This window comes from Ochotona curzoniae, unplaced genomic scaffold (assembly GCF_017591425.1).
Source record: "Ochotona curzoniae isolate NIBS_2020 unplaced genomic scaffold, NIBS_Ocur_1.0 contig_4501, whole genome shotgun sequence".
Lineage (NCBI taxonomy): Eukaryota > Metazoa > Chordata > Mammalia > Lagomorpha > Ochotonidae > Ochotona > Ochotona curzoniae.
This window is the reverse complement of record NW_024466307.1, coordinates 12,058,167-12,202,345: the sequence shown is the minus strand read 5'-3', so window position 1 is coordinate 12,202,345 and position 144,179 is coordinate 12,058,167. Positions and strand designations below refer to the sequence as shown.

At 42.8% G+C, this 144,179-nt stretch overlaps 1 protein-coding gene across 2 annotated transcripts; it reads left to right on the top strand.

Moving 5' to 3' along the window:
- The first annotated feature begins 74,036 nt into the window (after positions 1 to 74,036).
- Positions 74,037 to 132,129, top strand: CHD1 (chromodomain helicase DNA binding protein 1). 2 transcript variants are annotated; one of them, XM_040986089.1, is made up of 37 exons: positions 74,037 to 74,492; positions 76,547 to 76,739; positions 90,141 to 90,342; positions 91,641 to 91,751; positions 93,075 to 93,139; positions 95,564 to 95,713; positions 95,830 to 96,098; positions 96,749 to 96,974; positions 97,365 to 97,465; positions 97,690 to 97,868; positions 98,562 to 98,689; positions 100,308 to 100,524; positions 101,441 to 101,530; positions 102,506 to 102,696; positions 103,224 to 103,412; positions 105,426 to 105,588; positions 106,470 to 106,622; positions 107,411 to 107,482; positions 108,043 to 108,192; positions 108,505 to 108,653; positions 108,998 to 109,094; positions 109,173 to 109,268; positions 110,616 to 110,792; positions 114,178 to 114,338; positions 115,608 to 115,649; positions 116,778 to 116,908; positions 117,525 to 117,663; positions 117,835 to 117,985; positions 119,504 to 119,623; positions 120,241 to 120,366; positions 120,856 to 121,101; positions 121,350 to 121,490; positions 124,193 to 124,371; positions 125,784 to 125,880; positions 126,659 to 126,710; positions 128,545 to 128,755; positions 129,509 to 132,129. In XM_040986089.1, exons 2-37 carry the CDS (start codon positions 76,687 to 76,689, stop codon positions 129,834 to 129,836), a joined length of 5,352 nt encoding a protein of 1,783 aa, XP_040842023.1. In that variant the 5' UTR covers positions 74,037 to 74,492; positions 76,547 to 76,686; the 3' UTR covers positions 129,837 to 132,129. The 2 variants fall into 2 exon arrangements, with proteins under 2 accessions (XP_040842023.1, XP_040842024.1); XM_040986090.1 differs by lacking the exon at positions 120,856 to 121,101.
- Positions 132,130 to 144,179: the final 12,050 nt, after the last annotated feature.

Below are 144,179 nucleotides of genomic sequence, written 5' to 3'. Positions count from 1 at the left end.
CTAACTCAGGACCTGGAGCCTCCTGGGAGTCTCCCACCTGGGTGCCAAGGAGCAAGTACACAAGCCATCACCTGCTGGCTGCTGGGATGCGTGCCCCAGGAAGGTGGGTCAGAAGCAGAGGCAGGCCCGAGCGCTCTGACAGGATCTGTGACTTAACCACAAGTCAAACACTCCTTTGATTCCATTTTCCACAATTTCTTACAGTCCTTTCATGTAGTCAAGCCATTGCCCAGCATTCCCATAAAGCAAAGGACCTCAGAAATACGACTGTCCCGGAAACATGATGTGCACACATTGCAGTGACACCAAGGATCAGACCCAGCTCTCCTTGTATTTGTAATGTCTGGTGTGGAAGACGGTTACAATGAAATTTGCAGATGAACTTGCCTTTCTATTCTAAAGTACACATCGAACGTACACACAGGGCATATACTTAGCCTAGCAGTTAGCGTTACAGTTCAATGACTGGGACCCACATCGGAACGCCTTGGGTTGATTCCTGGCTCTAGCTGCAGATTCCAGCTTCCTGCTAATGCACAATATAGAAGGCAGCAGTGATGGCTGGAGCAATTAGGTTGCTGCCATACACTTAGGACACCTGAACTGAATTCCTGGCTCTTGACTTTAGCATCCCCTATGGGAGTGCCTGGGTGCACTTCCGGTCCAGATTTGTGAACACAAACCCTAGCAGGCAGCAAGCACAGCTCAGGTAAGTGGATTCCTGCCGTGTCTGTGCCAGATTGGCTTCCAGGCTCCCGGCTTCAGCCTGGTCCTGCTCCAGCTGTTGCAGACATTGAAGAATAAATCAGCTCCCCCCATACCCCCTTCTGGGTGTGTGTGTGTGTTTTCACTAAATGCAATAAATACATCAGAAATTAAAGAAAAGAAAGCTCCCCAAGCTGTGTAACAAGGACCTAGATCTGCTCCTAAATCAAACTAGACTCCGGCTAGGGCAGTGTCCCATTGACAGAGCCGATCAGTGAAGTGCAGGTGTGTTAACCGCTAGACCAAATGCCTGTCCAGTATGGACATCCTGCTGAGTTTATTCTCATCTTGTTTCACTCATGAAGATTTATTGCTATGTAAAATGTACTTTGGGTCTCTTTTTTTAAGCTGTAATATAGGAGTATGGATAAATTTTGGTCAGGCGTAAATCATTAATCACGATTGACAGAGAAGCAGAGCACACTTGTACGGGCGTAGGAGGGCGAGGAGAGAAGAGATTTTAAGGAATTGGCTCCTGCGGTTTGGGAGGCTGGCAAGTCAGCACTGTGCAATGTGAGCTGACAGCCTGGGCACCCAACGGAGAGTAATAGTTCACCCCTGGACAGTCACCCGTGTTGCTCAGAAGGTCTGCGACCCACTCATGCTGCAGACGGCAATCCACGGTACTCAGAGCCTACCGACGGGATTGCTAGCCTCCTCTTGCACGTTCCTTTACCGCGTCACTCAGGCCGGTGTTTGACGTCAAGCCTGGGTCCTGCAGCCTCCCCAGGTTGGCCCGCAGAATTAGCTACCACATCAGTGAACGCAGAGCCAAGGGAGGGAGGCAGAACTGTCACATGTGCTCGATGGATGACACGGGTGTGTGTGTGTCGTCTCCCACTCACCTGAATGTAGGCAACAGAGATTCTATAAGGTCAAATACTGAAATTAATACATAAAGGATTTGAGGCCAATGTTGTGGCACAGTACAATAAGCAACTGCCTGAGATGCCGGCATCCCAGAGTGACATATGTTCAAGCTCCGGCTGCTCTGCTTCCAAACCAGCTCCGTACTACTGTGCCTGAGAAAGCCGTGATCCAAGGAGTGGCTACGGACCAGCACTTTGCTCACCCACAGCAGTCAGCTCCTGATGAAGAACCGCTCAGTAGCAATATCCTCACTCACCCCATTCCTACAGCCAACCTCAAAACCCGAAGTGCCCTGGCTGAGAGCCACAGCGGCAGTGTGGACAGCACGAGGCACGCTCATCTGCCTCGGGTGCTCAGCTCACAGCAGACACGGCGCTGAGCCCCTTACATGGATGGTGTTGGTGACTCCTCAGTTCGGAGTGACCGTGACTCGGCGCTCAACAGCCCAGGTGATCATGGCCGCTGCTGAGGCGCATACAGGGGAGATCCAAACCCGTGCAAAAGGAGCCTTCCTGGCCCCTATTTCTGCTCTTAGACTCCCCCTACAGGGTGCAACCGGAAGCACGGCCTTCCCTTGTCTTTAGCAAACTATGACTCTCCTTTGGAAACAAACAAGGGAACACACACTCGGGTATTTCAGGAATGAATACAGGCACTTTCTTATAACAAGACTGCTTGCATTTTCTTTTTTCTTTTCTCATTGTTATTAACAGCTTTATTGGAGAACACATGATACACAGCAGCTTTCATTTTATGAGAAAAAGTCAGCCTTTTTTGCTCTAGTAAGGATCCAAGTTTCCTGAGCTTTTGCTACAGATCCAGAGCTGTCGCGGGGGTCTCGCCGGTGACCGCAGTGGAATCCTGAGCCCTAAAGGAGGTTCTCTCAGTACAATTTATCCTGTTTTTGTACATCAGGAAATGGAGGCTTACAGGACTGAAGCAACTTGCCAAAGTGATTCAGCTGGAAAGTGGGGGAGAATCCAAATTCAAATCTAAGCAGGCTTCTTCCACTTAGCAGAACTGTCTCCCTGGTTACCCAGCTGTAAATAAAAGGAAACGGTAGGTTTCTGTTTCTGGGCTCTGAAGGGCTTGCAGGAGGCAGAGACGGGGTAGTGTCGCCAGGAGGGTTTGAAGACCATTACCTTGAAAAAATAGAAGAAATGGAAAAACTGTATTCAGACTTCTGGCCAATCAAAATAGCTCGTGCCCTTAGATATTGCCTGCTTCCTTGCACAGGCATGTGTTAGAATATCGACTCTTATAACCCTGCTATTTATAAGTAAGAAGTTTAATAATAATTTGGGGCATTGCTTAATACACTCGGCACAAACGGAAACACCTTCTAAAACAGAAAGAAGGAAATGCTTGATGGGGTAAAGGATGAGGGGGCTCGCTGAGCCCTTAGGGGATTTGTGGGTGTTCCCCGGCAATCATTGTCACGGGGATGCTAGAGACAGCGGAGGTTCCCCCAAGGCAGCCAGAGGCAAAAGCAGGAAACTAATCTACATTGATCACTGCTCTGAGCCCAGCCTGGTTGGGCACGGGTTATGCTCTTACGAACTCATTAAACCTCATTAGCATGTTGGCTCTGTGCTAAGCCCACTCCTGCAACTCAGGCTCAGCTCATCCCATACGCTCTGCAATTGCTCAATTAATTTTACTTGACCTCAGGAACAGAGATTAAGGTGTCGGTGGAGGACAAGCCATTTGGGAAGGAGCAAGGTACACCATCGTGGCGGGAGTGAGAGGGTTTGTGCGTGTGGCATAGAGGAGTGGACATTTCATGCATGACAGGATGACGTCCAGGCATCCAGGCTGTGGTGTTGGGCTCCCACCTGTCCAGCGACCATCGTGGGTCCTGCTCCCAGACCTGGGAGGGAATAGTGATGGTACGTCCCCTTGAATCCTGTTCTAACTAAAGAAAGAAAGGAACAGAGATGAAGCGGTATTCTTGAATTGTCAACACAAGTAAGACCGAACCAATCAAACCATCTAACCAATCAAGGCTTTAATAGGAATTTAATTTGCTTTATCAACAGCTTTAAAAATACATTTCTTCTTTACCTTCACAGGAACGTATCTTCGTTCCTCAATCCTGTAACTGAACAAGAAGTGAGTCACACTGCTTCAGATTTTCTCTAACAAACCACACCTGTGCTGCAGGGGAGTCCAACACCAGGAGCATTTCTCCACAAGGGGGCGCCAGAAGCTGCCATTCCTGAACACAGGGCGGGGAGGTTTCTGAGTTTATGACACAGTTAAGGAAGCTAAATGAGCTAATTGGGCTAAAGAACCCTAGGTGGATGTAAAAAGTTACATACTTGCTTTATGCTAACACTGCGATAATATGAAACTCTCCTTAGTGACACGGGATAGTAAATACAGATAGCATCTGAACGAGAGAGATAGAGGTATCATTCTGAGTTTGCCTCACTGAATACAGTGGCTTTTCTTTTTTAATGAATTAATTTTAGCAGACTCTTCTCGATTTAACAGGGAACTCAGAATGATATTTAGATTAGCAGGATCATTGGCACGTGTCCTTTCCTGCGATTGCCAAATTGTTGCACGGAACAACGGAAAGCATTAGAAAATGCCTACAGTGCTATCACTGGTAGTGTCCTAGCAACGCCCGTTTCAAGGAGCTGGGCATTAAAAGGCAGTTGTTTGGTATATTTGGTTATAAAAAGAGAGAACTGCAAAGTTGACTTTAGAAAGAAAAAGAGATAAAGAAACGAACATAGAAAGAGACTGAAATCAAAGTTTGAACACAAAGGAAAAGGTTAGTGTTACCAAGAGACTCGGAGCCTGATTATTTTCAGCAGGAAAATGTGAAACTGGTGCTTCTCGCAGCAGATGAGAAGAGTTGGACTTTACTCACGTGTTCCCGCTGACATCCGTGTTCAGTCACGCTGGCTGGTGAGCAGTCTCAGGGCTAACGAGTCACGTTCTTCCACCTTTGCTTGCATTTCTCCTTGCTGCACTCAAGATTGCAACCTGGACACCACCCCCTTTTTCAGGGAAGGGTGGGGTGGCATATGCCAGAGTCCTCAACCCATAAGCCAACAGCCCAGCCTAGAGCAACACACTCAACCCTACCGAACTTGCAGGGTGGCAGAAGCGGGCGAAGAATTTCCTCCATGTACCAGTCCTCCATGCATTTGTTTTGTTTTGTTTTTTGCGTCACATAAAACACCTAGTGACTGGGCCCAGCAGCATGGCCTAGCGGCTAAAGTCCTTGCCTTGAACACGCCAGGATCTCATATGAGCACCGGTTCTAATCCCGGCAGCTCCACTTCCCATCCAGCTCCTTTCTTGTGGCCTGGGAAGGCAGTCAAGGACAGCCCAAAGCTTTGGGACCCTGCACCCATGTAGGAGACCCGGAAGAGGTTCTGGCTTCAGGTCAGCATAGCATTGCCGTTGCGATCAGTTGGGGAGTGAATCATTGGACGGAAGATCTTTCTTTCTCTCTCCTCCTCTCTGTATATCTGACTTTGCAATAAAAATAAATAAATCTTAAAACACACACAGTGACTTAAAACAACAAAGATGCATCATCTGTCAGCCATTTCAGGTTAATGATGCTACAGGTGGTGGATGATGCTACAGGGGGTGGACTCACTGACCCTCTGGGGAGGTTGTGGTAGCACCTGAGCCAAGATTGTTATCAAGTGCAAGTCTGAACCAGGCTGCAGGATCCACCTCCAACAGGGCTCCTTGGTGGGGCGCTCAGGGAACCAGCCTAGCCCACCCTGCACCACAGCTTCTCCACGGGGCTGCAGAGCACCCTCACTGGCCACAGTTCCTCCCAAACTGACCCAGCCATGAGGGCAGGTTCAAAGCCACAGGTGCCGGATGGCCTCAGCTCACAAGATAAGCACCAGCATGGCCTCGAGATTCTCCCTGTCCCAGGGGTCAGCCCTCCGGCAATGGAGGAGACCGCTTAGGGGCGTGAGTACCAGGAAGCCAGATTTAAAGGGCCACAGCCAGCTTCCCCAATGATCCAGGCCTTTGTGACAACCGGCCAACCTATATGGAGGCAGAAAAATAGCCTCACCGTCTCTGACCTCTTCCCACACTGTCTACTTGTCTCCTGACTTGCATCCTCTCCCACCAGGGCCCTCCATCCGTCGTCTTGCTGCCTCACTGAGCTTCGTCCTGCTGTATTGTGGAGTTGTTGTTGAGCTGTTCAGCCACCGAGGACAAAAAGGCAAGAGAAACTTTTACCCAAAGTCCATCTTTCTGTTGCCTAACTAAAGCAGCTAGCAGCTGCCTGCCACCCAGACTAACACCCGCTTGAGATGAATTTCCCAAGACACTATTGGCTTGGTCTCCGTATGATCTGGACCTCAGTGGGCCCGGTGGTGGGGAGCAGAGGGCAGCAGGCAGGGACCCAGCCGCTTATCTAATAAAGCGGAAGTGCCACACATGCAGGCCCTGTGGGAGATGTTCCCAGACATCATGGAGATGGTGGGGGGGAGTCTCAGCAATGAATCCAGGAAAGACACAATCACAGGACACCCCTTCACCAGCTCCTGACCGGAGCCCCACAGACCGCAGGGTCTGCATTGCTGAGTGGCAAAAATCTACAGGCTCGTTCATGAAGGGGTTGGCGGGGGAGCTGTGACATCTGCCTCCAGCTGTTCAGAAGCCTCCATGAATGTGTGGGGCCTAAGGCATCTGTAAACAGCCCGGAGGGCCCATAGCAACAGCACAAGGAGCAAGAGCAGCAAGGGAGGGGGCTGCGTGTGCAGCATCTGCTGGGCCTCACGACAACAGCTGTCCCGTTGTCCCGCTGCTGTGTGCTGGGAAACCCAGCTGAATCCCGTGCTTCCACAAGAGCTGGGATAGGGACTCGGACAGGCACCCACCAGCCAGTGTTGCGCAGGTATCGGGGACCCTCAGTGCAGAGCGAGGCTCCTGCAGGTGCAAGAGATGGCACAAAATTGTCCCACCAGGGAACTAACAGGGCACATCCACCAAGGCAAAGAACACCCACCATCCAGGGGAGAAAAAAAAAACACTGCCCACAGGAGAAAAATAAATAAATAATCCCAGGAAGATTATCCAGAAGCGTCTAACAATCATTGTACATGAATTAACCCACACAGGCCCAGTAAGATGTCTCAGTGGCTAAATCCTTGCCTTGCAAATGCCAGGATTCGATACGGGCATCAGTTTGTGTCTTGGTAGCTCCATTTCCCAGCAAGCTCCCTGCTTGTGGCCTGGGAAAGCAATCTAGGACGACCCAAAGCCGTGGGACCCTCACGCGTGTGGGAGATCCAGAAAAAGCTCCTGGCTCTTGGCTTCAGATTGGCTCAGCTCTGGCCATCGCAGCCACTTGGGGAGTGAATCCGCGGGCTAGAGGATCTTTCTCTCTGTCTCTTCCTCTCTGTAAATTTGCCTTTCCAGGAAAAATAAGTAAATCATAAAAAAAGCAAAAATAATAACCCACACAATCCTTACAGCCATGAATCAATGTTGGGACTATATAAGATGACAAAGGAAGATACATGGAGTTTACAACCAAGATTGTAAAGCTAGAGAGGGAGGGGGCTCTAATCGCAGCCTCTGATTCAGGGCCCTCAATCTTTCTGATTCCTGCTTATCCACTTACCCTCCACTAGTCCCCAACCCCAACAATCACATACGCACAGATCCACACCTCTCATCCCTGAAAGAGCCAGCGCTCCCAGGAGAAAGAAAAGGGAAGCGGATTTGGAATACGAGGATTGAAAGAACAAAGAGCATTTGCCCTAACCTGCCCTCATCATTAATCCCTAAAACAGGGTCAGGTCAGAGCCTAGAGATTAGAAAGATGGCTTTGCATGAAGTTCTACCAGATCTGTCTAAAATGCTATCAAATGGTGGGGAAGAAAAGCCCCCACTATGTGACACGTTGTAGTGAGACAAACGAAGCTATTTCTGATTAGGCACTGCTGAAGCCAGACTTCAATCTGTTTGTTCAAAGTTTGATACGAACAGGATTGCACTTAGGGCTGGGCCACACAAGTGTGACCAAGACTAATCTGAAATCATGAAGTCATCGTAGGTCAGAACCAAACCAATGATGGGAAACGGGCGAGCACCGTGCGAGGGAAATCCGGAGAGAAGCCATTGCTGCAGGAGTTAGAGGATCCCTCAGGTTGGATGATGACTTCCAAATACAGCAGGAGGAACAAACAGAATATTTATTGGCATGGTTTTTTTTTGTTTACGTCTCAACCCAAAATTTGCACTTTCAAATATCATGCTTTTTCACTCGCTGGTTCATCTTTCTACTTTTGTGTTGGCAGTAAGATCAAGTCAATGAAATCTGTGTGACTCATGAAAGCTACAACTCTGAGAAGTTTGACTCATACTGTTCTGTATAACATTTACACTACTCGCTCTGGTAGCTCATGATAAAAATCTGTTGCATGGATATTTTCTAACAAGAAACTTTCTTTTTTAAAAAAAAATATTTATTTATTTTTATTGCAAAGTCAGAGAGGAGGAGAGACAGAGAGGAAGATCTTCCGTCCACTGATTCACTCCCCAAGTGACTACAATGGTTAGAGCTGAGCCAGTCTGAAGCCAAGAGCCAGCAGCTTCTTCCACATTCCCCATTCTGATACAAGGTCCCAAGGCTTTGGGCCATCCTCAACTGCTTTCCCAGGCCACAAGCAGGGAACTGGATGAGAAGCAGGGTCGCTGGGATTAGGATTGGCACCCACATGGGATCCTGGCACGTGCAAGGCAAGGACCCCTAGCCACTAGGCTACCGCCCCAGGCCCATTATGATGCTTCTTTAACAATACTATAGTTTTGAAATTTTTCAAAATAAAATATTGGGAAGGCCATTACCTATTCTCCCCTTCTAATATATATGGCAAGAGAAAAATTAAAAGAACTATGATTAATCATCTCTTGCTGAAGAATTGCAATCCAATCAAAGTGACCTCCATGAAAGTTCAAAGGTGACCGGTTCAAGTGAAAGGCATAGTCTCATCAACAGGAAAGCTTTAGCTAATCAATTTTATTGCAACCAACAAAATGTGGGTTGGTCTCATTGCCCAAGGAAGGGCCTAATTGGAGTGGTGGGACTCTCCAGCACTTTCTAGAGGATAGAGCAGTTGGATCAGCAGAGCACTTGTTCCTAATTTGGCAGTTAAACCATCAGTATGGAGACAGGTAAGCCGAGAACCAGCTGTGGCAACACAGGCTTTTAAAATCAGAATTGGAGGATATTCAGCCTTGAGTGAGGATGCTAGCTAAGACGTGCATGTCCTGCATTCCAGGGCCTGGGTTTGATACCCGGTTCCAGACTCCAGCTTCCAATTAATGGAGGTTTTAGGAAGGCAGCAGTGATGGCACAAGCTATTAGGTTTCTGCCACCCACGTGGGAGACGGATTGAGTGCAAGTCTCAGAATCGGCCCGGGATACTCAGCTCCTGCCACTGCAGGCTTGTCGGGAGCGAACCAGCAGCTCAGAGTTCACAATCTTTCTCTCCCTCTCATCCAAAAACAATCTTCCAGAATTATCCGAGTCTCTGCTCATGAAGGGAACTCTAGATTTGGGTGGAGAAAAAGAGACTGAAGGAATATTCTGACCACTAAATACATTCTTTTTGGCAGATGTATCTTTACTGATACTCGGAATGATAAAATGATCTCTAGTTTCAGAAATGTTCAGATGGCTACATAAGTCATAAAGAATAGCAAAAAAAAAAAAAATGTATTTCTGGAGTTTCATACAGCCGAACATTGGCAAGAAAACAAAGACATGATAAACATCAGAATGTTTTCTTCAATTAGTGCCTTTAATTTGCTGCCAAATCTTTCTGAAGTGACCTTGAAGTGTAGTGGTACTAACAGGAGGAAATTAATGTCGCAGGGTGAAACACAGACTATTTTATCTTCAAGAAACACAAAAGAACTTTGCCAACGCTCCTGCAGAAGCAGAACCACGCAGATGCTGGCTCAAGAGAGGAGATTCAACGTGACGGGTTGCTGGCTCTCTTCCCTGTGTTAAGAATCTTTCATTCCCACGGAACTGAGCAAATTGGAATTAATGAATCCAACAAATATTGCTTCAGAGTCTTCAGTTGGGGCTTTGGCATCAGCAAGCACTCTCAGGAAGCTTTTGTTCTATCGTCTGTCATTTATTTTCATTTTTTTCACCCTGGAAGGCAAAGCAGCTTCTTTTCGCAGGATCCCTTGCCCCCTGAAACCACACTGTGTTATTCCATGTGCTACACTGGCCTAACAGGCTTATCAAAGTATTGCAGTTTCCAGGACAAGGCTGGAAGGAGAATAAGGGGACTCCACATGACCATGCAAGACGCTCTCCATTGCAAGCTAGTCTCCAAAGCCTCTCAAGTTGCCTAGAGATGTGGCTCCTGCCAGATGTGCGGCATCACTGCTTTTTGTCCAGTAAAAATTATTGACCACACAACTTGTTTCCAAGACCACCTCCGAGGGAGTGGGAAGTTACAAGCACTGAAATGGGACTAATTCGTGGAAATCATCCCAACATCAAATGATGTTATAAATGGAAGGATCAGGACAGAATAGAAATTGCGGAACTCCGTGGGAATACTCTGGCAGGAGCACATTACAACAAATGAGCCAATTCCATCCTTACAAGGGGATGTAATGAATCGGAGAGGAACGGTGATTGGTGTGTTTCCAGATAATAAGAGGACTTTACATAACAACAAGAAACAAATAAGAAATGCTATACCCCTTGATAATTGTTCCCAGATAGTCATGTTGGCACAAGTACAATGAGAATCGGGGAACAAAAAGACAACAGAGCATGCATCAAAAAGCAGCCATGCTGGGCAGGTCAATTAGACTTCGGGAGACCGATATCTGCTCAGGGAATTATCCCCCAAATTGTAGAGACAAAAGAAAGAATTAACATTTATCCCGCTTTTCCAGGAGGAGCCGTGCTTAAATAGCCGCAATTGAAGAGACTATTCTGTCTATAGGACAGCAGAGAGCTTGCTCACGACTGTATAATGAATCAGAGTTACAAATATAACTGTTTGCAAGCCCTGACAAGGTTATGGATTCAGCCTCCTCTTGAACTATTTGTGAGGAGAAGCATCAGGCAAAGGACTTTGGGGAACCTGGAAATCACACAGTTCCAGCCAAGTAAAAACTTTGCTAGCAAACTGAGAAACCTATCAGACAGTAACTCCTTGTGACTGTGGTCAAATTCAACTTTACCAGGAGGAGGACAGCCGGACACGTGGGAGTCCCTAACGGCATGCAAGGTAATGCCTGTGACTTGAATTTCGACAAGCTGTTTAACTTGAATTGAATAAAACCTTTAGATGTAATTGTTCGGTTATTACAGAGATTGTGGGGTTGTAAAGAAATAATTAAAGCACACCCACCAGAGAGAGAAAAATTAAGGCACTGTCAAAGACGGCTGAAAGGAGTTCACATGTCAGCAGGCCAGACTGTGGTCAGAAAGGGTGCCTTCTTCTTAATTTATTTATTTTTATGGCAAAGTTAGATTTATAGAGAGGAGGAGAGACAGAGAGGAAGATCTTCCACCTGCTGATACACTCCCCAAGTGGCCACAATGGCGACAGCTGAGCCAATCCAAATCCAGGAGTCAGGAGCTTCTTCCAGGTCTCCCGCGTGGGTGCAGGGTGCCAAGGCTTTGGGCCGTCCTTGACTGCTCCCCCAGGCCACAAGCAGGGAGCTGGATGGGAAGCTGATCTGCTGGGATAGGAACCAGCAGCCATATGGGATCCCCTGCACATGCAAGTTAAGGACTTTAGCCACTAGGCTATTATGCCAGGCCCAAAAGTACCTTTAAGGAGTGGAAGAGACTCGTGAGTTTAATAGGATATAGATCACTTGCCAAGGAAAACTAGGAGAAAATTAAATATACATGGTATGTTACAGGATATTAACAAACTGCCTCCCCACCCACCCAAGCATATGCATTTATTTGGAAGTCTGAATTACAGGAAGGGACTGACGGAAGAATAGAGATCGACCCTCCTCTGGTTCAATTCCCAAGTGCCTACAACAGCCAGGGCTGGGCCAGGCTGCAGCCAGGAGCCCGAGACTCCAGCCAGGTCTCCTGTTTGGGTAGCAGGAGCCCAAACAGTTGAGCATCTTCTGCTGCTTTCCCAGGAGCATTATCAGCGAAATGAATTGGAAACAGACAGGATGCCAGCATTGTAAGCAGTGGCTTTTAGCCAACTGTGCCACAACACTGGTCCCAGTAAACTAATAAATGTTTAAAGCTTCATTTATGTAAGGGGTAGAGTTACAGAGAGGTAGACAGAGCAAGAGAGAGAGTTCTTCCATTTATTGGTTCATTAGGCCCCCCTGCCCTGGCAACCAATGGCCCCGATTGCCAGAACCAGGTCAGGCTGAAGCCAGGACCCCCAGGCACTTTATCTGGGTCTCCCACAAGGGTGAAGGGGTCCAAGGACCTGGGCCAACTTCTGCTGCTTTCCCAGGCACATTAGCAGAGAGTTGGATCAAAGTAGAATAGCTGGGACACAAACTCACACATAGCCAATGGGAAGCTGGTACTGCAGGCAATGGCTTACGCTACTACACCACAAGATTGGCCCAATAAACTATTAATTTTAAGGTGCTGTCATTTTATCATAGCTAAACAAACTTAAGGAAGCACGCTAATATAGTGAGATTTAATATTCAGTAATATGTCATCAACTACAATGTATACATATGTACGTACACTTTAGCTCTTATCTGCATGCTATAAGCAAAATACTTAAAGTAAGTATTTGGAACAATGTCCAAAAGCCCTTCAAAAACAGTTGTTTTTAGATCCAATTTCCCTATTTTCCAGTCACCAACATATTTATTAAGCAACCTGCAGAATTCCCTTGCCTTGATGAAATGACTGATACTTGATCTATGTCAATTGACCAGAGCTCCTCGTCAGTGGCCCTGGCCCTGGATTCTGTTGCTATGACAGCATCTCCTCTGCCCTGTGTACTTGGACCAGCCAAGGTGCTTAGTGTGAGTTGGCGTCTGCATGCTGAGAAGTGTCAAATTTCAAAATCCAGGTTGAGGTTCACTTCGTTTCTTCATCCGTTATGTGTCACTTGCTCTGCTTCCCTCTGCCTCCCGGGTGCCCACAGACCCTACCTGTGGAGGGGCAAGGCAGGAAATGCCGCTTGGCAGTCAGCTAGCAGAGGCCTATTCAGGCAGCCAGCGGGTCACTGCTGTGCTGAGTACAGCTCCCTGGGGAGCTCAGGTGGGGAATTATCCTCCAGCTTACCGTGTGTGGCTGATGAAATGCAAGACCCCAAAACCATTTTTCTCTAACTTGGAAAGGAAGCGTCAGAAAATGGTTATCTATGCTTTCATCTAAGTTGGTGTATGAACTTGGCATCTAGATATCTATTTTCCAACCAGAATTTAGTGCATGGTGCAGCTTTTTCAATTCCTTGCCTTCTTTCTCTACAAGAGTATCACACTCCCTAAAACAGATTCTTACTATCCTTTTACAAGAAAAATATGTTTATGCCAGTCCTTTGAGGCTTAAGTAAAACCCATTAAACCTAGAAGTTCCACCAAGGCAAAAAAGCAAAGGCTGCTAGAGGACTGCTTGTTCCGTCTTATTAATTGATCATAAATCAGTGTTTGCCATTTCTATGCTAATTCTGAGAAACGCAAAGAAGAAGAAGAAAAAAACCTCTCGGCTCCTTTGTTCAAACAAGCATTCCTGATTCCTGGTACTGAATCTTGTCAAAGTAGCTCTCAACTTTGGGCAAGCATCAAAAGGAGAAAGAAACTGCTTAATATTAGCTCGCTCAGACACGACACCTTCGCAGTGTCAGCAACTTATTTTAAAAAAAATCAAAGGTCAGGTGTCAAACCTTTCTGACCAGGCTATGACTTCCTTTAAGGTCCCCAAGTCACAATTTGTCAGAGCATCATAGATTTTAGTGTTTTCTACCATTAACCCTTTCTGCGTAAAGGGATTCATCAAGAGTACACGCTTGAACTACAGGGCACTGAAAATACGCATGGGGGCGGGGTTCAGGCAGTGTGGTGTAGATGAAGCTACTTCCTGGGGTGGCCGCATCCCACATCTCAGTCCCTGGGACCAAGCTCCCGTTCCTCTTCAGATCCTTCCTTGTAACATGCCTGGGCAGCAGCAGAAGATGCCCCAATTACGGGTGCCCTATTACACATATGGGAGACCCAGATGGAGATCCCGTTTCCTGGTTTCAGTCTGGCCCAGGCCTGGCAGTTGCAAGCATCTGGGGACCAGACCAGTGGATGAACAATCTCCATCTATTTATTTATCTGTATTTCTCTCTCCCCCTCCCGTCCACCTTGTCACTCTGCCTTTCAAACAAAAATTCTTTATATATATATAGAATATAATATATATAAAGAATATATATATAATGTGAAATTTCTTATGTAACAGGAAAAAATAATTTCTGCTAAGTTGCTGCTTTTAAATATCAACTTTATGTTTGAATTTATATCATATTTTTGGAATTTCTAAATGAGGTGACAACTAGATTTTAAGGCTAATTACTCAAACAAAAGAACTGAAATTTTTAATTTATTAATATTTCCTCAGTAGGGATACGAATCAAGTGTGTAAAAAGACTGTTGTTTTGTTTTGTATCAGACATTTGCAAAATAGGAGTTGATAAGGGCAGCCGAAAGGAAGACTGCCATCGCTGAAAGGAGATGCTTTAAAGACGTGACCGTGACACTGAGCTTTTCCCCAGAACTAAAAAAAAAGCAAAAGCAGCTCACAGGCTGCTCTGTTATTCCTCCTCTACATAGTTTGTTTCCTTACAGAAAGAAAGATTCCCCGTGCAACTGATTTTCTATCAAAGGCCAGCAACATCCAGCGCCGGGTCGGATTGAAGCCAGGAGCTGGGGTGCAGCCACTCTCCCCACTGAGTGGCAGAGCCCCCGCGACCTGTGCCATCACCTGCCACCTTGCAAGGTGCACACCAACAGGAAGCTGGACCAGGGAGCAGAGTGCCTCTGAGGTGAGACGTGTGCATCCCCGGGGCTTCTTGCCAGGCCCCATAATATTCTTAAATATAAAATTCACATGCTTCTGATGGAAAGCAGATGTGTGATCACAAGATGTAAAGAGTAACAAATTGTACTGTTTTATGTAGACATTTTTAATTAATTAATTTTTAATTTTTATAAAGACATATTTTTAATCTATTTCCCCATAAGAATATTATTTTTACATGTGAAAAATATTTTGACTTATGAAGAAGTCATAGTAATAAGGGTGCTTTTGGGTCATTAGACAGTATTCATATTATGTCTATGTTTACGTGTAAGTAAAGCAACAGAAAAAAATCCATAAATCAGAAAGTATATTGAATGTTTTATTCATTTGATATATCAAAGAAATTCTTGCCAAATGCCTACTTGTTTCCATTCACGCTCTGAGGGAAGAAGGGAAATGTTGACTCTTCTTTTTCTCAAGGAGAAAGCAACAGATTGAGAGAAAGAGAGAGAGGCAAAGAGAGGCAAAGAATCTCCCACACGCTGGTTTAGTCCTGAGTACCTCCAAGCTGGATGGGGTTGAAGCCAGAAGCTCAGAACTAAACCTGACTCTCCCACATCCCCACCTGCTTCCTCCCAGGGTCTGAATTAGCAAAAGAATGGGCCAGATACAGAGGGGGCCTCTTAGTCCCAGGCCTGGGCATGCGCAGGAGTAACACCCACCACACACTGAGTTTCCAGAGCGTTTATAGCACAGGCAAGTCAGCCTACGGCCGTCTGTGTACTGAGGACAGTGTTAGAGATAGACCTATCACCGAGGAGCGGGAGAGGGCCGCAGGCAAGAATGAGAGGCCCCTGCAGAAGACACGGGGAAAGAAATGGCAGCATAAATAAAAGGACTACCTAGAAACAGTCAAGCCAGAATATGGAAACCAGTAGAGATGCTGTGCCACTCCAGAAAATTCCAATTCAATAATCTAGGGCCAGGCAAGGAATCTGGACATTGAGTAACGCCCCAGAAAACTCGGGAAAACAAGTTCTAGTCTCCTCCACTAGGACTTGATTGTAGGACAGAGGGTGGAAGGAGGCCACCAGTGAGGTTTTGTGTTCTCAGAGAGCGTGTGGCTTATGCTACCAAGTCACCAAGAGAGAGAAGGGTCTACATCTGCCAGAGTGACATTTTATAGAAATACCCTTTTTAAATGGAAGGAAGGACAGCTGGCTTTGAGAAGTCTAGGGCTGACCATCCAGGAGAGAAGTTAGAAAGGCTCTAATTAATTTTTAAAAATTGGGCATAAGTAAGAGAACCAAGGATCATCTAGACAGTAGGTGCCACAGGGGTGAGTGAGTTGGCACCCAGGTGAGATGAATCAGGCAAGAAAATGCAGCATTCAAGTACAAAAAAAAAAAAAAAAAAAAAAAAGGTTTTTCTCCTAAATATACAATTACAAAGGAAAATTTGGCAGGGGTGCCCCGAGTAGAACCGCAGAGCTCTGAGGACGCGCTGTGGTTTAACACTGGCTTGATGTTTAAAGCAGAAATGTATTTAAAAATAACCTGCAAGGAAGGCAAAGAAAGGGCATCTGTGTGGTGTTTTTGTGTTGTTCTGTGTTTGCTTTTAGAACGAGAATAATGTCACAGAAAAACAGGTGGGGAGGTGGCATTGGGCTCTGGGGAACAGCCCTTTCAGAGAAGGCCAGCAAGGTCAAAACCAAACCCTGCTCACCGACCCACGTCCCACAGCAGGTGGGAGCGACACCAGCACCGGAGCAGCTGCGAGTGGAACCAGCACTCCCGTGTCAAATGCTGCCATCAGGCCACAGCCTAACTCACTGTGCCACAAGGCCAGCCCCTTGCATAAGCTACAATACATTGGGGTTTTGCTTTTTGTTTGTTTTTCTGCTTATAACTAGAGATCCCAAGCTGATACAGGAGCCTTGGCTTTTGTCCTTATTTTTGATAGGAGACGCTATTAGTTTTCTGACGCATAGAAGCAGAGGAGGTGATGGTGATTGATAACAAATAAGCTCACTGAATAGACAGAGGAGATGGAATCCGCAGCAGAATGGAAATTGAGCCATCGTTCATCAGGAAAGGGAAAGCAAAAAACCAGGAAAGAAGCTTCTGCATGCTTTGGATCACTCAGCTTTGGCCATTGCAGCCACTTGGCGAGTAAAACAACAGGTGGAAACAAGCTTCTCTAATTCTCCTTCTCTCTAGATGAATCTACCTTTCAGATAAAAATAAAGCTGAAAAAAAAAAGTGCAGCTTCTATGTAAAGGAAAGACAGGCATGGTTTTCACTTCATCATGCCCTGGGCCTTTCTTGGTGAAACACACAGAATCCGCATCAGCTGAACGTGAGCCAGAGGCAGTGAAAGCCGAATGAAATGTCCAGAGCAGCTGCTGTCGGTTGAGGAGCTGTGCACGGCCCTGGGGCCGCAGCCCGAGCAGGAAAGCGGCAGTTCAGAGGTATCGAGGGATGCAGCCAAGGAATTTTCCTCCAGGAACTCTCAGGCGCTCAGTTCCAGGGGCAGAGACGCAGGCTGGCTGACCTGAGAGCTAACAGCATAATTGAACGCATGATTTAAGTACAGGACACCAAGGCCTGGTGCTGGCCAGGAGAAAATGGTCAGAGACTGATGGATTGGGAGAAGATGGAAGACTCACAACACATGGGGTCATGGGGTCGAAGAGCGAACACAGTTCAAGGGAGGACAAGTAAGGTACTAAACACAGATGGTGGAGAAGGGTGCTTGTCTTCCCTGAACAGGCAGCCTGGAGCTGAATAAGAAGGCGGATTCATTTTGACCCACCTTCTGTCTTCTCGGCTTTCTCCAGATTCCTAACCTGGCTTTGTAGAATTTTTTTTTTCCTTTTAATATTGTGTATGTAGTTACAAAGGATGCACGCCTTTGATTGGGGTGGGGAGGGTCAGGTATGGAGGAAGATGGGTTGGACACATCTTTTAGGGTTTTTTTTTTCCTCCTATCCTGCACTGGAATAGGGTGAGAAGGCCCTTTCTTGCTGTCAAACTACATCAGTGCCCAAGGATGGGTGGTGGTCATTTGATGATGCTTTGGAGACCCCAATGTGGGGAAGAGGACTCCAAGGGTGTTATTTGAGTGGTTTTGATACTTGTGAGAAGTTGTTGATTTCGTTGTTCCAGGGTTGAGAGAATCTAAGCCGTTAGGGCCGAGTGTGTGGTGGGCAGGATCGGGCCGGGCTGCAACGCCCATTGATTTTTGTAGAAGATGGAGCTGGAGGCAGAACTGACTCAGCAATTGCAACCACCAGCATATACATAAGCTGATTGGGATGACAGACTGGGCAGGACCTTGTACTGGCAAGCATACACAAGAATCAGGTCTGGGATCACCTCAGATGAAGTTTCTTTGGGGATCCCTCCCAACTGAATTGCTGGACTCAGAACCCCAATCATGGAGAGAATTGCAGGTTCCATGGTCTGATTGTGAAGTGCATGTGTCAGAGCTGGGTCTCCTCAGTGGCTTAGATGGAGCAGTGGACAGAGGATATGGCAATACATTGGAGTCTGCAGAGGACACCTGGTACCATAACAGAGGATGGAGGACAGAACAAATTGATCAACCACCCCAGCCAAATGTCCGCAGTGTAACTCTGGGCAAATGGAAGACTCTAAGGTGGACTGTGTCAACCAGTGGATTCTGGAGACATTTCACCGTGCTTGGAGTGGCGAGACTGGAGGTAATTCAGGACCCTCAGAGCAGGACCCTCAGAGCATGCCCCACATCAGGGACCCAAGGTGGTGTTGGTTTGCTATCCTCCATCCCAGGGTGCAGAGGAATTTGGGAGGCTGGGTGGGGCTTCTCCCCTCGTCTTCCTTCTCCCAGACACAGGAAAGAAAAAAAAGAGAATGTGGAAATGGTGACCTCGCACACCTTCCTGTAGCCCTTGACCCTCATCACCCCAATCAACTATGTAAAGATCTAAAGAAGAGACAGAAAAAAATGCGCTCAGCCGTTCCCACGTTAAAAGGTCCCCGGATTCCCCTTCTGGGGGCAAATATCTAAAAAATGCTAACTTTTAAAAATAATAATAATAAATTTAAAAATAAAGAAAATAAGCAACTATTCTGGCATGTTGGTATAACTAACACAAACTTGGCATTAACCAGGCACAGAATGCCCAGCAGTGGCTGGTTTTCTCCCAGTGTTGTAACACTTGCCAGGTGCAAGGCAACCTAGGCAGTTGCCTACAGCCGGGGCTGGGGTGGTTGTAGGCATTTCATCCATGCACTGGATGACCACCTGGGGGGGCTCTTGCAAAGAGGATGTCCATCCTATGCTTAAGCATGATGAAGAGCCTCTTCAAAACTGAAATTCTCTGACATGATGTAGGTTATTTTTACCTAGTCCAGTAACTGATGGACTTATTTAAACTTTATTTTTTTATTTCTGTGAACTACTTCCAAATTTGCTTCCAACAGAACAGCAGCTGGCTTCTGGTATTCTGAGCAACCAAGATTGTGCAGAATGGCTTGATTTAAACACAATTACAATTCTCTTCATGACTAGCCTAACCCTAATCCTGTCTTATTAGACCTTCAGTAGCAGTGCAAGCATCTTTAAGAAGGGATCAGGAAAAGACACCCTAATTAAAACACGGCTCTGAGGTGTAGTCTATTAATAACACCTTTAATCTATTTTACTTCACAGGTTTAAAAAAAAATCCTGTCTATTGCTTAGTGCTCCTCCTCTTTCCTGCTGACTCTGAAACGGTGACCTGTTGCATAAATTGCCACCTACCTTTGATTCTGTAGCAGCCGTGTATTAAAGCTGGAAGACCAGTAATTATCCGTGGGGAGAGTGCCATTATCTGCGGCAACTTCCTGTTCAGCTTGAGTTGGAGAGCGCCTTGCTGGTTCCCTTGCTTTATGTTGTGGATGGTTCGCGTGGTGCAGACAAATTGTTCTCTCTGTGTCCTCAGCGTGTGCCTCCATCACCGCCAGTAGAGACCGAGGTTAGCACTGCCGGGCGTTCTTCACCACAACTGGCCAGAGAACCCAAACCACCGAGTCTCAGGTGATACCTTTTATAGTTTCGGTACACGGTGTTATGGCAAACAGCACGCGTTTTCTGATGCAGTGTGAGAACTGTAACGACAACATCAACAAAGGGTACTTAAATTAGTTCTCACATACTACGTTGGGCACTGGGAAGACTAAGTGCTTCCGGTCCAGCTCGATGTCACAGATCACGGTTTAAACCTTTCTGTAAGGGTGCAGATGCGCGGGAAGATGAGTCAGGTATTCCAGGGGGAATGGTACTCGGGTCCTGCAAGGCAGACACAAGGGAAGAACCAAGCCAAACCACCTGCCCCAAGATAACGCTGTTGACATTTTCAGCTGACCCCAAAAATAACTCTCAAGATTGTATAATCAATTTTTTATTCTCTTCCTCTATAATGATACTACGTCCTGTTACACCGCCCTTATGGTACTGAGGCTGCGTTGTAAATAGGGAGCAAACTTTCAGCTACAGTGTTAGCACCGCAGATGAGTCTTAACTGGGTTTTCATGGTTTTGCTTTCTTGTAGGAAACACACACGAAATCAGATCAGAATAAATAATGTCACACTGTGTGTGTGTGTGTGTGTGTGTGTGTGTGTGTGTGTGTGTGTGTGTTTCCAAATAGGAATGAATTCCCAGCAGGGAGAAATAAACAAACAAAAAAAAAAATCACAAGTGAAAACAAGAAAAAAAGGAAGTAGAAGGGCGGGGTGATGAGGAAGAGGAGGAAGCGATGTGTACAGCTGAGCTGAGCATCTGGTCTCTAAACTTTTTTTTTCTTTAAATCTGTTTATTTGAAAGGCAGAATTAGCAGAGAAGGGAGAGTGGGAGAAGAGAAAGAGAAAGGTCTTTCACGTGCAGATTCATTCCCCAAATATCTGCAGTAACCTGGGACAGGCAGTCTGAAGCCAGAAGCCAGGAATTTCCTGTGGATCCCTCACATAGAGGTGGGCCACCTGCTGCCGCTCTTCCAGGTGTCTTAGCAGAAAGCTGGACAGGAAGAGGAACAGCTGGGACTAGAACCGGAAACCCTGTGGGATGCTGCTGTTGCATGCAATAGCTTTATCTGACTCGTCACAGCATCAGCCCCGCTCTACCCTCACTCTTTGGCAACAGTCTGGGGAATTACAGACTAGAGAGTCCTCCACCAGCAGAGGAAGTAGACAAAGAAGAGACATGGACTGGAGGGACAGATGGCATGATCAGAGCCTGGGGGAGCATGCGGAAGATGGTGTGACTTTATTTGGAGGCCAGGGAAGAAGGTCTGGTTAGATCAACCCCTAATTAAACAGCCATCATTCTTCAAGGAGTCTTCAGAATGTTCACAGTTGTGCATACATTTCAAACATTCCTAACAGCAAAATAAACTTTTAAAAGTCTGGTGTTCTGGGAACTTTTTGAAGTCCACTTATATTTGTACCTCTCTATTCTCAATTTGTTGTTGACCTTTTTAAAACTCTTTCAACATGGCAGCAGAACTGTTTTTTTTTTTTTGTTTTTTTTTTTTAAAGAAGACCATAGGGCCCTATGTGATAGCCGAGTAGCTAAAGTCCTTATTTTGCGTGTACCAGCATCCCATATGGGCACCGGTTCATATCCCAGCTGCTCCACTTCCCTTCCAACTCCCTGCTTGTGGCCTGGGAAAGCATTTGAGAATGGTCCAGCACCTTGGGAACCAGCACTCTTGTGGGAGACCCAGAAGAAGCTCCTGGCTCCTGGCTTCAGATCAGCTCAGCTCTGGCTGTTGAGGCCACTTAGGGAGCGAATCAGTGGTTGAAGATCTTTCTTTGTAAATCTACCTTTCCAGTAAATACATAAATGAATCTTTTTTTAAAAAGCAGAGAAGTATTTAAAAATAATAATTAGCAACCTTATAAGGGAGAAACACTGGTGGATATCAATAATAATGAGATAAACTGACATTACTTCATAATGTGATATACTAAGGACACAGTCTTATGTAACGTTCTGCCAAAATGTACAATCTATAGCGAATCATGATAAAACATCAGAAAAGCCCAGTTTATATAAAATCAATCACCTTAACTCTGGAAAAGTAGCAATATCATGAAACGAAAAGAATTCAAAAAATAATGTAATTCTCAGATTGAAGGGGAAAAAAGAGAGGAAAAAAAAATAATTGCTACATGTCATCCTTCTCATTTTGAACCAAGGCAAAAATGTTGTAATTGATAAAACAGACAATTAGCAAACCTTTAGTCGGTCTATTGATGAAAGTGTTTTCTGATTTTGATCATTTTTTATGACACTGTAAGAAGGAATGTGTTCAGGCGATAAAGGAACATGATTTTGGAACTTTTCAACTGTTTCTGGAGAAAGAGGAGGAGGCAGAGAGGGAAAGAAAAAGAGAGTTGGTAAGTTTGGCAGAGGGGGAGACAAGGGGAGGAGGAAGGACTCAGAAATCAGATGTGGTTAGCCATGAGTAACGGGTGAAGCTGGGTTAAAACACAGCTGTTCTTCGCACTATTCTCGCAAATTTTCTGTGACAGGGAAACTATCTCAAAACGAAAAAGTTGGAAAAAAACGCTCTGCATCAAATGGAATTGTAACTGAGACAGCAAAAGTCCCAAGCTCTTCGGAGCCCACTTCTTCGAGGCCTGTGCAGTGTGTGTTTTCTCATCTACAGTCCTAAAGAACCATGAGAGCTAATTCAGGTCGCCTATGCAAAGGAGTTGTGTGTGCTGAGAATAACATCCGTCATGTAGTGCTGCTACGAGTGATGTTTGAAGCCGGCTTCGCAGGTGGGGTGTCAGATGACCCCGCTTCTGAGCAAAGGCAGCTACATTCGGAGCAACACAGTTGGATGCGTTCTAGGTCATTGTCAGCTCCCAGCTTCCTATCCAAACTGTTCCCTTTCATAAGCTTCTGCTATGCACTCTACTTCTATTATGACATGTTATGGAGCGTAGTGTGATAACTCAATACACATCATCAGGTTTGTTAGAACTTCATCTTTTTAAAGCACTTTTTAAAAGCATCTTTGTTTAAGGATTAATATTTAATAATAATTGTACATATGTAAGGAATGCAGTATGGTGTTTTGGTGAATGTATATACCATGACGTGACAAAATCAGGATAATTAATGTTTCTATTTATCATTATTTCATGTTTGAAGCCTTGGGCATCCCCTATACTACACCTTCATAAAATATATACAAGGTACATTTTACAGGAACCACACCAGGATAAATGTTTCATAGCCTCAAAGAATTCAGAGCCTATCAGGGGATGAGAGCACAAAAAGTCAAAGTCAATACTGAAATGTGTTTAAAAACAAGCTACAGAAGCAAAGCGTAAGAGATCGGTAAAGCTGGCATTTGGGAGCAAACAGCAAAATGTTTCTGGGCCTTGATGAACAACATCAGTGGGAAATGTGCAAAGAACATTCCGAGCAAAGAGAACGGCTGGATAAGTTCTCAAAGCAGCTCATATATTTCTTCTCTCGGGAATTCTTTCCTGTCCTGGTACCCATGACGCCATGAGAATCCTCCGTTTCTCTGTCATTTCTGACCCTCAACTCTGAAATTTTAAAGTAAAAGGCTGGATGGCAAACTACAGTCACAAAAAATAAACTGATGAAAGTTGCTCTTATTAGCTTTGATTAATTTTCTTTTTGGAGATTTAGTTATTTATTTGAAAGGCCGAGTTAGAGACGGGGGAGAGACAGAACGATGAAGAAATCCCTGCCCTGCTGGTTTGTCGTCCAGACGGCCACCACTGTCAGGGCTGAAACAAGCCAGTGACAAGAGAGCGAATTTCCACCACAATGCTGGCCCCTGATAAGCTTTGTTCCATCTGCTGTTGGGCTCCAAGAAGGTTAAGGAAATTTTTTTTAATAAAAAAAATGTATATTTGTATACCACCCAGTCCTCTGCTTTGCACTGGGATTTGGCTTATTTCAAAGAGCCTTTTGATTCATGGTGCAAATTAGTTTAATTACAGAATTGGACTGCAACTCTCAGAAGTGATGTCAACGCAGCGGAAAGGCCAGGTTTGTCATAATGCCCGCAAGAGTATTTCTGGCAGCAACTGTAAGATGACCTGTTTAATCTGAAAAAGAAGAGGAAGACAGTGAGGCCAACTCTGAGAACACAGGAGAGGGGCCGCTCCGTGAGGTCTGAATTTCTCCTGCAAGGGGGAATGGAGGCAGCCAGTAGATACCCCGCACTGCCTGGGCATACAGGTAAAAGTGGAGTTTCAGTTTCAACTCTTCTCTCTCTTTCTTTGAAATGATTCTAACTTCCGCTTTTGAATAAGCAGTCACAGTTTCTGATCCCTGTTTGGCCATCAGTGAAGTGCAAAGAGAGAACTTGTTTTTCAGACAGGAAATGCTGGTGAAACTCCTAGCTCCCTCAGTACTTTCTAAGCAAATGGAGGCTCGTGGTTTCTTGGCCCAGGGAGTAAGCTTTCTCTCTGAAAAATACACACACACTAGACTCTCGACTCCAACAACCTGAGCCTGGGTGTCGGTCACCCAGTTTTCTCCTTTCACACCTGGAAAATGGGAAATGCCACACCGCCGACTTGTCTGGAAATGGCACAGGACTGGCTGCTAGGCAGTGTCCCCCCAATACTTCCTCTCCTGTGGAAAAAAAATGCATCCTAACAATCAGAGATTGGGAGATAGGGGCAGAACTCATTGTTCAATTTTGCAACAGCTCAAAACTGAGTTAAGAAGAATATTCTGGGCCTGTCTCCCTCCCCCCCAAAAGTAACAAAATGTAACTTGTTATAATAGTTTTAGCTCTGGTGCCCTTGACTGCTAATTTATTCTAAAGTGCATATTTTTATTTTGTACTCCTAACAAATTCTTCTTTTTTCTTCTCTTTTCACAAAAAAAAAAAAAAACCTTACATGTATAAGAACTTCCTCTGCTCAGTTAACTTAGGTCAATATTGACTTTTCCGGAATATTTTATTCCACTTATGGAGGACTTTGATCTGCATTTTGGTTTTGTTTTATTTTACTTTAAGATTTATGTATGGGCCAGTGCAATAGCTCAACTGACTAATCCTCCAGTCTGTAGTACTGGCATCCCATTTGGACACCAGTTCATGTCCTGTTGCCTTGCTTCCCATCCAGCTCCTTACATATGCTCTAGGAAAGCAGTAGAGGATGTCCCAAAGCTGTAGGACCCTGTGTCCATATGGGAGATGCAGAAGAAGCTCCTGGGCTCCTAGCTTCAGATTGGCCTAGCTCCGGTCATTGTGACCATTTGGGGAGTGAACCAGCAGATGAAAGATGTTTCTCTCTGTCTCTCTTTGTCTCTGTAAATCTCTTTCCAGTAAAATAAAATTTTAAAAGATTTATTTTATTACGTTTTTGAAAGGCAGAATTACAGGAAGAGTGAAAGATACCTTGCATTTTCTGGTGTATCCCCTAAGTGACCACAACAGCCAGAGCTGGGACAGGCTGATGGCAGGAGACTGGAACTCCATCTGGGTCTCCCACGTGCATGATGGAGGTCCAACCCAAGCTACTTTCCATTGCTTTCCCAGGCACATTAACATGGTGCTGATCAGAAGCAGAACTTGAATCAGACCTCTGATATGGGATGTTGGCATGGCAAATGCTGGCTTAACCTGTAGTACCACAATACCACTTTCCTGACGTGCATTTTTTACATATTCTACCTATAACAGATAAAAATAACAGATAGCAGTTGACAGGCAGGAAAGCCCACTAGGCAGATATCTGCAAAGTATAGGATCATCCTTAGAGTGCTTCACAAAATCCTCAGAGAACTTTGGAAATGCCCTAGAGGCAGTTGCAGCCAATTGCAGTCTATGTTGCCTTTTGTCACTTGGAACTCAAGACTTTAATTGACAGCCTTGCATTTAGAGTTCTTCAGTATCACGCTGGGGGATTCTCCTCAACTACTTCCTGTTCCCAAGCCTCCTGGCCAGCTGTTCCTGGAAGTGCTTCCCCCACCACTCTCAGCCAATAGCTGCTCTTTTAGTTCATGTGTAATCTGTGTCCATGTGAGTGTCACTCATTTGGCTTCATCTTAATTTCTGCGAACACCAAAACACTGTATTATTAGTTATGCTCTACCATGATGGAAAAATGGGGATGGGAGGGAATGTTGATAGGTAATGGCTTACGACTTGGAGAGGGAGTTCACTGCAATGGAGCCATTGGAGAATAAAAACACTACTCAGTGTGTTCAAAGTTCTGACAACACTTTTTTTTTTAAAGACATCTTTGATAGATGCATTTCTTAAGTCTCACAATAATTTCACCAAGTAGTCATTCACTCTGCTGTGAAGAAAGGTCCACCTTGGTGCAGCCACAGACTCAGATACCTGCTACAAAACCTGGCCAGGAGAGTTGTCCAACCTGTTCTATTTTCATTCCTCTGACGAGGCAGCTGGAACCTCCTGTTAGCCTAGAGGAGCTGCCTGTCATGTTCCTCGTGTGCATCTGGGCATGCTGTCCACTGCACAGGCATCAGCAGCAACTGAGGAAGTCCAGTCCTAATACATCACTCCACACATCCTGTAATTTTTCCCTGTGTCCAGGGTCTGAGTCCACTGGTCTCCCTGGGTAGTTCTCCCAAGCAACTTACCCTGAAGTGACCTCAGATTTGACTCTTGTGTGCATTAGCTAGTACAAGGTCAGGTTTGGTCCATCACCTGCACCAGCCAACTCACATAATGGTAGATGCAGGAGCTTAGTCAGTTCTGCCCCAGCCCCATTTCTCACAGGAACTGATGGGTGCTGTTGCTTAGCCCAGCCCAGTCCAGCCCACCGTAGATCCGCCGTCCTGCATACCAGAATGTGCTGTGGCCTAGTCTGGGAAACCCCCAATTATCCCCACCAGATTTGCCTCCAGCCCCAGTTTTTGCAGCATGTGCTATGGCCTAGCCCAGCCTGGCCCACACTCCATCCAGCTGTCATGCTCATCCATGCGTACTGGCTTAACTCAGCCTGCCCCGTTCCCAGGCTCAGCACACACATAAGCCAATAGGTGCTACCACCTTGTCCAACCTGGCATACCCCCAGCCATGGCTCTCATGTCCAACAGTGGGAGCTGCAGCCTAGCAAGGGAGTGGGAAAATTTATCTCTTTTAAATCTCTCTCTCTCTCCCTTTTAAATAAAATGAAAGGAAGCAAAAATAAAAATTAATAAAGCAACCAAAAAGCTGGTCTATATGACTGACATACACTGACGCCAGCCATCACCTTGGTTTTTCTTCATTTAAAGCTTGACACCACATTTGATGTTGTGGAGAAGAGTGTGAAGATAGCACCTGTGGCGCTAGTATTCCTTACGGGCGCCAGTTCAAGTCCCAGTTGTTCTGCTTCCAATCCAGCTCCCTGTTAATGCGCCTGGGAAAGCAGCAAAGGATGGTGCAAATGCTTAGCTCATGCCACCCATGTGGGAAATCTAGATGGGGTTTGAGACTCCTGGCTTTAGTCTGCCCAACCCTGACTTTTGCCAGTTTTTGGAGAGTGATCCAGCAAGTGAAAGACATCTCTTTCTCTACCTTTTGAATAAATAAAACTTCTTAAAATGTTTAAGTTCATGGAAAATAGACTAAGATTTTTTTTATTCCTCATGTGTTTTTTTTTTCAAAGTCCATGCAGCAGGGTCATCAAAAATCCATGGAAAATGTGTATTATGAAAAAACTCTACATGGATTTCAACAGTTTTGTATCAAAATCAATGCATTTTTTTTTAAAAATTATTTATTTTTATTTCAAAGTCAGATATATAGAGAGGAGGAGAGACAGAGAGGAAGATCTTCCGTCTGATGATTCACTCCCCAAGTGACTGCAAAGCACAGTGCTACGCTGATCCAAAGCCAGGAGCCAGGAACTTCCTCCAGGTCTCCCATGTGGGTACAGGCTCCCAAGGTGTTGAACAATCCTCTATTGCTTCCCCGGGCCACAAGTTTCCCCTAACTACATACAAGGTACTTTAAAAAAACTTACAGCATTGGCATTAAAAGATTAAGTTTATTTTAGTGAAAAGTTTTTGAAATGTATGTTTTTTCATAACACAATTTCCTGATTTCTTTTAAGAGAGATTTTATTTATTTGTTTGAAAGGCAAGAGTTATAGAGGGAGAAGTTGAGACAGAGGGAGAGATCTTCCATTCACTGTTTTACCTCCCAACAGTCACAATGGCCTGAGCTGCACCTGTGCAAAGCCAGGTGCTTCTTCTGGGTTTCCCACTTGTGGCAGGAACACAAGGACTTGGGCCATCCTGTGCTGCTTTCTCAGGCCATTAGCAGAAAGCTGAATCAGAAGTGGAGCAGCAGGGATTTGAACTGGTGCCCATTTGGGATGCAGCACTATAGACAGAGGCTGTGTCACAATGCTGGCCCCTACTGTGAATGTTTTGAAGGCCCCGTGTACGCAGCTGCCTTCATTCATTGTGAAGACACATAGCATTCCATCATGTTGATGTAACATCATCGTTTAACCAGCTCACTTCTAGTGGACTTTCAGGTTTTTACACACACACAGAAACTTCTTCAAAAAGTCCATAGAAATGTGATTATGAAAAAAAAAAAACAACTCTGCATGGATTTTAAATGGTCTTTGCACCAGAATAAATTGATTGTTTCATTGCATTTTCATACTTTCTTTGAAGTATCCTCATATTTGTATTGAGGTATATGCTATGATGAATATCCCTTTACATGTTTCGTTTTTCAAACGTCCAAGCATGTCTGTAAGGTATGCCAATAGAAAAAGAATTCCCAAGTCAAAGCTGATGTCTGCTTGTCTAGAGTGACAGTTTGATATTGTTTGTAGAGAGGTATGCCCAATCTTCACTGTCACTGGAGACGCGAGAGCCCCCGTTAAGTATTCCTCATGGCATGCTGCTTGAGCTGAGCCAATCTATTGATGAAAAACTGTGTGTGCAGTTTTTATTTGAAGTATTCACACTTTTAAATGCAGGATCTCTCATGAGAAAAAAAAAAAAAGATTTCCAGTTTCTCTTGGAAAATGTGAAAATCTAGCAAATCTGGAGATGCTTTTGAGTTGGTAACAGCTGACTGTTGACTGCTCTCTCAACATTGCCCGTCCAGTGCCCGTCACTGCTGAGCCGTCATTTAATCCATTTTCTTCATGAGGTTGAAGTGATGAGAAGCGGTAATATCAACTGCCCTCAAGCTTTCTGGGGAAGTATAAAAAATTTTTTTTAAAAAATTGTTTAACAAAAAAGTTTGTGAAACTGAAGGAAAGAATGACAGTGAGATTCAGGTTCAATCAAACTTGAAAGCAGATAGGGAAAGTGAAAGCCAACCACCTCTCCCCAAGCTGTCCCCTCCCCCTACTGACAGATTGCTGTACTAATAGAAAGAGGCCTCCATGGGTTTGTGAAACCTATCATTCTTGAAGCATTTTGGCACCAAATTGATGTGTCTTTAGATTCCATTTTTCTCCAGAAACTTCTGGTACTCTCCTATGTGTCTGATCAAGTCATTTTTTTTTCTTATAATAAAGTTCCTGCAAATAAATAGTTCCCATGGCCAAGATTAAGGACATATGAATCACCTCCACAACTCACATAAGATCTCGTTAAGTAATCACAGCTGAAAATTCTGTTCATTATCTGTTTCTGCAATATTTTGCTCCAATCCTAACCAGTAACATGAAGGGAAGATATTTTTCCAATGCCTATGTGTGGATGCAATATTTCGTTTGAATTAGCGTCAGCTATATAATTGGTTGACTTTCCAAAGTCCACTCATTGTGACTGCTTCTGAGATAAGGTGTAGAGTAGAAATCTTGATTGTTTACACCTTGTGTGGGAGAACAGTTAAGCCTCCATAAAACTCAGCGCTGTACCTTGCCCCTGTAAGCATAAGCCAGCATCCAGAATTCCAACTTCAGGAATATAATTAGTTGCATTTCCGTGAGAAAATCTTTCATAAGCCATCTAATACTAGAAGAGGCCTTTGCACCCATTTCAGTCAAAATGACTTTATTTCCAAAAGGAAAGTTGTTCTTAAATGAGAATGATGTCATAATAAAGCAGTGTATCAAGGACAGTTGCCCGACATGTGGTCTGTGAAAATGAACTTCATTACAGGTTTCATATTATGAGTCACCATAGTGAGATTTACTGGATTATGTCTTCAGTGCACATTTTGAATAGATTTTTTCCAGTTCATACACATTTTTGGCAACTTTCATCCACAAAACATAGCAGATTTCTTCACATCTCACTTTGTTTTGGATGGACAGAGTCTCCAGAAATCCCGTCGGGGGAACAGAACCCTCGGCCACCCCATGTGGAGGCCTCTCCTGCTCTCTCTCTGGCAATCTGACACCATTTGCTTTCTGCCTCCCATGGGTTCCTTCTTGCTCACCTGTGCATTGCTAAGGTTTCATGACCAAAAAACAAGCAAATAAGAGAAAAAAACAAATGAAGCTCTAATCATTTCAATGGAACCAGACAGGAAGGTGAGGGAGTCACAGGAGCAGAGTCCCATTTCGTGAGCACTCCCCACGGCCCCCCATAACCCCTTGGAAAAAAAAAATTTTCCTCAGCCAAGTAGTCAAAATTCTGTATTTGCTGCCCTAGCAGGTCACTGTGCATTCACTCATGTTGTTCACAACTTATGGGTATTGCTGTCAGGGGTTGAGTGGTGTCCTGCCCTGAATGTATTTTGAAGGACCCAGGACTTCGGATTGGGTCCTTACGAGGAAGTAGAGTGTCCGCTGAAGTAATCAGGCTAAAATGAGGTCATCAGTCACCTTCTTCCTCATATGGGATCCTGGTGCGTGCAAGGCAAGGACTTTAACCACTACGCTATCGCGCAGGGCCCTCCCACAAGCTTTTTTTTTTTTAATGTTTTTATTTTGAATTTTGAATTATGTGGTACATTTTTGTATAGGGTGGGGTTCCCCCTCAAACTCTCACCCTCCATCATATTTTTCCATTTTGTTACAATAGTGTAGTCCTTCATAAGGAATCATAATTCTATCAGTCTCTTATTACAGTGTACCCCAACATTGTTGCTACAGACAATGTCAGATAGTCCATCATCTCATTCTAATCAACTCCTCCAAGGCCTACAACAGCCAGAGCTGAGACAGCCTCAAGCCAAGACCCCAGGATCAAGCAAGTCTTCCTGTCGTCATTGGGGGGGGGGGGGAAATCTGCTGTTCCCCACGGGTGCACATTTGCAGGAGTGCCAAGTGAGAGGCAGAGGAGCCACGAGTCAAGCCAGGCGTGTCGGGCGCTAGCATCCACACTGTACCAAGCACCTGTTCATCCACAAATTGCATGAAGTCACTTTGTGTTGATTCTTGACGCACATCATCAAATTGCTCTTCATCACTGGCTATTCTGATTGAAAGCCCCATGCACAGTGAAAAATGCGTATCTTACTCCAACTGGGTACATGTCATTTTTATGATGTTTCATGGCAATGAGACAGGTAAAGTTGTGACGCCAGTCCAGCGATTTTGCAGATGACCTGAGACAGTACGTGTATAGCAATGATTTTCTTTTCCATGAATTTTGCCACTTAAACTCTGATAATTTTTCTGTTGTGGTATGAGATTTTTTTTTTCATATAGAATAGAATGTTAAGCAGACTTTTTTAGTCTCTTGAGTCTAAGTTTAGGTTTAAAGATGAAATTCAGACGCATAATGTCCCCTTCATGGTAAAGAAAGACAGGAAAATGACACCAAGACGGCACCCAGACAGTTACTACCGCCCGGACCATCGACCAAGAAGTAGCAAGGCATTCCTGGTTTTCAAACCCTGTGCCCTGTCCTGATTTACCACCCCAGATAGAACACACGATTGGTAGTAAGAAGGAGAGGGAAGCCGAATCACTATTTTCTGTTATTCGAGGACTGTACTGTTTTTGTGACATTTTCCAACTGCCTTCTGCAGTTCCTGAAGTCACTCCCTCCGGCCAGAGATCCAGCTTTTGCTTATAAGAAACAGGGAGAAGAACTTGTCTTAAACTATTCAGAATCCACTGAATCACAAAGTGACTGGGAGGTTTTGGAATCTGCACAAGAAAGTGTCGACAAATGCAAAAGAAATTTCAACACAACACATTTTCTAAACAATTATATAAAAGAAAAAAGCAGTTTCATTTTGCATCCCAACAAGTAGACTACAAAGGTCTGTTACATTTATTAAAATAAAGTACTCTTTACTCAACAAAGTGTTAATGTGTGTTGAAACAGATTTTTCAATTTGTCTTTGCCTTTCATTCAAATGTGTTATTTAATACATTGTGCTAGATTAAAACTATTGGTCCGTTTTGCACTTTAAATGACCCTTTTACCATGCAAGATTTTGCAACATCATGCTTTGAGTGTTTGGAAAATGTTGCTTCATTGAGTTACTCAGACGTTTCAAATGGTGGCACACTTCCCTCTCTAATATCAAAACTAAAGTCGCAGTCATTAATATAACCGTCAGTATTATTTTAAAAGTCTTTATTCTGACAGTTTCAAGTTTACAGGGGCACATCCTTTTCCAAAATACTGGCTTTTAATTATAAGTTTGAATTTTTTTTTCTTTTGGAAACAACATACTGTTCACTGCTTTCTTTGAAGTGACAGTTCATTCACTTCTGGGGGAAAAAAATCCGCCAAATGTTCAATAACTTTAACCCTAATAATCAATTTTTCTGTGAGTTGTGGAGTGAAAACATGCCTGTGAGCTAAGCATTGTGTTTTGTTAATGTAGATTGATACTGCTATTAGATTCTTTGTTTATTGATTTGAAAGTCAGTATGTGTGTGTTTGTGTGAGACAGAGAGAGAGAGAGAGAGAGAGAAAAGAGAGCCTTCTATTTATTGGTCCACTTCCAAAATGTCCATAAGAGTAGCAGATAGACCAGGCCAGAGGAAAATCCAAGACTCAATCCCGGCCCCCACACAGGTAACTGGGACTGAGGCGTCAGCACCCAGCGCCTCCCCAAGACGGGTTTCAGTAGGAAGCTGATTGGAAGTAGAAGTGAGACTGAAACCAGGCATGTCAATATGCAACGCAGTAAAGGATATCCCAAGTGCTTGGGGCCTTACCCCCATGTGGGAAGCCCAGAAGAAGCCCCTGACTCCTGGTTTTGCAGGGGTCCAGCCCCAGTCACTGTTGCTATTTGGAGAGAGAACCAACAGACAAAAATTTGTGTGTGTGTGGGGGGGGTGTGTGTGTGTCTTTTTGTGTAGCTCTGCCTTTCAAATAAAATTAAAAAGTAAATCTTTTAAAAAAAATACAAGTACATGTCTGAGACCCAAGGCAACTAATCTTTCCCGAAATATGATCATATACTTAGTTACTATTAAATGAAAATTGCTGGGGCTGGTGCTATGGCACAGCAGGTTAAGCCACTGCCAGTGGTGCCAGCATTCCATTTGAATCCTAGCTGCTTAATTTGTTCCTGTTTTGATTTTGTTTTTATTTTAAAGATTTATTTTAACTTTCATTGGAAAATCAAATTTACAGAGAGAAGAAGAGGCAGAAAGAAAGATCTTCCATCCACTGGTTCACTCCCAGAGTGGCCACAACGGCCGGAGCTGAGCCTATCCAGAACCAGGAGCCAGGAGCTTTTTCCATGTCTCCCACATGGGTGCAAGGTCCCAAGACTTTGGGTCATTCCCTACTACTTCCCCAGGTTATACGCAGAGAGCTAGATGGGAAATGAAGTGGCTTGGAAACCAACTGGCATCCCAATGGGATCTTGGCACTTGAAGGCAGGGGATTAACCAATTGTGCCATTGTGCCAGGCCTGGCTGCTCAATTTCTGATCAAGCTCCATGTTGTATGCCTGAGAAAGCAATATATTCTTGATGTGACATTCAATGTTTTTTGATGGTGAAGATCCTTATGATTGCTAGTACAATTTGTTGCCCTCGCTTTAATTTATGGTAAGGGGACGGAGGATTTGCCTACCTCTGCTCTGCTCCATCAACACAGATGTGAACACACAGAAAGTAACAGGTACCGTCTTAGTCCTATTTTTAAAATATTTTGACCTCAAAAGTTCTCCAAAAGTGATCTTATATCCCTAGAGCTCATGGGCCATTATTGCAGTACAGGTTACCATGATAACGAATAAAAGAATAGATTTATTGATAGTGGCATTGATGGAGACATTGCAGGCAGACAATGAAAATTTTAGAGCCAATTTTCCCCCTGTGAGAGTATAGCTAAGGGAGGCAACCTGCCACCGCACTGCTGGCTGGTGTCTCAGGGGAATGCTGCTATTTCAAAGGCTCAGCAATAAGCTTGCTACTGGCCAGGCAAGCACTTAGCAGTGGCTGTAACCAGATTAGCCCTGATAAGAGTAAGTTCATATTGTTGAGCTCATGCATAACATCCACCCCTGCTGTCATGGGCATTTGCTCTCATAAACCCTTGAATCAGCCCTGGTGGCTAAAGATAGAAGCTGGGTGTCCTCTAGATAATGGATCATCCTGCCTAGCTATAATCGCACATCTCTCCAGTTAGTGACTTTTGCTGGGAACTCATCTGAGACCAATTTTTATTCGTATTCAGTTTTCATGAAAAAGCAGAGTTCCCTGTCTCCATTTCTCTCATCTTGTATCTTTCAAGTCCCCGAGTATCCAACCACAGTGGGAACTGATGCCACCACCACCACCCCCTTCCAGACAAAGGCGGGGGTGAGGGGGACAAATAGATTTAATGCTTGAAGTTCTGGTCAGGAGATGTATTACATTTCCAGACAACCTCTGAATTAGGTCACAATTGTACATCAATTCACTTCCACCTGTTCCAGCGCATTGTACACATTCACAGTACATCAGGTCTGAAATTTGTCTTCCTGAAAGGAAACACTCCATGAGGTCATAATGCTGAGTGGAAAGTGAGGCGGTGTTACAATGGAGTCGATGTCACAAGCATCTGAACCTCACTTGTGCAGAATAACCACTCAGTGCCTCTCTGGGCACAGTCTCACACCATCACCCTATGTCAGAGAATTCCTGTCCAGGCACTGCTTTGGAGCTTTGCACATCAGATACGCCCACTTCATCACACTCTCCTGTCACTTTGCCACATTGCCTTCTCTTTAGGAATTACCAGAAACCTCACAGAATGGCCCAACAGCAACGACTTGCCGATCCGTTGGTTTGCTGCACCAGCTTCAGCTTCACAGCCTTCTTTTCCTAGGCTGCATTTAGAACTTAGTAAAGTCGCAAAAATGTTAGGGAGTGGAAGACACATCAAATTGGCTTAATTAAATTTTGCAGCAGAGATTTCAGTATGTCCCATATGCCCTAGAGACTCCCTGAATGTTCAGGGCGTTTGTCCCTAATATCTGGTACATTTGTGTGTGGGTGAAGCATCCAGGGTAGTTGCTCTTCCTACCCAAAGGGTCTGTAAGTATGATTTCACACACTGTGAAGCACAAAGTACGACAGAGAGCTGCAGGATGAAAACAACTGTTTTTAGCTAAATATAAAAATGAAAATAGACACAAGACAGCTGAATAGTGCCCTATAACTATTTTAAGGCGTAAGGCAGCCAGTTGTATATAAACTAAAATTGAAATGTCAATGAAGTAGTCACAGAATGTGGTTAAGAACTTGCATTTTCTAACATACTGGTCACTCAGTACCATGTCAATTAACTCCATAATGTTGTAAATTGTTGTTGATGTTATGTTATGGCTTTTCATTGGACAGGATGATATTCTGCCAGCTCTACTTTCAGACTAGGAATGGTCTCCCAAGGAAACTGTTGAATTTATTTGGACAATAAGATGCTGGACTCTATACATGGTACATGCTTGCAATGAAAGAACCATGACTGGATTTGAACTGTAATATTGTAGCAAGGTGGAGGAATCCACCATGGCGGGAGGGGATGGGGTGGGGGAATCCCAGAGCCTATGAAACTGTGTCATAAAATGAAATAAAATAAATGGGAAAAAAAGTATAACCCGAGATACTAAAAAAAAAAAGAAAGAAAAGAAAAGAAAAAGAAAAAGAAAGAAAGAAACGAAAGCAGCTGTTTTTGATCCCAACAGTGTGACAGCAAATTGCTCCATGGTTACAAAGCGCTTACCAGAGCAATGGCCACACACTAGGTGTCAGGGATTTTGTTGTTTTTGATCCAGGGAAAGACGCAACATTTATAAGAATCTCTGCATTTGCAGTCTTGACCTGATTAAGTTTATGAAATCCTCTTTCTGCAAGAACTCGCTCCCATCTGCACAAGCTAAATCAAACACTCTTGTGTTAGTTCAGACTTCCATGGTGGCACTGTCTCCTCAAGGATGCAGTGCTGCCTTTTGATCGGAGATGGAGCAGGATAATTCCTATGGTTTCCACAGCAGCCTTTCCCACCGTCTTTTATATTAACTCTCATTCTGTGGACCAGGAAGCCAAGGCGAAGCATCTGCCTTCTCCAAGTGTGTTGTGAGAAACTATAAATTGAGGAACAATTTGAGAATGACCCTAGGCGGGCTGTGTATGTGGAACCACTGCGCCCTCTTGGAGAAGGAATTGGGCCAAAGCTCCATCCTTGACTTCTGCAAATCCTCACTTTGACTATTTGACCAGAATGCATTTGGCATCCCCAGGAATTTCAAGCTAATTCTAAGCTTGTCCTAGTACTTCTACAATAATCCTAGAAAAATCTGGTTGTCTCTTGGTTCAGAGCACTGACACACTGATATAATCTCAGATCAAGTTCAGGAACACAAATGGAAGACTTCCAGCACACCTTATTGGCATGATTACAGGATTATTCTTCAAGGAGACCCTGCTCAACATTGGGTCTCTATTCCTATACCAGCACCACACTGTTTCTATTCACACCGTTTTAGCTTTTAAAATGCATTTTAATTAATTACCTGTTTTTGGAAAGGCAGAAAGAGATGCAGACAGAAAGCAATAGCCCCTGGTTCACTCCTCACGTCTACAATAGCTGGGACCAATCCAGGGTCAAGCCACAGCCAGGTCTCCCCAAGGGTGGCAGGGACCCAAGTGCTACACCTGCTGCCGCCTTAGCAACACACTAGCAGGAGTCTGACGTCAGGAGCAGAGCCAGAGCTGGAATGCCAGCACCCCTAGAGGCAATGCCAGCAGCCCAAGCAGCATCATAACCACTACACCAACACCAGATTTGTAATGTGCTTTTAAAATTGATGAGGTGGTTTCTAATATCTTCAAAGATTATTTTGGCCATTCTTATATATTTACCTGCCTTAGTAGATGTCAGGATCCATTTGACAAAGCCCATCCCCTGCCCCCAAACACGCAAATCCCATCAGTACTTTTATTAAGACTGTTTGGGTTTATAGATTAATTCAGGAAACATTGAGATTTTCATAATATGAAGTTGGCCCACCAATGAACCTGCTACATCTGCTTATTTAGAAATTTTATGTCTCCTTTTAAATTCCATAATTATCTCAATAGAGGTTATGAATATTTATTGTAAAAAATGCAAAACCTTTATGTGTCCACATTTCTACCTAGGTATTTCTTCTCTCCCCTTTATGCATAAACTTCTTGAAAACATTTCTACACCACGTTTCCATTTACTCCAGTCACTTCCTCTTAACGTGGTGCAATTTGAGTTCAATGCACCCCATTACTGTACATTTCAATCTTCATGCTGCTTGATTTTTCAATATTTTTCACCTTAATTATGCATAAAATCACTTTGGATTTGTGTTTCTGTGGATTTTGACAAATGCATGGAGCTGTTTACATAAAGTCACAATGACATACAAAACAGTTTAAGCAACCCCGAATCCCCTCCTGATGCCTCTTTGTAGTTCATCCTCACCCTCACTCAGTGCCTGGAAACCACTGATCCATCCTTCATCTTAATAACTCTAATAACTCTATTAACTCTTAATAACTCTATCTTTTCCAAAATTCCTTATAAATATGATGATGCACCATTAAGCTGCTTGCTTCTAATTTCTTTCACTTTCACAAAACATATTTCTGAATCATTTGCATCTTTGCACAAATCCTTTGTGTTTCCCTTGTGACTGATAAGTGGTTCAATGTACAGATGTACTACAAATTGCTGATTCATTTATTTAAATGTGACTGCTTCCTTATTTTGGTTATTACATGTAAAGCTGCCAGACGCATCCACGTGTAGACTTCTGTGGATGCATGTAAGTTTTTATTTCTCCTTGGGAACTATCTGGAAGTAGCACCACACAAAACTTTCAAACTCTGGTTAACAAAGTTGATGCACCGCCTGGCATTGCCACCAGTGAGTGTGGAGATTTCGGTTTATCTTCCTTCAATTATTTATTTACTCAATTGTAACCAGTTTCCTTGACTGAGCATGATTTCCATTTAAAGAAAACAAATCCAAAGAATTTTTAAGATTTTTCTCACTATTAGGGCCAGTGCTATGGCTTAATAAGCTCATCATCCACCTACAAGTGCTACCATCCCATGTAGCCGCCATTCGTGTGCCGGCTGCTCCGCTTCCCATCCAGCTCTCTACTTGTGGCCTGAGAAAGCAGCGTGAGCATGGCTCACAGCCTTGGTATTCTGCACACCACGTGGGAGAACCGGGAGATTTGGATCAGTTCAGCTCTGGTCATCGCAGCCATTTGGGGAGTGAACCAGCACATGGAAGATCTTTCCTTGTCTCTGCTTCTCTCTATGAATCTGCCTTTGTAATACAAATAAGTAAATCTTAATTTTTTTTCTCAGTATCCCATCAAGCCGCATGGGTTGGTGAACTAACAATAAAAGATAGGTTAAGATCAAACACATTGACACTAGTGATCAAAGCAACATGACTTTCTAGGAGGCAAAATGACCACAAATTTACCATGTGTGGGCTTCGTAAGAGTCGGTGCATGTTGGTAACTCATGTGTATTTGTTCCTCTCCCTTACTGGGAAGAAAAAGAGATTACTATATTTCATAATGGATGGTGGTTTTTAATGGTTTATTTGAGCTGCAGCTTTCGCTTTCTCCCTCCAACCAAAACAGCTTTTTTTTTCACTGAGAACAGTCCAGCAAGTAAATCATTGAGTTGAAGTAACATGAATATTGTTGCCACCAAATTATTCTACCTTAAAAAAATGAGCTCCACATCTATATGGGCAAAACGGTTTGCAAAAGAGGCTGTTTTACAACAGATTGGTATATGGTAAATCCGCACCCCCCCCCCAAAAAAAAAAACTACATGTGAAAGAAATAAGCATTGATTCCAAAAACGAGCCACAATTTTATTGGGTGGTTTAAGAACATGTCACCAGGCTTGCCTGGACCTGATTTTCCCCCATAGGAAATGATCGTTGTAGTTTTTACCTTGCACATTAAGAGATGTCAGGCATTAATTAATGTTCGCAATGGGCCTGCGATCTGTGATTAAAAGCTGTTATCCATGATAGAAAGCAGAGCCATTCAACCATTTAGGATTAGTAAACAAATCAGGGAAATATGCACGCAGGAGTAGAGGTATGGAAGAGTGCAAAGTAAGTTAGGAAGGAGACTGGGACAAGAGTCCTATCCAATGTCAAAGCATTACTGCATTTCATTTTCTTGCAAGAATTAAGTTGGGCCCAACATGGTAGCCTAGTGGTTAAAGTCCTCAACTTGCATGCACTGGGATCTAATATGGGCACCAATCTCATCCCAGTAGCCCTGCTTCCCAGCCAGCTCCCTGCTTGTGGCCTGGGAAAGCAGTGGAGGACGGCCTAAAGCCTTGGGACCCTGCACCCATGTGGGAGACCCAGAAGAAGTTCCTGGATCCTGGCTTCGGATCGGCTCAGTTCCAGCCATTGTGTCCCCTTGGAGTGTGAATCAGCAGATGGAAGATCTTCCTCTCTGTCTCTCCTCCTGTCTGTATATCTGACTTTCCCATTTAAAAAATAATAATAATTGACACATATCCCTAATGTTTCAACAAAAGGCTGCTATTCTCTACACAACCGTTTTAATGTATGTTTTAATCACACTTTTTAACCTTTTAGTGAAAACTGTGGATCTCATAATAAATATACTTATTTACTGATAAGTGGTCTATCCACAAGTATATGTAACAGTTAGAATTGGGTCAGTCCAAAGGCAAGATCCTAGAACCCAACTTGGAGCTCCCAGATGCGTGGCAGGGAACCCAGTATTTGAGTGAGTACATGCTACCCCCCATGAGGAATGGAATCAGAGACTGGACTTGAACCCAGGAACTACAATACGGGATGCAGGGGTTCTGGCACTAGCGTCTTAATGACTATGCCAAGCACCTGTCTCATCATACCAGATTTTTAAAGATTTGTTTATTTTTACTGGAAAAGCAGATCAGAGATACAGAGAGGGAAATACAGGAAGATTTCCCACCCAGGGTTCACTCCGTGAGTGGCCACAGCAGCCAGAGATGAGCCAATCTGAAGCCAGGAGCCTTTGGGTCGCCCACATGGGTAGAGGGTGCCAAGGTGTTGAACAATCCTCTATTGCTCCCCCAGGCCACAAGCAGGGAGCTGGATGGGAAGTGGGGCTGCCGGGATTAGAACAGCGCCCATATGGGATCCCGGTGCATTCGAGGCGAGGACTTTAGCCACTATGCTATCGTGCAGGACCCCCTTCATACCAGTTTTTAAATGTGTTAAGAAATGTGCAAGTTTACCAAATGAACTAATTTTATCAAGACACAGCAAAGAGCTTTAACTATTTTCACAGTGATATGGTTGCGTCTTTATTAACCTAAAAGAAGTCTAATGACAGTCTAAGATTTGCCATAATTTCAAAGTTGTGATGATTACAAACCTTTTTTCAAGATATTTGCAACAACTCCTATGTGATAGGGTTGTATTTATATAGTTTTTGGTGAGAAGTTTAGAGAAATTTTTCTTATTCCTATGATTTTTATCTGCATAATTTTTTAATGCTAAGATTTAGTTGGAAGTCACTTTATTTAAAACAATTTTTTTTGCATCCAAATTTAAGGACCTTCCATAATTCCTCCTTGGGCTCCTTGGAATGCTTGAATTTCACGTTAAGAAATTTTGTTCCAGAGTTACCCTGGACTCTCTCAGAGAGTCTTACACTTAAGACTAGTTCTCAAATGTATAATCTGGTTTGTACAGGTCTGCTCCAAGTGCAAATCTCTCCATCTTTTCCTAGACTTGTTGAATCAAAATTGGAGTTGGTGGATGGCTGTGAATTCTTATGTCTTAGCGAACACCCAGGTGACCGACATACACACTCAAGTTTAAAAACTGCTACGAAGCTGGGTATCTCAGTAGTTATCTTGAATAGAATTACAGTGTTGAGTCAGAGATTCTCAAACATTAGTTTGAGAAATTACAACGCAGCAAATCTGGAATAAATGTAATGTCTAATTGGTATTTCAAATACTATGAAGAATATATACTCAGCTCCGTCATGAGAAAATATTTGTAAAGAAGGACAGTGAATGTCAAAGCGGAACATGCGTCTGTTCCTTTCTCAGGTGCCCCAGCATTAGCATCAGCAAGGAGAGACTTGACCAGTGCTTGTATGGAATGCTGGCATTGCAGGAGACAGCTGAACCTGTTCACACCGCAAGGCAGGTTCCTCATTTTCATGTGAAAAGCAGAGAGATTGAAACACAACAGAGAATGCCAGCAGCGCTGGAGGCGGCTTAACCTGTGTATTTCACAAGGCAGGTTCCTCATTTTCATGTGAAAAGCAGAGAGAGTGAAACACTTGAACTAGATGTTAGGTCAGCTGGTTCACTCTCAAATCTCTGCAATGGCTGGAACTAGGCGGGCTGGGAACTCAATAGGGCATCGCACGTGGGAGACAGAGACCCGAGTCATCATCTACTGCCCCCCAGAAGGAGCAGCGGAAGGATGCAGGCGCAGGGCCCGGACACAAACCCAGGGCCCTGCCACGCCACGTGACTGCACCGAACAAATGGCCGGGACTAGTTCTCTCAGTGGACATTTGCTTAACTCTTCACTCGCACTGGCTGATGGTCATCACTCCGCCTCTATGGTCTGCCCCGAGAAAGGTGAGCCGTCTGAGATTCCCGTTCGTGCTGCTCCATTCTATTTAAGCCGTATGCAGTGTGAGTACAAGTACTTCATTTCATAAAATACTCATATTTCTTAGGGGATTTAAAAAAATGAGTCTCAATAGCCTTGAGTTTATTAAAATACTTTCCATTCTATTATACTATAAATACTTAAATATATAATTTATTAAAATGGAAAACCAAAAGAAATGTAAGTAAAGAAGATTTTCTCCACAAGAATTAAAATTTAGTGTCATGCAAACATTAAGTTTAAAAGATTCTGCTGTCAAATTAGCCTGTACAACGTAAGCTACAAAATAAGAGGAAAGTTTTAAAAGTATAAAGAAGCCACACTTCAATTGCTTTCTAAGTGCCAGCAAGACCTGTTATATTTTTTAAAAAAAATTAAAACCAGAAATAAGAAACAAGCAATTTATATTCTGCTGTTCCACTTTTAATATTTTTTTTTCATGACAAACATCAGCACACTCAACCGCAAACAAAAATCATAACTAAAAGGACATATTTTAAGTCAACATAAAATGTTTAAGGTACATTTTTTTCATTTCTTAATGATTTTTCCCATCTTAATTTAATTTTTAAGTGATTCAAAAATGGATTATCACTTTCAGGTTCCAAATGCATGGAGCAGAATGTTTCTGTCAGGCTTTTTTTATGGAATTTGTAAACAAATACTTTTATGCAGTTGTCTCCTGAAATTGTATTGTTTTATTTCATGCAGAAAATAAAGGGATCATATTTCTAGAGAATATTTTGCAGCACCTGGGAAATAATGCATAGCTATAGACATGTAACAGATAAATAACTTATGAAATCATTTACCCAGCACAATAAAGCATAACCTTTTAATGACTTATTTATTTGTATTGGGAAGGCAGCTTTACAAAGAGCGACAGAGAGAAAGATCTTCCATCCACCAGTTTAGTCCCCAGGTACCACAGTGGCCAGAGCTGAGCTGATCTGAAGCCAGGAACCAGGAGCTTCTTCAGGTCTTCCATGTAGGTGCAGGGTCCCAGGGCTTTGGGCCATCCTCTACTTCTTTCACAGGCCACAAGCAGACAGGCAGCTGGATTCCAAGTGCAGCAGGCAGGACACAAACTGGCGCCCGTAAGAGAGCCCAGTACTTGGAGGTGGAGGATTAACCAATTGAGCCATCACACTGGCCTCCAAAATATAACTTAAAAAAAAAAAAGCCTTAAGTGGGCTTTGCTCACTATGTCACAGTACTATCATCCCAGTTTTCCCCTGGTTCAAATCTTGGCTGCTCTGCTTCTGATCTATTTTCCCGCTGATGTAACAGGATGGCTCAAGTATACGTGTCCCATACTCGCATGGAAGACCTGACAGAGCTGGCTTCAGACCTGCCCAGCTTTAGTTGCTGCAGCCATTTGGGGAGTGAACCACTGGATGGAAAATATCCCTCTGCAACTCTGCCATTTAGAAAAACAAATCTCTCCTTTTTCTTTTTTTAAATGATTTTTATCGGAAAGACAGACATACAGAAAGAAAAGACAGAGAAAAGGATCTTCCATCCACTGGCTTCACTCCTCAAGCAGCCACAATGTCAGAGCTGAGCCAATCCAAAATCGAGAACCAGGAGCTTCCTCTAGGCCTCCCACACAGGCACAGGGTCCCAAGGTTTAGGCCATCCTCTAACTGACTTCCCAAGAAGGGAACTAGAAGAGAAGCAAGGCAGCCAGGACATGAACAAGCAGCCATAAGGGATCACAGAGCATGAAGGGCAAGGACATTAGACACTAGGCTATAGGGCAGAGCCCAAATAAATAAATCTTTTTTTTTTTCCTAATATTTTTGATCTGGAAGTAGAAGCACATACTGCATTGTGTCCTCACGTCTGGATTTTATATCTCCATTACACAGTTACTATTCATCCCCTTAAATAAAAAGGCACACACACACACAAAACCAGAATCAACAACAGGAAAAAAACCAAAAATTAACAACGCTATGAAGTTAAATAACCTGCTACTGAATGACTAATGTGTCTCTGAAGAAATGAAATCAAGAACCGTCTTGAAGAAAATGATGCTACTGTATGATCTATGAGTCAGTGAGGAATTTAATGAGAAAGTGTTTTAAAGAGATGAAACTAAAAAAAAATCCAAGAGATATAGTTACCGCTGATTATTCATGAGATTTGTCTCCCATAGACAACAAATAGATGGTTTTCTTTAATCCAGACTACTTATCTATGACATTTGATTGATGAGTTTAATCCATTTACATTCAGAGTTAATATGAATGGGTGGTAATTTGGTCCTGTTATTTTAGCAATGGGTTGCTAATTGATTTAATCTTCCGTTGTTATTTTACTGGGACGTTCTTCCCATTTGCTTTTGGTTTTAGTGGATGCTATTCCTCTTCTCTGTCAAGAGAACATCTTTAAGTATCCTTTAATTCCTTTCCTGTGTGACATATTCCTTAAATTCCTTGAATGCCTGCTTCACGTGCTTCGTGCTTCTCATTGTTGATAAGAAGCTTTATTAAAAGTGTTTTGAATTCTGTATCCCCCATTTTCTCGATGTCTTCCTCAGTTAACTCTGAAGTTGGCAAAGGCTTTGCTGCTTTGCAGGCGAGTCTTCAGTAATATTCATTATGCTTCTGTCTCTTCTTCTGCTCTTGGTCAGTGCACTTCTGTTTAGCAGATTCTTTTCCTTGGGACAGGTTTCTATGCTGTGTTAAGTCAGTATTATTTTCCCCATGGAACCAGTGCAATGTGCTAAGCTCAGTGAGCTTGCTTCCAGCTCAGCACATGCCCAGTTCACTGTTGTCCCTGCAGTCTTAAAAACCTTTGCCACACTGTGCAAAATGGTGCCTGATGTGCCTCTACTAGGGTTCTTTTTTTTTTTAATGTTTTAAGATTTTGTTTTTTAGATTTATTTTTTATTTTTATTACAAAGTCAGATATACAGACAGGAGGAGAGATAGAGAGGAAGATCTTCCGTCCGATGATTCACTGCCCAAGTGAGTGCAACGGCTGGTGCTGCGCCAATCCGAAGCCAGGATCCAGGAACCTCTTCCAGGTCTCCCACACGGGTGCAGGATCCCAAAGCATTGGGCCATCCTCGACTGCTTTCCCAGACCACAAGCAGGGAGCTGGGTGGGAAGTGGAGCTGCCAAGATTAGAACTGGCGCCCAATAGGATTTTCAACAGAAATTAATTCTACTATCTGAATTCATCAATATATCAAGAATGCTATATTTGGAGTTCCTTTCCCTCTTACTACTGTAAGTCATAGCACTTAATTATAAGTTTTTATAGAATACTTACTAAGTGTACAGCGTGGTTGACTTTCAGCAGATTCCAATTTATGGAAAACCAGAGAGCAAAACCTGTGGTTACCCATCCATCTCTGTAACTTCTCAACACATTTTAGGAACTAAGAGACAGGTAGAAACTATATTAAATGAAGTATTCAAAATGAAGAAATTTCATATGAATGTTGCTAAGTGTTGTTTATAAGCCTGGTTTGTCATAGACCAGCTTTCTCATATCAAGTATAGCAGGACAATCCTCAATGCAACAAGCAACCTGAGAGAAAAATTGTATTCCAAATGGAAAAGTTGGATTCCATTTTATTTAGTTATATAGGACCAAAAATAAGTATAAGTAAATTCTTGTCATAATTCACCTATGTTCCATTTCAAAGCACTTTCTTTACCTCTTTCAATTTATGTTGTCAGGAATAATGATATTTGTAGCTATTCAATAAAATGAGTGATTAAAGCTTTAAATAAAATTCCATAACTCTTCTCATTTCAAGGGCTTTGTGTGACAAATTATGACTCAAACTTATCATAGAACTCTTATCTCAATTTAGAGATCTCAAAAGTACATAAAATAAAGTATGAAGTTCTACAATGATAATTAATTATAGCATTTAAAACTTCACACTCGATAGCAAATGTTTTCAATCTTTTTTTAACAACCAATGGTACACATTAAAAAAATAATTCTACAATTTCTTCATTTACAATGAATATAGGAATAAACTTTTACTTTCACTGAACAGAAATCTCTACTGAAATAAAGACAAATTTGAATGCTAATTATAACCTGAAACAATTTAGTTACCATTGATAAAGCAGTAAAAAGAATAACGTTTATGAAATTTATATTACAACAGGTGAGGACAGGCTAAAATGAAATCAATAAATAAAAGCTTTTCAACGAATGGGACAAAGGCTAGGAGAAAAAGATTTAGCAGAGAAGAAAGATGGGGAGTAGGGAGGAAGGACATGAAGAAGCACAGAGAAACTGCATAATCTTCCACGGGCAGGGTTTGTAGATGTCTGTAAATACTGTGGGTTCTGTGCTAAGTACAAAGAGAAACCTGAGCAAGTTTGGAAACGACTTTCGGTCGTTGCCACAGGGTTGAGCACAGACTAGAGGCAGGGAAGGAGATTACAGGGAGAGGAACCTAGGTAAGATAGCCAGATAGTTTTAAACCGTGAGGAGGCTTTGAATTTGGGGTCCCGTTTGATGGAGATGCGAAAGGATGAAAGAGAATGCGTAGGCATAGGAAGAAGAAAAATCAGTCACGACTCCTAATGATATGTTCCTTACCTTAGGACTAAGTAATAGTATGAAGATTCAACCACACTGGGTAAAATACTGGTAATTACTGAAGTTTGATGATTAAGAACATCAGAAATTCATAATAATAAATTTATACAAACCCATACGCATTCATACATGCATGAGTGCAATAGTATCATTCATATGTGATACCTGCTGTATAGAAAAGCAAAACAGAATAGATGAAGAAGGAGTGTTGCAGTGGATTGGTTAGGGAAACTTGAAGGTGACAGTAGAGCCAAGACCACTCGGGGTGAGCTCACACATTTACTCCTCACACTCACAATGAAGATGAGAGCTTTTTATTCTCCACAACCTATCCAATCTTCTCTGTGAGCCCCTGACCTTTTAGAAAGCATGAAGGAAAAAATCTCAATTTAACCCAGCCCAGGAAAACCTAAGCCGAATCCACTTGTCTGAAAAGGTGTAGGATGCGAAAACGCAAACTTCTCTTATCTGTGGTGAACACAGCCTTGTCCGTTAGATTCCAGCATGCCTGACGCACCCAAGCGCTTTCCAAACTTGCATATTCTCACCCCACATGTTCTTGACTTTGTTGAACAACTTTCCTGGAATCCCGCCTCCTCACCCTAATCCTTTCCTCACGGTGATACTCCACCACTGGTTACCAATCCCTTCATTTACTTATTTTACTTTATTACAAGATCATCACTAAGCTATGGAAGGAGGTCACGGCCAGGCTAGCAGGAGGGGGGCCCACAAAGGGCAGAGTCAGTTACATCCTCTTTGGTCAAATGCCAACTGTGGTTTTAGCTCTTCCTTTGCTTATCATCGTAAGAATGTAAACATTCTGCAGATGGCTCATTCATATCTAGTTTTCATGTTTTAGTGACCATACACTTTGCCCTAAATTTAGTGACTTTAAACTTTCTGCTTTCTAAAACCAATGACGATACAAATGCAGCCATCACTAAAAGGTTCTTTTCCCTCTGGTCAACTGAGCACAATAAGAATTTGAGCACACTGACCCTGCAAGATTTCTGTTTAACACCACCCCCAGCACTGCCCATCCCCCCGAGTAGAAGCAAGAATTAATCTCTTGCCTTTTTCTCTCTCCTGAATTTCCTCTTCCAAAGAATGCTAGGCTAGTATTTAGTTTTGACTCGGATTTCAGTTCACTGTGATGTGAGTAGTGCTTACAAGTAATGCAATTGTAGTGGATAGAATATAGCAAAATGCAATGCAGATAAGAGTATATTCTTTGTGTGTGTGAAACTTTTGTTTCAGCTATAACATATACAGAAAGGATGCCGTGCACACATGTGAACTGGGTCATAGCACAATGTGGTTTGTGCTGCTCTGAAAGCACAGTAGCTACCAGTCCCCGGCTTTTAATACGATAAATGCAAACCAAAGGAGTTTGGGAAAATCTTTTCACTCTTCAGATTAGCAAGACAATTCTCTTTCTAAAGAGATCAAAAAAAGTCAGCTTTCGGTCCCAAAGCTAATCGATGTCCTTTCTGGTGTAGTTTCCTTTGTATAATAATCCCCTCATTTCTTTTGTATAATGAACTTATAACCAAAGGGAAAGAAGCCAACAAAGAAATCTAATATCGTAAAATATCACCCTATTAAACATGCCCATAAAGAGTTTTGGGCTTTTGTAGGAATTTGCAGTTGCCAAGATAAGGAAGGCAAGTGTTCTTAATGAGCCCAAGGCATGTTGGAAGAGAACAAAGCAGCAATGCCTTGAAGATGCATCCCTGGGACAACAACTACTACCGGACAAGAAAGGTGAGTCAGATGGAGACGTGTCTCCCTCCTGGTCAGAATCCTCATTCTCACCACCAGACTATAACACCTAAGTAGGATGTGTGCTCCAAAAAGACAGGGATTTTTTTTTTTTTTGGCTGTTTAGAATATTGTGTGTCTCAAGAAATATTTGCTGAAAGAAACTACAGAATTTTAGACAAATTTATGCACATTGCCTTTTAGAACAACGTGTTTCCAGAATCAGCAATAGGGTGGTAAGGCTGCAGACCACCAGGCGTGCCAGCCTGCGGTGACCGTGTCACTTGCAGTGTTTAGACTGGAGAAAGCCCAATCAGAATCCTAGAGGCTGACCAAGTTTCCAAAGTTCAAAATCATACATAAACAGTATAATTAATGAACCAGAACCAGAAGCCGGCAAGTGGCTTTTGCAAACACCGCTTGATACAATTATTAAGGCTAATTAATTAGTTTATCTGAAACTCAAAGTTACAGAGATAGAGACAGAGACAGATTTTCCATCCATTGATTCATTCTCCAAATGACCACAGTTGTCAGGGCTAGGCTGCACTGAAACCAGCAACCAGGAGCTTCTTTCAGCCCTCCCACATGGGTGAAGGGCCCAAGCACTTGGTCATCTTATCTGCCTTCCTAGACCATTGTCAGGGAGCTGGATGGGAAATAGAACAGCCAGAACTTAAACTGTTACCAATATAGAATTCCAGCATTGCAGGAACAGCATTACACACATAGGCCTATCAGTAATTCCCATATGGTGAGATAGTAGTACAGAATTCAGAATGAAAATGCAAGGATAAAGAAATAAAATCATATATGCAGATAGACACTCAGACCAAAAAAAATTTTATAATTTATTTGAAAGGTAGAATTGCAAAGAGACACACAAAGCTCTTCAACGTACTTGTTCATGTCCCAAAAGACCATAATGGCTAATTCCTATGTCATGGATACATAGGATAGAAATGCTAAGGGGTGCTGAAATTAAACTCCACCATCAGGTGGCAAGGCGGTCCTAACACGTTGTGGAAGCTATTCAGGCATGAACCTCCTTACCTATATAATGGAGAAGTCAGAGTTACTAAGTGTCCTCCTGGTATTAAGAAAACATCAGAGGTATAAATGATTCATCAGCAATAGGCTTAAACAGTTTATACCATGTTAGCAAAGAAAGGGTTTTTAAGTGGGATTATAGTAATTTTTCCTTTTTTTTGTTGCTTCTGAAATAATATGGGATTCTTAAAAGTGGTCTATGACTGCCCTCTCCTGTTAATTACATGATAAAGATGAGAAACCAAATACAAAGAGTGTCTATTGCTTTCATCAGTACAAATATTTACGTATTCAAACAATAGATGAGTGTATTACAAAAACTGTATCCATGTGAGATTGGTCAAACATTCTAAACTTCTGTAGTTAATGAGGAACCCCACGACTCCCATTGCATTAAGTTACTGACTTGAGAGAACAATGTGCAACAGGTTTGGTGTCATCAATTCCTGCCATTAAATGTTAAATGCAGTGCCTACAAACCAGAGAGACATTTAAATGTGCCATAAAGATTTAGGAGCATGGTTGATGTAGTCGTTATGCTGCCTCTAAAAAGCAGCCCGGAAAAGCTTATTACATAAAATGCTTGCCAACTACTTAGAGACTGTATCCCAAATATTTTTAATGTTTCCTGACAACAAGCACCACTATTACAATTGGATTTCACTTTCCTACTTTTTCTTGCTTTCTTGCTTGTCTGGTTTTCATCATTTGTTGCCATTTTCAGATCCCAAAATGCATTCCTTCATTCAGTAACTTTCAACAATAAAGATGTAATTTGCATACCATAAAATGTATTTTTTAAAAACTCCATTCTCATACAGTTAGAGTTTTTCAAAGAGCACATGATCTTTATCTATGGCAGGTAAACCAGCTCCTATGGGATTAATTCCAGTCTCTTGACCATAAATTAATGTAATCAATGCAAAAAGTGGAATATGCTTCTTGAATTAAAGACAATGTAGTGGAGTCAAGAACTGTCTCCTCTGGGGACCAGTTTTATAGCACAGCACGTTAAGCTAAAACTTGAACCACTAGCGTCCCATGTCAGAGTGCCAATTTCAGTCCTATTCATTCTGATTTTTAATCTAGTTTTCTTGCAGGGTCAGTGTGCTCAAATTCTTATTGTGCTCAGTTGACCAGAGGGAAAGTAACTGCTGCCTATATGGGATTTTGACACTGCAGGCAGCAGTTTTATCTGCGACAACCACAGTGCTGTTCCCATTCTCTCTTCTTTTAAGGATGTCACTCATTTTGGACAATGTCTCACCATGAAGACGCATTTGATTACTTCTGTAAGGACCCAAACAAACTCCGGATAAACATTCAGATTTTGAGGCAGTAGAAGTGGCGATTTCAACACATATGCATTTGTGCAGGGAATAGAACTCAGCCTGCAACACTCATAATGCAGAGAAAAGTGATGATAAATATTCAACAACCAGCTCTCAAAATGAAATGAAAGAGGTCTGAATTGTCACATTTGCTCACTTCTGTGGTAAAGTTCTACCACAGCCAATTTCAAGCTGCCAACGTAATTGCCCTGCACACAGAAGTGGGGACAGAGAAGCAGCTGTGAGCTACTGTGTCGTATTTCTACCACGGTCACATAACAGATGTTCAAGCTGGGAAAACACCCAGATGGGAATAACTCCAGGAGCACACGTGGGGTGTCAGCAAACCTTGCTGGAAATCACCAAATGGTAAATATTTTCAGGTTTGCTTAACTCTGCATTGTAGTCCAACAGAGAAAAACCACAAACAATCCAGGAATGAACAAGATGGCTGAGTGCCTCCCACAGCCCTGCTTTCAGCTGCACTTGTGCTAATGTCAAGGAGTTGGAGAGAAAGTGTTCTAACTGCTGGTTCAATATCTTTACTCAACCTACCTTGTTTCAGTCTTACTCCTCTTCCCATCAGATTTGTTTGCCACAGTCTCCCAGGAGCTTCCTTCTCAGGCTACGCAGTCGGGGAAACCTTAGACAGACCCTTCCCACCTCTTCCTTCTAACCACAACTTGCGGTTCAGCAGCAATGAAAGCCCTGATGCTGGCTGCCTCCATCTGCTGTAATGTCGAGATCAACCATAGCATCATCGGGGCAACCTGTTCTCTGGCAGGCCCCAGTCAGCTTTCACAGTGGCAGAAGTGTTGGGGGTCTAGCCACAGCTATCCAATGTAGGATTTCCCTGCCAGGCAGTGTTTTCTCCCGAGCTCTACCTTGGGTTGGCTCAGATGTCAGATCTGTACCATGATGCAAAGTTTCTCCCCCCCCCCCTTCTTAATTCTGCTTCTTTTCTTTTTGATCACGTTCCCAACAATCATCTTGTATTCTTAATATTGTTTTCTGCCTTTGGAACAACCAAGGTTGCATGCTTGACAGAAGGAGTGGTATCATGAGACTGATAGTAAGATGTTACTGCGGTTTGAATGCCTGTGTACTTCTAGAAGCCATGTGTCGGGAGGAGGGGTCTTTGGCAGTCCCTTTGATTGGGATTAGTCCCTTTATAAAAGAGTTCCAAAGAGTTGGCTTATCCCTTTCACTGTCTAAGGAAGTGGTCCTGCACCGGATACTCACGCTTCCAGTGCCATAGAGTTCCCAGCCCCTACAACTGTGAGAAAGAGACTGTGTATACATTCCCAGTTATGGTATTTTGTTACAGCAGCCTTGTAAAATGGAAAGCTGAATGCAGAACACTTCTGAACCCAGAGTGTGTGTCTGTATGTGTTTTCCCCATGCTATGGGTGTCAACCATACATCCTGTAAGTTAATTCTGTTAAAACCTACCTGCACAGTGTCAGGTCCCATGGGATGAGGACCAGTCCCATCGGACTACCCCCCACTTTGGACCCCAGTCTCAAGCAGGAGGTTGTCACTAACATTTTCAACAGGTTTACTACAAGTGGCATGTGATAGTCCATCCTGGAGGTTTACTGGAATAAGGACACTGAGGAAGCTGCAGAAGTGTTATTTTGGGTGTATCTAAGAGGGTGCTTCCGGAGCAGGCTAGCATGAGAAGGCGGGGTGGATCAGAGCTCAAGGTGGGTTAGGTATCAACATATCAGCTGGGGTCTGAAAAAAACAAATACAGAAGATGAACTGGTATCTTCCCCTGGATATCTGGATGCAACATTTGGCCTGGCAGCCTTAGTTTTCCTGGAGCTAAGACTCCGGTCTGCTTACATCTCAGTGTGACTGACCTTCTGGTGGCCTGATGCAGGACATTGCCAAACCATGTGAAGCATTTTTCCTCTTATCCAGCTCCTCTCATACACTTCTGTCTCTCTTGGAGAATCCTGATCAATAAATCTTTTCCCACGACCCTCTTGAGTATGTTTTGCTAGGATGGTTCATGGAACACAATATCGGTGTTCGTTTATAGGAAAGGATGCAGCAGAGGATACAGATAATAGACAGATGAACAGATGCGCAGGGTGAGGTACGAGGCAGGGAGGAGCTTGCAGGACCTTTGAGTGGTACCACCCACACAGCACTTCTACGGATCTGATCAGTAAATCCAAAGCTCTTCAAATCTTCAGTTCTAAGACCTTCTAGAGAGCTTGATATCCAGCACCACCTGTTCGCTGAGAGTTGGCGAGCTGAGAGTTGGCGGGTGGGGCTGAAAGTTCCCATCGTCTAATCCTATGATCATTTGCTCTTTAACCTGAGGCTAGCTTCGGGTGAAGGACCCTATCCAAGCCACTCTCCACGATTTGAACAGGATTTGGCTCCCGAACTCATGCACACATTTAAATCCCAAAGTTGCTGGTGCTGGGAGGGGAGAGGAGGCTTAACTCAGTTGTTGTGTTTAGAGTTGGGCGTGTCCTCACAGGGGATGAACTCTGGTCTTATCAAAAGGGCTTATGGTGAATAACAACGTTTTTTTTTTTTTTTTTAAATAACAAACAACAGAAATTTCCAAGTTTTTAGCTCTGTGGCAGGAACTGAGAACAAAGACCACATTTTTTCTTTTTTTAAAGATTTATTTATTTATTTATTATTGGAAAGGCAGATATACAGAGAGGAGGAGAGACAGAGAGGAAGATCTCCATCTGATGACTCACTCCTAAAGTGGCCACAACAGCTGGAGCTGAGCCGATCTGAAGCCAGGAGAGAAACTTCTTCCGGGTCTCCCACATGCGTACAGGGTCCCAAAGCTTTGGGCCATCCTCAACTGCTTTCCCAGGCCACAAGCAGAGAGCTGGATGGGAAGCGGGGCTACTGGGATTAGAACTGGCATCCTTATGGGATCCTGGCGCGTGCAAGATGAGGACATTAACCGCTAGGCTACTGTGCCAGGTCCTACAACATTTTTTGAAGATTTATTTATCTATTTGAAAGGTAGAGAGACAGACAGACAGTTATCATCCATTCGCTACTTCACTCTCCAAGTGGCTACAATAGCCAGGGCTGGACCAAGCCTAAGCAAAGAGGCTAGCATTTCTTCTGAGTCTCCCATGTGGGTGGAGGGACCCAACTACTTTGGGCCATCTTCTGCTGCTTTTTCCCAGGCCCATTACTAGAGAGTGGCATTGGAAGTGAAGCAGCTTGGGTTTGGATGCTGGAATTGCAGGCCAATGGCTCAGCTTACCGTGTCAAAATGCTGGCCCTAATGACAGCATTTTTTTCATATCACACCACAAATTTGGATGGGCTAAAGCATATGCGGTGTGGAGACCAGATCAGAATTGTTCCACAGTCAGTGACAGACTAATCACATATGGCATTCAGGGCATGAACCCCTGGCAAAATGTAGCGGCTCAGTTGCAAACACCTTCACAATGGTATCTGGGAGAATATTCTATTGTAGGGCACTGCTCAGTCTAGGGGAAAAATCAGAGTGCAGAAGTGCACGTGTGTTCTGTGCACTCAGGTGCAGGAGAAGGCCATTTTGGCTATGACAAAGGAAAAACACACATGACGGTGGTCCTATAAGACTATAACGGAGCTATTGTGCAGTGACCCTGTAAGGGGTATAGTATTGCAGGGTAACGAATTACATGTTCGGGCAGGTTCTTATGTGGACATGCAGCACTGACGATCGTAGAGCACTATTGCAGCAAACATGAAGGTACTTCAAAAACTTCAGGGGAAAACCAGAAGTTGTTTATTTTGGTGAAAAAAAATACATGTTGAAATTCGCACAGAATACTTTTTTTCCCCTGTAATGTGTTTTCCATGAACGTCCTGAAGACTTCATTATGTAACATACACAGCATTTGGTAACAAGAAAGGACTGTTGCTGGTTTATACATGGACTGTGCTGCTTGTCGCGGTAGAGTGGACTCCTACAGAAGTGTACTACAAAGCAGAATGCTGTGTTTTACTGGTAGCACCCCTCACACATTTTGTGCTTGCCGCATCCCTTGATTGCATCATTGTCTCCAGTGCTCGACTTCACCTCATGTTTGTGTGAGTACACTCTTGGCTTTTCACACAATAATATTGCCTAATGAGTTCTTTCTCAGAACACGTCCCGGTCCTCAAGTGTCACACGGCTGTAGAGACAAGAACAACGGAATCGACTGGATAGTAATTGCACTGTGGCCTACTGAAAATCAATGAACACTTGAGTGCTATTACCAAACAAGTGAAAACTTACTTTAGAAGTTCACAAAGAAGCTCTTAACAGCCTGTCTGGGAAAACAACAATGAAAAAAGTTTGAACACCAAACTCAACACTACATTGTCAAGAGGATTCAAAACCAATTGAGGCCAAGTTTTGCTCTCTTTGGGAACACGGGGGTCCTGGCACAAGGGGTGGGAAAGGCTGGGTGGATGTTTCCAAAGGGTTTTGGTTCCTGGATGCCTCTGAACTTTTGGAGTCTGCAAAGGTTGCCTAGCTTTCCCAGTGAAAGCCAGTGCTCCCCACAAGCACAAAGTCCCTGCTCTGCTTTTCCCAGCAAGGCAAATGGTTACTGTAACAAACAGGTTCAAGTCACAGCTTAATCTCCAAAGGGAGGAGAGGAAGGGTGGGGCCTGATCTATCTGTCCCAGAAGCCACAGAAGAGCATATATATGTGTGGGGAGGGGACAGGAGGGTCTGTAAGAATCGACCTTTGGGGTGCTTCATCAAGAGACCCTAAGAAGGGGAAGCTTACTCCTCTGCAGACACTCTGGAAACACGAAATTGAACACAGTGGGAGAGTCCCAGGGATTGGTGCAAACTGTTAGGATGGTTACCAGTGAAGCTGAAATGCCTGAATGACAATAGCAGACAGTGGGGATTCAATAGTTTAAGGAAGTGGAGAGACCAGGGTGATCATATTATCTGAGGTTAGAAGGTTATGGTCCAAGGAAATGCCCAGCAGACATGGTATTCACAGAGGGCATCAGGACCATGCTGGTCGGGAAGGTCCCAGGCTCACTAGAGAACTCCCTGACACTTTACCCCTGTGGCCTTGGGTTATCAGCAGGACACATTGTCACAGAGCATGGCATATCTAAGGCAAAAGGCAGCGGTGGGACACAGCAGCACTAAATGCTAAGCCGCATGGCTAACTGCCAGAAGCTAGGGGAGTCACCATTACCAAGACTGGTAAAACTGCAGCAACAGCTCCTAGAACTGTGTGCTGATGATTAAGTGAACTCAGCGACCCAAGGGCAAAATAGATGGTCAGGAAGCAAAGACACTGCCTTATACATATAATCAAACTCGCAGATGTGGCTGAGGGAGCTGCTTAATCCTCCACTGATGGCACTGGCATCCCTTATGAGCCATGTAGTCAGCCCCAGCTGCTCCACTTCTGATCCTGTTCCTTACCAAAGCACCTGGGAAAGCAATGGAAGACGGCCCAAGTGCTTGGGCTTCTGCATCCAACTGACCCAGCTCTTGCTATTGCATCATCTGGGGAATGAATCAGCAAATGGAAGAGCTCTTCCTTTGTCCCTGCTCTTCTCTTGAAAGGACTTTCAAGCAAAAATAAATATTTTTTTTATTAAATTACTATTACATATATATATATATATATATATATTTAAAAAAAACAGTGTATCGAGCCCTGTGTAATAGCCTAGTGGCTAAATCCTCACCTTGTGTGAGTTGGGATCCCATATGGGCACTAATTCCTGTCCCAGCTGCTCCACTTCTCATCCAGCCCCCTGCTTGTGGCCTAGGAAAACAGTAGAGGATGGCCTAAAGCCTTAGAATTCTGCACCTGCACAGGAAACCAGGAAGAAATTCCTGGTTCCTGGCTTCAGATTGGCTTAGCTTAGCTCTGACCATTATGGCCACTTGGGGAGTGAACCAGCAGACAGAAGATCTTTCTCTCTCTTTGTATCTCCTCGCTGTATATCTGCTTTTTCAATAAAAATAAATATTGTGACACTTCTTCCAGTTCTTCCCTAAAAGTAACTACAGACTGGGAAAAAGGGCATCTCCAGACACTTCTGGAAAATTAGACACAGGGTAGGTGTTGTCATGGATACCTGCAGACCTAAACAGTCATTTTGAGTTGTTCCTTAGAGAAGGAATATATTAAGAATCAGGTAAAAACTTCAGTGCGATTAAATCCTGGCCCAGGAGCATACTGCGTCTGTAAGAAACACATCGTGTTCACTTCTCCCCATGCCTGAAGATCACACTTGGAATTGGTCAAGTAATCCCTATATTGGGTGTTAGTTCCTAAAAGCAAGAACTGTTGTTGGAGGAGGCTAGGAAATCTTGGTGACTGAGTCCTGGCCCACTGCAGACTGAGGAGGAGCATACAAGTAAAGTATCTGTGGTGGAGATGGAGAGATTCAATGTCATTCCTCCTGGATGGGAGGTTGCCTGAGTAGGGGTCCCTTTAATCTCCACTAATTTCATCTCCCTGTCCTCTACAAAAATCTAGATGATTCCAAAACATTGACCACGAACTATAGTACGTCCAACTGAGCGGTGGTGCTGTCTGTGGCTTCCAGACTCCATCAGGATCTGTTAGGAGTATTATATGTGGTCAGACACATGGTTACGGTAAAGTAAACTGGGCTTAGAACTTCCCTGTTGATTACACCCCCTGCCACAGTTGTCTCATCCCCGGCTCATGTTCCTGCATGTTCCTGCATGTCTTCAGCAATTTGTTAGAGATGACGTTTGAGTCTTTACCAGATTCACATGCTAAGATCCTATCCCCCAACGGGATGGTTTTCAGAAGTCTTGAGAGGTGATTGGGATTAGATTTGGTGACGAGAGCAGAGTCCTCGTGGGATTAGCACGCTTCTAAGAATCCAAGAGAACAATTCTTTCTGCTCCCTACCCCATGAGACACAGTAGGAATCGGGCCGACAGTAAGCCAGGAAAGGCTCTCAGGAGAACTTGGCAGTGCCCGCACCCTGACCTTGAACTTCCAGCTTCTAGAACTGTGAGAAATAAATTTCTGTGGTTTATAACATTAATTCATTTATGGCAATTTCTTACAACAGCCTGAACTAAGACACTTGTCTTTGTTGTTCAAAGGTTTTCAACAAAGTTTCATAGCAGTAACTGTTTGCCTGCTTAGTTCTTCCCTTCACTGTTACTTTCCCCTGATGTTGCAGTAATGTGCAAATAGCATACCCAGGTCAAGAACAAAGACAGTAATTCCTTACAAGTCATAGTTCATTTGATAGGAAAGGAAATGCATTTATATTAGCATGGCCTACCACCTGCAACCACTCAGGGGCCTGGAATGCCAACAAAACAGTCAGGGGGCCTGATAATGGCATGGTGAGGGCCAGTTATTCACAGCTGTGGGCACACACACATCCAGAAACGACACAAGGGTCCTATCCTCCTCTCTCAGCATTGTGTGTTGGGGATGGGAGGCTTGGAAGAAAGTAGGGTGAGGCAGGAAAACTTTTGATTTTTTGTTTCAACAGCAAATAAACATGATTTTGTCATATGTCTGACTCCAAACTACTGCCTTTCAAACAAAAGTGAACACTCTTTAAAAATACATATATACATTATATGTATACATATATACATGTATACATATATATATTTTATTGGAAAAGCAGATTTATAGAGAGAAGATCTTCCATCCACTGATTCACTATCCAAGTGGCCACAGCAGCCAGAGATAAGCCAATCTGAGCTGAGACAATTGGAATCCAAGAGCCAGGAGCTTCTTCCTGGTCTCCCACACAGGTATACAGTCCCAAGGCTTTGGGTCATCCTGTACTGCTTGCCCAGGACACAAGCAGGGAGCTGGATGGGAAGTGGAGCAGTTGGATCACAAACTGGAGCTACCATAAGGGATCCTGGCACTTGCAAGGCAAGGATTTAGCCACTAGGCCATTGTGCTGGGCCTGAGCTCTCTCTTCAAGTGTGGTATATAAAACCCTTTTTAATCTTGGGTCCTCCCTGTCTTTCCTGTCATCTTTCTACCTGTGCCATTTCTCCCCATGAACTTTCTCTGCACCATGCCTTTTCTTCTGCCCATGACGTTTCCATTTGGTCTAGAATGAGAATTTTCCTTCTTTTTGTGGGGAGCTGCATATTGATCCAAATGGGGCAATCGTTGGTCGTTCCACCCCTCGTGAGTCCAGCTGATTCCTCACTTCACTGATCTCAGTCTCTGATATGCTGAAATATATACTTTTTCACTCAGTGGTCCTATATTACTTTTCCTGTCCCCAGTCTTAGTTACCATATATGTGAGGTTGTTGGTGGGAATGAAATTCAAGGATATTTGTTGTGGGCAACACTGCGGCACAGTGGATTAAACCAACTGCAGCACCAGCATCCCATATGGACACTGGTTTGAATCCTGGCTGCTCCACTTCTGATCCAGCTCTCTGCTAATGCATCTAGAACAGTGGATGGACCAAGTGCTTGGGCCCCTGCACCTAAGTGGAAGACTCACAAGACACTCCTGGCTTCTGCGTTTGGATGGGCCCGGCTGCCCAGCAGCAGCTATTGTGACCACTATGGGAGTGACCCAGTTAATAACAAATTTGAATCTCTCCTTTCTCTGTAACTCTGCCTTCTACATACAAACATACTCACATGCACCCATACATAAAAGATGTGTATTTCAGTGTAGATTTAGTTTAAAAAAAAATCTGTGCATATTACAAAAACATTTTCATCTACATTTTCCACAAACTCTTTGAGGCTACCTCATATATATAGAAATTCAGTGTAAATTACAACTTTGCCCTTCCTTTTTGGCAGCAAATTCCAGGCTCCGTGGTAAGTGTAGTGTAGGGACACTGCAGAATTTCTACCTCTACTGTCCGCTCACATAGGCATTCTTGTATAAAAATAAAAATAAAAATTCAACGTGTCCCTACCTATTTGTTCTCTACAAAAATTAAGTGGCCATAGAAGACACTGAGACACTTCACTAAGATATCTCAGATGAAATCTGGATGAGATCAGATGTGAAATGGATTTGGAGTTAAGCATCAAACCTCTATTGCAATTTTTAGCATAGCAAATAGGAGAAGCACTGTAGAAAATCAATTGGGGTTACTGCATCTGCTGCTCATACAAACAGTGAAGCCCTTTATAAGCGGAACATGGGGAAATAGTACTACTTAGGAACAATCTAATAAAAAAAAAACTGACTTTGACACTAAAAACAAGCTAAATTGTTCATCTCATGAATAGGATGTCTGTTTCAAGACTCTAACTTAAGGAAAAGCACTCAGTGGTTTTTTGTTGTTAATACTTTTGTAACATAAATTAGTCATTCAAAAAAAAGTCACTTTTTTCCATTTAAGATCCTACCTTTGTTTTTTTTTTTGCCTACTCCTTGTTCGCTAAGACTGAACTAGACATTCAGAACATCTAGAACACCAAAAATACAATTTTCATTTGTAAATTTACTATATTAAGACATTCATTTGGACAACTTTAAAATGGACTAATTTTAAAATTCTAAAACTTGGTCAAATTTTAAAAAAAGCTCTCAACTAAAATTGCACTTAGGATATCAAAGTTCAATTTTTTTTTTTTTAAAGATTTTTAAGATTTATCTACTTGAAAGGCAGTTACAAAAAAATGAGATAAGAAAGACAACTGCTGGTTCACTCCACAAATCTCTGAAATGGCTGGGGCTGGGCAGGACCAAAGCCAGACACCTAGAACTCTGCCCAGATCTCCCTAGTGGGCGGCAGGGACCCAAGTGCATAGGGAATCTAGCACTGCTTTCTCAGGCACATGAGCAAGGAGCTGGGAGAAGCCAGGACTGGAACTGGCTTTGTTTGGGATGCCAGCGTATTTATGCATATCTCAAGTTCTTGTAAAGGGACATCGGGGATTTACTAGAATTTCAACTGCATTTGGTTTAGGAAATAAGCATTGAACTGATTCCCACAAAGTGGAAGCACAGACTTTATGATAAGCCACAGAGTCAGCCTGATCCCCCAGCTCCATTTTTCTGTGCTCCTCCTGCCCGCACCGCTTCCTTCTCTTCTGTGTGACATCTTCATCTTTTGACTGCTTCTCTTGTGGAGCCAAAGGCTGTGTTGACAGTTCCAGGTTTCACAGTAACACACCCAACATTCATAGGAAACCAAAAGGCTCACTTTCTGATTTTTATATTCAAATAAGGAAACCTCTTTCACAGAATTCCTAAACAAAACTCTCAGAGCTCTTTACTTCAAATTGGGACGTAAGCCCATTCCTTAACTCTCTTGCCTGGCCTAGAGAATGCCGTGAGTTCACTGGCTTGGACTACCCAGCCATAAATTTACAATAGTGGTTATACTAACCAAGGCAGGTTTCTCAGGCTGGTCTCTAGAACTGGGCTAGACAGTCACTGCTAGGGGGCAAAGTTGGAATGCGTTTTGGATTAATTTATGCCAACCTAGACTTTGCACAGCAACTCTAATCCAATCACTCCAACAATTACTATCAAGTTATTTACTGAAGTCAATAATTTGTTATTTTATAACAATGAAAAAGATTATAATAGGATACTATTGCTTTATTTTCTTTCTGTATATTTTCATGATTCACTAATGAATGTGGGTAAGTTTTTGAATAAAATAATTTTAAAATAAATGTATTTAAATATGTTCTTAACTTTTCAAATATTTCACATCATCTTCAGTTTGCCTCCTAGAGAAAAGACACCACACAACTAAAATAAAATAAGGTAGTTACAGATCATTATCATCACTCTACAGGGAATAAAAAGGTAAAAAGTAAAAAGTTCCCAAGAAAGGCTTCCTTGGATAACAGTGTGAGGAAGGCCTCCAGAAGTGACATCTGGCCTGAGACTTGAAGGATGACAAATAGCCCCCACCAGGAAGAGCTGGGGGAAGCCTTCCAGGCACTCAACAGTCACAGCAGAGCCTGCAAGTGTGAAAGACCTTGGCAGGCTTGAGGACAGAAAGGAGGCCAACTGGCTAGGACAGAATGAGTGGGGGAGAATGACGGGATGGGCCTTTGGAGAGCTACACCGAAGTGAGATCATGCAGGCTCTGGCAAGATGGAGTGGGAAGGAGGCTGGGTTTTGCCCAGGAATGTTCAGCACTAAGCAGAGGGATTTTTGTGTGTAAAGACCCTTTCTTGTTTTCTTTGTTGACACTGGGGTGGGGAGGTGGGCACAGCAGAGGAATATGAAAACCAGGCAGTATGATGAATTGCCATCTTCTTCCTCATACAATTAGACTGGACTGTAATTTTTGTCTTATACTATTTTAAAAAGGAAGTGTGAACATTTTTAAATGCCTAAATATCTCACCAAGGGGTCTTCAAATAGTTCATGGAGAATAAAGTAAGCTTACTTTGATGCAATTTTAAAAATTTATTTATTTTTATTGGAAAAGCAGATTTATAGGAAGAGGAGAGACAGAAAAAAAATCTTCCTTCTGTTAGTTCACTCCCTAAGTGATCCCAATGGCCAGAGCTGAGCCCGTCTGAACCAAAGCCAAGAGCCAGGAGCTTCTCTCAGGTCTCTCATTGGTGCAGGTTCCTAAGGCATCGGGCCATTCTAGGCCACAGACAGCTGGATCAGAAGTGGGGCAGCAAGGACATGAACCAGTACCAATATGGGATGCTAACGCTTGAAGCTGAGGATTAGCCAACTGAGCCATTGCACTGGCTCAGTGCAAGTTTTAAAAAGATATATTTAACCTATTTGAAAGATTGTCACAGAGAGATTGAGATGTCTTCAAAAGCATTATTGTAAAACACAATGGTTTTATCTGCATTGGTGTCCTCTAGTTATTCTAATTTTTTGAACAAATTATTTTTATTTATTTGAAAAACAGAATGCTAGAAGGAAAAAGAAAGAGGGTATCGGGAGACAAGCAGGGAGAAGGAGGGAGGGAGGAAGAGAGAGAGAGAGAGAGAGAAAGATCCATTCTTTGGTTCGCTTCCCAAATGGCCACAACAGCCAGGGTTGGTTGGAATGAAGCCAGTCACCTGGATCTCCATCTGGGTTAGCCATGTGGGTGGCAGTAACCCAAGTCTTTGGACCATTTGCTACTGCTTTTGCAGGTGCATTAGCAGGAAGCTGGATGGGAAACAGAGCAGTTGGGAGTAGAAGCAGTGCTCATCTGGGATGCCAGTGCCGTAAGCAACCACTAAACCACTGCACCATCATGCCAGACCCTGGTGCAAAAAAAAAAAAAATTAAAAAAAAATCTATGTAGTTATTTTATACACTCTTTTCATGAACTTCTTTGAAGACTTTTCATGTTCTTTTAATGTACATATTATCATATAAAACTGATATTTAGCTATGGACTTACAGAAAATCAAACTTGGCTAAGGTAATTGCACTTATTTTCTTTTCCTTTCAATGTGTATTTTTCTTGGCTAATTATCTGATGAACTATGTAAGCCCATCTACCATCTCCTCTAGAAGTTTTGCTTATGATATATCTGAACTGAGTTGCACACAAGTGCTATTTATATGTTCTCTAATTCAAGCGACACTATAAAAGGGAGGGAAGGAAGCAGAGCTGTTAGCAAAAACTAGGAAGCCATAAAATCAAATTTATTTAAAATCTTATTAAAAAAATAAAGCATGCATCTTATTACAACTGTAAATCTCCAACAACTGAAAATGTCAGATGCCAAAATTTTTCTTAGCATTGATACCACACTTTGTATAAGTGCATGAGTGAAATAGTGCACAAACGCTTAGGCAATCCATTGTCTTTTGATTTGTTATTCTCCAGGTGTATCTGCTTTTTCAGTTCTACCTGTGACAAACCGTCTTGCATCTTAGTGTCTCTTCCCATTGTCTCCCTAAGGTAGGCTGCATTCCAGCATCCTCATCAAATAGTTCTCCCTCCACTCCCTGGCACTAACCCTAGAAGTTCCTTTACAGAGTTCATCCTCGTTTGCAATTTCGTTTCCTTATTTATCTGTTTTCTCCCTCTCCTTCAAATTAGAATGTCAACCTCAGGTGAGAAAATCCTTTGTTCACCTTAACACTATTTCCCTTGTATCCACTCTACGGACAAGCATGTAGAGAACATCTAAGAAATTCGTGGTTGGGCCCGGCGCGGTGGCGCAAGTGGTTAAAGGTCCTCGCCTAGCACGCCCGGGATCCCATATGGGCGCCGGTTCTAATCCCGGCAGCCCCGCTTCCCTTCCAGCTCCCTGCCTGTGGCCCGGGAAAGCAGTCGAGGACGGCCCAAAGCTTTGGGACCCTGCACCCGCGTGGGAGACCCAGAAGAGGCTCCTGGCTTCGGATAGGCATAGTATCGGCCCGTTGCGCTCACTTGGGGAGTGAATCATCGGACGGAAGATCTTCCTCTCTGTCTCTCCTCTCTCTGTATATCCGCCTTTCCAATGAAAAAATAATAAAAATAAATCTTTAAAAAAAAAAAAGAAATTCGTGGTTAATACTGCAATCTATGTACGTAAGAATCATCAATATAACTAATTCAATTAGAGCAATAGTGGATCCACAAAGGGACTGGGAGAGTACACAACACTACCCTGAAATGTTCTGATACGGGTTAGTTGACCCACTTCCAACCAGTTATTAGAAGATTTGGCTACACTTAATTTAGATTCCCCTTTACAGGGGTTTCTTGAGGATTAAGGGTATTCACTTGCGGCTGATGTGGCTTTCTTTGAATTGTAGAATGGGTGGGGTTGATATATTCTGTGGTTTGGGACCACGCAGACTTTGGGGGTTTACGGCATGCAAGTGTTCTGTGGAAGATTGCCTGCCAATTTTCTCTTAGGGGGATTCCTTTTGTTTTTAGCTAATGCTGAAGACCTTAGTGGGTCAGATTTCTTCTCCAGTTGTCAATCCTTCTGAATTCTGTTTCTTAGCAACAGCTGGAACTCTGTCCACCCACATTGTTCTCTGTTTCAGCCTCAAAGCAAACAAGTGAATGAGTGGGCAGGAGAGCTTGTCTTTCCTGACATCCCTATACACAGAGTGCATTCCAATCCTAGCGGTGACTGATAAACAGCGTGAAGTATCATCGCATTTGTGTGACACAGAAGTGGCTAAAGCAATGGAGAGTGTCTTGAGAGACTGGCTTCCTTAACATCACATTCTCACTCTTGAAAATCCTCTTCTGCTAAGATTTTACTTTCTGGTGTTCAGGGTAAAATCTTTAGTGTCAGAAACAATGTGGCAAAAAAAAATTATGCTGCAATTCAATTATCTCTTAAGTAATTTTTTGATCTGTTCTTATCTTCCTAGATCATAGGCTGTATGTAGTGATGGTTTCCAGAAATGGTGGAGTTTGCCAAATTTGTAGCAAGTTGCTAAATTTGCTGCAAACCTACCTTCTTCTGGGAGTCTTATTTACAATTTCCAAGCATGTTTTCAAAACTTTAACTATAGTAACCAATATACTTTATAGTGTTTGCCCTGCCAAGTTCTCTAGTGTCCGACACATGACTATATCATCTCAGTTCTAACACGCCTCTAGAAAACCTGAGCTAAAGGCTCACACTGTGTAATACAAAGTTCCCCTATTACTTTGAAAGTCTGTGTTACTCTCTCCTTCACCTTCATTATGGCAGTACAGTTTCTGAGCTTTGCTATCTGCAACTCCAGTCACACTAGGGCAAGTTCTCAGTTGGAATTGGCTGAAATTCACTCAAGCTAGCTTAAGCAATGACAAATTTTATTACAAGCATAAATTAAGATAAATAATTCAAAGACAGGGAGCATACTCAACCTTCTCCGGAGACTGAGATCAAGAACCAGAAAGCTATCAGGAACCCAGACAGCTATTGCATCTGTGTCTGATTTGTCAGCACTGCCTCGTGAAGCACAGACTCCGGAGTCAAACTCTTGGGCTTTATTTAGCTTCCAGGTTGACTCAGTGTGAGCAAGTTCATATCCTTAGCTACAATGCAGGGCATGACAGTGCCCTCTATGTGAGGGTTACAGCATGTGGAACACACCGTGGTGGTATCAGTGATCCAAGATTATCCCTGCTCTGCAAAACAACTCTTGGATTCTCCACCTGCTTATGTGGCTGCTGCCGAGTCAGGCAGCCCGGCTTCACCCAATATTTTCTCAGTTCAAGTGCTCAGCAGTCTCACAAGCTTCTTTTGATCCTACATGTCAATTCTCAGGACAAATCTGATAAGGCTTCAGTGATCGTTCCAGGTAAAGCCAGAAGTGTCAGGTCACATAACGCATATACAGTTGAAGTGGCCCATCCCTGAATGCAGTGGGCATTGCTCAGTGGTCATGAATCATGATTACTAGCCCGAGAGAAGTTGTCTGTAGTTCTCTCAAGTCACTGATCTTGTGTTCTTTCAGAGCCACAAGGCCCAAGTAAGTGAGTTGTCCAGTGCCACAGAGCGGGTGATAGATGGAGCTGAGCTTCAGAACCAGGTCTGACTCCATATCCAACATGGCATAAATGCACTGGAATTGTTCATAGGTGTTGTCCGTGAGGTGACTTACCCTGTATTTAGCAACTAAGCACTTGGGACAAAATACTTCAGGTAGGTAATAACTAACTTTCTTGTTTCATAGTTTTTATGCTAAACTTAAATGAGGAGCACAGTGAGCTTTCTTACATAACATACCAAAGTAACCACCATCAAGATCAAGATATGAAATATTCTTAACACATCAGAAGGTTCACGGAGCCCTTCCCAAATTAATACCAAGCTGAGAAAGGAAACTATTGCCCTGACCGTGACTTCTGTCATCATCAGTTAGTTTTGGTTGTTCTTGAATTTCACATATATTGAATGATACAATATGTTTTTTTTTTCAATTATTTCACTGAACTCTATGTTGGTCGGATTCAACCATGTTGTACACATACAGGTTTCCTTTTCCTATTGCTGTATAATATTCTATTCTATAAACACACCTCATTTTCTTCTACTTTGGGTCTACTATGAACCAAACTGCTATGAACACTGTTTATACAAGACTTTTGGTAGGCATATGTATTCCTTTTTCTTGCATACATACTCAGGAGTGAAAGTGCTGGAATTATAAGGGAGGCATAAGTTCAGTTACAATGTACACTGCTTACCAATTTTCCAAAGTGGTTGTACCCCTCCCAGCAATAAATGTTTCAACTGCACCACATTACTTTTTAAACAAGGAAAATAACACTGTCATCAGCTTATTAGGCTCATTACTTTTCTTAGTTCAGAAACATGTATTTCATTTCAGTGTTTCTGTGTTGTTGCTGGTTATAAACAAGTGTGAATTTAGGCTAACTTATGATGTACAGTAGACTCTCTCCTTAGCACCCTGATCAAATCACTACCAGCACCCCTGTTAAGATTTCCATGAAAATACTACCTAGCTTGCCATCCTTTATAGCAGTTTCTCTGTAGGAGCACTTGGTTATTTGAACCAGTTTTTTTGTAGTAAACGGGAGGGAGCTGTCTCCACTGCACTTGTGGGAATTTTAGCAACATCCCAGTATCAACTCTACATCCACCCATTGTGACAATTGCAAATGTTGCCAGATTTTGCCAATTGCCACTTCTCCATCAGTTGCCATGGAGAACTTCTGGTCTGTAAGCAGATGTTCTGGTCTGTAAGCAGATGTTCTGGTCTCTCCACACTTCACCAAAATAAAATGTTGCATGAATCAGTGCAGGTAACAAGATATGTCAATGTTTCTTCAACACTAACAGCACAACAGAATCACCTTGAGCAGCTTTTTAAGAATTCACATGCCAAGGCCCTACCTCAGAACGACGGAAAAACATCTCTTGAGTGGGGCTAGAGCATTTCATTGTAAAGTGATTGGGGTTATTCTACGTTTGGGTACAGTTGAGAACTACCTTCAAAATATATTACTCTTATGGGGAACATGCTACAAAAACAGATTTCTACCAGTGAGTTTTCAAGCAGTTGCAAAGGATAAGGAACATATTTTGAGAACACGGGCCCTCAGAAACTTTTAGAACACACAGAGCCCATAACTATAAATGGTATATCTATTGTTCAGCTTCCCATCGGGAAAAAAAAAATGTTTTTCTCCAAGTCAGACTTAAAACATTCTTGTGCTTACTTTTGAGAATGATTAGCCTGTGATAATCCTTCCCGTTAAATCTCAGACCTAATTCTTCTCCCACATCCCAGAAGGATATTTCCCATTTACTTCAAACTTTCAGACTTTGATTTATCGAAACAAACAAAAACTCACAAGTTCCACAGAAACAAACAAAAGTATTTCCTCTTGAATAAAAATCAAACTTCTGACAGAGAAATTTAGATTCACTCTTGTCTTTCTTCATCATTTATCACATTCCAATCCAATCCAGTATCTGGCCGGTAGTCCAAGAAAGCAGTTCTTGCTAAGGTAACCGATGACCATCCTGTCACTTGGTCCAGAGGACATTTTTATTCTAGCCCGATTTTACATGACTTCTCAGCAGTATTAGACACCAGTCAGCACTCCTTTCTTGAAGCATTTACTCTTTTATCTTCAATTACACAATACCCTTCTGGCATCTGCCGCTCCCTTTGTGTAGCTCATCTTTCTCTACCTAACCAAAAAATCAATGCAAGTTTTCTGCAGCAAACGCTATCTTCCCAATTTATTTCAGGTACATTCAATATTTTCATCTGTCTCTAGACACTCACTAGTTTCTATATTGTGTTGATTTTCCTTAAAAAAAAAAAACAAAAAAACAAAAAACTATTTCCAAGAGCTACAGAGGAAGGGAGAGCTCAATCTGCCACCCCCTGGCCCGCTCCCCAAATGGCTGCAATGGGCAGGACTGTGCCACGCTGAAGCCAGGAGCCAGGAGCTTCATTCAAGCCTGCTATGTGGGTACCAAGGGCCCACACATTCTGGCCATCTTCCAGGCCATCAGCAAGGATCTGGATCCCAAATGGAGCGGCTCCACGGCATGCTGGTGCTGCAGGCAGTGGCTTTCCCTGCTACACCACAATGTTAGTCCCAACTCCAAACTTCTAGACAAAGTCTCCCGGGTAACTGAAAGGAGTCAGAAACAATTCACCAGTTCATCTCTCCACAAACCCATCTCCAAACACGTGACTATTCAAGTTAGAACCAATACCCTTCAGCAACAGATGTGCAACTTTCATCTTCCTCCCGACTCCGAGTCCTACTCCACCAGCTTCCACATACTCTTTCTTCCAAATCTATTTCTTTCCACCTCCAGTACACTACTCAGGTCTAATCTTATAATTTCTACCTTTTTTTTTAAAAGATTTACTTTTTTTAATTGGAAAGGAAGATGTACATAGAGAAGTAGAGACAGAGAGGAAAATCTTCCATCACTGATTCACTTCCCAAGTGGTCCATCGGCCAGAGCTGAGCCCATCTGAAGCCAGGAGCTAGGAGCCTCTTCTGGGTCTCCCATGTGGGTACAGGGTCGCGAGGCTTTGGGCTGTCCTCGACTGCTTTCCCAGGCCGTAAGCAGGGAGCTGGATGGAAGTGGAGCAGCCAGGATTTGCCAATCCAATCATACTACCATCCTATTTCAAACCATTCAGTGGTTTCCACTGTTTCAAGGAATCTTTCTCACCTAGTTTCCATGTAGCCTTATTTCATTCAGCTGATGTTTCCTCTGGCGGTCCCATGCTTCCAACTCAGCCCCTTACTGGTGGGGGGGACCATGTAATTTACCATCCAAGCCAGCACATTTTTGAGAGTGAATGAGGCCAGGTTTTGGCAAGCTGGGGAATGTGCTGGCACAATCTCTCTGGCTGCTGAGTTTTCACCACTGTTGTTTTCTTTACCCATGAAGAGTATCTTCATTTCCCTTTTGCCCATCTAGTTCTCTTGGACTTTCCTTTTCTTAAACGTGTTACACTTCTACAAGAGACTTCTACGTCTTTGTGTTATTTTTTTCAGTTGGCTGTGATTTGACAGTGTGACTATTTCCTATAGTAGATATTAACTATGAAAGTATCAGGTTTTACTCAACTATACTCCCTCCATCCCCACCCCAGCGTCCTAGCATAATAAATTCTTGCATGCTTGGTGAATACACTGAGCACAGAGTCCTGTAGCTCAAGGATCTCACAATGCAGCATGGAAACATGCTGTATTACAAAGCAGTGGCAAATGGTGCTTTACAGAATGCTCGATTCCATGACCAAGAGAGGCCAGAGAGGTGCCCGACAAGTCTCATGGAGAGAGGCCAGCACGGTAGCCTAGAGGCTAAGGTACTTGCATGCACCGGGATCCCATGTAGGTGCCAGATTGTGTCCTGGCTGCTCCACTTCCCATCTAGCTCCCTGCCTGCATCCTGGGAAAGCAGTCAGGGACGACACACAGCCTTGGAACTCTACACTTGCGCAGGAGACCTGGAGAAGCTCCTGGCTTCAGACTGGCTCATGTCTGGCTACTGCAGCCACTTGGGGACTGAACCAGTGGATGAAATATCTGTCTCTCCTTGTCTGTGTAAATCTGACTTCCCAATAAAAATAAATCCTAATATATATATATATTGCTATATATATATATAGACATACTTTTAAAAAAGTGTCATGAAGAGTCAGCACAACTGTGTCCAAGTAGTCCACAGTTCTTGGTCATTTACTTGGCTACTGCTATAGCAGACTAACCCCTAAGACAGACACGCTACATGCACGCACAGCAAGCATTTCCTCTCCAATGCCTTAAGTATGTGTCCAGTGCCAGGAATCTGCCAGGAGTGATGAGAGACAGTGCCAAGCTCAGACTGTGAAACGATTTGCAATTCAACTATGAGACGTGTGTGTTTTCCATCCTCCTATATACGTTTAGATATTATTTTGTATGTAAGTGTATGTGGTTCATAAGGATCAGGTTCATTAAATTTCAAGTTTGAAGGGAATCTAAAGGTGAGCTCAAGGGAAAGGTGTAGAAAAACAAAACAAAACAGAGACATAAACTAAAGTGGGGATTAATAACAAAGATTGGGCCCAAAGTTTCTGGAGTAAAATGTATGGTGCTTTAGACAAGCAGTGAACAAAGGGGAGGGATGATACAACACCAGTGTGTTAGTGCAGTGAAGTTTTTGTTTCAATACTTAAAGGAAGACGGAGTTCAAGAGAAAGCTCTTCTCCCCTGGCTCACTCTCCCAACAGCCAGGGCTGGAGCTGGAGATCAGCATGCCATCCAGGGACCACGGTGCCGTCCAGGTATCACGGTCCCGGGAGCCGGAGCCAGAACTCAAATTCAGACACTCTGAGGTAGAATCTGGGTATTTTAACTGCTAGGTGAAATATCCATTTGGTACACTGACGCTATTAGCTGTTAAGACAATCGTTTCCTGCCCCCCTACTGTGTGTGCACCCTGAATTCTCCAAGTAATGGAAGTGGAATCCTTGTATGCAACACCAGGCCTAGAGCTCCCATTCCTACTAGACCTAAGAACATTCTGTTTGAAACTTAGCTTGCGATTCAAACACTAACCAGTCAAAATGCACAAAACACACGATCTGGCATTGCGCCTCAGTGGGTTAAGTCACCACTTGCCACTCCACGCTGGAGTGCAGGCAGAGTCCCTGCTGCTCTGCTTGCGTGTCAGCTTCCTGGGAACTGGCCTGCAAAGACCACAGCTGTGTGGCTCAGCAGGGCTTTCAGGCCCCAAGCTTCCGATTCCAGCCTGGCCAACCTTGACTGCTGCTGTCCTTGGGGGACTAAACCACTGTGTCTCTCCTTCCCTCCTTCCATCTCTCTGCTAATCTGCTTTTCCAATAAATAAATACACAAAATTTTAACACATCCTCCCCCAAATATAACAGCCGTAAACATAGTGTATAAGCTGTTTGTAGATAGAACAATCTGGAAGATTTTTCCAAATACTACCTATAACCTAGATATTCTATGCTTCCTGTCACTTTAAAACATTAATAATCTAAATAAATATTTAAGTTATAGAAGTTGGACACTTAAGTTAAAAATGAATTTAATATTTCTAGTATGTTACTGGGCATCAAGGCTTAGCCATCAGCCCATTCTGCTGGTTAGTTAACCGTGAGATCACTGGCTGATGGGGAGCAGGGGCTGGTGGCTGTATCCAGGCCTTACAGGAAAATATCATATGACTTGCTGCTAGCCAAGGGCAAGTTCAAATTCAAAATCTGAAGTATGGTTTGGTTTTCGTGATGTCAAACCACCATCAATTAGGTGTCTATGCATTTTCATTGTTTATAGTTAGCTTCTGATACACAAATGTTTTAGGCAGCAACAACTGCGGAATTTAAATTCCTTTTATGCATCCAAAAGCTCCACGGAAGAGCAAAGGTTATCATGACCTCCATGTTATGTCTTTCCCAATTCTAAGAATGTTGTTCTCAATCTATTCCCACTTAATGCTACCTATTGGTAACTTCTAATACCACACATTGGAATTCAGGACCTACAGAACAGAATGTAAGGACCTAAATTCTCTAAAAGTAATAATACTCTTTCTAAGGAATAGGCACTTTCTAAATGGGAAAGTGGCTTGCAACAAAAATGTCGTCATTTAACTTTGTGGGGATTGTGTTATTCATAGGTTGAGATTATCTGGCTATCATTTTTAGTACCAATTAAACCAAGCAGATAACAAATCCCAAAGTGGTTTTGTGTTGCCCATTGACTTTAACCAGCAAAAATTGCTATAATTTCCTACTTTATATTTCCCCCACATTCTTAGCAGTCATTCTAGAGCTGCGTGGAGCCATAAAATATACTATGATTTTACTCACAGGCCATCCAAGTTTCATATTTTATTACTAATTTGGCAAGATCACTTAGCTGTCTCTACAGCTCTGACAGTGGACTACCACATCCAGTGACATGAGCAGCTTAAAACAGATCGGACTTGTGTGTTCACAGAACATGCAAAGCACACAGGCCGTGCATTCTTTCTGTAAGACAATGACAAAATGTAGTGCAGCGATAACCAAGATTCTTATTCTCTGAGTCATACTTTCAATTACAAGAAATGTTTTTATCTGCCATGGCTAATTTGTCTGAAGCTTTTATTATTTTGTTCACCACTTCGGTCACAGAAAAAAGAAATTAGCGGCATTGGAAGGTGCTATTAGGCTTAATATAGAGCTTACTGGTAAAAATTACTACTGAATTAACAACACTTTAGGAACCACCAAAAGCAAGATTTCTAGGATCTTCCTATTGCTCTCAACACACCATCAAAGAGCTCCAGTAGTTTTGGGTAAAGGAGGAAGGCTGAGCAAGGGCCATTTTCATAAAGTATTTCAGTGTTTCATTGTGTTTCACTACTCAATTAATCGGAGATGCATTTGTGTTTGCAGGAAGCCACGTGTACCTGCCTGCCTTCCTGCACTCATTACACTGCTGAATAGAAGGCGCACACATCTGTAATTATGCATGGAGACCTCTCTGTGAAGGCTTTGAACCGGATCGTTTCCACGAAGACTTCCCACACGGGCGGGGAGGGGGGGAATTCTTTAGGGGAATGGATGCATCCCAAAGGTGAAGGGACTGGGATCACCAAGTACCGTCGAGTGATTCAAGAGGCCCCCCCCCCCAAAAAAAAAGAGGTGCAAAGGAATTCTGGCTTTAACAATATGCATTAAAAAAAAAAGTGAAACTGCACACCACCACAGGATGGAGGATAGTATGTTACCAACACACACACACACAGTGACCGGATGGACCCGCAGACAACAGTTACGAAACCGCCGGCTCAGTGAACCCGGGATAGTTACTAAATGTCCCTCCCAGTGGCTCTTTTTGTTGCCGGTCGGCGCCGCGCCCTGCGACCCGCCCTCCCAAGGGAGGGCCCTAGAAGGCTGGGTTGTAAAAGTCCTTTCCTGAACCCTGCACGGGCCACCCACACACGAACCGGGCGACGTCACGGGATGTCAGCCAGTCCCTCCCGGTCAGCTCCGCGGGTGCCCCGCCCGTGCCGGGCCCCGGGGCCGGTGGGGGTGGGGACGGCGGTGGGGGTGGCGCTGGTGGCCGCAGCGATGGGGGGCGACCACAGTAACCCCACAGGAGTTAGGGTTCCCGGGCAGCCTGGTGCGAGGCAGCGGCCCGGTGCGGCGAGCGGGCCCCGCAGGCAGTGCAAAGCCCGCGGCCTGGAGACCCCACCCCGCGCGCGGCCCTTCCGCCGCTGCCCCCTCGAACCCCGTCAGGTCCTACAAGCCAATCTGGGGTCTCGAACCCCAAACCCGACCTCTCCCCTACACCCCCGACCCCCGCCCCGAACCCATCCCGTTCCTTCTTCTCAAAGTCTCTCCACCGCGACGTCCTTGCGCCACCTCCCGAGTGGGACCGACGGTCGCGGCACCCATACCCGCACCATAAGCCAGCCTGCAGCAACCACTTCCCGGAATTCAACGCCGGGCCGCTTCGGGGCGGCCACCTGAGCGCTAAGAGCAAAGGCCCGGCGGCAGCCGCGCGGCCACAGTCCGGCGGCGGCGGCCTTGACGCAGCCGGCGTGCGCGTGCCCGGCGGGAGGGGGGGGAGGAAGGGCGCGCCCCGCCCCGCCCCTCCACCAATCGCTCGCCTGCTCCCGCCCACGACTCCGCCCCCCCGGCCCCGCCCTCGCGCCCAGAGAGGCCCCGGCGTGCGCGCCCCCGCCCGCCGGGGAGAGGGAGTGAGCGGAGTCGCTGACGTCGTGCGGGAGGCGGAGGCGACGGCGACCTCGGCGGTGGCGGCGGCGGCGGCGGCGGCTCCGACCAAGACGGTTGCGCTCGCTCGTTCGCTCGGCGTCATGGCGGCTGCCGGGGGCCGATAAGCGGCGGGAGCGGGAGCGCGCGCGCGGCGGCGGCGGCTCGTTACTTTTCTGCCTTCGCCTTTGGGTGCTTCAAGAATGAATTGATTGTTGGAGCCACTCGGCGGGGGGGGGAGATCGCGCGTTTGGTGCCGCGGGCCCCGGGGGCTTCCCTTTTCCTCGCCTCTCCTCCGCGCCTCTCACCCCCGCAGGCCCCCTTCTCCTCCGGCCTGACGGACTCCCGCTCGCCGCCCCCGCCGCCCCCCGGACGCCCGGAGCCCCGGGACTGCGCGGCGGGCAACACCGAGGGTCGCCACCCCCCACCGGCCCGGCGGGCGCGCGGGGGAGGCCGCCGACCCGGCTCCCCTCCAGCCCCGCCGCGCCTCCTTCACGTCCGCAGGGTAAGAAAGGAGTTGGGGAGCGGCCGGCGGCGGGTCAGGATGTGGCGGCGGGCTGGTGGTGGTGGTGGTGGGGAGGCTGGACGGAGAAGCCCCCCCATCCCCCCGGCGGGGCGGAGGAGGACGGCGCGGGGCCCGGGCGGCTGGGGGGCCGAGGCCGGGGCGGCTCCGGTGGCCGGGGCCTGGCCCGCGCAGGGGGCGTGTGAGCGCAGGAGGCCGGCCGGTCGGTCGGCGGCCACTGGGGCACCGGCCTTGGGGCCTGCCTCGGGCCTGGGCCTCGGGCTGGCCAGGGCGTGGGAGCCCGGGAGAGCGGGCGAGAGCGCCTGGCCGGAGCGCCGGTCCTGCCGCCACCGCCGCCGCCGACCCGGGCTTCCCAGCACGTGGGGACCGGCGGGGAGGGGGAGGGGGCGGCGGCTCGGGCGAGCCTGGGAGGGCGCGGGGCGGGTCTGCGGGAAGTTTGAGGCGGGAAGGGGAAAAGGATTCCGGGACCGGGATGGAGACTCTCCCGGGTCGGGCCGGGCCGGGCGGGGGTGGGTGTGTGGGGGAGGAGGAGGAGGAGGAGGCTGCCGGTGCCGGTGCCGCGAGCGCAGCGAGTTAGGACCGAGCAAACGGGGAGGGTGGTTTCTAGACCCCCTTCTAAAAGTCTCGGTGCAAAAACTTACCGGGAGCCCAGCAACTGGTTTAAAAAAAAAAAAAAGAAAAGAGAAAGCCAGAGCATCGCAGAGGTTTAGGGACTTGGGGGAGGAGTCTTTGTTGAGCCGCCCTAGAGACAAGAGAGAGTGGAGTTCGCCGGGAGTCTTGGAAACTTAGGGCCATGAGAACGTGGGCTCCCCGGGCCAAGGGATGAGAAGGGAGAAACGAAGTTAGCAGTGCACCGAGAAAGCCATTTTGAGGGACGACAGGGAGGTGAAAGGGATAGAACGGAAAGAGGAGGCAACTTTGTTAATGAAGACCTTGGCGGAACAGCCAGTTTGTTACAGAGCAGCGACTTTGTAACTGTTGGAAGACAACAGTAACAGCTCCTCAGCCGGGGTTGGAATTAGTGGTAACATTTGGGAGAAGTGTAGAGCGGAATGGTTACATTTTAGATAACCTGTGCCCGCACATTCTGCGGGACGCTGTATGAAGGAGTAAATTCACCTTGTGCGTGCGGAGTTTGCTCAGACAGACCTGGCAACAACTTGCTCACCAACTCCCCCCTCTTGCGTCTCTCCCTGTCTCTGGTGGGGCGGAGGTGGTCGTGGGAGCGAGTTCTCCGGAGACTGGGGGACAGCTCTGCTCTCCCCGGCCGGCTAGGTACTTTCTGGCTGGGGAAGGATCTGACGTCCCCTCCCCCTGCTTCTTCCTCTCCCTCCCCTGCCGGAGGTCTCCTTTGTTTATCCGTGGATGGCTCGTGGGTGACTCCAGGGTCGAGCTGAGGTCTGCAAAGGTGGAATTCCTGTGTCTCGGTTCGTTGTTTTTTTTTGCCTCGGACCCTTTCTTACACACATCACGCTTTGCTATGTATTTTCTTTGTTACCGTTTTATTTTTTCATGGGATCTCCACAAGTCTCCACTTGATAAATATTTTTAAAACGTTATCTCTGCACTATCAGTTCACCTGTGAAAGAGCACATTTATTTTGATATGCATTTTTGCTAGGATTATATAATCTGTTCTTGTGAGCATTTTCAAAACGTTGTCATTTGAGTATATGAGATTCTAGGGATTAGGAGTTAGGGTTTGGCAAGAGAAGTTATCTAATGGGATTCCCATGCATTGTATGTGTGGTATGAGCCATTGTACCCACTTTGCAGTGGTAATCTGTGTAAATATTACCCAGTTGCTTTTGGTCTGTAAGAATTTTATCACTTTAAAAAGATTTTGCTTTTTTTCCAGTCAGAAATGCACTAACGGTTGCATTAGAATTCTAGTAATCTGGAATGTGGTGAGGTACAGGCCCCACCCCTTACTTACCTTCTCTAGTCTTAACTTGCCGGGTAGATTGGGTGCAGGTGCTAAACAGTGTCTCTTCAAGGACAAGACATTTTCTTACTTTGCTGGTGTCTTTTCTCTAGGTGTCGCAAAGAGGGTCCCATAAAGCCTGTGGTTACTGAAGAAGATTCATCTGTGAATTTTTTATATTCAGAGGAGTCAGTATTTATATTCGTCTTTTAAACTGGGAAGGTTTATATTTTAGAACTTCTTGTGATTTACAATGAATGGACACAGCGATGAAGAAAGTGCTAGAAACAGCAGTGGTGAGGCAAGGTACGTGCTTTGCTTTCAGGTGTTGACTTGGAAAGCCTGTTTGATTTGTGAAATTTTTAATTCATCCTCTGAGGTATACTAAGTCTGTGAAGTTTTACTGAAGTATCTGTTTTAAATAATTACTCTCATTTGGAAACAGAACGTAAAAACATGAAGTTTACTTCCAGCTATTTGGGGGCTTATATTGCTTGAATTAATGATTAGTGCTGAGACAAGAAATGGACACCTGCATTGGTTTGACTGTTGGGAAAATCTCTAAGAAACAAAGATGGTGAGAATTGCTGGCACTTGTCTTCTATCCCCGGGTGTCCAGATGATAGCCAGCAGCCAGTATTGCTGGGCTGCAGTGCGTTTCTGTTCGAATTTTTTGAGTGTTAAGTTCTTGGTCTATATTTTTCCAAAGAAGATAGGATTTGTAGAAATTGAGTAGGGAGGGCCAGCGCAATAACGTAGCGGTTAAAGTCCTCACCTCGAACCTGCCCCAGGATCCCATATGGGCGCCGGTTCTAATCCCAGTGGCCCCACTTCCCACCCAGCTCTGTGCCTGTGGCCTGGGAAAGCAGTAGAGGATGGCCCAAAGTCTTGGGACCCTGCACCCACATGGGAGACGCGGAAGAGGCTTCAGGCTCCTGGCTTTGTATCGGCTCAGCTTCAGCCATTGTGGCCGCTTGGGGAGTGATCCATTGGACGGGGGCAGAAGATCTTCCTCTCTGTCTCTTCTCCTCTCTGTATATCTGCCTTTCCAGTAAAAATAAATCTTAAAAAAATTGTTTTGGGATATGTCTTTTTTTTTTTTTTTAAAGATTTATTTTTATTATTTTTTTTATTGGAAAGGCAGATATACAGAGAGGAGAGACAGAGAAGAAGATCTTCCGTCCGATGATTCACTCCCCAAGTGAGCGCAACGGCCGATGCTATGCCGATCCGAAGCCAGGAGCCTCTTCTGGGTCTCCCACACGGGTGCAGGGTCCCAAAGCTTTGGGCCGTCCTCGACTGCTTTCCCGGGCCACAAGCAGGGAGCTGGAAGGGAAGCGGGGCTGCCGGGATTAGAACCGGCGCCCATATGGGATCCCGGGGGTGCAAGGCGAGGACCTTTAACCACTTGCGCCACCGCGCCGGGCCCGGGATATGTCTTTATAAGATTTTTATTTTATTTGAGAAATGGAAAGAGAGGGATCTTTTATCCACTTGCTTATTCCCCAAATGCCTACAAAACCAGCGCTTCGGGCAGGACCAATCCAGGAGCTGGGAGTGCAGCCTGGGCTCACTTGTGGCGACAGGAGCCCAGTGAGTGAGGCGTCAGTGCTGGGTCTGCAGTCAGCAGGAAGCTGGAGGCAGGAGCTGGAAGTGGAAACCATGAACTCGAATACGGGATGTGGGCAACTCAGCCACAGGGCGAAGGCTTTAGTAAGTTATTTTTTTAAGATTCATTTTATTTTATTCTATTTTATTTTATTTGAAAGTCAGATATACAGAGAGGAGGAGAAACGGAAAGGAACATTTTCTGTCAGTTAATTCACTTCCCAGAGGGCCACAACAGCTGGTGGTTCACTGATCCGAAGCCTCTTGGGTCTCAGGCGAGTGCAGGGTCCCAGGGTATGGGCCGTCCTCTACTGCTCTCCCAAGCCACCACAGGCATGGAGCTGGATGGGAAGTGGAGCTGCTGGGATTAGAACCAGCACCCATGTGGGATCCTGGGGCATGTGCAAGGCAAGGCCTCCACCATGCTACTGCGCTGGGCCCTAGTAAGTCAGTTTATAAGTGGGAAACTGCTTTAAGTGCAGTGTTTTTTAAATTCCTCAGTAGTCACCCACATTTTGAGTTATTTGCATATTAATAAAATGCATGCATGTAAGTGCAGGCACTTCTAGAAATGCAAACATCTGACAGCAAGCTGCCTGCTTGCCCCAGTTTTACTTTATTAGCCGAGTGAGACTGATTTTAGCCCTTGTAAGTAGGTTTTGATTGCTTTGTTAAAATTGAGACTTAAGTAAAGCAATGCAATCATACATAGAAAGGACTTAAAATAGTTCTATAATAAAGAGTCAGTATTTGCCTATAATTTGTATCATGTTTAATGAAGTGAATGTAACTTAAGCAATGGGATGGACAAAAACCAGTAAAGTTTGATAAGGATGGGTTAAGAAAAAAATGTGCTTGGAGTCTTGGAGTTTTGTGACGGTGATGGGTTCACTTTGGCGCGGCAGCTTTCCCAGGCGCGCTGATAACAAGGACTTCTAAAGAACAAAGTGAGAGCCAGCAGTGGAACGCAGCGTGCGCTAGCTGAACAAGTGTGTAACTTGGAGTTACAAAAAGTTATCAACAGAACCTCAGTTGACACCATCTCTTTATTGACTAATTCTCATTAATTTCTTGACTGTAAAATGAGAAGGATTGGAGGGAGGTTTGTTGTGGGGGGCCGGGGGTAGAGTTCATATTCCATTCAATTAGTGAAGTGTCAGTTTGACTAGAATCACTGGGGTTGGAATTAATTTGGAAGATTGGAATTTCCACTTTTTTATACTGTAAAGGGGGAGAGAGCCGAAGCATCCACAGGATTATTTATTTATTTACTGTTTTAGTCAAAGCAGTGCAGTAATTAATAGAAATGTCTGGGTTCACAGGAAGCAGATTTGGCCCAGTGCACAGCAGTAGCGTGCTTGGTATGTTCGGAGCAGTAAAGTGTTCTGATCCTTGATGTGTGTTTTTGCTGCATTTCTAAGGGAAGTAGTAAGTCAGCTTTATGGTATAGGTGGAAAAATGTCGCTCCACGAAGTCACATTCACTTACTCGAATCATTGCAACATGCTGTGCTCCTTATGGTGAGCCTGTGTGTATCTTGTGATGCTGAGAAGTAGCTGTTTCTTAGCCTGGGAAGGAGCGAGGTCTGCTCCCTCTGCTCTGTTGTGCTGGGCTCTCCTTGTTCCCACCTTCCCGAAAAGCCTCCAACCTAAAATATACTGGGCGGGGAGACTGCCCTGTCTAAAGGCGGAGGAGTGGAGAGAGGCTTACAGATACAGAGAATTTTGCAAAAAGGCAAAAGCACTGTAACTATGAATATTAACAAAATGAGATTGAAAAGTATACATTGATACTAGTTTTTTTTTTTTTCCTGAGATTTGTCTGTATATTTGAAAATTAGAGTCACACACACACACACACACACAGAGTCTTCCGTTCATTGGTTCACTCCCCAGATGGCTGCAGTGGCCAACATGGGCCAGACTAAAACCAAGAGCTTTTTCGGGTCCCTCACCTAAGCACCTGGGGTCCAAACACGTGAACCATCTTCCACTGCTTTTCTCGGGTCATTTGCAGGGAGCTAAGTTGAAGGAGGAGTGGCCAGGACTGGAACCAGCACCCGCATGGGGTACCTGTGTCACTGGCAGAGGGTTCACCCGCATGCTGCAACGATGGCCTTTAAAGATTTCTTTATTTTTATTGGAAAGACAAATTACAGAGAGAAGGAGAGACAGAAAGATCTTCCATGTGCTGGTTCACTCCCCCATGGCCAGAGCTGAGCCAGTGTGAAGCCAGGAGCCAGGAACTTCTGGGTCTCCCACATGGGCGCAGGGTTCCAAGGCTTTGGGATGTACTGACTAGCCTTTGAAATATAATTTGCTGCCAAATTTCCTTTTCCTTTTGTGGAATATTATGGGATTGAGGGAAGAGCTAAATAGGATATAGTATGACATTTTGTGTTGGTGCAGTTAGCTTTCTACTAAAACAAAATCAGATTTTTTTTCTTTTTTACGAAGTGCTGTCTCTCGGACTGAAAGGAAGAATACACAGGAAAATAGGTCTCTCTGGAAATTCTGCAACTGACAAATTTGAAACTAACTTACTAAGAAATGTGGGCCAGGATGCACCTGTAGGGCAGCTTCAGCCCAACACGAGGGTTTTATGTAACTGAAGTTAAGCTTTCTAAAATAATGCTGGGAGATTTCAAAACATCCATTCCCAGATGCGTGGATACGTTACTTGTTATTTGCAACTAAATATTTTGAATCCTGGTTAGACATTTTTTGTTTTTTAATTTTACAATTACCTTGAATGTTGATTTACCCTAGGCATGGCTGTGAGGTTAAGTTAAAGAAATGTATCACCATGTTAGGCTCAGGTTTGGAAGAGTGCTACAGGCTTGCTTGCGTGTAGATTAAGATTTTTGATAATGTCAGTTTGTATCTACAAGGACATTTGTTTTAATCACCTTAGTGCCTGTGGAATACTCTCATAGAGCGGGGGAGGTCCTGATGACAGCTTCCGTGGGCTCCACTTACAAGTAAATAGTGCAGCGTTGGGGGGGTACTGCGCTCGTGTGTTCTACGGGAAAATGCCCTTTCCTCAAAACTGGGGATTTTCTTTTACAATGTGAATTTGAATTATCTTTCGAGCATACTGGCTGAAGTGGTATTTCCTCAGCTTTATTTGCAGTTATGTCTAATTTTTTTTAAAGTCAGTTCATTTTTAAGATCAGAAAGTTTATGCTAGCAAGTTCTTTTAGGGAAACTGGATATCATGAATCTGGGATGCCTAGAAATTTTTTTAAAAATGCAGGTTATGACCACTACGTTTTATTTATTGGTAATTCCAGTTGTTTAATTTGGTGTGTTTTCATCTTTTCCTATTTCATTCTTCTTTTTTTTTTTTTTAATTTTAATTTTAATGTACAATTCCACAGGGTCTGGGATTTCCCTACCGCCTCCCCATGTTCCCACTTCTTGACTGATTTCTCTCTTGCTGTCTATTTAAAAACATTTCTTTGGGGCCCAGCGCGATGGCGGAGTGGTTAGGGTCCTCGCCTTGCACGCCCGGGATCCCGTATGGGCGCCGGTTCTAATCCTGGCAGCCCCGCTTCCCATCCAGCTCCCTGCCTGAGGCCTGGGGAAGCAGTCGAGGATGGCCCAAGGATTTGGGACCCTGCACCCATGTGGGAGACCGGAAGAGGCTCCTGGCTTCGGATTGGCTCAGCTTTAGCCGTTGCGGCCACCTGTATGTCCGCCTTTCCAATAAAAACAAAATAAATCTTTAAAAAAAAAAAAAACATTTATTTGAGAGAGGGAGAGATGGCGAGATTGATCTTCCGCCCTCTAGTTCACTGCCCGGATGATCGCAGCGGCTGGAACTCAGCTGATCTGAAGACAGGAGCTTCCTTCAGGTCCCTGCCCGCACATGTTCCCAAGACTTTGGGCCGTCCTGCTCTGCCTTCACAGGCCACTGACAGGGAGCTCAGTCGGAAGCGGGGGCGCCAGGACACGATGCCAGTGTTGGGCTAAGGGCCAGCCTGTACGCCTCTGCGCTGGACCCAGACTCGTTGTTTTCTTCTCAGCCTAGATACACAGGGCCTTCTGCTAAGTCTTAAAGTTGTACTATTTCCCTTTGCTTTCAGAACTTACTATACTATATCAGAGAAACATTTAATATTGCTCTAACCCTGAAAAGTAATTTCTCAGTTAAATTTTTCCAGTATTTTGTAGGTTTGTGGTTAATGTAGGTTACTGTAGAATAATCAGGTGTAAGGACAAGGTAACTGCATATGACAGCTTTCGAAGGCTGTGTTTCTGTATGTGGACATAAGACTCTAGGCAAATGGGAAATTACTTGATTCTGCTCAGGCGGTTGCTTAAACTCTTGATGACCTGTGTATTATACGGTACAGTTCTTTATAAATGAGGGTTGATTTGTGGGAAGAGATGAGAAAAACATTTTTATGGGAAAAATTTTTTAAAACATACAAAAATGCAAAGATTATAGCTGCTGTCATGACCCTGGGCCTGACAGCCGTGACCTTGTGAGTTTATTAGAATGTTTGGCCACATGGAAAGTCGCAGCAGGAAGATCATTGAGTCTTCAGCTGTGTCTCCCGAACCTGCTGCGTGGAAGGCACTGTGCGTTACATGAGTTAGCGCCTTCCATTTTTACAGAACTCACTCAAGACAGCATTATGATTCTCTTTCCAAAAGGGAAAGCCCAGTTGTAGCTGTGTAAAATTGTTTTTTCCCCAAATTATTAGTTAAAATCTAAACTTCTAGAATGTCATTGCTTTTCCTAATGATAATACCTTTTCCGTTCCAGAATGTAATCCAGAGTGCAGTATTAGTTGTCAGGTGTCTGTAGTCTGCAGGTTGTGAGTTTCTGGATTTAGTTTTCATACCCTTAAACCATTTGAGAAATAATATCTTCAAATCTTGAATTTGTCTCTTAAAAGAATCCCCTGTGTCCGGGGTGAGAGCCTCGAGCTGTTGCACTGGCGCTCACTGGGAGCGTGGTGTCCGGACCACTGCTGCTGCTGCCGACCCTCGTCCTGCTGAAGGCTGTGTTTGCAGCTCTCTCCACCGTAATTACTTTTCTCTTTTCCATGTTTTATTCTGTGGAAGCAAATCACTACTTGTCCCATTTCCGGTCGGCCTGAGTGGGAATGAAGCTGCACTTTCCTGCTACAATCTCTCCATAAATACGATTAACTTATGGTTCAATTAGTGTAGCTTGGACTGTGGGGGACCCTTTAGTGTTGGTGTTTCCTTTACACGTTGTCATCACTTTAACCCAGAATCAGCCATGCTCCAAGAGCTCTGACACTCCAACATAACTTTAAAATATGTATGTTGAGATTTGTGTTTATTTGAAGGACAGAGTTTTAGAAGGAGAGATGGAGATGGAACATGTGGCATCCTCTGGTTCACTCTCCAGATGAACATGACGGTCAGAGCCGAGCTCATCTAAAGCCTCACGTGGCTTCAGGTCCCAAGAACGTGGCCCACCTCCACCGTGTTCCCAGGCTATAAGGTCGGGGAGCAGCCAGCACATGAACTGGCACCCTGTGGGTTGCTGGCGCCACAGGGTGGAAGATTAGAATGCCGAGCTATGGCGCCAACCCCAGTGCATGCTTACATATTTTCTACTTGAAAAGTAAAGCCAGGGGAATAACCACCAGTTGTTATATGGAGTTCTGTGAGTTCTAACAAGTATGTACATTTATCATTCATTCTGGAACTCTATAGCACAACTCTTTTATCCTAAACTGTGCACCCTGTATATCCTAGATGTAATCTGAATTTCCATTGTGTGAAAGAGTCCCACGAGAATTATTGATAGTCATGTGTGCGTAGTTGTTTACCTGTACTCAGCACCTCCTTGTGTTCTAGCAAAGCTTGAAGGAGGATTAAATAATGAAAAATAGCCAGTTTACTAACATCCTCAATTGAATTAATACACAGGTGAGGAGAAAGATTGGTGTTTGCGTTATAGGAGTGGTGCTATGAGCTCTGGAAGTTTCCATGGAGCTCTTTAACTTGTAGTCTTGCTGATGAAGGACTATGTAGCTTAGAAAAAGAACAAATGTTTTTGCTGTTGTTTGGAGTGGGAGGAGGGGAGACTAAGGCAAGAAGCCAGCCTCCCACCCGCTGCAGTAGCCAGCGATGGAGAATGGCCACTGATACCAAGGCGGACCCCGACGTGGCACATACACTGAGGGTTCTGCCCAGGTTCGACAGTTCTGAAATGTGGATTTTGCCCATCCAAGAATGAGGAAACCCTTCCAGGGTCCCCCGGCGGACATAGTTGGCCTCAGAGCCTGCATTCGTCCAGATAACTTGCTGTCGTCCTTTGGCGGGGGTAGCTGCCCAGTGTGCTCTTTGCTCCCCCCCCTGGCATGATGCGTACGTCCCGGCAGGGCTCAGTGGGCTGCCACATCCTCCACGTGGAAAGCCCAAATGTAAACAATGATGCAGAGGAAAGTTTCTCGAGAGGTCGTAATACCCAAATTATTTTATTTACTTATTTTTTAGAGGTTTATTTATTTTTATTGGAAAAGCAGATTTACAGAGAGAAGGAGAGACGAAGATTTTCCATGCAATGATTCACTCCCAAAGTGGCCACAACGGCCAAAACTGAGTCAGTCTGAAGGCAGGAGCCAGGAGCTTCTTCCGGGACTCCCACGTGGGTACTGGGTCCCAAGGCTTTGAGCCATCCTCTACTGCTTTCCCAGGCCACAGGCAGGGAGCTGAATGGGAAGTGGAGCAGCTAGGATGTGAACTGATGCCCATGTGGGATCCTGGCTCATGCAAGACGAGTACTTCAGCCACTAGGCTACTGCACCAGACCCTAGATCCAAATAATAAGTGTAATAGAATTTGTTGGACTTTTCACTTTGTAGTTCTTTCTTCTGCAGTTTGTTGAGTAGTATGCTAAAAATTGCACGTGACTTACTTCCCAGTAAAGGTGCTTGGGAGATGGAAGGATAGCAGAATAAATACAGTATTGGCAGATGCCCTGGAGAGTATGGTTTTTGTGTGACTTGAGCACAACTACTTTTGAAGGACAGACCTTAGAAATCAGTTATATTAGGATCAGTTTGTCATATATGTGTAACTAAGAATTGTTTTATATGTCTGAGACAGCACTGTGGTGTTGTGGGTTAAGTGGTCAAGTGCAAATCTGGGGTCCCATGGGGTGCTGCTTTGTGTGCTGGTTATCGCACTCCGATCCAGCTGGGAAAGCAGTGGAGGATGGCTGCAGTACCCGGCCCGCTGTGTTCATGTAGGACAGCTCAGTGAGACTCGTGGCTTTGGCTGACCCGCTCCAGCGGTGCAGTCATTTGGGAAGTGAGCGAGCGAGTGGGTAGGGGAACTCTCCCTTTGCCCCTCCCCAACTCTGCCTTTCAAGTGAAAGTTAAAAATATTTTAAATACAAACTGCTTAGTCAAAAGTTAACTTTAGGTGAATGATAAACTGCAGTGAAAAGCTGCTTTGGATAGGCGTGAGTGTAAGTGACTGAGGCTGGGAACACAAAGGCTCTGTTCACACGGCCCTGATGGAGGCTGAGGCTCCGAGAAGGGTCCTCTGTGCCGGGGCAGGCAGCCCAGGAGCCATTTCCCTCTGCCGGTTTGGCTTCCGGAAATACAATTGTCTGTACTCACTTCATTTAGATGATTGTGCTAAAGAAGATAGGCTTTTGTAATTTGAGTTATTTTCTTAAACTCTGATTTTTTTTTTAAGATTTATTTATTTGAGTGTTAAGAGCACACGCTTCTTGCGAGAGAAAGCTTCATTCACGGGCTCACTTCCTGAGCTGTCTCAGGGCAGTGGGTAGGTCAGGCTCACGCCAGGAGCTTGTTTGAAGTCTCCCTGTGGGCAGCAGGGTCCACAGCCTTGGCTCGTTTGCTGCTTTCCCAGGTGCGCTGGCATGGAGCTGGGCCAAGCAGGAACAGCCAGGACTCGGGGCTGGCTTCACCGCCCACACCTGCAGCAGTGGCCCCTTGCACGCGCCCTCTGACACAGGAATGTTAGTGCTGTGTTCAAGGGGCCGTGGGAAAAGAGGTGACATTATTTTAATTATTGCAAAACTTAAATTTGTTTCAGGTAAATGTTATTATTTGATGCAACTTTTACAGAACTGTTTTTGCTGTTTCATGTGACTAAATGTTGAATATGGATGGAAGGAAGAAGCTTTATCTGAAACGAGGGCCGTAATAGTTGCAGTTAGCTGTGTTTGGGGTGCCAACAGTACAAGTAATCTTCTATTCCAGTTTTAGTATGTTTTACACCAAAAGATTCGCCAAATGCGCAGTGCCCTGTTGCAGTCTGTGGTGACGCTGTGTGCTCTCCGAGGACAGCCTGTCCCCTAACACCATGCTCCCGCGGTTCCAGCCGACCGTTGGAAATACTTTTGCTTATTTAGCTGGGAGCTTTATTTTTGTGGCAGTCTTCATCAGAGTAATTTAAAAACAAATATTTGGAAACTATCTTTTAGAAGATCAAGAAATTATGGTGATCTCTTTAGGATCGAATGATTTTAATGTATTATCTGCATTAATTAAAATATTGCTGTGAGTGATTTCAGATTCCTCAAAAGCAGTGACATAGGAAGTTGAACCTCTGGGTGGATCATCATCTGTCCTCAGTGTTTTTTTATTCTAATCTTGGCCAATTTTTTTAAGAGACATTAAAGAAAAGGGTTTCTTGTTTTGTGTTTAAACATTTATTTATTTATTTGTTAGGCCTTGTGCAGCAACCTAGTGCCTGAAGTACTCACCTTGCATGTGCCAGGGTCCCATATGGGCCCTGGTTTGTGTCCCGGCAGCTCCACTTCCTATCCAGCTCCTTGCTTGTGGCCTGGGATGGCAGTCTAGGACAGCCCAAGGCCTTGGGACCCTGCACCCGCGTGGGAGACCCGGAAGAGGCTCCTGGCTCCTGGTCAGATCGACTCGGCTTTGGTTGTTGTGGCCACTTTGCGAGTGAATCATTGGATGGAAGATTGTCATCTCTCCTGTCTGTAAACCTGCCTTTCCAATAAATATAAATATGGTGGGAGAATGAGCTGGAATGAAGGTGACCTGTAAGGAGGGAAATGCTGGGTGATGGTGAAGGACAGGTGATTTTTAGAGTGGAGGCTCGCTCAGTTTTGAGGAAGAAGCATTGTCGGAGGAGGAGCGAAGATGGCAGGCAGGTGCAGGTTCAGCGCCCTAACGTCACTCCCTCCGGGAAGCCTTGGCCCGATTGCTTTCCCGGCATCTCTGGTTCCTCATGAAGAGTGGAAACATCCTTGTGCTGATAATACATCTGTCTTTTTCTTCTGATGCCTTGTAGTAGAAGACCTTGACCTAGCAGCTGAGATGGTGAGGGAGTTCAAGTCACGCCCTCGAAGCCTGTGCTTTGAGCATTGCTGCAGTGTATGTAGGCCAGACCTCTGCAGTAGTGAGCGCTCGTTCTTGCAGGGTGCTCAGGGACCCTGGCTTGCTGGACAGAGTTGCTCCTCTTTGACCGAAATATGAGATTTATTTATGTATTTGAGATAGAGAATTATTTTCTCTGCTGGTACACTGCCTCAGAGGCCACAACAGTCAGGACTGAGTCCCGTTGAAGCCAGGAGCCAAGAATTCCACCTCGGGCTCTGGCATTGGAGGTCAGGCACTTGGACAGTTTTCTGCCTCGTCGGGAGCATTGCATGGAGCTGAATCAGATGTGATGCAACTGAACTTGAGCTGATGCTCTGATGGGAGATGCCAGCATTGCAGGTGACAGCTTAAGCTGCTATGCCACAACACTGGCCCCAGGCTTGCTGATTTTAATGTATGCCTTCTGATGATCCAGTGGTTGCTATTTTCTGCAGTCAGGAGAGAAGTGGAGGCAACTTCATGATAATGCTGTAGTGTATAAATCGTAATGTCACTTCTGTCATATTTGGCCAGAATCTGCTCACAGCCACAGCTAACTGAAACCGGTGAAGGGAAGCCTGTTGTTCTGTTTGTCAGGCATTGGGTTTAGCCTCTGTCAGTGCTTAAGCTAATTTGAAGGGCAGCGTAGCGGGGAGGGAATGAGATGCACAGAAGGACCTTTCAGCTGCTGTCTTGCTCCCCACATGGCTGTACTAGGCTGAAACAAGAGCCAGAGTTCCCTCCTGGTCTCCCTCACCGGTAGCAGCAGACCAGGGGTTCGCCTTACCTTGTGTGGCCTTCTCGGGCACAGGAGCGGGGGGCTGGAGCTGAAGTGGAGCAGCTGACTCAGCAGCTCCCCCAGCGCGCTGCTGGCCGAGCTAGCTGTGACGCTGGCCCTCTGTCCGCGAGTTCCGCAGCATCTTCTCTCCCTGCCCAAATAGAATTGTCTCAATTTAGCAGCTTATAAAAGCTAGGGAAATAAAATATGAAATCTGGGGTCAAAGGGAGTAATTCATTAATAAGAGGTTAAGTGATGGATCCTGGGGTTTTTGCAGACAGTTTAGTTTCAGAATGTGCACAAGCAGGAGTTAGGTGTTAAGTACAGGTGCTGATCCATTCACTTCCCACACGCACTCTGGGATGTTTTGGCATCGAAAACCTACTACGAGATTTATCAGGGCCAGTGTGTTCTGTTGTTGGCCAGGTGGTAAGGAATGCAGCTACACGTTGTTGCCATTCCCTTGGAAGGTCATTCATTACTTCATTCAAACTTTATGTTCCATTGCAGGCTAAGTCCCAGTACCTGTGATTTATTTTTTTTTCCTATTTATTTATTTATTTATTATTAAAGTCAGGTATACAGAGAGGAGGAGAGACAGAGAGGAAGGTCTTCCGTCTGATGATTCACTCCCCAAGTGAGCACAATGGCCGATGCTATGCCATGCCGATCCGAAGCCAGGAGCCAGGAACTTCTTCCGGGTCTCCCACACAGGTGCAGCGTCCCAAGGCTTTGGGCCATCCTCCACTGCTTTCCCAGGCCACAAGCAGGGAGCTGGAAGGGAAGTGGAGCTGCTGAGATAAGAACCGGCGCTCATACGGGATCCCGGGGCGTTTAAGGCGAGGACTTTAGCCGCTGGGCCCAGTACCTGTGATTTAAAGAGCAAAGGATGTGTGGTGGCTTTTTTTCTCTGTGTGCTATCGACGAATCTGTTCGCTTGATAGATCGTCATTCCTGGGTAGCCGGAGTGGGTCTTGGTGTCTATTTCAAAGGACTGATAGGTGAGGCATCACATTGATTGACAGGAAGTGTTAGTAGCCCTCTGTCTCACACTGGACTAAACTGACAGGAACTCCAGAAAAGATGTCCTTCTCAAACAGGAAAGTTATATGTGATGTGTGAAGGAAAAGGTACGGTTAGATACCCTGGGAAAGGGAGCAATATTCTGAAGACCCTGTAAGCAGTTTAATTCTTTCTTGAAAAATAAATTTAGCAGTGCTTCTCAATGTTCTCATTATTGTGACAAACTTGGCGTTTATGATTGTGTTAAGGTTAAGAGACTAATGGGTAGTTCTCACTGGAGGTGACTGAATAAATGAGATCCTGTTATTTAGTAAGGGTAGAGGAAATGAATTTGTGTCCAAAAATGTCTTCTGGTGTCCGCGCTAAAATTTCTCTCAGCAGATCCAAATAAAATGCAATTGTATGGGTATGTTGTTGTTGTTGTTATGTTTTAATTTTAAATTAAAGCTAATCCTGTTTCTCGAAGACAAATTATTTCAATAGATTTTAATGGCATTAAATATGCTTATTCATACTTTAAGCATTCTAAGTTTTATCTAACTTGTAGACTCAAAAGTCTTCCTGTAAACTTATTTCTTTCTATGAATTAAATCTATTCTGGACAAGGAATTACTTTGAGCTCTGAAGCCTATTTTCTTAGTGTTTACCTCCATCTACTGGCACTGTTGAGAATTACAGGAAAGGATGGGAGGCTTGTGTTTCCCTGCACCCGGTAGGTAGGTAGGTAGGTAGGTTTATTCATCATCTTGGAGCAAAATTGTGATCTGACTGTTGAAGCTGTTGCCAAGATTGTACTAAACTTATTGGCTATGCCAGATGCTACAGTCAACTTACCAATTCCTTTTTAATTTGGCTGATAATTACAATATGAAATAACAAATAATTATTTTAGTTTTTCAGACTTTGCGCCAACATTTGACGAACTCTGTTTATTTTCTGATTGTAGCCAGTCGGATGACGACTGTGGGTCAGCTTCGGGCTCTGGATCTGGCTCCAGCTCGGGAAGCAGCAGTGATGGAAGCAGCAGCCAGTCGGGCAGCAGCGAGTCTGACTCCGGATCTGAGTCGGGCAGTCAGTCTGAGTCCGAGTCCGACACTTCCCGGGAGAACAAAGTTCAAGCGAAGCCGCCCAAAGTGGATGGAGCTGAGGTAATGGGAGCGGGCGGGAGAAGTGAACTTGACATATTTTTTTCGGAAAATGGATAGGGTTGGTAGGAACTGTTTGGGTTTAAGAATATTTTAAACATTGACATTTAGTTCTAGTGAATCTTTAACTTGTGATTGTACAGTTGTATACTGATTGACCTGGAAGCAGAGCAATCTGTAACTGTAAAGCAGTGACTTTTTAAATAAATTCATTGATTTTTTTATTGGAAAGTTAGATATACAGACGGAAGGAGAGAGAGAGAGGAAGGTCTTCCATCCATTGATTCACTGCCCAAGTGGCCACAGTGGGCAGAGCTGTGCCGATCCTGAGCCAGGAATATGGATCCTCTTCCAAGTCTCGCAGGCAGGTGCAGGAATCCCAAAGCTTTGGGTCGTACTTGGCTGCTTTCCAAAGCCACAAGCAGGGAGCTGGATGGGAAGTTGGGCTGCCGGAATTAGAACCAGCGTCCATGTGGGATCCTGGTGCGTTCAGGGCAAGGACTCTAGCCACTAGACGAGTGCACTGGAAAACAGCAATTTTAAAATAAATGCACACATAAATGTTTATTTTTACTATGGCAAAAATTGAATTTCATAAATACTCAGTTGCTTAAAGATAAAAATAAGATTTTATGACTTGTTAGCCTTGTAGTATACAGTCTCAAGATTTTCATAGGAAATTTATTGCTAATAGCAATTGGGTTTAATAAAGTCTGTCTTGGCAGGTGAATGGGAGAATGGAGTAAGGACAGTTAGAGTAAGCTCCCACAAGATGTAACAGAGCTTGTGCATACTGCATGGTTGTGTGCAGTGTGTTACTACCCAGGGTAGTTAGTTCGTGATCAGCTAAGATGCTCAGGCGGTCTGTGAATCAACATGTAGCTTTCATTGTTGGGAAAATCTTGCTACCTTCCTCCTTTCCAAAAAAAGCTGAACCAAAGTAATCTATTCAGTGAAGTTTCTTTAGATGGTGTAGAAGCTCTGCCTCATGCTGGCAGAGCAGGTAACCACACTGTGAGAAGTACTTAGAAGGCATTTTGGTTTGGGAAAAAAAAGCCATTTTTAACATATAGAGGGTGTTAATATTCTCTGTAAAACTCCGTGCCATAAGTATAGCATTATAGTTAATATAATTAAGTATATTGGTGATAATAATTATATGAGTAAGGAACATACTGATAATTTATGGATTGGAGATAGTGGAAATGTTAGTGTGTTTTGTTTGTTTTTGTTTTGTTTTGTTTTTTTAAGAAATTAACTATTGGTGTTTTCTTGGATTTTCATTGCTGCTTCTGTTGCAGTTTTGGAAATCCAGCCCTAGTATTCTGGCTGTGCAGAGATCTGCAATGCTTAAGAAGCAACAGCAGCAGCAGCAGCAGCAGCAAGCGTCATCTCACAGTGGATCGGAAGAAGTAAGCTTCCAGTAACTGTGTCTAAAGTGTCCATGTTCCCTAATCCTTAAATTACTAATTATGAAATCATTGTCGGCAATAAATGCTTTGAAAGGCTAGGAAATACGTAAGACTCTTGAAAATTAGGCATGCTGGTATCCAGAAATTCTCCTTGCAAGGATTAATCCAAAGCAGTAGAAGTTTTTTGTTGTTTTGCTCATCCTAGCAAAGCTGGAAATAAATGTGAAATCTGAGGGAAATAATTAAAAGATATGAACACAGACTAATGGATGAAATAATTTTATATCATCAGATCATTTTGTACAGAATATTAAGATTAATTGTGACTTTTTTATGGTGCAGCTTTTTGTTTGTTTTTAAGATTCATGTTTGAATGGCAGAGTTACAGAGAGGAGAGCAAGGGAGAGGTCTTCCATCCACATCCACTGGTTCTTCCCCCAAATGGCCACAGTAGCCAGAGCTGAGCTGATCTGAAGTAGGGAACCAGGACCTTCTTTCAGGTCTCCCACATTGGTGAGGAGGCCCAAGGGCTTGAGCCATCCTCTGCTGCTTTCCTAGGCCATTAGCAGGGGGCTGTATGGGAAGTGGAACAGCCAGCACATGAACCAGTGCCCACATGGAATGCCAGTTTTTTTTTCTTTGTTTATTTATTTGGAATGCCAGTTCTACAGAGGCTTGGCCTATTATGCCCAGGGGCTAGCTCCTGGCTGTGTTTAAAAGAGCAGTCTGCAGCTATCATCAGTGTAGTTCCTGTATGTTTGCAGAAAAACACTGAGAAAAAAAAATTCAAGAATAATGGTGGGTGGTGGACATTTGGCCTCATCCCGTGTCAGAGGGCCTGGATCGGAGTTCCAGCTCTCGCTCCTAATTTGAGGTTCTTGCCGGTGCAGGTCCTGGCAGGCGTCAAGCAATGGCCCAAGTGCTAGGAGACCTTAGCATAGTTACTCACTTCTGGCTGCAGGCTCAGCTCAGCCTGGGCCTTTGAAAGTAAGCTGGTAGGTGGAGCTCTCTTTTTCTCCTCTTCCCAGCTTCTCCCCTCTCCCAGCTTCTGGATTAAAAGAAAAAAGAAAAAGATACAAACACTAATGGAGGAGAAAAATATTAGTTGAAATTTTGGCACACCAGCAACTAGATTTTCATACTGTGTTTGTACTGAACAATGGTAATGGTTTCTAGGGATGGTAGATTATAAAACTAAAATGCTGATGCTGCAAATTTGCATGATTCCATTCTGATTTACAACATAAACATTATTAATTAATGATTCAGCAAGAATATAGTTTCGTTCTTCTCATTAGTGAATCATGCTTTGTTTTTCTCTAGGATTCCTCTAGCAGTGAAGATTCCGATGATTCATCAAGTGAGATAAAAAGGAAAAAACATAAAGAGTATGTCACGTTGTACACTTGACTGCCTTCATATAAATAAGGACTCTTACTGGGCTTTTAAGTTTCTTTCTTTATAAAATGTCTTGCTATAGTAGACTTACATATTCTTGGCTGTGGTGTATTTTCATGTAAACCGTGAAGTCTTAGCATTTGTCTTTTAGTGACCATGGAAGTTTTGGTGCCATCTCTTATTTTCATGTTGCTTCTCTTCTCTGTGTATTTCTAAGTTGTAAAGAAATGATAAAGTGTTATTTGTAAACACAGAGGCACTACAGGACGACTGATTTCAGGGGATTCTGTTAATGTATGCCAGTGGTCATCCTTAAAATTCATGTGCACATGAAATATACTTGATTTAGAATCGTGAAAATTCACTGCAATTGTCTCAAGATCCTGGCTCAGAAATGCAGTGAGTAGACAGAAGGAGAAGAAGATCTGTATTCGATTCTGAGAATCTAGTCATTTGTGTATTTGAGTGTTCTCTCTCCTGCCTGTGGATCCCCCAGTTCTGTATTACAGATGTAGGCTGGCTCATTCAGTTTTACCTTCCATGAGTCGTAGTGTATCGTGCGTTAATCTCTCCATTGCTGTGCTACATTCTCACTGATTTTCTGCACATCTGTCTGCTTGTTTTAAATGAACAGTCCTTGAGTTTGTTTCATTAACGTTTTAACTCTTCCACTGAGTTGCTAGTTTTAAAATTTAGCATGGGTATAGTGAATAAGATTAAAAACCAAGAAGGAATTTGGGATGCTGGATCAACTGCTTTTGGTATTGAGTCATTTCTTTGGACAGTCGGACTCCTTGTGTGTTTAATTTGTTGCTCCTTCCGGTGTGAAGCCTTGGGAGGATCTCAGGAGAGTTTTGTTCTTTTGCATTTTTACAGTAATGAAATTTTGTCATGTGCTTGCTCACGCAACCTTCCGCTTCACTGAAGTGAGGTGCAGAGCAGTGGAGCAGAAGTGACAGTAAAGCTAGATGCAGAATTTGTTAAAATTTTATTTGAGCTTTAAAAATTGGCAGAAAATTAACCTAGACATGTAGTATTTTCTTCTCTGCATTTTGATTGGAGTCAGATAGACTAAAGTAGTAGGAGAGCAAGGTAATTGTTGAATGATGGGAATTAGGTTCTTGTTGCTGTTTTTTGTTTGTTTTTTAACATTTATTTGAACTCAAAATCACAGACAGGGAGAGACAGGAGAAAAGATTCTCCATCTGTCCGTTCACTCCCCAGATGGCTGCAGTGCCCTGGGCAGCCGGGGGCTTCATCCTACTCTGCCCATGAGTGGCAGGGCCGTCAGTCCTTAGACCATTTTCCAAGTGTTCTTTGTTTTTTTCCAGTTTATTGACAGGGAGGTAGATGGAGCTGGATTGAAAGTGGAGTGGCCGGGATTTGAACCGGTGCTCATTTGTGATATCAGTAACAGATGACAGCTTTGCACATTGCACAATGGTGACCCTTTAACTTTTGCTTTCTACTTTTCTTTCTTTTTTAAAGATTTATTCATTTTTATAAGAAAGGCAGATTTATAGAGAGGAGAAACAGAAAAGAATTTTGCATCCGTTGGTTCATTCCCCAGATGGCTGCAATGACTGAAACTGGCTGATCTGAAGCCAAGAGCTAGAAGCTGCTTCTGGTCTCTCACCTGGGTGCAGAGCCACGCTCCACTGATTTCCCAGGCCATAAGTGGGGGAATAAATTATAAGTGGAACAGCAGAACAGGAACCGTTATTCATATCGGATGCCAGTGCTGCAAGGCAAAGGATTAGCCAGTTGAGCTATTGTGCTGGTCCCTAAACTTTTTTCTTGGTGAACAGGTGTATTTATCATTTTAAAGAGCTCTGTTTACAGCTGTTAGAATCAATGATTTTTATTTATTTATTTATTTGTAAAACAGATCCTGTTTCTACTGGTTTGCTCCCAAAATGGCTGCAGCCATCAGGGAGTGGTCCAGGTGGAAGCCAAAAACCCCAGACTCCATCTACCTCTTTCTCATAGTTGGAAGTATCTGAACTATCCTGTGTTGCTTTTCCGCACATGTTAGCAGGGAGCTGAATTGTCAGCAGGGCAGCCAGGACTGAAACTGGTACTCACTGTGATATGCTGGCATTACAGGGGCCAACTTCACCTGTACCACAGCGCTAACACCTGGAGAAGACAGATAAAACAACAGCGTTCAACTTAAAGCTCCTTGACTAAATTGGCATTCCTTTTTGTCCGTAATGACAATTTGTCATCTGGTTGCTCTTTAACGTGCCACTAAACAAATTATCAGAAAAGTCTATAAAGACTATTTTCCTATTCTAGAGATTTGACTAAGGGGGAAAAAATCATATCAGTGGGAAATTTGATTTTAGATCATTTCCATTGGTGGTGGTGGTGAGTGTAAGTAAGTAAGAATGCCTTATTGGTTTCCTGTGCAGTGAAGACTGGCAGATGTCTGGGTCGGGGTCTCCATCTCCGTCGGGCTCAGACTCGGAGTCTGAAGAGGAGAGAGATAAAAGCAGTTCTGACGAAACTGAATCCGACTATGAGCCAAAAAACAAAGTCAAGAGCAGAAAACCTCTAAGTCGGTGAGTGTGGCACGATCGTGGTCTGGAAGGTGCACGCTCGTTCTTTCTGTGTGAGAACAAATCTTGCTGGTGGTTTTCCTTAAAATGCTCTCGTTCCCTCCTACCCTTCATGAAAGGTCCAAGTCAAAAAATGCGAAGAAGATTCTTGGACACAAAAAGAGACAGCTTGATTCATCTGAGGATGAGGATGATGAAGATTATGATAATGATAAAAGAAGTTCTCGTCGCCAAGCAACTGTCAATGTCAGCTATAAGGAAGACGAAGAGATGAAAACGGACTCCGACGACCTGCTGGAGGTGTGCGGAGAGGATGTTCCTCAGCCCGAAGAGGAGGAGTTTGAAACAATTGAAAGGTTTATGGATTGTAGAATTGGGAGAAAAGGAGGTATTAAATATATATATATATAATACATATATATACATAGTGCCACATATAAGTATGTGTATACGAATACATAAACTGTTTTTAAATAGTTTTAACTCAAAAATATTTCATAAAGATTTCTCAGTTTTTCTGTCTGGGTTTCTTCAATTTTGAAAATGCAGAGGAGTTCTGTCTGTATCACTTAGATGCTGTAAGATTTTGCTTAGCCTGAGTGTCTTCCCCAAAACACCCACCTGACTCCAAGACATATGGTTGATAATTAGATGATTTCTAATATGTATGTCTGTTTCTAATACATGTTTCTGTTGCTATAACAAATAATGGTCATTAACTAGGTGAATTAATTTCATAAAATGCTTGTTTTTTGGGCATTTTCTTTTATCTGAAGTATATAGGCTCATATTTAGTGCTCATGAATGTGCCACCCTCTTTTGAGCTTGTTTTAATAGTTCACTGGTTGAACAAATCTGATCGGAAAATCTGCATCGCTTGGAAATCTGAGACGCTATGATTCCGCAGTACTTGGGGATAACTACTATTCAACCTGTGCACATTTTTGAAAAAAAAAAAAGATTTTCTTGAAATTTTGAGCTGAAAGGAAATAGTAGTAAAACTAAATGACATGAGCTGCCTTGTGATTTGGTTTTCAGCTACTGGTGCTACGACAACCATCTATGCAGTCGAAGCAGATGGCGACCCAAATGCGGGCTTCGAAAAAAACAAGGAGGCGGGAGAGATCCAGTATCTAATTAAATGGAAGGGATGGTCCCATATCCATAATACTTGGGAAACAGAGGAAACCCTTAAGCAGCAGAATGTTAGAGGAATGAAAAAATTAGATAATTACAAGAAAAAAGATCAGGAAACAAAACGATGGTAAATATCCACCTGACTCCATGATTAGAAAATTTCTAGTATGTGTTCCCGTTGCAATAGCAAGTAACGGTTGGTGACTAGGTAGTTGGAATTTCGTAAAATGTTTGATTTTAGAACATTTTCTCTCATGTTGAGTATACAGATTTAAATTTAGTTATCTTGATATGGAGTTCTTAAGGGAGAGGGCATATGCATGCTCCTTGATAATAATAGCAGGGAAGGTGTCTTGCACAGTGTAAATTAAAATTGTTTAAGTTTAAAATTAGTGATGCCTTACTACTTCTAATATTTTTAGTATGCTACTTAGATTACTTGATGTTACCAGATAGTGGTTGGGGGATGATGTTCATGGGAGATTTTGAAATATATTCCTGGATTGATATTTTTCAGGTTGAAAAACGCTTCTCCAGAAGATGTAGAATATTACAATTGCCAGCAGGAGCTGACAGATGATCTGCATAAGCAGTACCAGATAGTGGAGCGCATCATCGGTTAGTGAGAGATGTTCTGATTGAATGCTCCTTTCTGTGCTTGGAATAATTTGGAAAACCATTATTACTTACACATCAAATGCAGCAGCTTGCATTAAGTGAAAAAGCAAGTTATAGTTAAGCTAGATGATTAGTGTTTATTTGTGTGGTCTTTTACATTAAGAAGTAATTCTGATGAGTGTGAATGTACAGAAAATAAAAGGAACACCCGATTTATCTTGCAGCTCATTCCAATCAAAAGTCAGCAGCCGGCTATCCCGATTATTATTGCAAGTGGCAGGGTCTGCCGTACTCCGAGTGCAGCTGGGAAGACGGGGCTCTCATTTCCAAAAAGTTCCAAGCACGCATTGATGAATACTTCAGCAGGAACCAGTCAAAAACCACTCCTTTCAAAGACTGCAAGGTGAGTGTTTAATGCTTTTAATGTTGTGTGTGTGTGTATCATAAATAGTATGTGCCTAAGATAGGACAGAACTGGAGCCTCAATTAACACTGGCTGGCTGGAGTACTGTCTGGTCTTGTTTAATGGGTAGTGTTAGGGAGTGAGGTTCTTGGATTCCTCCCTTACCTTGTATGTAACATGTTTTATGTTTGCTGAGTGAAATTATGTCAGAGAGACTAAATTGGTGGGGCTGCAGAGACCAAATTGGAAAAAAATGTTTGGAAATTGAGATGTTTGGTTTCAATGCAGGCAGTACTTTCTTTGAAAACAAACAGAAGAAAATATGCAGGACTACCTTGGCTAATACTTTATTAATACTATTTTGATACTTATTATTGGTGATATTGGACGAGGCAGAGGAAAAAAGATGTTGTATCCACTGGTTCAGTTCAGAAGTGGTCACAGTGCCCAGGGCTGGGTCAGGCTGAAGCCGGTGTGCATCTCCCTGGTGGGCCGTCTTTGACGCCTTTCCCAGGCATACTCTCAGGGATCTGGATCAGAAGTGGATTAGCCAGTAGTTGGAACTGTTTGTTGCCTGAAGGGAATGTCTGTGTTTTCGTTTTCGGTGGCAGCTTAACGCTTTGTACTATAAAACTGGTCTCAGAGCAACTTCTATTTAGTAATTCTATATATTAACATCTATTTCTACTGAAGGTATTAAAACAAAGACCAAGGTTTGTAGCCTTGAAGAAGCAACCTTCCTATATTGGAGGACATGAAGGTTTAGAATTAAGGGATTATCAACTAAATGGTTTGAATTGGCTTGCTCATTCATGGTGCAAGTAAGTATATTTTTATTCATGTTCTTTAAAAATTTATTTATTTGAAAGAGTTAAGAGACTTTTTTTTCTTTTTTTGTAAAACTATATAAAAGGCAGTTTTTACAGAGAAGGAAAAACAGAGAGAAAAATCTTCGATCTACTGGTTTGTTCTCCAAGCGGCCACAAAGGCTGAAGCTGAGCTAACCAGCAGCCAGGAGTGGATCTCCTATATACATGTAGGGTCCAAGGCTTTAGGCTCTCCATCCTCCATTGCCTTCCCGGGACATAAACAGGGAGGTGGATCAGCAGTGGATGCTGGTGCTCAGAGGTGGAGGATTAACCTGTTGAGGCATGGTGCCTATCCTAAGAAACGGCTGTTTGCCATCCCACATGGCTGCAGTGGCAGGGTCTGGGCCAAGTTGGAAGCTAGGCACTTCATCCAGGTGTCACACATGGGTGGCAGACTCCTGGGCCGTCCTCCTTAGGGAGCTGGGGTGAAAGTGAACAGTAAGAACTGCAGCCAGCACCCAGCTGGGATATTGGTGCTGGAGGTGGCAGCTGAACGTACTCTCATGGTGCCAGCCCCAGTTTTGTATCTTGATTCATGCTAATTTAAAGGAATCCAAATTTTATGAGAATGAGATTAAGAAAATAACTCTGTTAATGTAAAGTATAAGAGAATGCTTTTATTGTCTTAAGACTGCTTTTTTCCTAGTGTTAATAAATATTAATTGTTACATATTAGAAAAAATTCAGTGGAGTTGGAATTTAACTTCCTGGATTGATTGCATTCTTTGTTTTCTTTTTGTTTCTGTTTTTTTTTTTTTACTCTAAAAATCATGTAGATGAAATCATGCTCCACCCTACTCCTGCCATGTTCCTCTTCCTCCCAGTTCTTTTTTTTTTTTTCTCCCTGAAGATTTATTTATTTTATTGCGAAGTTAGATACACAGAGGGGAGGAGAGAGAGAGGAAGAACTTCTGTCTGTTGAGTTACTCCCCAAGCGGCCACAATGGTTGGAGCTGAGCCGATCTGACCGCCAGGATCCGGAGCCTCTTCCGGGTCTCTTACACAGATGCGGGATCCCAAAGCTTTGGGCCGTCCTCCACTTCTTTCCCAGGCCACAGGCAGGGAGCTGGATGGGAAGCAGGGCTGCCGGGATTAGAACTGGCGCCCATATGGGATCTCGGTGTGCTCAAAGCAAGGATTTAAGCCCCTAGGCCACCTCGCTAGCCCTTCCTCCTGGGTTCTTTCTGGCATTCCGTCCCTGTGTCCTCTACTCATGGGAGAATATAGGCATCTAAGTGCAGTTAAGCTATGTGTTTTTTAAACAATGTTTATTCTGCAAACCTTATTTTTGTAACATATCTATATAGATAAATTGTATTTTCCAGTTAATTGACACATTAATGTCTTCTGGACTAAAATGGTGCGTCTCTTAGTTTATAATACTGGTGATTAAAACTTTACTCAGATGTTTTATGCTTATTTGTATCCAGTATAAATGATACATTATTTGTAGTACTTTTCAGGTTAATTCTATTTTACTACTCATATAAATTTATAAATGTGGTAATAAAAGGTTTGTGTGTATATTGGAGTCTTTGTGGCATATGTGTCTTTTTCTTTTTAACTATAGAGGCAACAGTTGCATCCTTGCTGATGAGATGGGCCTTGGAAAAACGATCCAGACGATCTCGTTTCTGAATTACTTGTTTCACGAGCATCAGTTGTATGGTCCTTTCCTGTTGGTCGTGCCGCTCTCCACGCTCACCTCCTGGCAGAGGGAGATTCAGACGTGGGCTTCGCAGATGAATTCAGTGGTCTATTTAGGAGACATTAATAGCAGGAACATGGTAAGTTGTTTCCTCGCAAATCGCCACACCTGGAAATGCTTGTCCTCAAGGGCAGTGGTTCCGTCCAGTTGCATCTTCTTTGGTTTTTTTGTTTGGGGGGACGTGCGGAACTTCCCCAAATACGTGCTCATGTTAAGCGCTGTAATAAAGACTTAAGACTTAGGTGTAATAATACTCCTCACCGCTTTGCTTTATGTAAGATTTCAAATAGATACGGAAGCATTGAGAAGAGTGTTACTCGTTGTCTATCCAGCTTCACAATTTTATTTATTATACATTCTCATTTTTAGTTAGTCCTTAACATTTTAGGTGAAGTTTATAGATACAATTCTAACATAATACCCTGATCTTCCCTCCCAGTCTCACTTTCCCATCCTTCGTCCTTTTGATTTTAGTTTTTGAGGTTACACACTTCAGCTTACATTGCAGTAAAGACTTAATACTTCAGAAAAACAAAGATCCTGGCTTCATGGCTGTACAAGTCAGGTTTGGGTTTTTTTTTTCTTTTTTTCTTTTTTTACATTTTTTTAAATTTATTTTTGTTGGACCATCCTCCACTGCTTTCCCAGGCCACAGGCAGGGAGCTGGATGGGAAGTGGGGCTGCTGGGACCAGAACTGGCACCCGTATGGGATCCCGGATCAAGACGAGGACTTTAACCACTATGCTATTGCAGCAGGCCCCACAATTTCAGTTTTAATTCATTGCTAGTTCTGTGTCATGGGTACTCTGCACGCTCTTCCTAGTGTTCAGGATTGAAAACTAAGACTTATTGTCTTATTGATAAACATTATAATTAAATGAACAAACTGATGTATTTTGTTAAGTGGAGTATTTTATATAGAAATCTGTTTGCTTCATTTTTATACAAAGTTTAAATATGCCATAATTTTTTGTCCTGATTTTTGTTTTGATAGATAAGAACTCATGAATGGATGCATCCTCAGACCAAACGTTTAAAATTTAACATATTATTAACAACTTACGAAATTTTGCTGAAGGATAAGGTCTGTATTGTCTGTTATTTTTCTTTGGTTGTGTTACTGGTTTTTCCTTTGCCATCTGTTATGGGCAGGATGAAAGAACTTTTGGATCAGCTTGTGGGTTTAGTTTTTATGTCCATTAAGCTGAGAATAATTTTTACTTTTATTTGAAAGTCCGCTTTACATAGATAAGGAGAGATGGCAATCTTGCATCATTGAATTACTCCCTAATGGTCGCAGTGCTCTGAACTAGGCCAGTTCACAGCCAGGAGCTTCTTTGGGTCTCCCATGTGGGTGCAGGGGCTGAAGCACTTGGACCATCCTCTACCTGCTTTTGCTGTCAGAAGGAAGCTGGATTGAAAGTGAAGCAGCCAGGATTCAAACCTGTCATGGAATCCTGGTGCTGTAAGCAGCGACTTTACCCACTTGGCCAGGGTGGTCTGAGTGTCTGTTCCGGAGAGTGGGTGTGTCTGTTGAGTGGACAGCAGCACCTTCAGGACAGCTTTGGGAAGATGCTCCTGGGTGTTTTCAGATTCTGAAGTCCAGAAAGATAGCTAATATTTGAATGAAATGAAATTGAGCTTGTTTCAGATTCAACTACTTTTGATGTAGTTGTTAAGGGATAAAAATTAGGATCATATTGACTGAAAAACAGTTGCAGTCTGGTGGCTGTGATGGAAGAGTTAGGATGGGCGTTTGTTCTGGAGGTACTTTAACAAGTAAACATTCAGAGTATAAGCTGTAATGTCAGAAAATTTCAAGGAGATCATTAGTAAAGTTTTTAATTGGTTACTAGCTTTTTTAGTCTTTTATCGATGTATAAGACAATATAAATTTTGACCTGTAAGTTTTTTTACATGTTCAGTTGCTTGATTTGAGCAATGTAATAATTTATTTTTATTTGAAAATGATTATTTAAAGCCTGAATTCAGATTAAATGGGAGAGACAAACAGGGATTTTATTTTTTCTGTCAAAATAAGTGTTTTGTTCTTTTTCAGGCCTTCCTTGGAGGTCTCAATTGGGCGTTTATAGGCGTTGATGAAGCCCATCGGCTAAAGAATGATGATTCTCTTCTGTATAAAACCTTAATAGATTTTAAATCCAATCACCGTCTCCTTATCACTGGAACGCCTCTTCAAAACTCCCTCAAAGAGCTCTGGTCTTTGCTACATTTCATTATGCCAGAAAAGTAAGACCAATTTGGGATGTAATTTTAACCACAAATTTGAATTATAACTTTTACTGGGAAAATAATAAGTGCAAGTTAATAAGGCTACTAAGGAATATTACCATGAAAGCACTGAATTATAAATTATTCAGAATGAGAAAATTTATACTAATATATGTCATTCATAACTTACATCTGTTAATTTTACATGTCTTCAAAAATATAACTTGCTAGCAAAACTGAAATAATACCTAATTTTTTGCGTGCAGTAATGATAAGGTGGTAATAATTATGTTTTCTAAATCTAGAAAGTTGTTGACAAGGATGAACATGTCAGGGCCACAAAGATGTTATCCTTGAGTGCATCTAGAACTGGGAAACTGTGGTTTTGTGATGTATTTTAATGGTAGTAATTTCAGTACAATGCATGTACAGTTACATGCATATATATTTGACCATGTATATGAGTAAGCTGTTCACATTATATTATGGACTTCTTGCCAGAGAAATGATTAGAATGTGCTCACTAATTTTGTTTTGTTCAAAAGGTTTTCTTCTTGGGAAGACTTTGAAGAAGAGCATGGCAAAGGGAGAGAGTATGGCTACGCCAGCCTCCACAAGGAGCTGGAGCCCTTTCTGCTGCGCCGAGTCAAAAAGGACGTGGAAAAATCTCTTCCTGCCAAAGTTGAGCAGATTTTAAGAATGGAAATGAGTGCTTTACAAAAACAATATTACAAGTAAGCAGTACACAGAATACATGTTCTAAACATTTAATTCTGAATAATCCTTACTGTGTAGTGTCGCCATCCTGTTTAAGGAGGGTTTTACAGCAGTGGCAACTGATGAATTTTTAAAGAGTATTTACAAGCTGTATGTGAATGTTTCAAAAAAAATTAAGATTTATTTCATTTTTATTGGGAAGGCAGATATACAGAGAGGAAGAGAGACAGAAAGATCTGTCCATTGATTCACTCCCCAAGTGGCTGCAGTGGCTGGAGCTGAGCCAACCTGAAACCAGGAGCCCAGAGCCATCTCTGGGTCTCTCACGCAGTGCAGGGTCCAAGGCTTTGGACCATCCTCCACTGCTTTCCCAGGCCACAAGCAGGAAGCTGGATGAAAAAGCAGGGCCACTAGGATTAGAACTGGCGCCCATATGGGATCCCAGTGTGTGCAAAGCGAGGACTTTAGCCACTAGGCTACTGTGCCAGGCCCTTAATGTGAATTTTCCGAATCTTCATATGACACCACTTTCAAAGAATCAGATGGAGCTGTATGTTCTAGTAGTTATTTAGACAATTTAGTGAAATGGGGAATATTTTGAAATTTTAGAAGAATTGTATTTTGTGGGAAATCTGTAAGTGCTATACAGTTCAAAATATACTTGTTGCATAATTTTAAAGTTTTCATTATGTGAAATTTTTGATCCAGAAAGGCCCAGTGATACAGCGAGCTCCTGCTTAGCTGCGACTCGACCTTTTTCACGGCTCTAGCTTGTCTTGTTAAGTATAGGCCTTGATTTTCCCCCTCCCTGTCCTTTTAAGGAAAATCAGGAATACAAATGTATTTCATAGAACTGATTTTAAAAATCAGCATTTTAAAATGTTAAGGATAATTTCTTGATACTAATATTCCTCAGTATCAGTGTTAAAGTCTGTTTTCAGATGTTTCAAAGGAGATTCTGTGGAATCTTCCCCGAGTCTGTGGGTTTTGCATGGTTCCGTCCCTCTGGAGTAGCTTCCCGTCCTTTCCTTTCCTCTGGATTAGCTCACTTCCGGTGCTCTCCAGGCTCCTCTCTGAACTCGAGGAAAGCCTTCTAGTGGACATTCTAAAAACATCGTGATGATTTTATCTGTGAGAAATGTGAAAAAGTCAGAAAAGGAGAAAACCGAATTCTGGGCAATTCACTTTAATCTGATGGAGCTAAAATTTAGACTCTGAACTACTTTTTGATAACTAGGCAGATAAATTTGCTATAAATTTTTTTTGCCTTACGTATTAAAATATCAGCTTCAGAGAATTTCAGAGGAAATTATTTTTACATAGGGAGAAATAGTTTTATTCTTTATTTCCTGTCAAGGCATTGCATGTGGTCCTTAGTCCATTCATGGAGTTTGTGAACAGATAATAGAAAACAATGATGAAAGAGTGATACATACTCTAGATGGAGCTCTCAGTTATCTTTGAAGCTTGACCTTGAGCGAGTGGGAGAAAATGTGCTAGAAGGGAAAGCTGGCAAAGCAGAAGTGAAAGACAGCGAGCGTTTTCTGTGAGCTGCTGAAGGTCGTCCCTCGTGGCTCGCAGTGAGAGGCAATGCTGCACATACTCTAGAATAAGAAAATTCCACCCCTTTCTTTGAGTTGAATATGTATTGTGTAATTGTAATTTTGAGAAAGCATTGTGGCTAAAATCCGATATCCTGATGAGATTCCCTTAGGGCTGTGTAGAAATCGGGTTCCACTGGCTGACGAAAGCAGTGAGATTTCTAAGAAAACTTAAGGTGAACAATATAGTTGATCATCTTTCTAGCAGACTTGAGCAAGGATTGATATGTAACTGACCGTGTTTCATTAGGCTTTACTGTGTGGCTGCTTCGGTAACATGTTTTATGAGCATTGTGAGCAAGGTTCAGTCTGTTGTAAATCTGGTTGTGAATTTCAAATAGGCAGTTTTGGTTTGATGCTGAATGTCTTAGGATTTGTTTCGATATGTGTTTATTCTACTAATCTTCATTTTCATAATTTTTTTTAAAGATGGATTTTAACCAGGAATTACAAAGCCCTCAGCAAGGGTTCCAAGGGCAGTACCTCAGGCTTTTTGAACATTATGATGGAGCTAAAGAAATGTTGTAACCATTGCTACCTCATCAAGCCACCAGATAATAATGAATTTTATAATAAACAGGAGGCCTTACAAGTAAGAATCTTTAACATTGTTACTTTTTGATAAAGCAATGATAAAAATAAGTCAGCTACACCTGTTTCAGCAGTGCTATTGGCAATTTTTTTAAATGATACATTTAAATAATGATCTTGGCCATTTTTTAGTATTTATTTTAAAATCACTTAAATTTATATGTATTAGGGTCAGTGTTAAGGGTCAGCAGATTAAGCCACTTCCTGCCAAGCCAGCATCTCATATCAGAGCTGGTTGAATCCAGCTCTTCCTCTACCAAACCAGTTCCCTCTAATGACCCTGGGAAACCAGCTGGAAATGGTCCTTGTGCTTGGAGCTGTTAATGGTGTCCTGGGTACCCAGCTCCAGTCTGGTCGGGTCTCTGCTAGTGCGGCATTTGGGGAAGATTCTCTCTTTCAAATAAATTACTTTTTCTTAAGAAACTATTTTGAGAGGCAGAAAAACAGACACACCTCTGGAGGTGCACTGATTTTCCAGTTAGATGCCTGTAGCAGCTGGGCTAGCTCAGTGCTGAACTGGGCTGATGCTGGGTCCTTCAGGTGGGAAGCTGGGCAGAATCACTGAGACCATACTGCTGCCCTCGGCTGCTGCCGTGGCAGGAAGCTTTCAAGGAGTTGACAGAGTGTCTGCCTGAGTTGCTGGGACCAGAGCGTTGAGCCTTTACAGTTTTTCCCTGTGTGAATTTAGCACTTGGCACATCCCTCATCTGAAATCCCAAATGCTCCAAAGTCTTAATGTTCACACTGGAGCTTAAAGTATTCCCAACATTAGGAACATTTTGAATTTCAGTTTAAGAAAAAGCAGCTGAATTTTGAAATAGAACATTTGTTATCATTTGCTTCTGTTCACATATAACAATTTTAATTTATTTGCTTCCTTAGCATTTAATTCGTAGTAGCGGAAAATTGATTCTTCTTGACAAGCTTTTAATTCGTCTCAGAGAACGAGGCAATCGAGTCCTTATTTTTTCTCAGATGGTGCGGATGTTAGATATACTTGCAGAGTATCTAAAATACCGTCAGTTTCCCTTTCAAGTAAGCATTTTATTTTCTTTTACATTCCCGTGCTTGTTTTTTATAGAATAACCTTTGAAATTATTTTCCTGATCAAATATATATTTTGTATAATCCTAGTTTTCCTTGAAGTGATCTGCTTTTTAAAGTTTCTCATCAATTTTCCACTTGATCTTACTTTATCAACAAAACACTTCTCTTTCATGTATTGTTTGCTTCTAAGTCCTTTTTGTATTTGCTTTAGACTTACCTAAGGCAGAATTTGTGTAATGGAAGTTCCTAAAGGGAGACCTTGTGTATCAGGCCTTCATCTGAGGATGCAAAGCCCGATGAGCTGTTCTTGTGAATGCTGCAGGACTGCTGTGGTGTGCATGTGGTTCACTCCAGTGCAGTTTGCTAAATAGCTGTATTACTTTAAGCAAGATTCCAGTGGCCAAAATAGGCTTTTTTCTTTCTATCTTGTCAAAACCTGTATTAAAGTTCATTCATTGACGTTAAAACTACATTGATGACTATTTTGATGGCAGCGTCAGGTACTGTTCTCAATACTCTCCATTTAATTTTTGGCTTAATCTTTACTGCAGTCCTGTGAGCTCTTCCAGGAACTTAGTGGGCATTTAATATTTACTGCTAGTAGATGATGGATATTAAGGCAGGCAGTAAAATGGTCATATGGTTTATGATGAGACTTAAAGTGGTGATGAGCCTACAGCGTGGTGTGGGAGACAGGCTTTGAGTAGGTAATTACAAAGAACAGCTCCGTAAGTGCCACATTTTGATATGCTGTTATTTAATGTATTTTATTCTAGAGATTAGATGGATCAATAAAAGGAGAGCTGCGGAAACAAGCTCTGGATCACTTTAATGCTGAGGGCTCAGAGGTATGATAATGCCTTAAAATTGCAGATAATTTTATATTATTATTTAGTCATGTTTGGTTTAATCTTCACTTCGGTAGTTGCTTCAAAGAAACAGATTTGATTAGGAAGTTTAACTTTGTAATGTAATGTTTTGCTAGATGTGTGAAGCTTTACTCTTTCCTGTCATACTACAGCATGAAATCATTTAATTGCATCAAAATAAGTTAGTTCACTTTTAATTGGACAATGTGTGTGCACATGCACACGTGTCTGATTTCTTGTTTTGATTTTTACAAATAAAATGTACAAATAGCCATTGCTTTCCTGTTCCGTTCCCTGTTTTTCACAGAATACTGAGTTGAAATTGCTGTGTGTTAATGCCCACACACGTTCTTGGAGTCTTAGTAATTGGTCTTACTCGAGGGCTTTATCCATCAGTTAGTTTTTAAAAGTGTCTTTCATTTTTGGTTGTGAAGTACTTGGTAAGTCAGAAAATAAATTGTGTAAAAAACTATTTTCAGTTTGAGATTTAGGTAACAACTGTAAGATTAAAAATTTTTATGTATTCTAATTCTTTACAGGATTTCTGCTTTTTGCTTTCCACAAGAGCTGGAGGTCTAGGGATTAATCTGGCCTCTGCCGACACTGTTGTTATATTTGATTCTGATTGGAATCCACAAAATGATCTTCAGGCACAGGCTAGAGCACACCGAATTGGGCAGAAGAAACAGGTATTTTTAACTTATGTGGTTTTGTCGTTTTAGAATCTTTTTTGCCTTCATCCCATTTAGAAATTTGAAAATAAAATAAAAATCAGTCCCCAATTCTAACCAGAACATAAGAAGGGAGGCTTTGCTCTCAAAGTCATCTCTTTATCTGTAAAGACATTATTATGTATTTTGGGAAGTTTCACTTTGGTTTTGACATTATTCAAAACTTGAAAGGTGAGCTCGTCTATGTCCTGGTGTTTGGACACTTCAGATTAGCAATACTAATAATAAATCCCTTTTAAGGCCATTGTTTCCTCGTGTACATTTTTACAGGTGAATATTTATCGTCTGGTTACAAAGGGATCAGTTGAAGAGGATATTCTGGAAAGGGCCAAAAAGAAGATGGTTTTAGATCATCTTGTGATTCAGAGAATGGACACGACCGGGAAGACAGTGCTGCACACAGGTTCTGCCCCGTCCAGGTGCTTTGCTTTTCTGTAACAGTGTCATTTAGAGTAATGTTAAACGCGTTGTCAGAAACGTTACATCGTGTAAGTAGATCATTGAAGTGCTGTGTTACGTCTGTACAGTTTCTGTGTTTTTGAAGACATGGAACTGAATTCTAATCAGAAAGTGTACATTCAGTACCTTTCTGTATCTCAACTAATTTCTAAGTGAGGGAGATTGTTATAAGTTTTGTGCTTCAAGTTAGTTTTAAAATAGCAAGTTTCATATAACTACTGTAAATGTGACAGTAATTAGTAAAAGTGCTGTGCAAATGTTAACATCTTTAACTGTTAGGTATCTTTGTTTTCTCTCCGTATAGTTCTACTCCGTTCAATAAAGAAGAGTTATCGGCTATTTTAAAGTTCGGTGCTGAAGAACTTTTTAAGGAACCTGAAGGAGAAGAACAAGAGCCACAGGTTACCTTTCCTTCCAATATGCTATCTATTTGATAGGAAAATTTCGAGTGTATTTAAAATATTTCTTTTTAATTGCAGGAAATGGATATAGATGAAATCTTAAAGAGGGCTGAGACTCATGAAAATGAACCAGGCCCTTTGACCGTGGGGGATGAATTACTTTCCCAGTTCAAGGTAGATTTCTTTTTTTATGATTATGCATCGACTATTTTATCATGTAACGTTTTCATTAAATCATCAAGAGAATTTTTTGTCTTAAAATTTGCTATGCTGTGCATGAGCTGCTGTCGTCTCTTGTTCAAATGAGCAGCAGCCTGGTTTGAGAAGAACCAAGGCAGTTATGAAGGTGGCGTTTCCTTGAAAGAGGACAGCTGTTTCATTATTTCATTGGTGCTTAGCTCAGTAACAGCATGTCCTTACGGTGGGGTTCTATAAAATGAGTAGATACGGTCTCTCCTTTCCAGGAGTGAACCTTACTGGAACATTTTTTTGACATCAATTTTTAGAATTATCACAGGTAGACAAAGTAACAATAAGTTACTATTTATTAATTTTTAGAAATACTCCAGATTTGGTGAAAGCTGAAGAATTGCAGAGATGTAAAGCAACATAATCAGTTGAGTAAAGGTAGAAAGTTTGTTTAAAGAAACAGGTTTCCATATCTGAACTGTTTCCTGAACTCGCTGATAACTAAACTAAACATGAATATAACTTGTTTTTGTACCAGTGAGTTGGTATTTCCACACAACTGGTTTTAAGTCTGTTGAAGCAAGAGAAGAGAATAAACGCTTCTTTTCAGAGGAGAATGAACAATTCTTTTCTTTATATGCTGAAAATGAAAAATTGAGCAAGACAGGTGATTTTTGTAATTGAAAAAAAATATCTGTAATGCGGAAGTGTTTACTCCATTCAGCTCTTCTGTTTGAGACATTGGTCCATCATTTGGTTTCGTTTTGTTTTGTTCTGCTTCTGGTGAAGGATAAGCATTTGTAGGGTTTAGTGATAATGTCCTTTACTGAATATTTTCTATATATTAGATTCACAGGAGTTCATCTTTTTTAATCTTTAGAGAAAGTTAGTCTATCTTTTTACTTAGAGATGGAGAGTTTAGGACTTAAGCAGCCAGACTCGTTAGTCTGAAGTTTCCCAGAGATCCCTTGCTCTGTTGGTAGTTCTGCAGGTACTATTTTTATGACTCTAGGACTCTTCTGCGGCACTTAGTCGTCGATGAACTGCTCTGGGAATTGCTGCGGAATGCTGCATTATCTTCAGTTCTGTTAACTGTTTCTACTTCTGTTGTGTTACTCCCTAGTCACAAGAACATCATAAAGTTTGTGGGAAATGTGCATGATCTTTAAATTCTGTTTTTCCGAGAACTTGCGAAGTGTCCTTTTGTGTTCATTCTTCTGAGCACACTCTGTACTGTCACTCTGGCAGGCTACTTTGCCCTTGAAGCAAATAATGATTTAATGACAGATTTTTCTGTAACACTTAACCTGTTAACAATCTGGGATTTATCAGGTTGCCAATTTTTCAAATATGGATGAAGATGACATTGAATTGGAACCTGAAAGAAATTCAAAGAATTGGGAGGAGATCATTCCAGAAGATCAAAGAAGACGATTGGAAGAAGAAGAAAGACAAAAGGAACTTGAAGAAATTTATATGCTCCCAAGAATGAGGAATTGTGCAAAACAGGTGATTTTTGTGATGTGTGTTCACTCCATGCAGCTCTTTTATTTATTTGAGACATTGATCCATAGTTTTGTTTCATTTTGTTTTTATTACTTCTTGTTCTTTTGGCTAAGATCAAGCTTTAAGATGTATTGAAAAGGCAGTTATACCAGGAGAAGGAGAAAGCAGAGGGGAAGATCATCATGTGCTAGCTCACTGTCCAAGTGGCTGTGACAGCCAGTGCTGAGCCAGTCCGGGGCCAGGGGCCAGGAGCCTCTGCACGTCTTACATGGGAGCGGGCTCCAGAGTCTTATGCCATCCTCTGCTACTTTCCCAGGTCATAACCTGGGAGCTGGATCAGAAATGGAGCAGCTGGGACATAAACAAGTACCTTTGTGGAATGCTGCTGCTGTAGGTTAAGGATTAGCTTGTTAACGCCACCACATTGGCCCCCATAATTTTGTTTTCTTATATTGTGTTTTGATTTCCATTCATTTCAAAGTATCACATGCCTTCATCTTTGACCCACAGGCCTTTTACCTTTCTTTTCTCTTCCTCTCTTTCTTTCTTTCCTCTTTTCCTCCTTCCTTCCTTGCTTCCTTATAATTTATTTATTTATTTATTTTTTGAAAGGCAGAGTTACAGAGAGGGAGAGTGGAGAGTGTTTCTTCTGTTGGTTCATGCCACAAGTGGCCACAACGGCCAGATTGGAACCGCAGGAGCCAGGCGCTTCCTCCAGGTCTCCCACATGGGCTCAGGGATCCAAGCACTGGGAGCCATCCTCCACTGCTTTTTTAATGCTCGTTAGCAGGGAGCTAGATCAGAAGTGGAACAGTCGGGACTTAACCCAGAGTCCCCGTGGGATGCTTACTGTAGCAGCTTAACCCACTATGCCATAATGCCTACCCCCAAAAGATTTTTTACATGTATTGTAGTTTTTAAAATATTAGGAATAATTTTCAAGAATCTGTGTTGATGATTTCTAGTTTAATTCTATCATGGAGAGAATTTTGTACAATTCAAGTTTTAAAAAATGTGTGGTTATTTATGGTTATGGCTCAAAGGAACATAGTAGTGGATTTTTCAGAAATGGTAGTAATACCGCAGTACCACACCCAGATAAACTGGATCCTGTGACAAGGAGAAAGAGCCTAATAGATGACTTTGGTATATTTTTAGCATATTACATTCTAAGAATATTATATTTATTGTTTTGAGGCTTCCTTTAAGTTTGAGCCTGATACAAGTGAGGGATATTAGTCCTTAGTCTGTTACCACTTTCTTTTCATATTGTTTACATAGTTGAGAGGGATGTGTTCCCATGTGGACCTGATTAGGGTGGGACGGGTGAAGTGTGGAGGAAGGTGGTTGGACACGTTTCAGTCACCTGCACCTGATCTGTCCACACGTACTGGTGGATGCAGCTTGTTTCTACCTCAGTTCTACCTCAGCCCCATGTCTTACCTGAACAGATGGGTACTGAGTCCATCTTTGATTTAGAAGTAGAGATGCATACTGCATTATATCTTCACATCTTGATAGAACAGTCTGTATTGCACAGTTACTATCCATCTTTAAGTGAAAAGCTGCAAAACAAAATAGTGTGAAGAAAAATAGGCCATGGAAACAACCCAGATGCCCCTCAAAAGAAACTGTGGTACATCTACTGAGTGGAATAATATTCAGCCAGTAAAAAGAATGAAATTGTACCATTTGCAACCACAGAAAGAACAGACATCTATGCTGGCATACTGGCATAGTCCACACAAATTTGGCATTAACCTGGCCCAGAATGCCCACCAGCTATTGGCTTCTTTTCTCCCAGCAGTGTAACACTTGGCCTAGGTGTGAGGCAACATAGGCAGTTGCTTATTACGGGGGGAAGGGGAGCTATATTAAGTAGTTTTCCCTAGTGGATTACAAGGTTGCTCTGATTTCAGCTTTCTGACGCATTTAAGAAAATTGTGATTATTTTTTTTTTTTCTTGGTGCTTTGTAGATAGCTCTCCTGTGAATGGGAGCAACCAGATTTGTGAATAATAAACAGAAGTGGACACAAATAATGCTTTTGGCTTGAAAGTATATGCTTATAGTGCTTTTGTCCTTAGTAATTTCTGCAAACTCATGATTTTTTGTAGTGCCAAGTGTGGGAAAAGGTTAGAAAGAAAATGAAATACCATCTTTGACTTCCATCAACTTTCAGCATATGTGCTGGAGCTATGGAGAAATTCCTTATGAAGCGTGGACTTATGTGTGGGTTTAGCTGGAAGCTTCCTTTCAAATATCTAATCAGCCCAGTTAGAATAGCAACAAGTGAATTTTTAGGAAGATTGGGATAAGTAATGAAGCTAGCTCTAGTGATAGAGCCAGCAGTGGTGTCACACTCCGAGACATTGCAATGTTTTAGTGCCACTTTCTTAACCTTTGCCAGTTTATCAAAGTATTAATTATTCCTTTTTTTTTTATCAGCACCATTGACACAAAGCATTAACAAAGTACTAATTATTCTACGGGACATTTTTTTAATAACTTATCAGCATTCCATTGTATAGACTGGCTAGCCTCTCTTTGAAAAACATTTATATTGTTTGATTTTTTTTCCCCTAACGTTTCCTCAGGAAAAGCGCATAGGGCTGATATGGCTGAGTTAGTAGAATAATTGTTTAAGCTCTTGATATAATCTTATCAGTGAATCCTGTATCTCAATTTGAATGTCACCACAGGCCCATGAATGTGCATTTACTATTACAAGTGTCAGCTCTTGCTGCCTGTTAGTACTGTTCAGTTGATAAAGTGCAGAACCAGGTACGGATGGGCTGGACACTGGCCTGCAGAGTTGGCGCACGCTTTCCTCTAGGTGCCTGCTCCTGAGGGCAGCAGCTTCTTGCTGGAAGGTCTCAGTGATGGCTCGGGCACTTCGGTTCCTGCCACCCATGGGGGAGACCTGGGTTGAGTTCCGACCTCTGATGTCAGTTTCTGCTGGAGAGTGGACGAGACAGGAAGTCCCTGTCTCTGTGTGTTTCTGCCACTCAGCTGAATACATAACACAGATTATTAAAATGGGCGCTGGTACAATAGCTCAATGTGATAATCTTCTGCCTGGAACCGCCAGCATCCGTATGAACTCTGGCTCGTGTCCTGGCTGCTCCACTTCTCATCCAGCTCCCTGTTTATGGCCCGGGAAAGCAGTAGGATGATTGGTCCAAAGCCTTGGGACCCTGCACCCATGTGGCCAACCCAGAAGAAGCTCCTGCCTCCTGGCTTCAGATTAGCTCAGCTCAGGCCATTGCATTGCTTTGGGGAGTTAACCAGAGATGGAAGAAATTTTTTTCCAGTTCAGGTGATCTTTATAGTTGTTCTTTACTGTTAGGATAGAAACCTTCAGTTAAGCTTTCGCTTTCCAATTCCAGATTAGCTTCAATGGAAGCGAAGGGAGACGCAGCAGAAGTAGGAGATACTCCGGATCCGACAGTGATTCCGTCTCGGAAAGCAAGAGGCCGAAGAAACGCGGAAGACCTCGGACTATTCCTCGGGAGAATATTAAAGGCTTTAGTGACACAGAGATTAGGCGGTAAGAGGATATGAAAGCACTTTGCTTCAGTGTGTTTTTGCCTGAAGGGTGACTAAAATATAAAAATCCTTTAGTTTTCAGAAATTAGAAGTCTTTCAGGAGGCAAGTTTGTGATATTTGAAGAGGAATTGTATGGTTCAACTTAATACTTAACTACTACAATTCTGATGAAAACAGGGTTGTTACCAAATCTTGCCATGTTATTCATTTGTCTATTTAGAATACTAGTATTTTTAACTTATTGATGTGGTTTAAAACAGTGGCCTTTTTGAATAATGAAAGTCTATTTTAAAACATGAGATTTATGCTGAATTTATGATCCCACTTTACTCATTTTTTTTCTGAGATTAATTTGGTTCTCTATTTTTCTAACTTAACACTGTGGTGATTTGTTTTCTGAGAGTAACCATGTTCAAGGCATATCTGGTATGTCCAAATAGACGCAGAAGGAAGATGAGCTAGAAATTGTACCTTCCATTCAACATTTGTTTATGCAAAAATACACATTGCTGTCAGGGAAATGGGGTAACAGCTTTGCTATGTAACAGATTTGCATGTGAAATTTGTATGAAGGTTATCTCTTTTTGTATTTTGAGAGTTTGTTATTTGTTTTAAGCCATTGTAACTGTTTTCTTTTAAATCATAGACCTGACTGAAAAAGTTCTCATTTTTTCTATCAGAAAACTAAATATATTGTTAGTTTTTGCTCAGGGAATTTTCATGACTACCTGATTTGCTGGACTTTCTGTCTTTAGTTGAAGAAGCATTTCAACTTCTGCTTTTCCTGAATATTTTTCCTCATCCATCAGTCACTTAAGTAGCCTTATTTCCTCCTAAGTAAAAATTCTCTTTCCTATTGGTAATACCACACATCTGAACGACAGCCATTCAGTGAATTATCTGCACTTGCAATGTGAGGAGGTGCAGTATGATTGCTAATAATCCTGGAGACACTTCCTGTGGCAGTTTTGAACCTTTTGTCATAAAATAATAAAATAATTTCTAAAATAAAATTTAGCTTCTATTGTTTTATTTATATTGGTATCAAAACATCATTCTTGGTGTTAAAGTATGATTTACGAGGTGTATCTTATTACTAATCATATTTTTATTTGTAGGATAGTTTATTCATTTTCGGTCAGCCACAATGTCTTGAATTTTTTACACTAGCAAGTATTTTATTTCTGTATGCAATATAAATTTTTTTTAAGTTTGTTTTGTTTTGGATAGTGAAGCAAACATTTAAACCAAATAATTATTTTCTGTTAGGTTTATCAAGAGCTATAAGAAATTTGGTGGCCCTTTGGAAAGGTAAATACGTTTGCCATTCTCATAGAATTATGGAATGTGTTACATGCTGTCAGCTTAATTATTTACAGTGACATTCAGTTCAGCTACTTTTTCGTTAATTTTACTTTCACTGAACATTTATAAAATTAACCCAAAAAACAAAATTTAGATTGATGTTTAAAATTGTTTTTGTACATCTAAATTGGTTTAGTCTGAGATAGTTCATATCTATAAGTGAAGTTGTGGATCACACTTAAATTGAATTTTTGTAACAAAGAGGTACTTTGCCACAATTTTTTTTTCATTTGTTTTGTCAACATTTAATAAAGTAGCATGAGTCAGTTTGCCTGCATTACTAGGATTGAAGTTGTCAAGTTTTTTGAAGTTCTCTGCCTGTGCAAGCAGCTGTTGGTGAGCTACATGCTCATTATTCTTGTACTGTTGCAGGCAAGTATGGAAACATTTGGCCCATGACATGATTTTACCTGCACTGGCCAGGAAACCACAATTTCAGTACATCTGTAGTGGGCTAATTTTTATATTAATAATTTTCAGTGGCTTACAAATGATGTTAAAATATGTACCCCTGGTAGAGACTTTCAAAAACTGCGTTTAATTTTGTTCTCTTGCATTTGCTATTTTATTTTAAAATGACTTGCCTAAAATGTGAAATATTTGTGATTAGTTTTGATGATTAAGACGCCTGAAGTATCAGCCATTATTCATATTATCTCTTTGGCACAAGTAACAAAAAATCGCAGAAATTCACTCCTATCCTTTTGATGTGTAACCTTCTTAAAGCTTATCACTTAGGATCTGATCAGTTAGAAAAGCTTTTATAGGGTTGGTGTATAACCATCATTTTGAATGTTTCGTTTGTTCGAATAAAGAATCTGTTCATCTCATCTTCAGATCTGCAACTGAATTGTTTCTATGCCAGATCATCCTGGTTTTTATTTCATGTCACTTACGGGACCTAGATTTTGTGGGGCATCCAGTAACGTGATGATCAAATCCTGAGACAGCATAAACTTAATTTATTGTACACTTAGTCTTAGACAAGAGACTGAGAAGTGATAGGGAAATCTTAGTTTATTTTAAATTATTCCACTTTAACATAATTGTGAAAATTACATTCTTTTGTTACAGGTTAGATGCAATTGCCCGAGATGCTGAATTAGTTGATAAGTCAGAAACAGACCTGAGACGACTAGGAGAATTGGTGCACAACGGTTGCATCAAAGCCCTGAAGGATAGTTCCTCAGGAACAGAACGAACAGGTAATGCGGCAAAATGAGAGTGATGTAGCGAGAAGTAAATGGAAGCTTGAAAATTTTATCAAATTAGCTGTTAGAACTTACTTGTGTATTAGTCTCAATGATGCTTTCCAAAACAAAGCACTTCTATTAGGGGTACTTAATGATTGAAAAAGGGAATTGCACCTAGGAGGCAGTAGAATCTGCTACAGCTCTTGCTACATTTTGGCTGGGATATACTGTCAGAAATTGGTAGTAACTGAATCTTTAATATAGAAGACTGCATAAAGAAAATGTCAATATATGTATTTGTGGTGCTGGTTTGAAAGAGAGCTATTTCATTCCTGCAGTTCCTCTACCTGAATAAGGTAATATTGAGTAATTAGATACACTGAAACATTTATTCTAAAAGATTGGCAGTTTTAACAGATCCATGTAACTGATGAAAGAATTATATGGGGCACTTCTTTTTTTTACTACATCTGTTTGTTTATAATCACTAGTGTCTGTGTTGCAAAACAAAATTTGCCAACAATCCTCTGCTTAATAATATGTAGCGATTAATATAAGTAACAGCATGCTACTTTGTCTTGTAGAATGACCTTATATGCATTGTTATATTCTTGTTTTAAAAATTAAGGTGGTCGACTCGGGAAAGTAAAGGGGCCAACATTCCGAATATCGGGAGTGCAGGTGAATGCCAAGCTGGTCATCTCCCATGAAGAGGAATTAGTACCTTTGCACAGATCCATTCCTTCAGATCCGGAAGAAAGAAAACAGTTGAGTTACATTTTCCATTGAAAAAAATTTAAATGTGTCTATAATTTTTATGATATTTTTTGGCTAGTTTTGAATAACATTTAGTATTTAAGTTCTCCAGTGTGTTTTTCAAAATTAATTTTAAATAGCATGATGATAAACCTGACTGTGGTTATTAATTTTAATGCTAGGTATACTGTCCCATTTCATACGAAACCAGCTAATTTTGATATAGACTGGGGAAAAGAAGATGATTCTAATTTGCTGATTGGAATCTATGAGTATGGATATGGAAGCTGGGAAATGATTAAAATGGATCCTGATCTCAGTCTAACACACAAGGTATTTACATATTTCTTGATTCTGTTAATCATTAATGTTGAATATCATTTATTTGAATTTTTGTTTTTAGATAAGAAATAAACTGGGCATCAGGAGGCAAACCTAGCTTGCTTTGTGAACGTCACTTCAGAAAGTTGTTTCCATGAAGAAATTACATATTCTCTCCGACCATGCTTTGCCCATGAGGATGTATCTTTGTTTTTAAACCATAGATATATTTTCCTTCATATTACGTGTATGTGTGTGTATGTTTGAAGATTTGTTTTATTTATTTGAAAGGCAGAGTTTGCAGAGAGCTTTTTCACTACTATTCAGATGGCCTTAATGGCCAGAGCTTGGCCCATCCTAAGCCACGATCTGCTTCTGCTTGCTTGTTTTGTTCTCAGTCTCCCACGTTGGTGCAGGGGCTGTCGTCCACTGCTCTCCCAGACATATGAGAGGAGTTGGAGATGTAGCAGCCAGTACTCTAAGCAGCACCTCTATGGGGTGCCAAAGTCACAAGGGGGACCTACCTAGGACAAGCCACAAAGCTTGATCTGTTTATACTACTGAGGGAAGAGATTGTGCCATTGTTGTGGCATAGCTAGTTAAGTTGCTACCTGCAGTGCTGTCATCCCATAGGGGTGAGTTTGAGTCCTAGAAAAGTAGTCAAAAATGAACCAAGTTCCTGAGTTCCTACACACATGTGGAAGACCCAGGTGGCATTTGTGGTTCCTGGCTTTGCTTTGATCTAGCCCTGGCTGTTGCAGGAGTGAACTAGTGGATGGAGGTACTGCTTGCTGTCTCACCATGTGTGTCTGCATCCAACTGCCATTCACATAAATCAGTTTTGCAAGAAAAATGAGGAAAGAAATCTGATAATATGGCAAGATTGTATAACACTGATGTTAAGTATACTTTTATATAGTTGGAAGAAATTTTTTTAAAGATTTATTTTACTGGAAAGGTATAGGTCAGATTTATAAGGAGAAGGAGATACAGAGGTGAAAGGTCTTTCCATGTCTGGTTCATTCCCTAAGCAACCGCAACAGCTGGAGCTGAGCCAGTCAGGGGCCAGGAGCTTCCTCCTGGTCTCTCATTTGGGTGCAGGGTCTTCAAGGCTTTGGACCTTCCTCCATTGCTTTCCTAGGCCACAGGCAGGGAGCTGGGGGGGAAGTGGGGCAGCTGGGAGATAAAGCATCGCCCATGTGGGACCCCCGTGTGTGGATATGGCCACCGAGCCGTCACACTGGGCCCAAAAGAAAATTTAACTGTGCTGTTTCCATTTTTATTTTGAAAGGTAATGTATAAGTGATTTTTTTAAAATGTTTTATAATTTTTGGTGAAATTTTTTTACCTATGGCAATTATTTTTTAAAGTACATTTTAATTGAATTCCTTGTTTTTACAAACATTTGAGTATTGTAACACTTCGTGAATTTTATGTACATACGCATTTTTTAAGGGTTTTTAGTCATTAAATTTTTTAGTTTTTTTTTTTTAAACCACAACTTGAAAAGAATTGCTTACCTTCTTTTAGATTCTTCCTGATGATCCTGATAAAAAACCACAAGCAAAGCAGTTGCAGACGCGTGCAGACTACCTCATCAAGTTACTCAGCAGAGACCTTGCAAAGAAAGCTCAGAAGCTCTCTGGTTCCGTAAGTTTAAACTCAGATGCTTCAGTATGATTAAGTATGCTCTGGTTACCATGAGCTTACAAGTGCATGGTTTTATCATTGAGCTCCTAGGCTACCTAATATGTGAATTAAAAAACATTATGTATCTAGAGTTTGGTGCTGTCCGTGGTTTGAGGCATCTGAGTGGGTCTTGGGAGGCCGGCCTGTGCGAGAGGTGACTGTGTGGAGGCATTGAAGGCCTGAAGGGACAGCGGCAGAGCTCGTGCTGGGGGGCGGGGGACCCTAAAACCAAAGGAAAGGCACCTGCGTAGCCTTTGGAAACTTTCCAGTGCTATTTTCAGGCACCACTGATGTTTGTAGTTAAAAGTGGTGATAACCTAGGAGGATAAAAAACAAAGCAAAAAGTGCTTTTGAATTCTCTAGTCATCTTTTTAAAAAAAATAGGTAATTGTGGTTGGTTGGCTAATGTTGCTCACGTTGGTAACTGTATTTGGCTCCTTGTTACGTCACTTTGATTGACTTCTACTTCCTAGCAACAGATGTTGGGAGAGAAAATAGGATTTCTCGCTTTTAGATTTGTTATTAATTTTTTAAAAAATATCTGGGCAGTTATTTAAAATTAAAATAATTACTTTTAGGGGGGTTCAAAGAAGAAAAAAATAAGCACTAAGAAGAATAAATCAAAATCTGTGAAAGTAAAAGAGGAAATAAGAAGTGATTCTTCTCCACTGGCCTCAGAGAAGTCTGATGAAGACGATGATAAGGTGAGATGAGAATGTACCTTGGAGCAGCAACCATTGTTACAGACGAAGAACACGGCCTTGTTTGTAGCCTTTACATTTTACATTTGAAAGAAAGCCTGCGAGTTTGCTCTTAGGTACTGAAAGCTGTGAGTGGAAAAGAGAGAGTTAGAGAGAGAGTGTGTGTGTGTGTGTGTGTGTGTGGTTCATAACACAGAGTAGAATTCTACCCTTCCGGGAGATGTTAATATCACCTGAGGTACAGAGCTAAGGTCCTTCCTTTTCAAACATTTGCTAAATAAGTGAGATTTGTCTCTTAATTTTATTATGACTTTGCATGAGACTGGCTCACCTTAGCTTATAAGAAAGTAAGCAATGCATGCGTCATTGGGATTCTGGGCTAGCTCACTCAGAATCCACATACACACCGTCTGTAGCCATGCAAAGAAAAATTAGCCTTTGTCAAAATCTGGTTAGTAATACATTGGCCATACTTATACTTGCACTTTCTAGGATGAGATCACTTCTGTGAAACATCCAAATAAAAAAACTAAAACAGAAAGAGACGGTGAAGAAAAACCTGAGCCAGATGTTTGTATAAAGAAGGAACCTGAAGAAAAGGAGAATAAAAGAGAACTGAAAAGGGAGATAAAAGAAAAAGAGGATAAGAAAGATATAAAGGAAAAAGATTGTAAAGAACAAAGAGAAAACAAAGTAAAAGAAGCTATGCAGAAAGAAAAAGACATAAAGGAAGAAAAGGTATGCAAATCATCATGTAAAATGTAGACAGTAAAAGCAGGCAGCCTGTTGACACAGTTACACGTCAGCCTCCAGCTCGATCAAGGCCGCGGTGTGTAGTGAGGGAGAGCCTAGGTCCGAGCACCGTGTGGTTATGCCTAAAAGTGGGGAACAAGTGAGAATAAACACAGAATAGGGACAGGATCGCTTGCTGGAAGTGTTAATTTTTTTGTCTTGTTGGGTGTTTGTTTTGTTTCCTTTATCTGCAGTTAAGTGAATCCAAGTCTGAAAATAAGGAAAGATCTAAGAAGTCTGTCGTGTCAGATGCTCCAGTTCATATCACCGCCAGCAGTGAGCCAGTTCCTATATCTGAAGAGTCGGAAGAACTGGATCAGAAAACGTTCAGCATTGTAAGCAAGTCGCTGTTCTTGGGATTGATTCATTAGGTCATTTGATTGAAGTTGCAATTTTATCTTACAGAGCTTTTAATTTAATAGTTATTTAAATTTGTATTGTAATAATGAAAATGGTATATTTCAATTTTTTTTAATGTGTATTTATACATTTATTTGAAAGGCAGAGTCAACAGAGAGAGCGCTTCTGTCCCCTGCTTCATTTCCCAAATGGCTTCAGTGACCAGGATTGTACCAGTTTGAAGCCAAGAGCCTAGAGCCACTTCTAGGTTGCCTTGTGGGTGCTGGACCCTGAGTCCTTGGCCTGCCTCCTCTGATCTCCCAGGTGCAATAGCAGGGAGCTGGATTGGAAGTGGAACCGGCAGATCTTTAGCTGGCATCCATAAGGGATTCCAGCATCTCAGGCAGTGGTTTAGCTACTACACCACAGTGCGTGCTCACCTTAGATTTAAATTTAAAATATTTGAATTTAGAATCAATTAGGAAAAATTTGTGGAAAGAGTTAAGGTGGTACTCAGAGAATGAACCTTTTCCTTCCAGTTTTATGGTTTTAAATTTTCTGATTCCTATTTGCATAATTAAGGGGGAAAACTTTTTCTAATTTTTTATGGATAATATTTAAAGAAACTTCAATTAAAGTTAAAAATGAAGTTCTTCCAAAAAGTAGGGGGGAAAACCATGGAATAAAAGTTGCAGTGTTCAGGCTGGTGTGGTGGCTAATCCTCTGCCTGCAGTGCCGTCCTACAGACACTGAGCTCCCTGCTTATGACCTGGGAAAGCAGTGGAGGGCGGCTTGAGTCCTTGGCCCCTGCTCCGACATGGGAGATGCAGAAGAAGCCCCTGGCTTGGATCAGCTCAGCTGTTTGCATTGCTGCTATTGGGAGAGTAAGAGCTCATGGTGGATCTCTCTCTCTCTTTTGCTCCTTCTCATTGTACATCTGCCTTTTAAAATATATATATAAATCTGGGCCCCGTGTGGTGGCCTAGCGGCTAAAGTCCTCGCCTTGAGTGCACCAGATCCCAAATGGGCTCCAATTCTAATCTCAGCAGCCTCACTCCCTGCTTGTGTTCTGGGAAAGCAGTTAAGGACAGTTCAAAGCCTTGGGACCCTACAGCCGCATGGGAGACCTGGAGGAAGCTCCTGGTTCCTGGTTTCGGATTGTTGCGGCACTGGCCGTTGCAGTCACTTGGGGAGTGAATCATCGGACAGAAGATCTTCCTCTGTATATTAGTTGTATGTGCTCTCATACAGTGAAGAAGACCCTTTGCTTGCCCTTTTCCAGAGTTTAAAAATATCAGTAAATTGTTACTTCAGTCTCAAGCATGAAGTCATTTGTGATACAAGTTTTAAAGAGAGCTTCACAGCGAAGTGGCAGTGTGGGGAAGCTGGCAGTGTGGGGAAGCGGCGTGTTTGTCTGTACTCGGTGATACTGGCTTTGGAGAAGGCTGCTTTTCAGACTGTGAACACTAAATGAGTTGATAATGTGAAGTGTTGAGAGCGGTGCTCCCCTCAGGACAGCTCGGAAGAGCAGTGGTAATTGTGATAGAAGGGTGTTACTGAAGACAGATTTCACAGCAGATTGACCAGAGTAAGAAAGCCCAGCTGTAGAATAAAATTCATTGATAATTGTGGAAGAAAAGAAAGCTGGATAGTTAGGGATAAACGTTGAATTTTCAAAACTTGGATAAGGATTTGTATCATTACAGGATACGGCTGAAAGGAGCATTTATATTTGCACATGTAAATGTATTTCACTTATAGAGCTAGAATGTAATAAATGAATCTGCATCTTTTATACCAATTTGTGTAATTAGCACGTTAGTCAAAGTTTATTTTGTCACAGGTATTATCAATCAAACGTTACAATTCAAAGATGAACAATTTCCCTTTTGTGTTTAACCCACTGTGATGTTCCCCTTTGCTCTTCAGTACCCTCACTAGAGAATAATGATTTATTGGGCCCCTTTATTCATTTCCTACTGATTGCTTGGCATACCCTAATATAGCTTAAATATTTGTCATGTTCTTTTAAGAATTCCTACCAGCGGGTCCAGGCCTTGGACCACACACGTCATTGTGCTGTGTGTGCAGTGTCCCAGACAATTTTCATTTTATTTTACTTTTACAGCATCAAGTCTAGCTGAAAGTCTAGTTTTACTAAGAAAACATGATTGCAGTGCTAGAAGAGAACTTTCCAGTTAGCCTAGACAGCATAAGTCAGCCACCACACGAAGAGTCAAGTGTCCGCTCTATATTACATGTGGCTTTCAGAACAGCAGTGTGGGATTTAATATTGAATTTAAATTTGTTTTTTTTTATTTGTGCAGTTAGTTAAATCTTGCCTTTTATGTAGTATTGGATGTGGAGTATTATACTTTGAAACATTTTACTTTCTTTTTGTAGTCTGTATTTACAGCTATGCAGAGGAGATGTGTTGCAATAAAGTAACTGGTAGAAGTAGAAGCATAAGCTTTTAGGTAACACAGACTCATTTTAAGTGACAGTGAAAGCCTTGATTTCCTAAAGAATCCAGAGAGGGGCAGCTCTCCCGTTCGAGTGTGAGAGCTGTGAGGTGACGATTCGCACTTGACTGTGTTCACTCCGTGCTTTACCTACTGGGGTGGGGATCAGAGGGAAGTCGTTCTTGTTGAAATCTGTGTTTCTCATGCATGGGTTTGTTTTATTTTTTCTCATCAAGTGTAAAGAAAGAATGAGGCCCGTGAAAGCAGCGTTAAAACAGCTTGACCGACCCGAGAAAGGCCTTTCTGAAAGAGAACAGCTGGAGCACACGAGGCAGTGCTTGATAAAGATTGGGGACCACATCACGGAGTGTCTGAGAGAGTACACGAACCCTGAACAAATTAAGCAGTGGAGAAAGTAAGTGACCTACTTTCAGGAAATGTTAGTTAAATTATTTAAAAATCTGCTTTTTGTGCTTCAGGGTTTTTTTACTTCTGAAGTTTTGTTAGCAAAATGTAATTTAAACACATGATCTGAGGATGATTGTTTACTTTGTAAAGTTGACCTGGCTTTATTTAGACTTAGCTAACAGTGAGTCCTAAGAACAGATGCTGTCTGTGCCTTTAAAAAATAATAGAAGGTGTTTCATTAAAATTCAGATTCTAGTGTGTTTTTAAAATCTTTAAAGTTCATCAACTTACTCTCAATAATTTCTGCAGAAAATGGAGCGTCATGGAAAATTTGTTGTCAAATTTAATGATTTATCTTAGTATAAAATCATAAAACTTAACGTCTTTAGGTGATGTAAAGTGCAGGCTTCTATTTTCTTTCACTTTGGCACCATAGTAATAAAACTGCTGTTTCGCATTTGAGCTGGTGCCCTATGATTTTGTAAATGAACTTGGAAATGATCAGATCAGTATTAAGCAAGACTGTGAGACAAGTTAGGAAAAAATAAAATGGGTGTTTCCCAGGCACTAGCATTCTTGTAACAGTCCCCTGACTTCTTTGCTTGTGTGCAGTGGAACTGCACAGCCAGACAGTGAAAGATCTGGCTGTTACTAACTGTAGAAAGACCCCATGTAGAGAAAGGAGTTAGGAAGTTGATCCTTTATCACTTGGCTTTAGTGGGCAAGTGACCAGTAAGCACCCTTCCTTAGAGAACATGAAGCCATGTGTAGACACTTCATTTGCCTGGCATCACACGTGCATTATCAGATAACATTTCCTCCCCTCACCCCATAAAAAAAAAGAAGTCATGGAGAGTGAGAAATAAAAAGCCAAGGTTCTGGAAGGTCATCTGGTCTCACTGGGTGCAGTGGCCCAAGCGGTTGGACCCTTTCTTCCTGGGCGTGTTGGCCAGAAACCAGATCAGAGGCGTAGCAGCAGAGTGAGCCGGCGCCTGGCCTTACAGACAGCAATTCAGCACACTTGGACCGTGTTACTCCCAGATAGATTATTTAGAACGATAATCTATCAGTTTATGATATCTCTGCTTTATTAATATGCCTGTTCCTCTTACAGATAATTTAGGTAATATAAATCTGTGAGTCTCCGCCAGAATTGTTAGTTTTCATTTATTTAACATATTTCATATTAGGATTGATTTCTGCTTTTCATCCTAAAAATTATAAGACAAAGTTTAGAGATATAAAAATCCTTGGTGTCATTGGGCTCTTACCATATATGAAGGTTTCATAAGGAAATCCAGGAATTAATCTCTCCGGAGTTTGCTCCATAGAATGCTGTTATGTGTGTTTTTAAGGGGAAGGAGTCCCGTAAAAAAACAAATATGTCCCATAAGGTTAATTTTCCTGTTTTTCTTCTAGAAACCTGTGGATTTTTGTATCTAAGTTTACTGAATTTGATGCAAGAAAATTACATAAATTATATAAGCATGCAATTAAGAAACGGCAAGAATCTCAGGTAAATTAGTGCATCATATTTTTCTTCAACTTGAGTCATGAAAACTATGATACATTCTTTCCTCTACAATTAGAATAATAAATGTAGAAGGAATACAGTATAAAATCACTATTAGAACATCACAGTGGGAATTGGTGCACGATCCACAGAGGAAAGCTACACTTAGTCATGGAAACGGGGCATGGGTGCTTGCTGAGAGATGTGCTCTAAGGTGGTTTTTAAATACAAAGGGAGTAAGTTTGTATAGATGGAACATCCCAGATACTGCATATTAAGCATGTTATCAGGGCTCATGTCACGTGTAATAAGGCTTACCAACATGAACCTATCTTAGTGCACTGGGAAAAGCTTATCATTTCTGAGGAATTTTGTTGCCAAAGTGTGTGACCTCAGTCTAAGCATGAGAAAATACCCAAGCCAGCTGAGATGTCGTGGGCAGAATCCCTGTCTGGTGCTCTTCAGAAGTGTCAAGGTACCGGAAGATGAGACACTGGGCGAACATGATCACAGAAGAGTGATGCTGAGTGGAACCTGGAGCTCTAGATGGCATCCTGGGTCAGAAGACAAGGCCATGGATAAGGCTACTGTGTTAGTTGCTTACTCGGTCATTGCACTGTTCCTACATAAAACAAGTCAAGATTTGTACATATTCCATGTGTACATTCTAGCAGCTTACATGAGAACTTTGTCCATGATTAAGATTTCCCTAGTATTTCCCACTGTCTTGTAAGAGTGCTTAAAGTCATAAAAGATTCTTATATGTGTGTATTTATTGTAGCCAAACAGTGACCAGAACAGCAGCCTGAATGTCCATGCAGTAAGAAATCCAGGTAAGCAAGCCTTACTAATTATTTTGGAAAAATAAACTTCACAACTGTTATTTCATTTGGAATAATGATATATTTTTCCCTTCAGATTTTTTTTTAAATTCGAATTATTATGTTATGATATAGTTCCATAGGCCCTAGGATTTCCCTTATTCCCCTCCCCAAGTCCCCCCCCCCCCACTGAGTTCCCCTATATTATTACTATAGTACGGTTCTTCATAAACAGTCATGTGTCCGTCGTTGCGGGCATGGGCAATGGCAGAGGGTCCAGCATCCTATTGTCAGGGTATAGTGAACAGTTTCATTGGGAGTCCATCTTTGATCTGGAAGTGGAGATGCATACTGCCTTGTATCCTCACATCTGGATATGATAGTCTCCATTTACACAGTTACTATACATCTCCTTAAATGAAAAGCCACAAAACAAAACAACAGGAAGAAAATTAAAATGCCATGAAGTTAGATAACATGCTACTGAGTGATTAATGTGTCACTGAAGAAATGAAAAATCAAAAACCTTCTTGAGTAAAATGATGCTACTCTCTGATCTGTGGGTCAGTGAAGAATTTAATGAGAAAGTATGTTTTCAAGACATGAACTAAAAAAATAAATCCATGAGATTGTTTCCGCTGATCTTTGTTGGTAAAATGTGTCTCCTGTAGGCAACAAATGGATGGGTTTTATTTTTTCATCCAGTCTGCTTATCTGTGATGTTTGATGATGAGCTTAATTCATTTACATTCAGGGTTAAAATGAATGGGTAGTAATTTGGTCCTGTCATTTTGGCAATGGGTTGTTCTTTGATTTAGTCTTCTGTTTATTTTACTGGGATGTTCTTCACTTTTGGTTTTGGTGGGTGCTATTTTTCTCTGTGAAGAGAACATCTTTAATAATTTGTAGGGCAGGTTTGGAAGAGGCATATTTTTTTAAACTTTTATTTACTGTGGAAGAAATAATTTTTTAAAACAAACGAAAGCTTTGCTGGTATGTTATCCTGGGCTGACAATTTTTTTGCTTTTAGAATTTGGAATATGTGTCTCCATTCTCTTCTGGCCTGTAAGGTCTCCTGTGAATTTAACTGAATTTAACTTTATATGCCAATTGATTTTTTTCATGTGCGCATTTAAGGAACTTTCCGTTATGTTCTGTTGAAGAGAGCTTGATTATCCTGTGTCGTGGTAAAGACCACTTTTGGGGGAGGGGGAGTTCAGTGCCCCTCCTGGATCTTGTTTCCCAGTTCTTTCTGTAAATTTGGGAAATTTTCCCTTATTTCATTGAATACACACTGAAATCCACCCTGTTCCTGCACTGCCCTTTTGGGATCTGCTGCTCTGTCTCTGCTCCTGGTCAAATCAAACAGACGAGCAGGATGGGCAGTTCTTTGTCTGGGTCCACCTTCTGAGTTCCGGTGAACATCCCTTCTCACCTGGTTGCTGGTGGAGTTCCTGGTGCGTGCCGTTCCACTGCTTTCCCATGTCTGCCAGCCTCCAGGTACCCCTCTGCTGTCGTTCTGTCCTCTCCCCGTTTCCTGGAATGTACCCTCTCTACTTCACACTGGCTGATGTTTAAATGTGTCCTTACCTTATTCTGCCATCTTGATTGGAATAATGATACATTATTTTCTGTCTGAACGTCAGGAAAGCAGATAATCTGCCCAAGAGATGGTGGTTTTTTTCATTTAAACATCTCAGCCTTGAGTGACCCTTTTAAAATTTGATACTGCTTTTGGAGAAATTGTTTAAAACTTCCACTGCCTGTCTTTGGGAATTGAGTTTTATTTTGACATTCAGGCACTTTTAAGTCATTACAAAAGTTGGTCTCTCTTTTTTTTCCCTAGATGTGGAAAGATTAAAAGAGAGTACCAATCATGATGAGAGCAGCAGGGATGGCTACTCCTCTGAGCGACACTTAACTCAGCACCACGACCACCACAAGGAGCGGCATCAGGGAGACGCCTACAAGAAGAGCGAGTCTAGGAAGAGACCCTACTCCTGTTTCAGCAACGGGAAGGACCATCGGGAGTGGGATCACTACAAGCAAGACAGCAGGTACAAGCGACAGCCAGCCTGCAGTGTGCTCCTGGCGGTTTGTGGAGCGTAGAAAAGCATGCTTTTAGAGCACTTACATACATTTCTATAATTTACCTTGTTTGTAATAGTCAACAAGCAAAGCTCATTATGTTTGGTAGATTGGGAAAGGCATAATAGTACATCATTTACAGAGAGGAGAGACGGAGATCCTCCATCTACTGGTTCACACCGTAAATGGCCACAACGGCTGGGCTGGGCTGAAGACAGGAGCCAGGAGCTTCTTCTGGGTCTCCTGTATGAGTCTGGGGGCCCAAGAACCGGAGCCATCCTCTGCTGCTCTCCCAAGCCATTAGCAGGGAGCTGAATGGGAAGTGGAGCAGCCAGGACATAAGCCAGTATCCCAGGTGGAGGATTAGCATGATCCACTCCTGTGCCTGCCTCAGAAGGAAGCTCTGACTGCACGTTAGCATCCCGTTAACACTTCCATACGGATTTTTTCACTAGACTACATTCTAGCGTTTTTCAAACTTTTCTCACATAGTTTCATAGTTGATATCAGGATAGTTATGTTAATGTCAACTTCCAGACCTTCAGATACTATCAGTGTGCTCTGTCAGCCATGTGAGTTTATGAATCTAAGTTGATTTATGTACTTTGGTAATAAAACACTTTTCTTGTATGCAATTAAAAGCATTCTTATCCTTTATAAAATGATTTTTTATTTAGAAACAATTTACGTTATTAATCTGAAAGTTTTGATATCTCTTTCAGGTATTATAGTGACAGAGAGAAACGCAGGAAGCTGGATGATCACAGGAGTAGGGATCACAGAGCGAGTCTGGAAGGAAGTGTGAAAGACAGATCGCATTCTGAGCACCGTTCCCACTCGGACCATCGGCCGGGCTCTGAATACACACACCACAAATCCTCCAGGGATTACAGGTATCACTCGGACTGGCAGATGGACCACAGAGTCTCCAGCAGTGGCCCGAGGTCACCCCTGGACCAGAGGTCTCCTTACGGCTCCAGGTCCCCATTCGAACACGCCGTGGAACACAGAAGCACGCCTGAGCACACCTGGAGCAGTCGGAAAACATAACGGAAGCCGTTGGAGCTGTCATCCGGGACGCTTCTTGTAGCCATATCTCATAAACCAACACAGTAATTGCCTTATGTGACTTGAAAGATATAAACAGATCTTCTATCAGTAGCAGTATTGTTACTTCTTTCCAGGATGCAAGGTCTATTATCCCAACAGAAAAGAAAATATTTTTATATTTAAGGATTATGCTGCACTGTACTACAAGTACTGTAGTACTTTTTTTTTTTCTTTTTTCCTTTTCCTTTTTTTTTTTTTTTTTTTTTTTTTAAATTTTTTAAATAAATGGAAAATGTTTACTATTACAGGGACCTCAACACTGCCCTCCCCTAGAGGCTGGATAAAACTGTTTTTAAGTCAGTGATTTTAGACTGACCTCCATTTAAATTATGTTTGTATATGAACTTCACTCTGACCTGTGATCATGTTTCAGGAAGGAATGAAAGAGAGTTCTTTTCTTAATAAAGAAAAAACACTCAAGGACTTTATTCACTTTCCAAAGCTACGTGTTTACATTGTACACTGCGACCACCTTGCCGCTTTTCGTCACAAGCTTGAATATTTAAATTCTGTACTTATATCTGTAATATAGCCAGGAATTTCCTGTTTGTGATCTATTATTATGCCTTTTTACAAAAAAAATGACTGTAAATTATTGTAAATGGATTAAATGAGCTTTCCTTATTTTTTCCCTTCTCAGGCTTTTTTTGACTGTTCCTTTTCCCTACCAACTCAGGCCTTCTTATTAAAAAATCAGTGTAATAACACTTTTTAATGATTTGTCTTGATGGAATCATTGTTTAGAATGTAAAAATGGGGAAAGGGGCCACGTAATAATTCCATTGGTTCTCTTTTTATATTGAATATTTTATTAGATACATGTCATTTTCTTCCCTTCCCCCTCTTTTTTAGACAATATTGTGTTTGTAGTTAAAAAACAAAACAAAAAAACCATGGTGAGGTGATGAGCTCACATGTGAAGCTAAGCCGCGTGTTCTGGGAAGCACTTTCCCAAAGCACTTGGTTTAATGGGTCGGCGCGAGAACACTCAGAATCCCAAATGGCCACAAGTGACTGTAAATCCACTGTTCTCCTTCCTCCTGTGGGCAATAATGTCAAATGTGCTATGCAGCCAGGTTAACATTTTAGAAAACTTTGATTGACTTTTTATTATAAAACTGTTACAGTGCACACTGATTGTACATAGAAACCTTATATAAGACAAATTAAATTTAAGCGAAATGGATACAAAGGCTCCTGTAATTTTCTACTATCTTCTTACTCCACTAACATTTGTTAAAGTATTTTGGTCCTCAGTCACCTGCTGATACTATGCAGCAGCATGGCTGACTGTTCAGAAAACCGTGGAGGGAGCACTTACAGGCCTTGCTGAGTTCCTTCTGTTCCTGCAGGTGGCCTGCTTACCCACATGCTCATCTCAGTGGTTCAGTACCTTAGAGACACGTTGTGACATGACCAGGCTCCTCTTGACTTTTGGCATCCAGCCGAGTTTGTAGCAGCGTGGGAAATCTGCAGAAGTGTTTATATGTTCCTTTTAACTAATTATGGGCACATTTTATACTGTGTACAAAAACTTGGCCCTTTTTCTTAAAAGTGATTTTAGAGACATTTGTCTGGACGCTTCCTGGTCTGTTTCCTTGTATATGAAATAATGGGTGAGGGAAGAACTCAGTTTTTACATTCCTAATTTGCAATTAGGTATAAAAATTTCAAAAGACTAGAGATGGCACAATATTTTAAGCTGTTTCTTTTTTTTTCCTCCCCACCCACACTCATTGTTCCAGGACTTAACTAAACATTACAATGTTAATGAAGTCGTAATATCGACACAGCAGATGGATCCGGGTTGCCATGTTCTAGTTCAGCTCCTTCTAATAGCCAGGCATTTATATTGTATTTCAGGGAACAAAATCACATTTTTTGAGAGAAAAGGGGATAGGCCTTCCTTATTTTTTTAAACAGTACTAAGTTTATTTAGCCAGCTCACTAACTGATTTCAATGGAAAGCAACGTTAATTCAAATAAGCTATGTTGGTGATTTCTGAAGTTAGCAGTTACACAAAAAGAGCCAAAAATTTATGGGAAACTAATGAGAAAAAAATTAGTGCGTGCAAGTAACAGGGGTGTTCTCTATGAAGTGTGCTGCTTTTGTCTTTTCATACTCTGCTATTTTTAACCATTTATATTTAATTTTTCAGGGATAAGCAATCACTCAGTACTGTATCGACTGACCTTCCCTTTCATAATATAAAATAAATGATGTTTACCTAAAGCAATGGTCTGTTTGCTTCTAAAGAAGATACTATTTGTTTAGGGCCTGTTAGAGATTAGTTTTCAGTGGATGGAGTTTAATCGTGTAGAGTGAGTGGCTTCATAAAATGAGAGCACTTGAAGATGTGTGACAGCCCAGGTCCTTTCTTGGAATGCCTTTGTGATTTAGAGTGAAAGTGGAGTTCAGCAGTCTTGTGAGGTGTATCAGGAACTTACTGATTGTGTGTACTGCTTTACTGTTTCTGGTCTATACAGTACAGTCATAGCTGTGCAAATAGTTGGAAGAACTGACAAGGCTTGGGCTGGGCGAGGAGGGCTTTCCCACGGGCGACCGGCTAGCACAGCAGAAGCACCTTCACAGGGCTGAACATCTGTGTTGGAGTTCCCACGGCACCCAGTTTCTGATATTTGGAAGAGTCAGTTGGAATATTTTCTCCTCTAACGCCTGGCAGGTATTTTTTAGAACATGACAGGCTAATTTTTCTAGCTAAAGTAAGCCCTGATAGATTGATTTCAGTACAAATAAAAATCATTGAATTTCTAATAAAAGTACCTGTTTATAAATTCTTTGGGATTTCATGTATTGGATTTTATACATAACCGTCTTGTCCCTTAGCTTAGAGGAAAAAAAAAAAACTGTTTGAAATTGAATTGGTAGTTCAAACTCCCAAATTAGTGAGATAATTTTAATTTTGTGTTCCAATGTGTTGCTGGCCCTTAGATCAAAGAAGTATAAACTGTCAGACTGAACTGCAAATATGCATTGCATCGATACACAAACTCCCCGGTGCAGAATGTAGGTTGTATTTCAGGCTCGCCATTACAGACTGAGGTTTCTAATTGAGATTGGGGTGCACAGCTCTGCTGTCATTGGTCGGTTGTAACTTGGTTTTTCCTGTCTGCTTTGAGCATTGGGAAGTTCGCGTTGTCTCTGGTGCTCTCCAGGTTTACTGTGCTGGGTTTAGGGTTTGATTTTCTTTTCTTGGCCTGAGAGTTGCCTTTTGCCCAGTTCTTTTTACTTTGTGGAATTCCTGTGGTATTGCTGTCATGTAACTTCTGTTTGTCTATCTGTGTTTCCTCCGTTCTCCTTTTCTCTGCTGATATCTTCAGCTCCCATCATGCCCTGGTTCTCACTTCATTAGACAATGAGGAAACACCTTAAAAATACACAAAACCCTGCTGCACTGATGACATTAAAGTGAGAACTCACTGCGCTGAACAACCTATGCCTCAGACACCGTGCTTCCAGCTCTGCTTTTGCTTCATTCAGATGCTTTCATTGCTGCTGTAAGAACCCCCAAAAGATTGATTTATGATGATGTAACATTTCCAAGAATGAGCCTGAAATCATGAAATAATGAAAATAATGACATTGTAAACAGTAAACAAACTCTGGAGTTTACTTTCTAGTGGAGCGGCAGTGAAATACGTGTGTTGCGTTACCAATAATGTTTAAGTAAAACAGCGAAAGAACTCATTCTCTACTGGAATTTGCTATCTTTATCCTGGGGGGGGGAGGGGAAATGTTTGCACAAATTTCTCCCTTAGTTGTGTGGTGTGTTGTTTTTGACAAATCATACAGCTGTTTATGGCCACCATGTTTCATGTGGAAACATTTCCGTCTCCCCAGATTCTCTGGCCGCTGGCAACCAGAGCTGTCCCCAGCGCTGCGAGCCCGAGTGTCACTTAGCACGGCCCTGGCAGTCCAGCCACGTTTCTGCAGTTACCAGTTTATTCGTTCTCTCACTCATGTGTAGTGTCCCTTTGTAACCAGTATCCTGCAACTTCTCCATGTAGCAACTGACTGGAAATTGGGATTTACAGTCTCGGCTGCTGTGATGCTAAAGGTGCTGTAAGCATTTAGGTATGATTCTCCAAGTATGTATATTTTAAATTTCTTTCTAGAGTGAATATATTGCCAGACAGAGCAGATGTTGTAGGTTACAAGAAAAAAGAAATCTGCCAAAATATTTCCCGAAGTGGATACCATTTTACACCCCTACTAGCTACACAAAAGGGGTCTTATTTCTGTGAATATATGTAGACATTTTCGGTTGTCCTTATTTTAAAATGATTTGAACTAGCCCAGCAAGTATTCTTAACCCTTCTCTAGTTGTTTACAGATTTTTGGGGGGACACTAAGAGGCTCCGTCTGTGATGGAAGCGTTAAGCCTACACAATTCTTTTAAATATTTGCAGCTGCGTGTTACGTTGGAACACAGTATTTAGACGTTTTGTCGACAACTGGCAGTACTGCTCAGTGTTTGCATTTAGTAGCTCCCTGGTTATAACCTTTCGAGTCTTCCTCAAACTTTTTTCTAAGCCTTGTGTGCTTTTAATTTTTTTTCCCATTGAGATAAGTATAAACAGATTTGTTGTACAAATATTTTTATGCTTCAAAGAAGAATTCCCCTGTTGCCGGAGACTGATGTGAATCCTCCCCATCCTGTTGTCACGTGCAGCGTTTTTATCTTGCCTTTCCCTGCTCCGAGTGGCCCTGTGCTTGTCTCATCGAAGGAATGCAAGGAAGGCTTGGCGTGTCACTTGGCAGCCAAGCTCCCACAAGCCTTGTTATTTTTTGTTTCTTCCATTTTTTGGTTTAATCACGCAAGGAAGCCCAGACGTGGAATAAAAAAAGACTGCGTGCGCGGAGTGGCTCAGCCCAAAGCACCAGCTGAGCTGACGCACCAGCCCAAGCTGTTCCGTTAGGTACACTCTCTGCGGCAGTGTGGCCGGACATTTCCCCAGCACAACAGTAGTGCCTTCTTAGGCCACCTGTCATGGGCACCGTTCCTTCTGTCTGCTCCATGGCACCTTATTCTCTGAGGGTCCACCTGCTGCTCGGGCATGCAGAGCTAATGGCCTACATTTTACGATTTTCTTACGTAGCAGCATCCCTCCTCTAAGCATCGGTATTTGCTTGCTTTAAAAGATGTGCTTAAAAAAAATAATACCGTGCACGCCCTGCCTTCTTGTTGATGGACAGAGCTGCAGTGACGCTGATGTGGACAAACCTGGGCCTGAATACTCTTTTGCTAGGTGCTTGCCTCTTAGTAAGTGCAGACACAAATACAGCTCACCACGTGAGAAAGTTTATTTTAAAGGTGAGGCAATCTCTCACACAGGCCATGTTCAAGGAAAAGGCAGGCCAGGAAGGACAAGACGAGAGAGCTGTCTGCCTTCTGTGCTCTCTTCTCTCACTTGTCGTTCTTTCAAATAATTTTTTTAAGATTTATTTTTATTGCAAAGTCAGATATATACAGAGAGGAGAGACAGAGAAGTATCTTCCATCCAATGATTCACTCCCTAAGTGACCACAGTGGCCAGAGCTGTGCCGATCTGAAGCCAGGAGCCCAGGTCCTCCTCTGGGTCTCCCACGTATGTGAGGGTCCCAAGGCTTTGGGCCGTCCTCCAACTGCTTTCCCAGACCACAAGCAGGGAGCTGGATGGGAAGTGGGGGAGCCGGGATACGAACCAGCTTCCATATGGGTTCCTGGCAGATGCGAAGTGAGGATTTAGCCACCAGACTACTGCACCGGGCCTTCAAAGAATTTTTCTTTTTTTTAATGGTTGCTGGGACTAGAACAGAGAATTCGCTGATTAGGATCAGGAAATTAATTTCTGATCTTGGCAAGAGTAGAATTAGCTGGGTGGATTAAGACCATTCCAGATGGCGTGACGAGGGCTCATGAGGCTGGGAACTAGACCATGTGACTACGGACCGTCGTTCTCCAGGCGTGAGAGGGACCTCAGCTGTGGGCTCCAGGAGGGTGGATTGTTTCCACAAGGGTGTGTAATTTGCTGGGGAATGACCCAGTGTAAGGAAGAGAAAACCTTGGTGCAGAGCACAGAGGGGGTCGCTGCAGGTCTCTGGGTCTAGAGCCCCTGCGGTGGCAGAGGTGGCCGTGGCTGTGACCACTGCTATGCTGTGTCTGTTTTCCTCCGTGTACACCAGCTTGGTCACCTGGGAAAAGCAGGAAGTCTGAGGAAGATGGGAAAGAAAGGGAGGCCTTTATGTGGCAACTGGATCCATGACAGCACGCTGTGATGAAAACTGCAGGCTTTCCAAGGGGACACAGTGGAGTCACAGTGGGCGGCGACCACCCACCCTCTGTTGACCGTCAGCATCAGGCCGGGCGCCTCCAGGGACAGAGGTTGGGGTCGGCATTCAGACACCGAGGTAAACGTGCATCTTCGCAGTTATGCAGACAACGCAGCAAGCCAGCTCAGAAATTGCGCCGTCTAGATTGCTCTGCAAAACAAACTTCTGCTTGGCCCACAGCACGTAACAATAATTAAAAGCAGACCGGCTGTTTTTTTACGCTCCATGGAGTTGTCAAATACTAATTTGCAAAATCCCTTTTGCTGTGCCCAGGGTTCATAAAGCTAGCTATTTAATGGAGTAAAAGGAAAGGAAATTCCTGTGCAACCAAAATGCCACATGTCCCAATAGGTAGCTCGCTTGTGCTTTACCATTTCAACCACTAGATGGCGGTATGATACTATCTATTAAACTGAACCACAGGAAGGCCATCTCAAGACTTCTAGAATGACTCCAAAAATGAATTCACATGAACTTCCGATCCAGCTCCCTGGACGATGGCCCACGAACGTGGACCTACATCCACATGGGAGACCTGAAGAAACTCCTGGCTTTTGGCTTTGGACCGCTCTGGCCATAGTGACCATTTGGGAAGTGAAGTTGTCCATGGAAGATCTCTCTTTGCTTCCCTGCCTGTAATTCTTTCCACTAACGTCTATTTTTAAAAATGACGTGGTGTGTCTTGAGAGGGGTGGGTCCTAAGGATTTACACTTACTTCCTTTCACCCCACCCCTCCCTTCCTCTTTTCCTTTTTCTCTGCGTGTCTCTTTGTGGTTGGGACTCTCCTTGGATACGTTTCCTTGATGCTCATGTGCCTTTAAAGGGTGCAGAGTTCCAGCACATTCAAGCAGGCAAGGTTGGCCAGGCAGCCTCTCTTCACCCCACTCCTTGTTCCGGGCTCGGCCAGGACCTGGGCATTCTGCCATGCAGCCTTTCCTCTGCCTGTTCTCGTCCTTGCACTTGATTGACTAAACAATCTTTCCACCACGACCCCTGCAGGGCCACGCCGGGGACTGGCAATTTCATCTTAGCCTTCCGAGTATGAGGTCTCGGGCTGCTGACCAGGCTGCACACGGGCAGGAAGCTGTATTAGAAGATGAGCTGGGACTCAAGCAGGCACTCTGAGCAGAATCTTTTCCACTGTGCCACACACCTGCCTCCAACAGTCCTAAAAGTAATTACATGGGCAACCGGAAATAACTTCTCTGCTTCATTTTTGATTCATGTATAAATTTTATTTCCATCACAACATAGAGCCTTGTGGGAGATTTGAATGACCATCTCACATTTCTCTGCAATAAAAAATTGTGCAAAAATTGAAATATGCATTTACTAAATGCCAGGTAACCATAACTCACTAATTATGATATTCTAATTGCTGTTATATGATTAATCAAAACCGCATATGCATATTACATGTGTTGGTTAATAATGATTAAACCTGAAGGATAACAATGAATTTGCTAAGTATCTAAGAGATGGATAGATACGTATTTACTCTGAAATGAGACACAATTACGCATGTATTTCTTTTTTATATCTACTTCTCTGACACGCTTGACCACATGAATAAGTAGGTGGGAATAGAAGTCTTAATCAGATATCATATGTTTCTGCAACTCTTCCCATGCCGAATGCTTTGGGTCAGCTCGGCTGTGATGTTAAAGCTATTTGGGGAGTGAGCCAGTGGATGGAAGACCGTTTTCTGTCTTTCCTTCTCTCTCTGCAAAAATCTGTCTTTCAAATAAAAAAATATATATTAAATAAATCTTTTTAAAAATTCATCTAAGACATTGATTGCTTCAACATATGAAGTTGTGGCTTTTATGTGGTTCTGGGAAGATTTCTTTAAGTTCTATCTCAGCATTTATGGGAGGATGTAACATTTGCACAATAATGTATGATTGATTTCCTTGTCTGAATATTGAAAAATGTCAAGAGCTTGAAAGGACGAAAGCTCAGCATTGCAATAATTCAAAGCACGCTTGTGTCCTCCTAGGAACATTAAATCTCGTTTTCAACATGTGAGGGCTCTTCAGAAGGTACACGGCGAGGCTGCCACTGGGCCAGTCATCTGAGAACTGACCCAGCAGATGGAAGATCTCTCTGTCTTGTCTCTCTCTCTTTGACTTTCAAATAAGCCAATAATCTACAAAGAAATGGCGAATGGGAGTAAAAGATAAGTTTATTTAGATGTAAAATATATTTGAAGTCACACATCTTTTTTTTTTTCCCCCACAATGTACAGTAGTAGCCTAAAGACAAAACGCAAAGCATTGGCTACCAAAAGGTGCAAGTGTTCCGGTCAGAATGAACGCAGGTTACCCAGTAAGGACAGAGCTCTGAGTGCCTCAGTGGTAAATCACTGGGCATCCTTCTGAATCCGTGAGTCACACTCTCTGACATCCTTCTGCTTCATCATCTTTGAAAACAAAACAAAAAAATCTTCAAAACACACCCAATTTTCTTAACATAAAACAGACTCCATGGATAGGGTTTAATTCCTGAAACTCTCCGTTCTTTGAAGGTGAATTAAATGACCAGCATCATTGCTTATAAAAGTGACTTGAGCTTACTCTTGGAGATTCTGCTGGGAAACAGAGTTTATGTTTGGAACCTTTACCCTTTGTCTCATTTGGCCGTGAACATTATGAAGTTCCCTAGTGGCCTGTCCCACTGTCAGTGTTAGAGCCACACAGGCACTCCTGCTCTTCCAGGGCTGGATGGGGTGTGACTTGCGTCTCATCCCTACGGCTGAGGGCATCTGCACGCTGGTAGATGAATCACCGATTCCTCCACAGGGAGAGCTTAGGAAAGTGAGAACCGCTTATGCTGTCATGTCATCGAAAGTCGACTTTAACCTGTTCTCATTTTGAGGTGATTTTAAAGTGAATGAAGGATTCAGGAGTTCTCTGCCATTGCATACACGCTAGTGAGATTAGTGCTGTCTTATTTGGTCTGAATTTTCTAGAGCCAAACTCAACGGCGCAATCGTAACTCAGGAAGGAGATCTGGGCTTTGAGAGAAAAGGAATCATTTAACTTTATGAGTAAAGATAACCGAGATAATCAGATACTTAGCTCATCTTATGCATGATCAAGGAGCTCTCCACAGCAAGTTGCACCAGATGCCTGAAGAGGCACCCTGGGGACAATCATGGAAAAGCTCTCCTGTGCTGAGCATGCAGCGGCGCCATTAACCCCGAGGATGGACAACAGCTTTTCTGCAGACGATGGTCAGCTCTTACTACATCACACCAGATCAATGCTGTGTGCGCGCTGTGGCCAGGACACGCTCCACGCTCCACAGAGCTCAGCAGAGAAGTGAGAAGCAGCGCTCATAAGACCAGCGTCAAGTAACCCACATCACCACTGTGACCATCCAGGTGCCTGAGATTAAACCTTGGGGCATCTGAGGCTTGCAGAAATACTGGAAAAAACACTTGAATTTCTCTCTCTCTTTCACACACAGGCACACACTCCCATACACACCTGCTTTATTTGGCCCCGTTGGGACATAATGACATTTTATAAGTGAAGTTTCCAGTTGTCGCGATTGTTGTTTCCCAAGCAGGTTTTATGTCAAGTAAGGAAGATACATTTTCTTCCTGCTTGAATACAAGCTTTTGTCTGGGGGGCAATGTTTAGAGCCAAGCGAAAGGTGAGACTTTAAGAACTAATTTGCTCAAGCAGTCCCCTTCCCCGACCCCCCAGGAGGATTGGTGAGGTTCTCAGGAGGGAAGGAGCGATTTATGTCGGGAGCAGGTTGTTCTAAAGCGGCCCTGGCTGCTCCTCTCCGCCCCCTCCCACATGCCCTGTTGGAGCTCCAGACTGACGCGCCGTGACGGAAATCAGCCTCTTTGCTTTATAAATTACCCACTTGCAAACATTGTATTAGTGCAACACGAAGTGCACTAGGTCGGCGTGATAGCTAACTGTTGAGCTTTTAATGATCCGTAACAGATAACAGTTAATTCTGAAGCCTGAATGAGATAGTATTTGCAAAGTGCTCAGAACACTGTCGCTCGCTAAGCTTCCTGCAAGTTTCCAAAAATCAAAATAATAAAATAAGCAAGTGCAAAACGGCAGAAGAATTAATAAAATTTAAAAATCCGTGGAAACCATACATGCTGCACAAAATACGTGGCAGGTCACTGTTTATATAAATGAGAAATGGGTCATCGTGTTAGCTTTGAGTTTTCCAATATCAAAGCAACTTGGGAAAGATAGTGAGTTACGTGGTTCATAGTTTATAACTAGCGCTTATACTACCAAAAAATGTGCCCCTCCGTCCTCTAAGAATGCTTCTCAAAAAAGGAAACGCATGTCATGTAGACTCTACGTGAATTTCAAAAACATTTTGCACCCATTCCATGTTCCATTTGTCCAGGAATGTTTCGGAGTCCTTTCACATCTATTTCTCCTGGTAGATTGCTCACAGTGAAAGTGATGACAGGATTTATTGGGCTTGTCCCATCATCTCCTCCACTCACCTCATAAACAGTTCATTGAGAGTGATTTGGGCTGCAGAGTCCCTCCCAGGCCCAAGCGCTGAGGTTCAGCGTTGAGCTATCTTTATGACCCGGCTTAGTCCAGAAGTCACTTTGAGAACATGTTCAGGAATGGCGGGTAGCTTATCTTCCAGGACCTGGTTATCTAAAATGAAAAACAAAAGGCGGGGGCGGAGTGCGAATGCAGTTTGGCACGTAGTCAGTCCTCACTGTTTGAACAAAAGCGAAGTTTTTTTTTTCCCCCCTCAGCCCTTTTCATCAAAAAGTTTTATAAACTGGTCACTACATCTTCCTGCCTTCTAATTTAGTGGATCCCAATTATCGTTAAATCTTGTCTTGTTGACTCAGTGCTAATGTATTGACTTCCCGTGTCGGTCTCAGGGGATGCTGAGCTGCCTATTGGCTCACACATCTCGGTTTGACACCGTGTCTCATCCCCTTAATGTATGATTTGCAGTTCTCTCTTGCCACTGTCCCATTTATTTACAGCCATTTATTTCTGGTTATTGCTTGCTCTTACCAACCTTTCTTTCCGTGACGTTTCTTGTTTTCTTCACTTGAATAGAACATTGGTTGGCTGAGTAGGCAAGGATTTTACCAGAAACAGAAGTAGGGAGAGAGGTTTAGCCTAGTGGCTACAATGCCGTGCTGAGATGCGTTTTGGAATCCTGGGCTCGGTACTTGCCTCTAGCTGCTCGGGTTCCAGCCAACAGGGGGCGCTTGGGAAGCTGCAGTGATGGCTCAGGAAGTGGAGCCCTGGACTCAGCGTGGGAGGCCTGAGTTCCTGACGCTGACTATTGTGGCACTTGAGAAGTGAACCAGAGGGTGGAGCTCTCTCTCTGCCTCTCTCTGTGTCTCTTTCAAAAGTAAAATAGAATTAAACACATTGGGAGCAGCAATCACATGGCTCAACATGCTGATCCTCTACCTTCAGGCACAGGCAGCCCATGTGGGCACCGGTTCATGTCCTGGTGGCTCCACTTCTGACCCAGCTCCCTGGGAAAGCAGCCTGGGGCCTTGGGATCCTGTACTCATGTGGGAGACCAGGAGGAGGCTCCTGGCTTCTGGTTTCAGGCTGGCTCAGCTCTGGCTGTTGCGATCATTTGGGGAGTGAACCAGCTGATGAAGGATCTTTCTTTTTGTCTCTCCTTCTCTGTCAATCTGCCTTTCAAATAAAAATGAATAAATCTTTTAAAAGAGAAAATACATTAATGCATAATAAATACTTAGCAAACACATGAATAGTAATAAATATATCATAAATACATTAAGACGCAAAAAATACATAGTAAACACACGGAGGGCAAATAGAAGTAAACACATTGGAGTGTTTTTCGGAGAGATTTTCCTGTAATAGTCTGTAAGACTTCTTCGTTAGTTCAGACATATTTTCATTTCCCTATTTTTTCTTGGGTGTGTTTTGGATAGTCAGGTTTGTCAGATCCTGGAGCAAATGCAGTATTCATCTACACACAACAGGACATTACGCTGAAAAGGTGACAAAGGGAAAGCTCTCTTGGCTAACGTCTCAGGAGGAAGAGGTTGCAGAAGAGCTACTGAGAAAGTCCCTGTGTTTACACACGCATTCATCAGGCAAGAGCCGCAGGGCACTCGAGCAGATAAGCCGAGGAGAGCTGGGTCCCCAGCCCCGAGGCCCCAGCGCCCGGGGCTCCAAGGACCCACATCCCCGCCTGCGAGCTTAGAAGGGTTAGGCAACACCCCCTCGATCACTTTCACATTCTGCAGGTAGAGTGAAAATAGCTTTCCTTCTCTCAAAGTCAAACAAATCGCCTCCAGTTTTCATTTAGCGACTTATTGCTTGCCTCTTAACCTTGAGTATTTTTAAAAAGACTGATTCTTTATATTCAAAAGACAAACTTACAGAGAGCAGAGACAGAAAAGGATCTTCCAGCTGCTGCTTCACTCGCCAAACGGTCGCCGCGGCCAGAGTCAGACCAGGCTATCCGGCAGCGTCAGCTGAGTCTGCCACACGGGATGCAGGGGTCCTAGCACGTGGGTCACGTTCCTCTGCTTTCACAGACGCGTTAGCAGGGAATGGAGAAAAGGAGCGATCTTTGCACTGTCCACCGGCTTGTGCAAGTTACTTTAAGGTCATGTTGGAACCTACATAACGCCTACTACAAATAAAACGCTTCAAATGAGGTCAGAAGTAGCCTGAAGAAGTAACCTTCTTCGCTCAGCCACCTGAGTCCACTCCCAGATGCATGCTCGCCATCAATTCCCCGTGCCCTCCAGCGAAAGAGCCTAGCTCCTTTCTCTGTAGTCACATGGTCCAGGGAGCCTGGAGTCATCAGGCTTGACCATGCTGATGAATGACAGTCAGGCTTGCCCTGGGGTGCAGCCCTGGGACTGCTGACCCGCCCTCCGCAGGCAGGTTCAGGACGAGCCACAACCCATGCCGGAAGGTTAGGCAGGAGGAACTCTTGTCATGACAAAGGGCACTAAATATCTTCCACTATTCTCTTCTACGTTATGCCAGGGCTTCTGTTTATCATCTGGGATTGTCTAAATCAGTGCTGAAGCTCAAGTCTTTTTTGATGGGCACAGAAAAAAAAATGTTTGAAACCGTTTCAAAATAAATGCAGGTTAAAAGGCACCCTACGCAATGAAAATTCTGTATTTTGTGCTACTTATTCCGGTAGTCAGTTTTTTTCCTCACAAGGGAGAAAAAATGAACAGGTACCCACATGGGATCCCAGCAAACACAAGGTGAGGACTTTAGCCACCAGGCTACCGCACCAAACCCTTACAGACACTCTTACTATGTTCTTTCTGTCTTTCTAAGAGCAACCATGCGATCAGGAGCAGGAGTGAATGTCACACAGAAAACCTTCATAGAGGTCCTCTTGTTGAGTTCCCAGCGGACTCTTCCGATGGCCTGCTGGTCACCTGAGCGGGCGATCTTGGTCCGGCCCAGTGACCTCCGGACCCCTGCAACCTCAGAAGACTTGCTTCTTCTACACGGTGGAACCCAAGGACTGACCACCCAGCCAAGGCCCCTAGACGCACACACCGGGACAGAAATGAATTACACTTGACACATGAAACTGACATTAGTCCATTTTAAAGCATTTCATTTAGTCCTGTAAGCTGAATACAATATTCCTTTTTCTAGACTGTAATTTTGCCTGGCTAAGGGAGTACTCAGCATTCGATCTCTGGTTTTTGATAGCGTGTTCTGTACTTAGTAAGCACTCCATAAATGCTCGTTAAATGATCAAGTCTTCCCTTTTGTGTTGCACTTAGTCTAATTTTCCTGCATGCTGCAATCTCTATTCAAATGCAGTGAGCTATTTTATACATTGAATCCATAATCCCATCCCATGATTGCCAAAGAATGTGGTTCCAATGAGAGGACAGGGTTTGGCACACCCTTGTGAAGTGATTACTAATGCTGGGACTTACACAATCTGGACT

Bases quoted from the DNA above. Each gene is read 5' to 3' on its own strand.
- CHD1 (XM_040986089.1), top strand. From the start codon at position 76,687: ATGAATGGACACAGCGATGAAGAAAGTGCTAGAAACAGCAGTGGTGAG. The intron at 116,909-117,524 runs GTAATGCGGCAA...TTAAAAATTAAG, and splicing joins CTCAGGAACAGAACGAACAG to GTGGTCGACTCGGGAAAGTA. The intron at 119,624-120,240 runs GTAAGTTTAAAC...AATTACTTTTAG, and splicing joins CTCAGAAGCTCTCTGGTTCC to GGGGGTTCAAAGAAGAAAAA.